General features: G+C 51.5%; 11 protein-coding genes across 21 annotated transcripts; 6 read left to right on the forward strand and 5 right to left on the reverse strand.

Annotated features, from left to right (window-relative positions):
* The first annotated feature begins 6410 nt into the window (after positions 1-6410).
* Positions 6411-36901, forward strand: SFXN1 (sideroflexin 1). Of its 5 annotated transcripts, none has more exons than XM_067305147.1 (12): positions 6411-6482; positions 7815-7905; positions 20475-20647; positions 21336-21506; positions 24022-24120; positions 25225-25300; positions 26377-26462; positions 27714-27841; positions 28394-28443; positions 34433-34482; positions 35202-35249; positions 36800-36901. In XM_067305147.1, exons 3-12 carry the CDS (start codon positions 20484-20486, stop codon positions 36894-36896), a joined length of 969 nt encoding a protein of 322 aa, XP_067161248.1. In that variant the 5' UTR covers positions 6411-6482; positions 7815-7905; positions 20475-20483; the 3' UTR covers positions 36897-36901. The 5 variants fall into 5 exon arrangements, 2 of the variants coding, with proteins under 2 accessions (XP_067161248.1, XP_067161246.1); XM_067305145.1 differs by having other exon boundaries at positions 6442-6482; positions 7801-7905; XR_010885660.1 differs by lacking the exons at positions 6411-6482; positions 36800-36901 and adding exons at positions 30743-30843; positions 33463-33546 and having other exon boundaries at positions 7828-7905; positions 35202-35232.
* Positions 36902-36949: 48 nt separating this feature from the next.
* On the reverse strand, positions 36950-46751 carry KIF20A (kinesin family member 20A). Of its 3 annotated transcripts, none has more exons than XM_067305144.1 (19): positions 46740-46751; positions 45542-45717; positions 44952-45041; positions 44703-44822; positions 44123-44261; positions 43838-44025; positions 43609-43753; positions 42708-42908; positions 42324-42435; positions 42149-42220; positions 41416-41559; positions 41169-41334; positions 40747-40911; positions 39940-40079; positions 39734-39836; positions 38891-39098; positions 38467-38558; positions 38042-38179; positions 36950-37524 (listed from the first exon to the last, which is right to left on the reverse strand). In XM_067305144.1, exons 2-19 carry the CDS (start codon positions 45698-45700, stop codon positions 37252-37254), a joined length of 2655 nt encoding a protein of 884 aa, XP_067161245.1. In that variant the 5' UTR covers positions 45701-45717; positions 46740-46751; the 3' UTR covers positions 36950-37251. The 3 variants fall into 3 exon arrangements, with proteins under 3 accessions (XP_067161245.1, XP_067161244.1, XP_013804728.1); XM_067305143.1 differs by having other exon boundaries at positions 46657-46740; XM_013949274.2 differs by lacking the exon at positions 46740-46751 and having other exon boundaries at positions 45542-45831.
* A 172-nt stretch (positions 46752-46923) lies between these two features.
* On the forward strand, positions 46924-73451 carry BRD8 (bromodomain containing 8). Its single transcript, XM_067304533.1, has 28 exons — positions 46924-46987; positions 47344-47440; positions 48148-48217; positions 49252-49301; positions 50428-50550; positions 50709-50789; positions 51254-51318; positions 51909-52045; positions 52478-52693; positions 53979-54123; positions 55330-55539; positions 55933-56213; positions 56728-57177; positions 57535-57628; positions 57842-57888; positions 58282-58496; positions 58809-58901; positions 59121-59189; positions 59900-60077; positions 60770-60874; positions 61735-61779; positions 67318-67602; positions 67991-68197; positions 70307-70452; positions 71024-71110; positions 71541-71609; positions 72625-72855; positions 72992-73451. Exons 1-28 carry the CDS (start codon positions 46969-46971, stop codon positions 73002-73004), a joined length of 3828 nt encoding a protein of 1275 aa, XP_067160634.1. The 5' UTR covers positions 46924-46968; the 3' UTR covers positions 73005-73451.
* A 469-nt stretch (positions 73452-73920) lies between these two features.
* NHP2 (NHP2 ribonucleoprotein) lies at positions 73921-75504 on the forward strand. Its single transcript, XM_013949113.2, has 4 exons — positions 73921-74122; positions 74233-74302; positions 74378-74483; positions 75204-75504. Exons 1-4 carry the CDS (start codon positions 73972-73974, stop codon positions 75327-75329), a joined length of 453 nt encoding a protein of 150 aa, XP_013804567.2. The 5' UTR covers positions 73921-73971; the 3' UTR covers positions 75330-75504.
* Positions 75505-76539: 1035 nt separating this feature from the next.
* Positions 76540-82325, reverse strand: N4BP3 (NEDD4 binding protein 3). Of its 2 annotated transcripts, XM_067304637.1 has the most exons (5): positions 82271-82325; positions 79355-79798; positions 78677-79231; positions 78021-78278; positions 76540-77725 (listed from the first exon to the last, which is right to left on the reverse strand). In XM_067304637.1, exons 2-5 carry the CDS (start codon positions 79766-79768, stop codon positions 77153-77155), a joined length of 1800 nt encoding a protein of 599 aa, XP_067160738.1. In that variant the 5' UTR covers positions 79769-79798; positions 82271-82325; the 3' UTR covers positions 76540-77152. The 2 variants fall into 2 exon arrangements, with proteins under 2 accessions (XP_067160738.1, XP_067160739.1); XM_067304638.1 differs by lacking the exon at positions 82271-82325 and having other exon boundaries at positions 79355-80035.
* A 3525-nt stretch (positions 82326-85850) lies between these two features.
* Positions 85851-88949, reverse strand: B4GALT7 (beta-1,4-galactosyltransferase 7). Its single transcript, XM_067304673.1, has 6 exons — positions 88848-88949; positions 88376-88732; positions 87192-87417; positions 86822-86905; positions 86532-86636; positions 85851-86351 (listed from the first exon to the last, which is right to left on the reverse strand). Exons 1-6 carry the CDS (start codon positions 88892-88894, stop codon positions 86196-86198), a joined length of 975 nt encoding a protein of 324 aa, XP_067160774.1. The 5' UTR covers positions 88895-88949; the 3' UTR covers positions 85851-86195.
* A 790-nt stretch (positions 88950-89739) lies between these two features.
* On the reverse strand, positions 89740-94350 carry LMAN2 (lectin, mannose binding 2). Its single transcript, XM_067304836.1, has 8 exons — positions 94186-94350; positions 93987-94105; positions 93713-93830; positions 93007-93086; positions 91482-91643; positions 91144-91258; positions 90707-90826; positions 89740-90341 (listed from the first exon to the last, which is right to left on the reverse strand). The coding sequence occupies exons 1-8, from the start codon at positions 94325-94327 to the stop codon at positions 90181-90183; spliced, it is 1017 nt and encodes a 338-aa protein (XP_067160937.1). The 5' UTR covers positions 94328-94350; the 3' UTR covers positions 89740-90180.
* A 1461-nt stretch (positions 94351-95811) lies between these two features.
* On the reverse strand, positions 95812-97769 carry LOC106489772 (ADP-ribosylation factor-like protein 3). The gene is made up of 6 exons (XM_067305072.1): positions 97752-97769; positions 97576-97710; positions 97371-97487; positions 97176-97226; positions 96012-96215; positions 95812-95928 (listed from the first exon to the last, which is right to left on the reverse strand). Exons 1-6 carry the CDS (start codon positions 97767-97769, stop codon positions 95884-95886), a joined length of 570 nt encoding a protein of 189 aa, XP_067161173.1. The 3' UTR covers positions 95812-95883.
* Positions 97770-101394: 3625 nt separating this feature from the next.
* On the forward strand, positions 101395-111206 carry RGS14 (regulator of G protein signaling 14). 3 transcript variants are annotated; one of them, XM_067304907.1, is made up of 15 exons: positions 101410-101486; positions 103330-103351; positions 104783-104937; positions 105315-105407; positions 106067-106210; positions 106425-106574; positions 106768-106888; positions 106988-107112; positions 107186-107389; positions 107512-107588; positions 107807-107939; positions 108343-108424; positions 108639-108697; positions 108890-109001; positions 109215-111206. In XM_067304907.1, exons 1-15 carry the CDS (start codon positions 101442-101444, stop codon positions 109448-109450), a joined length of 1758 nt encoding a protein of 585 aa, XP_067161008.1. In that variant the 5' UTR covers positions 101410-101441; the 3' UTR covers positions 109451-111206. The 3 variants fall into 3 exon arrangements, with proteins under 3 accessions (XP_067161005.1, XP_067161007.1, XP_067161008.1); XM_067304904.1 differs by lacking the exon at positions 105315-105407 and having other exon boundaries at positions 101395-101486; XM_067304906.1 differs by lacking the exons at positions 107512-107588; positions 107807-107939 and having other exon boundaries at positions 101395-101486.
* Positions 111207-113852: 2646 nt separating this feature from the next.
* SLC34A1 (solute carrier family 34 member 1) lies at positions 113853-119057 on the forward strand. Of its 2 annotated transcripts, XM_067304919.1 has the most exons (13): positions 113853-113950; positions 114281-114397; positions 114610-114801; positions 115526-115654; positions 115731-115874; positions 116007-116118; positions 116282-116477; positions 116642-116737; positions 116933-117032; positions 117316-117483; positions 117908-118024; positions 118192-118316; positions 118405-119057. In XM_067304919.1, exons 1-13 carry the CDS (start codon positions 113899-113901, stop codon positions 118972-118974), a joined length of 2118 nt encoding a protein of 705 aa, XP_067161020.1. In that variant the 5' UTR covers positions 113853-113898; the 3' UTR covers positions 118975-119057. The 2 variants fall into 2 exon arrangements, with proteins under 2 accessions (XP_067161020.1, XP_067161021.1); XM_067304920.1 differs by lacking the exon at positions 113853-113950 and having other exon boundaries at positions 114284-114397; positions 115576-115654.
* Positions 119058-120160: 1103 nt separating this feature from the next.
* Positions 120161-121441, forward strand: LOC106489742 (alpha-2Db adrenergic receptor-like). Its single transcript, XM_067304788.1, has one exon. It carries the CDS (start codon positions 120161-120163, stop codon positions 121247-121249), a length of 1089 nt encoding a protein of 362 aa, XP_067160889.1. The 3' UTR covers positions 121250-121441.
* Positions 121442-121896: the final 455 nt, after the last annotated feature.

Below are 121896 nucleotides of genomic sequence, written 5' to 3' on the forward strand. Positions count from 1 at the left end.
AAAACTAGGGATAGCTGATACTGCATAGAGTTCTTGCTAGCAGTGAAGACCAGCACAAACCTATCACGCCTGCATGTCGGGGAGCAGCAGGAACAGGTTGCTCCGCGAGGGAAGCCAGCCAGAAAATAGCAATCCAAACCAAGGTCCCCTTTGTCTGCTTCATTATTCCTGCCATAACTTTCATTTGAACATTTGATAAACCCAGGGATCTGACTGGATTAACTCAAATTATGATATCATCTTAAAATCACCTTCATCTTAGCTCATCCGGATCCGGTTTTCCATGCCAGCCTCTGTGCTTGGCCCACCACATCAGGCAGGACTGCCGTTTCACCCCAGTGCCAAACAAGCAACATCTTGCTATCTGCAGCCTGCTCGATGCCCTTGGCTCTCTCCCTGCGCTGTGTTGCGAAGAGAGTTGTTGCTGTGAGAGGAACTATCGGAGCAGTCACTAGCAGGCAGTGCTTTCAAAGGCTGGAAATGTGCCCTGAGTTTCATCATCAATTTGTCAAAATCTATCTCAGGGTCAGGGGCTTCCAAAGTTGGCAAACTGCCTTTGCTCCTTTTCCACCAATTTAAGCAGGGAAAGTTGAGAGCTAGGGGTTTTTTACACATTAGAGTCTGGCTGCCTCAACACAGACATCCAGACATTCAGTCTCTTCTTCAAAACTGAATGACGTCCCTCGAGCTGGTCCTCTGCATTTAGGAGAGGTTCAAATTACGGATGTTTTCTAGGTAAAAATCAAATAGTTGCATTCAGGAAAGACTGACAGATTAGATCCTATCTAGCTTCTGGTTTCTTTTCTTTTTTTTTTTTTTTCCTCTCTGCTTACAGTGATTAATTGTCTCTTGTGCTTTTCTCACCATTACTTTCTACGAGTTCTCCCCCTGGTCTCTAGCAATTCCAGGATCTACAACTTACCCAGGAATTTTTCTTTGCTTTCTAGGATTTTTCTACATCTTTTCAGGAATTTCCAACTGCTTTCTAGGAATTTCTTGATCTAGAACCTTTCTATGCATTTCCATTGCTTTCTAGGAATTTCCTGATGCTCTCTAGGAACAACCCCCCAGCTTTCTAGGAATTTCCACCCAGCTTTCAGGGAATTTCACATTGCTTTCTAGGAAATTTTCCCATTGTTTTCTAGGAATTTCTTCCATCTCAGTGCAAATCTACATTTGCTTCCTAGGAATTTCCAGTTGCTTTCAAGAAATTATTACTTCTAGAATCCCACCCTAGTTCCCTGCTTCCTAGGAAATGCCAACTAGTTTCTTGGAATTCCCCTTGCTTTCTAGTATTTTGCATTTCTTTTCAGAAACTTCCTATGTTTTCTAGGAATTTCCCATAGTTGTCTAGGAATTCCCTGTAGCATTTTAGGATTTCTCCCCTGCTTTCTAAGAATCCCCCATAGCTTTCTAGGAATTCCTCATTGTTTTCTGGGAATTTCCTACAGCTTTCCAGGAATTTCCCACTGCTTTCTAAGACTCACACATTGCTTTCTAGGAATTTCCCACAGCTTTCTAGGAATCCCTCATTGCTTTCTAGGAACTCTCTTCTGCTTTCTAGGAATTTACACCCAGCTTTCTAGGAAGTCCCTTATGTTTTCTAGGATTATCCTATTGCTTTCTAGGAGTTCCCTGTGCTTTCTTGGAATTTCGCACTGCTTTCTAGGAATTTCCTTCACCATTCTATGAGTTTTCTTTGGCTTTCTAGGAATTTCTCCTAGCTCTCTTGGAATTTGCCACAACTCTCTAGGAATTTCCCCCCTCCCCCGGCTCCCCAGCTTTCTAGGAATTTCCTACTGCTTTCTAGGAATTTGCCGCCAGCTTGTGTGTGTCATCTTTGGCTGTTGCATGTTCTTGCATGTCGCCCCTCGTTATCAGAAGTTGCCAAGTGCCATCCTATGTCGCTGCAGGAATAAACATTTAAGAGTGTATATTTTTAATTGCTATTTTCAAAAGCCATTGGAAAGACTCAGCATGCGAAAGCATTAGGAGGCAGCAATATCTGGTCCCTAGAGGATGACTACACCTCCTCTTGCCCCACACTACACGCACAGCCATAGACCTCTGCCATCCCACATTGGTCTGCCTCGTTGAGTGTCTTGTTGACAGTGGCTGGTACAGATGCTTCAGGGTATGAACAATCCCACAAAAGACATTTATAGAATAACCATATCATAGAGGAAATAGCTTCCCAATCCCTTTCAAAGACAAATTTATCCCTTTAAACGTAGCTTTATGTCCCTTCTAAATGCAGTGTGGCTTTTCATCTTCTTTCCCTTTCAGTGTTACCTGGTATAAATATGCTTGTTTTCATCTAGATAAATGGGAAAATCGGGCATGCATCAATTTCTTTTGGCACAGTATAATACGATTTACCTAAAATCAGGTTCAGATAACATAAACAGAGCCAGAACCTGTAACTGGTTTTGTAACTAATCCTCCATCAGCTTAGATAAGGGTTTTGCTACAATTTAGGCTGCCAGAAAGTGTTTTGTTGCTTGCTTTTTTGACCAAATTCCCCTAGATAATAGTTTACTCATTAACAGTGGAAGCTATGGGAAAACAGGGTGATGGTGTTCTTTTGATATGCTGACACAGACTTGATGACCTCCCTAGCTCATTAACAGAAACAATCTTTGAACTTATGAGTACTCCTCAGGCTGTACTGCTATCCCTTCCAACTTGGGGTTTGGATTTTCTACATAAAATTAACGTACAGTAAGTCTGTAGACCACAAGAGGTGCTATACATGGTTCGCCTAGCCCAGTACTCTGTTTCTGACAGTAAAATACAGTACAAAGCCATCATAGGCACCTCCCATCAAGTGAGCGATAATGAATGGCGCCCAGGAATTTTGTCCGTTTCTTCTGGCAAATCTCTGATAATGTCAGCTCCGTGCCACGGCCAGTTCCTGACACCATGTTCAGGAGCCAGCAGCTGAATACACTCCAGTTCTTTGCATTAATACCTTCAGGGCAGTCACCACACATCATTTCCCACCTGCTGTACAACTTCCTTTCTCATGGAGCAGAAACGTTTTGACATATCCCAGGCTTGCCTTTAGTCTGTTTTACTGTGCTGTCTGTGGTACAGGGTTGCTGAAAACTTTGTCCTGTAGTGCCACTTACTGGACATTTATGCTAGTAAATGCAATGTGCGGCAGCTCTTAGGTTTTGTCAGTTGATGCACCAATTTGAAATAATAAAAAACATAAAAGCGGTAATGTCCTGTGTAAATATTATGAATGCAGTAAAGCTTGGGGAAATTAAATACAGTAAAGCTCACTTCTTAAACGAGACAGTAGTTGTAGAAGAGCAGAAATCCTCATATTCTGGTTGGCGTAGGGAAGAGTTTGCCCTGTAATAATCTAGGAATTCTTTTGTGTGAAAACATGCAGTTGGTTAAATTCATTCCTAGTTCAGTAAAGACTAAGGTCTGAATTTACATCTGGAGGTTTGCAGGACTCTTATTAAAGGAGTCTTTAGGAAATAAGAAGACTGAAAGGAATGTTCCCACGGGAGCCAACGTATTGCTTATTTAATGTATACAGCTGTAGTCTCTAGGTACATGCTTTCTGCACATACTATTAATATTTGGACTGTAATATAACCAGCAAGATACTATACCCTTTATGAACATATAAGAAAACACATGCTTGAACTTACAATCGGGGCACTAACCGAGCTCTGTGTGTATTCATTGTATGTGACCGTCTGTGCAGGAGTCTTCTGAAGATCAGGACTCCTGAAGAATAAAGCTATACTATTAAGCTGCAGATGAATATGCTCGATCCCACGTTCTGGGATCGTGCTCTCTTGGTTGTTAAAAGCAGAGACTGGCTGGAGTCCCTGGCAGCCCCTTCCAGCTCACCCACCTAACTCTCCTTCTTGTGGAGGGCATAGGCAGGAATGGTACAAGCCTGGCTCTCACCTCGGAGAGGAATCAGGATGAAGCCAAAACACACATCTGCATCTTGCAGCTGGAAGATGCTGCCAGATTTTGCTTTTTTAAATGCAGCTTAAAATATTTGTAACAGGAAGATTAGTGGGGATGAAGGAACACACGTAGTCAGAGGTTAGACAGTCCTTGTGAATACCCATATTCACCCATTTGCCCAGTTCTGTAGCTCGTGAGCAATTGTTGTGTGGTTGTTGGTCAGAGCCCTCTCAAGATTTTAGTGTTCATGGCAAAAATTCAATTTGGCTTCTCATCAGTGAGAGGAATGACTAGTCCAGTGAAAGAGAGGTTATATAGCCATTCAGTACCATCTGCACTGAATCTAGAGAGCTTGATTACGTCTAGGAGTGAATGTGTCCATCATAACTAGCTTTCCATTTCACAACTCAGAGAATTTAGATAGTAATATATTTTACATTAAAGAGCCGGCAAGTAGAATTTCTCTTGTGACAGTGCAGAAAAGACTGGGAGGGGTTTAATGCAGATTTACAAGTTAATGTCTTTGGCATATAACAAAATTAAGAGGCAGAAGACAGGAATCCTTAGAATATAAACAACATACCACTGTATCAGTTATGCACATTGGCAATTAATTTGTTTTAATGCACAATATCTAGCTATACCTATTTTCTATATGAGATGTCTTTCCTGTTCAATCATTGAGATGTTTTTAGCAGCAAGTGTTAGGGCTGGATACCTTCAAAGGTGCATTCAGAATTTGATTTATCAGTGGTCATGGGGACTGGGATCTGTCTGACAAGATTAAAAAGAGCTAAAGCAGTAGAGTACATAAATGTTGTATAAAATTCAATGTGCAAGAAAAATGTAATGCATGGGTGTCAGTGCAAGCCTTTTCTTTTTCATGATGCAATCTCACCTTGGAATATCTGTACCTTCAACTGTTATATTTATATTCATAAGTATGATCTAAGCACTAGAGCCCCAGGTGGAAACGGATGTGTGGACATCTGAGATTTGATCTGTGTCAGAATGAAAATCAAAGGATCAAGTGATAGTAGGAGTCACTGCTACAGTTTTCAGCAGGTATGAAATTGCTTCTATAAAGCAAGAACTTCATGCAAAAACATGCTTGGGTTTATGTAGATAAAAGACGAGAAGAAAGATTGCTGGAAGTTTATTCCTAGCATGCAAGTTAGGCCTCAAACCGTTGTGAGTGTAATAGGCGCACAGCGGTTTCCAGTTCAGTTTGGGATGTCCTACAGCTCCTCCTACAGGCAGACCATCAACAGCTGGAAAACAGCACAACCCTGGAGGTAATCCCCAAAACGTTAATTCCACTGTGGAAAAATAAGTGTTTGCAAAATTTACAACTGAAATTTTTAACTTTTCATTGAAAAGCATGAAGCGAATTTTCTAGCTAAAAGCTGAAAACAAAATCCTGCCTACAAGATTACATTTCTACGAAAAAAAGTATTAAGAAATCCATTTTTTCACAGTTCAGTTTCAACAGCAAAAATTTCACCAGCTCTACCCCAGACACTATCCATAAATACATCTGTGGGCCTCCACAAACGTTTAACCACTGATTCTTGAAAAGCGCGTTAGGAATCCAGTCTGATACGCAGGCGTATCCTCATGTCCATTAGGAAGCTGAGCTGGAGAGAGAATAGCAACAGCGTAACTGAGCACTATTTTTCAAAAATCTCAAATGGTTGCACATCTAACCCCAAACAGAAAAGCAATGAGATTCTGTGAAGATATAATGCGGAACGGCCATAACTGCTAGAAAGAATGAAATGCTCGGGAATCCGCTCCTCAGCCTGTCTTTAACAAAATCAAAGATCTGCGTTTATTTGACTTTTTTTTAAGGTACCGTGTGCAAGAAAGCTCTCATCTTTGGGAGCGGGTTTCATAGGGAGGCATTATTGTATTACTCCCGATCCCTTTTTAGGATTAGGGCCTGAGAGTACACTACTTTTCTAAGGGTTGTTTTACTGCGGTTTCCTCCGGGCATTTCCCTGCTGCCGGTTGTTTTCCGCACTCCTTATTACAGCAGGCGTGATGAAAATGAGCGAGTAAGTGAAACCCATCTTTACTGGCACAGCTGCCTTTGGGCCCCCCCCTCTTCTGAAGCCCCCTCAGCTGCACCGACGACCCAACTATTCACCGACCACACCCCGCCACGGGGTGCCCAGCAGTTCCCCTCCCCGGGGCGCTGCGCGTCGGGGGCACTCGGCCCCCCGCACGCCACGCCGACCCTCTCCGGGGCAAACTCGCCCCCCTTAACGTCAGAAATTCACCCAAAACGACCTCGCAGCGGAAGCTGCGGGCCGCGGCGCCCGGCAGCACCGGCAGGGCGCAGCCGCTGCCTCAGCGCGGCGCTTCCCCCCGCGGCGGCCCCGTGGCGGCGGGGAGGCGGCGCGGCGCGGCCCCGGCGGGGCGGAGCGGGGCGGAGCGGGGCGGAGCGGGGCAGCCCGGCCCGGCCCGGCCCGGCCCAGCCCGCTTCGCCCCGCGGCCCGCGGCGCCGCCGAGCCTCTTCCGGGGAGCGCGGAGCGGCCGCGGTGAGTAGCGGCCCCGGCGGCGCCGGGCTGCCCCATCCCCGCCACCCCCCGGCCCGCGGGAGGAGGCGCCGCTGCAGCGCGTGTGTCGCCCCCGGCCCCTCGCCGCGGCCCAGACCCTCCGTAGGGGCCCAGGCCCGGGTGTCACCCCCCCCATCCCCTCACCCGCGGCCCAGGCCCTGTGTCACCCCCCCATCGCCACCACAGGGCACAGACCCCGTGTCGTCTCCATCCCCCCCAGGGCCCCAGACCCTACGTCACCCCTGTCCCCTCTGTGTCCCTCCCTCTGTCACCCCCTGTTCCTTCCATAGGGCCCCAGGCCCTGTGTTACCTCCCATCCCCTCCATAGGGGCACAGACCCCAAGTCACCCCCATCCCCCCCAGGGCCCCAGACCCTACGTCACCCCTGTCCCCTCTGTGTCCCTCCCTCTGTCACCCCCTGTTCCTTCCATAGGGCCCCAGGCCCTGTGTTACCTCCCATCCCCTCCATAGGGGCACAGACCCCAAGTCACCCCCATCCCCCCCAGGGCCCCAGACCCTACGTCACCCCTGTCCCCTCTGTGTCCCTCCCTCTGTCACCCCCTGTTCCTTCCATAGTGGCCCAGACCCCATGTCACCCCCATCCCCCCCATAGGGGCACAGAACCTTTGTCATCCCTGTCCCCTCTGTGTCCCCCCTGAGTCACCCCCTGTTCCCTCCATAGTGGCCCAGACCCTGTCTCACCCCCATCCCCCCCAGGGCCCCAGACCCTATGTCACCACTGTCCCCTCTGTGTCCCCCCCCGTGTCACCCCCTATCGCCTCCATAGGGCCCCAGGCCCTTTGTCACCCTCTGTCCCTTCCATAGTGGCCCAGACCCCGTGTCACCCCCATCCCCCCCAGGGCCCCAGACCCTATGTCACTGCTGTCCCCTCTGTGTCCCCCCTGTGTTACCCCCTGTCCCCTCCATAGGGCCCCAGGCCCTTTGTCACCCTCTGTCCCTTCCATAGTGGCCCAGACCCTGTGTCACCCCCATCCCCCCCATCATAGGGGCACAGACCCTGTGTCACCCCCGTCCCCTCTGTAGAGGCCCAAACCTGTGTCACCCCCCAACGCCTCCGTAGGGGCCGAGGCCCTGGGCCGCCCCCGTCCTTCCCAGCCCCCGGGCAGTGGTGATCACCCCCTTTCCTAGGGATGTTCTGCCTTTGCACTTATCACGTGCGTCAGACAGGTGACTGGGGGCTGCCACAGCCTTTCCCTGTGCCGTCCTCCCTCCACGAATAACCGCTCCCTGCTTTCCCACCGTCTCCAAAACCCCCTCCCGAAATTGCACCCTGACCAAGGATCGTCCTCGCAGCTCGGCGTGTGACCCCAGGGCGGCGGATCGCAGCCTCTCTGTGCTGGGCCATCGTCTTTTCCCGAGGAGGAGCACACCTTGCAACTTGGAGGTCAGCCATCTGCTAACCAGAGGCGGGGGGGTTAATTCTGCATATTGATTTTTTTATTTAATGAGTTATGAACGATTGAGGGTAATTATAATGATGCGTATTGAGAGGGTAGGGGGCAGTGATGACTGGCTTTGTACCAAAGTACAAATAAAAAAATCTCCTGTTCGGATCCTATCAGGAAAAGAGATATTATATAGTGAAAAACTACAAGAGAGGACCATGAACATGCTTGGACAGAGCCAGATAATCCTACTTAAGTTTGGCTTTTTAAAAATCAGGAGCAGAAAAAAGTCAGGAGCAATCAAGAATGAAATAAAATAAGAGCTTGAAATAACCCCTTTTAGCAAAGAAACTGTTTTTCTCCTTAATAAAGAGGAGAGGTGAATGTGTAATGGGTGAAACGTGTCTGTGTCATATACCTCATGAGATGAGAGCGGTGACAGGAGAGATGGCAAATTGAGAGCACACGCTGCTGAGCTGGCTGCTGCAACCTCTAACATCTGGAGGTAGCTTTAATGCAGAATGATGAAATCTCTCTTTAAGTTACACACCAAAGATGGCTGCTGTTTTGAGGAGACGGACCCAGCAGCAGGCACTATCCATTTAACGCAGACTGTTGCTTTTGTTGCTAGGCTACAAACGGGCCCTACATTTATAAGCAAAAAAGTATCTTGTAGTGTTGCCATGATTTGCTTTAGCCAGCATTCAATTTGCTTTTATTAATGTAGCAGGAAAAAAGGATATTGCGGACAAAGATTTTTTGATTTAAATAGATATTTACTGGTGGAAGCCGCTTTGGGGAAGAAAAACTTGGCAAGTGGCTTTGTTAACATTTGGTGCAAGTATGTTGCATCATACTTCCCCTGGTCATCAGCTGTGCTGCCTCTTTCAAGCTGAGGTAGCAAACAGTGCAAATAGAAGAATACCGTTGCTTAATGACTCCGATAAGTCTGATATGTGCTGTTTTGCCATCATGGGAAAATGCTTTATTCCCCTAAATAATCTATTAGTGCTTCTCATTTAAACTAATTATACTGGCTTGATTGACGTTCCTGGAGAATGCATTGTGTACTTTTCTTTGCCAGAACAATTGAAATATGGGTTAAATCTGGGTTTGCCTTCTCGCTGTTGCCTTGCCAATGTGTTGTAGTTTTAAAGTAGAATAGGGCACCTTTTACAAGCAGAGCAGGGGTGGTGGGTATTTCTCCCAGAAAGGAAAAATCTGGGGTTTTTTTCAGGCAGAGAAACCCCCAAAAGAGCCAATGTTTTATTTAAGGAATAAAAAGGCCTAACAGGATTCTTAAATATTTCTCTGTCAAAGCACCATAGAAGATGCTTCAAAAAGAACTGAGTTCTGCAAAAACAAACAGACAAGTTGCCATGATCGCTTCATTTTATAAACATGTCAGAAGAAGGAGAGAGGTGTTCCTCTCCCGTTTTTATAGCGGAACTTTCCTCAGCCTGAAGATTTTCCAGCCTACGTCTCGCACTTCCTTGAACAGGGCATTGACTATTGGACATCAGGCTGTTAGGGGACTGCTTTGAAAAGTGGCGATCTGGGGAGCCTGAATATGTCATACCTTCTTTTTTCTCTCTCCCAGTGCATCTGCACATGACATTTTTTCAACAGCACGTGGCATTAACTTTTGAACTGTTCTGTAACCTATTGGATTATGATAAAAAAGAGGTACTGCTGTTACCTTCTATTCTTACTGGGTTTTAAAAGGAAAAAATGACTTCATTCTCCTCTTCCAAAAAGGGACCACTTAGCTGCTTCTAGAAGATTTTGGGAATCATGTTCTGACCTAAGTGCCTTTATTTTACCTGGAGTTAGGTGTATAAAAGCAAAAAGTAACAGAAAACTCTGTGTAGACAGTGAAGCAGCAGTTAACCTTGTCTGGTACCCAATCTAAGGATGCTTGCTAAAGGATCCCTGCTCAAGACAATTCTGGCTTCTGTGTCCGTTCAGAAAAGCCTGCTTCCGGGGTGGTTCTCCGGCTGTTTTTTCTCACAGAGATCTGACAATATCACACTCCCTAGCAACTAAAAAGTAGTTCCTGTTCTTTAGCTGTTGTCAGAAATGCCGCTCTACTCCACAGAATACTGGCAAAAGCTCTCTCCATCTCTGAGGAAGGGACGTTTTGACATTAGGGATGCTTTCTGACTCAGAACAATGGTTACAGCTTTAGAAATGTGTATTTAGATCAGATATGGAATTCACGGCTATACGAGCAAGAAATCTCCCTGTTCCTCTACTCCCAATTTCACTTCACATTCTGTAGAAATTAATGATACATACGTGATGAAGTTTCTTACTTGTGGAATGAATTTTTTCAAGCCTTATGTTAAAACACAGGGTGCAAATAACGTATGAAAAAATAAATGGTTCCAGTGAAGACAGAAAAGCTGCTTTTCGTCATTCATGCGCTGCTGCCTGAGGTTAGGTTGCCTAGAATTTCCCAAAAGAGTTGATCGTGCACCTGTCTGGATTACTCAGTCATGCAGCAGTATCTAGGCCCCCCGTTTGCGAGTTTTTTCAGTGCAGTATTAGTAGCAAGTACAGTTTAAACTTTGTTAAAAACCTCATCTTTTGTTTGCAACCACATTTCTTTTTATTCATGTTAAAATAAATGATCAAATATCTGTGTTGTTGAAAATTGAGTAGTATGTCCTGTCTGAAATAAGACATTGCCACACTTTTGGATGTTGCTTCAATTTGAAAAGTGGTTATATGGCATTCAGTTTGATGTTTAAAAATGTGAACTTTGAAAAAGAACAGCTGAGAGTTGAATTCTTGACAACTCCTGAATCTGCATTTTGTAGAATTGTTGCAACTGCTGTTGTTAACCTTTAAACAAAGTTTAAAGTCTTCTACTACTGCTGATTCTGCGGCAAAGCTAAACGTAGCCTTTGAACTGAAACTGTTGATTAGACTTCATGCTGGTTTTTATGTATTTATTTTTAAGGGAGGCCACTCACTTATTTTTAAGCTCCCCCCCCCCAGTTAATGGTAGTGTTAAACATTAGAATATGAACTTGCAGATGATTCCATCTGATCAGAGAAAGGACAACAAACTTGAATGTGTTTAAAATTGGGACTGTCAGCCCAGTTCAAAATATCTTTCTGATTGAAAGTACAGGCTGCAAAAGATACAAAAGAATTATTGATTTAAAATATTGTTGTAGAAGGTTATTAAAAATACAGAGTTGAGAGTGTCTCTTTGGATAAAATAAGACTTTATTTTTAGTCCGTGATACTTCAGATGTCTGTAAAACCTCCTTATTCTGAAGAGTCCGTAATCAAAAACACAGGTTCCCAGGCAGGTGCTGCAACATTAGAGGTGAAGCACAACACAAAACACAAGCCAGTACCATGTTTTTTAGATTGTTTTTGTTTTCTGGACTGGCATTACTAGAGCTGGGAGAGGATGGGGGAGAGAAATGAGGAGGCGGCAGCAGGGAGACGGGGAGAGAGAAGGGAAGAGGAGAGGATGGCAAAGAAACGTACTTTAAAACACCCGGGAAGTGCAATCTCACACAGCGTTTTCCTCTCGGTAATCTGTGTTGTGTATCGTCGTACCTCGTTGCCAGCTGTCTGCAGAACCACGTCTTCCTAGTGTTTTTAGCTACGCTTTTGGTGACAAGCACATGGCAAGCCGTGGCCATTTCTTTAGGTTGGCAGTCATAAGCGGTCTAGAAATTTTATGAACAACTGATCACCGTTGCAATTCCCAGAATTCGCCGTGATTCATAGGAATAGTCACAGTGTGAAGCACATGGGTAATTAGAGATCGGTGTTGGCACTGGTGAGTTAAATAGCACCAGCAAATGTTCCCAGGTACGGGAACGTGGTCTCCTGTGCTGAGAAATGGTGGGAGTGCAGCACGGAGCAGCTCTGGCCCACGACTGCTGACGTTCTCCCAGGCAGTTCTGGAGCGCCACGAGGATTAGCCGCTGTCCTGCATGGGTAGTTTGGGCACAGCCCAAATTTGGAGATTGAGAGGGTTTAATGATACAGACATGCCAGAGAACATAGTCTGTTCTTAAGTACTGGTTTAATTTACTGGTGTAGACTATTCAGGGTTTGCAGGCATAGGGGGTTCTATTAAAAACTTTATTAATTAATCTGAGTGTTTAGTAATCTGTGTTGTTTGAAACAGTGAAGATTTGCCTTTTTTTTCCCTTTTTTACTGCGTGTTTTCCATGATAGATGTAACTGTTTAGCTGTGTCATCATGTATTCTTTGTCTTTTATCCTTTCCAGTAGTGGTAATCCTCCTAGGCTGTGAATGTGACTTCCGTGACTTTTCCATTTGAATTATTTTAGTAACTGATAAGTTTGTATAATTAGTGTTTTTTCCTCAAATCATCTGTTAATGGAGCTGCTTGAAGAAGAGAGTTGTTTCAATATCTGACTGGATAATTTTGTTGCTTACTTTTCCGCCTTAAAATTTATGGTGCTGTTGATTCAAGGTTTTGCCCTATTATAGGGGTAGTCTCCCCTCTGTCGGTACTTATTGATTAGCAATAACTGTGAAAACAATAAATTCAGATACTAAAATGTAGGCAGTTCGTGTTTGATAGTTGAAGTTTGCCTTTATCAGCTGACTGGAACTGTAACAGCAAATATTTTTACCTTTGTTCTGTAAGATCTGTGCATTTACCTTCCAGTCCCTTTGCAAACTTTCTACTTAGCTCAGGGTTCAGATGAATTTATTGTAATTTGGTTTAACCTGAATGTCCTTTTTTCTTTTTCTTTTTTTTCCTTCTCATCCAATTCTATTATGGATGTTCAGATAATGAGGACTTAAATCTTGCACACACGTCATGTAAATTGAAAATTGTATCACTGAAGATAATGGAGTTACATCCTTGACAAAGTAATTTATTTAAAATAACAATCAGGTCTTAAACAGCTTTGTTGTAATGCTTTTTTTATTGTGTATTTGTCTGGATTATGCAAGCAGCAACATTCTTCTAAATTTGTATCTGAATATTGAGGTGACAGACAGCTGGGTAAAATACTGTTGCAGTAACTTAAATTGGGGGTATTTTACCAATTTCTTGCAGTTTCATAGTCTTACCAGAAAAAAACCTCTGCCTGACTGTTTATGGTGATGGCTTCATAGCTATTTGATAATACATCAGTGAAACGATATTTGTGCACAGTTGCCATTTCTACTTTCTAGTTATAAAACAAAATGTCTAAGGAGATCCCTGGCTTGTGCTTCTGCTTTATGGATTTTTTCCCCTCTTTACTAATAGGAGCAGAGAAATAGTGAGGAATATCTTACAGACCCTTTAGTTCTAGAAAGGGTACTTTCATTTTTAAATAAAAGATTTTGCTAGAAAATCTGTAAATTTTCGAGACAAATTCACTAGCTCTCTTAGATAGGCACCTTTGTAACAGCTTTATGATTCAGAGTTGTCACACTATGAGTGTCCTGAGACTAGCAAACTTACCAACCTTTCTGCTTCACCACAAGTTTATGTGTCACCAGATTATATTATTTCAGTGTCTGGGCTTTTTACACTCCCTTATACGGCATCTATTCCTTCTCTATGGGCATTGGTGGCCTGTCCCTGCCCACAGTCTTTGATTTTTGTTTTAAACTAATTTAGAAAAGCATTGTTCCTACTAACATTGTCAAGGTGCAAGTCAAATACAGCGTATCAATAAAATTATTTAGAAGAAAATTCTTTTGTTTACCTAAATAGATGTCATCTACAGTTTTGATCCTTTCTTGTGCAAAACCTAATCTGTTTCAGGGTGGACACTTGTCCCCCTCCTAGTCTGTGCAGAGTTGAAGCCTCTCTAATATACTTTACCTTCGTAAAGACTAAAGTCATTGCTTTCTCTTGCTGTTGACGTCTTCTTAAACAAACGCAGATTTCTAAGCGTACGTATTGGTCAGTGATTCCAAGCATGGCCTTTTGTTGTAGCTCATGACAAAGATCCTCCTTTAAAATACGTTTTTCATGTTCCTGCTGGGTTGCTTTTTGTTGCTGCAGAGCTACAGAGGTTTTGGATAGATTTACGAGAAGAAAGGGAGATTGTTAGCATGTGTTAAGGCCACCTTGCCCTCTCTTACCCCTGCTAAGTAGATCACGTTAGCGCTTTCTACAGTCATGCCTTTGTTTTACTATGAAGGTACGCAGGGAGTGGAAGTTTTTCCAATTTATAGCGAGTTACGTCTCTCTTGCACCCATTTTCTTCATCTGTAATGTAGACTTTCAAGCTCAGACTGTGACAAGCTGCAACATTTAAAATTGTCTATGCTTCATGTTTCTCGTTCATCATCCTCCCTGCAGGTAGAGGAGTAGGCTTCAAGTTTGCCCCATGCCTGGCTCCTCCCGTATCTGCAGATCTTTAACTTTAGTGAAATGGTGACCCAAGCTAGCCATGGCTTAGCCTGTTGGAGAAGCGTGGCAGGACCAACCGTGATTCCTGCTAATGGCACAGGGGAGGCAGCAGCCCCGAGTATGACGAATGAGCTGCTAATCCGTTCATTTGGCCAGTGCAGTCTCTCCATGCAGCTGCGTGAAATTCCGTTTTCTTTCTTAGGGTATGTCCCTACAGGAAGATGAAGGCATGTTCACAGCAAGGATGGACATGCTCAAGTCAGTTTAATGGTGCAGTTAAGGATAATTATTAAATTGTTAGGATGTGAGTTCAGTGCTGGCTAGCAGTTCAAGTCAGAAATGGTGTGTGAGCTCTTAGGTTGCTAGCCCGTGCTGGTTTCCTCTGTGCCACTTACTACATTTTTGCAGTTGTTAACGGCTAACTAGACAACCTGGGGGTAAGTACACGTACTGCAGTCTTACCCACGTTTTGCTGTGCTGAGACATGCTCCCAGGCTGGTGTCTGTCTCCAGGCTAATCTAAGAGCTTGCTGCCACCAAGAGAGAGATCTTTCCTCCACTGTCCTGCCTCCGCTCCTGGGTATGCACATCCACATCCTCTCCCTGGCTTCAGCGCTCCCAGACCCTTTGCTGAGCCAATTCAATATATTAATCCAGGAGATCAAGCTGGCCTCTCTTTTCTTTCTACTGCATTAGTTTGCTGCGTGACTATTAAGTTTTATCAGCACAGCACATAGCACGAGGGGCATCAGACCTGGCACAGTCAGGAGACCATGTAGGGAGCAGGGTGGAGATAGGATTTGGAAGTGGTACCTCCTCCATTTTCTGTAGTTTCACCTTTTGCTAAATTGCATGGCCTAAGTGAAGTTATACTGAATTGAACACTGAACCATCTGCAGTGAAGGCAGATCCTTACTGTTTAGATTCCTGATTACTAAAGGACTTGCTTTTGTTGACAGAAGTGTCATACATAATAAGAGCAGTTCATTGACAACCTAGTAGCACATAGGAAGCAATTTTTCAGCACTTGCTGATCAGAGTGAAAAGAAAGAAAAGAGCTTCTGTTTATGGGCTGCTTTCTTAAGTGTTCGTTAGACAGCTTTAAACAGATTAGCATAAGCTATTCAAAGTGGGTTTTAATCTTTCCTATTGAAATTGGTAATTTAATTATAAAAATATTGAAACTCCTTAGACTTTTCCACAAATAATATACCAAAAGGGAAGCATTCACAGAATGACCTATCAGCCCAAATGTGCAAATTTTTTTTTTTTTCCCAGTGGAAAAGAATTTTTGAAGAAATGAGTTCAACCTGCTTTAGTAGGGTACTGCTTTGCAAAACCAGCTGTTACCATTTTAGACCGGAAGATGGTCTGGTCTTTCAGAATATATCACTCTTTGCTGGAGGGCTTTTTAAATTGTGTAGTAATAAAAAGGGAAAAGAAATCTAAGAAGCATCACCTGTTCAGGTGCTCTATGTGAGAACGCTGCTCTCCAAATCTGTCCTCAGAGTCTGCTTTCATTTCCGTGGTCTGTGTTCGTTCTGCAATGCCCCTGGTGAGAAATGTATCACACAAAAATAACCCTTCTAATATAAAGGTATGAAGCAGTGTGTCCACACAGTGGTGTTATGTTATTTAAGTGTCTGTTCCTTTTATTTGTGCTTGAGGAAAAGGATATTCCTTAACGGTGCTGAAAAGGTAGTGAAACCTGTACAAGTCTTTGGAGAAAGTTGCTAAATGAAGCAGTTGTAGATGGTTCTGGTGTAATGTCAGTTGTGTATAATCATGGTACAAATATCTTCACGTTTCAAGATTAGTTTAGTGAGTGATATATTGCTATGGCTGCTTGCTTTCTTGAAGGTTGTAAAATTAATCATTTCACTGTCGGAGGATCCTAAGTATATAGTAAAAGACACTAATAAAAACTGCCATCCTATAATGAACTTAACAGTGGGGAAGGCAGAGGTGGGGGGAAGGGAAAACGATTATTTTTTCCCTACTATATCACATTTATTAGCTGTCTAGTATCCTGAGAAGATTTGGGACCTTCTCTAACTTGATGGTGAAACTTTGAGGTATGAGAGATAGCTGGATTGGGACTGTATTTACTGTAATTTGGAGCAGCAGTGCTAATGCTCCTTGAATTCTTGCTTTATGATTATTTGTTTTAGTTAATTACTGTAAATTTGAATGCCTGGAAAGGCCTTGGGGAAAAAAATTTTTTTCTTGAGTTCTCTTGTACCAAAGAAAAACTGAAGTCCACTATGGAAAGATGATACTGTGAAAGAGCAAGAAAATGTATTCAGTAGGTCTGATCTAATAACATTAAACATTTAACAATGTCCATTGTAACTGTTGAAGCCTGTATTTGGCAGGTATTTCCATGCAGTTGTAGCTTCCTCCTTAAAAGGTAAAACACTATGGAGTGAATAGTTTTCAAATATTCATTACATTCACCAAATATAATCAGCATATTTTTCTGTTACACCTTCTAGCAAATTTCAGTTGTAATGCAGTAAGTTGAAACTGTGCAATAATTGTGCAAAATAAAATAAAAATTGCAGCAAATAGCTCAGATTCCACATGAAATACATCTGATGGGAGAGGAGATGACGCCGTAGACTGCAGGAGTTTTCGTTCCACCCAGAGGTTGAGTGTTGCAGGTTGGAGTCAGGGCCAAGTGCAGTGAACAGATCTTTCTAGCTCAAGACAGAAAGTGATAAATCCAACTCAGTTCTCAGTGAGGTCAGTGGGGGTCATAAGAAGGTCTTTAATATTATTATTATTATTATTATTATTATTATTATTATTAGTGGAAACTGGCTTTACTTCATCCTTCATTTGTTCTGATTTCATATTTTAATATAGAAAGACACTGCATTGGATGGGGAGAGTTATAAAAAACCTTGGTCTCATGATTTCAGATGATCGCGTTATTAATGGTGCCGTTTGCTGGGGATACTCAGATATGTTTTCCTTTGTCTACTTAAGAATTCAGAATGACTATTTAATGCTTTTGTCAAATAATCCAGGGGGGTTAATTACTGAGATAAAAGCTGTGAGAACTTAAAACTGATTTTGGAGTCTTTGAAATGACCTTGCATAATACAGTGCTGGCTTGTAGTAGAAAGTAAGAATTTAAAACTTGTCTTGAAAGGATTATTTGAGCATTTAAACTCTTAATACAGTTTATAGAGAATAAACAAAAACAATTCTACCAGTGACCTCCCTGCAACCTTCACTGTCAGTTCATGATTGCTATTTTATCTGGAACTCAGCAATCTCTGTAGAAATACAGCTTAGTTGTATAGTACTGATCTCTGCATTGCAAAGGCAAACAGCTCTGCTTTGCTAATGCAGCCTGGAGTTTCTTCTGATGTCAGGAGAATGTAGAGAGCAGGGAACAGAAATGTCTGTGTGGTTATAAATTTTGTTTGATTTTTAACCAAATCACTTGAGCTTGTATAGAGTTCAATAATAAGATCTGTTATATAGAATAGATAATTTGTTCATGGAAGTTCTTGGAACTGTTGGAAAACAGAGGTTTGTCTTATTTGATGCTTTTGTTTCTTCATTATTGTGTTGCAGATAATACAGGTAAACATAAAAATAATACATAAGAATCATAAATGTTTTGTTTTTTTTTTAATTTGATGGAAGCAAACTCCTTGTCTTTTTTTTTTTAATAGAAACTGATTATTTAACCTAAAGAAACTTTGCATAATTATCAGTAAATGTATGAAAGAGAAGACATCTTTAGAGTTAGCAGTACCAAATTAGGATTTTTAATAAATTTTTATAATAATTATTAAATAATACTAGCTCAGGTATGGCCTTTTTATCATTCTGCTGTTAATCATGCTGTGATTATGACCATGCTGGAGGATGACCATTATAATTTACTTAATCCAGCCTCAAATTCTCAGAGTTTGACATACTAGCGATAGGTTAGTTTGCTTTCTTTGTTATCACGTGTGGGACTTTGCCTTGAATATTCTGCAGTGCTGAGCAGAACGTACTTGCCAGTTCCTCTTTAAACATTGCTTATCTTCATTTATAATGCAGTTAATCTGCATTCTTGCTATGTTATCTTTATAGCTTTACAGTCACGTCTGGTGTTGAGTAAAATTGTGCTTATGCATACACAGTTTTTATTGATTTCAGTGGGGGAATGAGCACGTGTAATATTGGGAAGAATTTGAGCAATCTGAATGTCATTGACAGTTCTTCCTGGCAGCTGATGTATCAGAAAACCAAGTACTTTCCCTGATATATGAATGATGTACCATAAAACAGTATGTGGCCGCTGGCTTTTCATTGTAATTAAATCATAATAATAACTATAAAAGTCCTAAATAAGACTCATGCTTATGCTACGACATAAGCGTAAAAATGTTAAGTCTGGGTAAACACATGGAAGATAGAGCGTTTCCTTGAATAGTTCCCACTTTAAAAGGTCTTCTGACTGGGAAGTGGTTCAAGAAAGAACAATATTTGCGCAGTCCTCATCTAATTCTTAATAACTACTGTTTACAGAGTTGATTTTGTGGTTCCTATGACAGATGTTAAAGCTGTATGGTTGTGATCCGATTTCCTCAAATAGTTATTTGCTTGCTTTCAAGAATAGACTGTTCCTTCTTTTGCTAGAAATGTTGGTCTGTAGTGTCTTCTGAACATCCATTAGTGGTCATCCTTGCACGTTTCCTCTTTTCCCACTCTACCGCCCCCCCCTTAGAGCTGCTGATTTGGGGGTGATTATGATAGAAAGGGAGACTGAGGACTTGACTTCTACAGCAATTGGTTTCTCCAGAGACTTCTAAGCTTTTCCACTTGAGGTAGAAGAGAAAGCTAATAGTTACCTTTGACAGATGGGCATTAGTTTCTCCAGATTTCCTGAATGGTCTCTCCTTTTCTCCCATGATGGTCACAATTCTTTATGATGAAGAGACTTTAGATGCTTAGTTATATTCTTTTTGTGGGTTTTTTTCTGTTCTACATCTGATATTCATCAAATTGACCCAAATGGTTCAGCAACTTCAGAGCATACCTGATGCTTGTTATTAGTAGGTAAACACCACCCAGCCGAGAATTTGAGTTAAGATGCAAATACTTGTCAGTGACAGCTTACACCACATATATTAGTTGTCCTCATAATGATGATTTTTTCCCTTTAAAACAGAAAAAAAGCTATGTGTTCGCTTTATCTTTACTTTTATAAATCGAGTTTACTCCAGCATTTTGAGTTACAAGCATTATTTAGAAGATGACACACACTTTTTTTTAACCAACTACTGAATATGCTGCAGAAATTTGTATTAACAAAATTAAAGTTCATACAGCTTGTATTATGCAGAGGGCTGTCCTTCTTTCATTAGATGCTAAAGTAATCTTAGTCATACTGAAGTAATTTTTAATTTTCTGGGCTTTAAGTCCCATAAATGCACAACTGTATTAGCTCAGCCCCCTTCATTGTAGTTCTTTTACCATCTTGGAAGTATCATTAGGAAAATTTGTCATATGTTCATAATGTTGCAAATTGGTGCATTATGTAATCTTCCTTTTGTTGAAACGTGGGGGTTTAGAGAAACAACATTTGTTAATACAATTTGTTGGGTTTGCGTTCCTAATCTTTGTTTTGTTTTGCAATGCCAAAGATTTTAATTGGATTTTGTTAAGTATTTCTTCTGCCACTGTGCTCTATAACACCTTTTCAGGCATTTCTTGAAGCATTTAATTTCTCCTCCCCTTTAAGGCAACATGCTCAGCAAACACTAATTCATCATTCAAATAAAAGCCAATTTTTCTTTAGTGTATCATTATTTAGTACAGCTACTTATTAACAAGACCCTATAATTTCTGTGCATCTACCTCATCCTCAGATACTTGTGCTCTTAAAAACATCTAATATTTGAATTTTTGGAGAAACAAGCATGGAAATAAATATTTTGTAGATATCTGAGTAAGTTCTCACTTGTTACTTATATGAATAGCAACCTCATTAAAACAATGTCTGACATCATCTGCTTTCTGGATATATACTTGCTCATTTAAAGCTCAGTTCTGCAAGATGTTCAGTGTTTGTGCATCTCTGGCTTTTTACTGCAAGTATAACCACTTTTCATCTTGCAGGTGTCGAGTCTAAAAGGTTACGGGTATGTTATGAAATGAGAGGAATTCCAAAATGCAAATTTTCCTGTTTTCTTCACAGTTTTTGAAGATGTCAGCAGATATACCATTAAATATTAATATTAAGGAGCCCCGATGGGATCAAAGCACTTTCATTGGACGAGCCAGTCACTTCTTTACCGTAACAGACCCCCGGAATATTTTGTTATCTGAAGCCCAGCTGGAAAATGCAAGAAAAATTGTTCATGATTACAGGTATGGCAGCTGATTGTTGTTACTGCTGGCCCAAAAAAGTCCATGTTGGTGATAAGTAGGTGGTTATATATTTGAAAGGAAATATTTAAGACACTGTATTCATTGCACCACTGTTTCTTCTTGTTATGTACCTGGAAACACTAGCATATTCTCTAATAAATGGAGAAATGATGTCATCTGAGAACATCTACTATTACTATAATAATACTATACTATATAATCATATACTATATAATCATACTATAATGATACTACTAACTATTCTGAAATGTGGAAGAAGTGTCCAATTTTGAAAATAATTAACATGACAGCAGAGTTGAAAACTCTGACGTTACTCTGTTTGGGGCAAGTAGTTTCTTAAATACTTGCAAGGTAAATTTTCAAAGTTTAATGCTAATGTCTTTGCAAAGATTTTAGCTCTACAGTTCTCATACAGTTTTGAGTAAACAGAAATCTGGTGTTGGATGTATCAACTCAGCCAACATAATCACTGCTAGGAGTTTTGATTATTTTTATTTCAACAGTCCATTTAAAAGCTAAGGATCTACAAGCTAACTGGAAGGCTAGGTTAATTTAGCATGAACATCCCCAAATCCTCTGATGCCATGTTTTTCATTGGAAGTTGCAGCATTTTATAACAGTTGTGCTTTTTACTGTTGTCTTGTTTTGTTTTTTAACTTGTCCCAAGACAAGGTATCGTGGCACCTGGCTTGACAGAAGATGAATTGTGGAGAGCAAAATATATCTATGACTCAGCCTTTCATCCAGACACTGGTGAAAAGATGATCTTGATTGGCCGAATGTCAGCTCAGGTACCAATGAACATGACTATCACAGGTTGTATGATGACCTTTTATAGGTAAGTAATGGCAATATTACACATCAAACATTTGCTTACAAATTAGATGAGTGAAAAACAATGTTGCTGTCAACAGAACATTTTAGATGTATTATAAATATTTGAAAATGTAAAATTTTGCCTCCTTTTCTCTTTTCTCTCTGCGTTCCCTCACACCCATACTGATTAGTGGTTTCCTCTAGAAGTAGCTGTGAGATAAGCCCTTGGCCCCTTCTAATCCTTCACCAAATATCCCACTTTTCCTCACTTAACTGAGAAAGCTGAGTGGTCCCAAATCCCATCCTTGTAGGGGAGCTGTGTGGAGGACAAAGAGGAGGAGATACCTGGTAATTCTAACCTTAGAGATCTGGCATGTAGGATGTTCTGTCTGCCAATTAAGTATTAAATATGCTCCACTCTATTAGCCTTTGGGTTCCTCCAGCACCTGTCAGAGCCTTCCATTTCCTTAGAAGTCCTCCGTTCACCAGTACAGTGAAGTCCCTAGCAGAAGCCAATGTCTTCTGTTAATAGGCTTTATGTTAGAAATATTTTTGTGAAATAATAATTTGTTAGCAAGAAGTAGGGGAAGGTTCAGAAGAAATACCAATATAATTTTTGATGAGGGAATTTTTAAAATGTCTTGATTCACAATCCAGAAAAGCAAAGCAATTTTGAAAGACACTTGTGTATGCATGTGTTTGTGTGTGTTTAGAAAGCACTGGCCTTGTCAAGAATACAAATAAAGCCATCAGTGCAACTGCCCACAAACATTGCTGTCTGTTAACAGGTTATTCTTATTTTTATGTATGTTTTGTTATTATTGATAATAGTTATAGAAGGTGTATACATTTTCTTTGCATTATTGGAAGAATCACTCAAAACTGGATTGCTTATTAGCCTGGAAGACATTGGTTTCTTTGGATCAAACCCTCAGCAGTGCAAATGGAATTGTGCAGAAGTCCTTGAACGGTGCAGTGTAGTCTACATCTTACTGCATGTCAGTGTGTCTTGGTTATTGCTGGTTACTGGAAAAAGCAAATTCCTCATTAGGCCTAGAAGGACTCTTAGGCATGCAGTAAGGTAGCATGAGTCATGTCTGAACTTTATCATAGGGGGCCTAACATCCTCTGTGTTGCAGTAACACAGGAAACAAAGAAAGGTGAGTCAGGAAGAATTTCTCATGCATGAGAAGAAAGGAAGAGCAGCAGTGATGGAGAAAATCCAGCTAGTTTATCACTGTAGCTATCACATCTCATTCAGATACTGGAAACCAGAAGGAATAAGAAGACACTTTCAAATCTTCTGAATCTTCTTTTTTTTTTTTTTTTAATTTCAAGAAATAACATATCTTCCCATTTCAGAATTAAAGTCATTATTTTTGGTGGCCTAGTTCCCCTGATTGAAATTCTAGTGGAGCAGAAACTTCAGTGTTTTCTCCTACTAGGTACAGAGTTTGTGGTCCTAGTCCACAAAGAAACGTCTAACTCCTGGTATAGTCTCCCAGCCTCCAACTATTTGTGGATCAGGAATTTCCTGATCCAGAGGTGCTATGTTTGTATTTAATGGCCATTAATGGATTTCTTTCTCATAAATTTATCCCATTGTTCAGATGGGCTACTAAGTTGAGAACAAAAGCATTCATCCCTCTACAAGATTGCTCCCTACATTGTTAAAAAATTGACTCACATTTTTGTTACTTATCAATATAACCATTTCTAAAATGTTTATATCCGCAGTTTAACAGGGACCACATTAGCTTGTCAAATGGGGACTCTGAGAATTGTACGGAATGTGCTTTTTTCACCACCCCCCACCCATGCTCACCAGCTCCTACCTTTGTGTCCTAAGGCATCTTCACACTGGCAGTGACGTAATTTATGAGGTCTCCTTGGAGCTTTTGTTTTTTGATAAATTGTCATTTTGATCCATCATTAATGCTGTACAGAACCAGATTCATTTCTGTGTTGTACCTGTACTTCTTAATCATGCAGAAATTTTTGCCAAAATCATTTTTCATTTTGGACTAAGTATCTTTTTCTTTGATTCTGCCATGTGACTGAATATTTTAATATCACAGGGATTTATTAAAACAGTGGCGTCGTTAGCCTTTTGAAGACTGTTTGAGAAAGTAAACCCTATCTCTTAAAATCCACCTATCAGTTGCTTATGGAACTTCCAAAGAGAACTACCAGATTATAGATAACCCTGCAAAAGTACCCTAGCTATAAAAAAGTTTCATTTTTCCCTGTGTGTTTTGCATAGAGAGATTTGAAATAATGCTTTAGTTGTAACAACAAACCTCTGTCCCAAGTGAACCTTGCTTCTTATTTATGATACTTTTAAAATCTCTTTTTAAGAGTAGCTTGTACTTTCATTAGTAAGACAGTATCTCATTGACTGAATTGTTTTGTTCAGATAAACAAGAACCTCTGCCTGATTCTTGTTTGCACTGTTTTTTCTTGATTTGCTGTCATTTTTCTCTTCTGTTGATTCAACTGTGTTTTTAAAAATAGTAATAATTGTTTCTCATTTTAAGAACGACACCAGCGGTGGTTTTCTGGCAGTGGATTAACCAGTCCTTCAACGCTATAGTAAATTACACGAACAGGAGTGGTGATGCCCCAATTACTGTCAGGTCAGACACTAAACCAGATAGTTCTGATGTTTTTACAACTAGCTCTCCAATGTGTTTGAACAGGGTTGGGCTTTAAAGTTTGAGGTGATAGATGGGTAAGTTTGGTAATCTATGTTTAATACCAACTTGATAGGTTTAGAATAGAAGTCTTGAGAATGATGGAGGTGAAATCTCCATTTCCCCCTTTAAAGATGAGCCCAAGCACCATGATCATAAGCATTTAAACAACAACATAGGATTTAATAGGAATCTGTGTTGCACTGATCAATCAACCATTGAAAAATGCTGTATTGGTTTGGTGTTATACCAGAGTATTTCTAAATTGATATTTTGTGTAGACCTTCAGGTGTCCTTCTGTGTCAGCTTCTCCTGTCTGTGTCCTACAATACAGCACACAGTACACTGTGTGCTTATTTGCAAACTGGAGCCTTCAAGGATACTTGTCTCTACTTGAAGGCAAAGAAAGAGATAAAATAGGTGCAGAAAGCTAAAAATCATGAATAGGAGACTGGAATTGCAGTGCTTAACTTCTTGTTTTTGAGGCTGGCTTGCTTGCTGACATCCTGGAGAGAGCGGTGCATTAGAGGATGTATAGACACCTGCTAGTTGAGAAGTATGTAAAGTATGCTCTAGGGCAGATTGGGTTGAATTTAGGTGTTTACAGCATAGCTAGTCTGCATGTATGGGTTTTGGTACAGTTGATTTTAATTATCATTGTAGATATGGCCTTAGAAATTTAAATTGGTTGCATAAGTTTAAGCAATTAGCAAATTAAATATAGAACTAAATCCTTCAAGGTGTTGCCTCAAACACATGAAAAAATACTGAATTGGTAGCAATGCAGAGTAGAACTTAACTGAATGTTAAAATGTTTTTTGCATGCTATTTTTACTGGTAGTGAGAGAAAAGTGTTTAACTTCGTGTCCCAGTTGCATAGGTACAGCCTCACTTATGTTCCATCCACATCCTATTGCAGTATCACAGAAAGGTTTACTCTTTAACTTTGGGGATTTTTTTTAACTACATATCTAAAACATGATTATTTTTAAAAGTGACATAAACGTAATTGTTGTGTATGTACAAACATTTCTATTTTTGTTGTAGCCAGCTGGGAACAGCCTACGTTTCTGCTACCACAGGTGCTGTGGCAACGGCTTTAGGACTTAATGCACTAACAAAGGTATTGCTGATATTTTTTCCCGTTCTTAATTAGACTTTGCTGTTCTGTAAAATGCTAATGCCTCATTTCTCCTCCAGTGTATCTGTGTCACGTTGTGCACAGCTCCCAGTATGGAGCTGTAATTGCCTTTGGCAGCTCCCTTCTCTAGATCCCAGCTATATTTTCCCCCATATAGATGGCTTTAGTACATTTTAAATGGCCTATCATTGCTGTTTTGTTAACACAAATTATATCCAGTGAAGGTGCCCATTTTGCAGTTTCTTTGTTACATGTCGAAGTATCTAATAGCATCTGAAAGTTAACTGGAGCGGATGTGTAATTACAAAGATGAGTGCCCGTTATCTGAATATGACCATAAACGGTACAGATGTGTTTTTAAAAGTACAGTATTGCTTCAGCAAACATGGAAGCTGACTCTAGACTGGCTGAAGAACTTGTCAGGATGTGCCTCTCTTGAACTGATTTCATGTAGAAAGTTTGAATTTTTTAAACAACTGCACAGCATGATAAATAAAAGATTCTTTACAGAAAATGACAAAAATCTATTTTGCACCCCTTTGGTTATGCTTTAATGTATTGGGAGTGGTAGAATATTGACAAGTTATTTGAGAGAGAGACTTTTTTAAGAGATTAATTCAGATTGTATAATATATGGACTGGATGAATAGCTTCTGTATAGTTGGTGCCCTTAGATGCAAAGCAGCTAGTATGGACATCTGCTGGCCGTAACCTTGCCAGTGGAGACAGTGATGTTAAGGTCCATTTAGTGTTGCCGTTGGGCTGACAGGCACACTCAGAAGCTGACACTGCTCTGCAGTGATGCTACTAAATTAAGATTATTTTTTGCCAATCTTATGCTAGCACTCACTGTGATGGAAGTATTTATGACTCAAGTCTTGTTTGTTTGTTGTTTTGCTACAGGCCCCACCGGTGAGTTTTCACCGAATTTTAAATTAAAGGAAATAAATCTGGTCTTTCACTAGTACATGAAGTGCATCTTAATATGACTTTTGGAAAAAAATCATTATGTAATTCTTTGTCCTCTATTCTTTTTTTTCTCTGTGTGCTTTTCACAGCATGTCTCACCTCTTATAGGACGGTTTGTTCCTTTTGCTGCTGTTGCTGCTGCTAACTGCATTAATATTCCACTAATGAGACAAAGGTAAGAAAAAGAAAGATCACTCGTTCTAGAAAAAATGATGTTATCAAGTTTTTAGATCAGCAAGTCACTAAATAAAGCACGTTATATATCTTTAGCTTTTTTCAGAACCTTGCAAAAACCTCATGCAGTCTTGTTTTGATTGATTGATTGTGACACATATAAAATAGAATATCCTCATTCTCTTCAGATACATATCCATTTATTTCTTCAGTCTTGGATCTCAGAAATCAAGTGCCTGTCCTTCAAGACTTGATCACATGCACTCTTTAAATACAGGCTCCTCTTTGGAAAAATATAGTCATTTCAAAAATGGTTCTTCAAATCCCACATACAGAAGTTAGTCATAGAAGTCAGGCTCTGCAGTTCTACTTAATCACCTGAGATTACAAAAAACATGCCCTTTCACAGAAACAAAATTTCACATGTAATCTGATTTGACTAGAACTAAAAATAGAAGTGGGACAAAGCAAATGGAAAGTATCCTCTTACGAAGAGAAGGTTATGGGGGGAAAAAGGGAGTATTTAAAGTTTATATTCACAATGAAATTCAATCCATTGTAGTATTTTCTCTCTTATAAAAGGCAAGGAGAAGAATTAATGCAGTCTTCAGTATACCGGTCCTGTCTGCTTCTTACTCTCCTAGAAGTTCTCCTTGATTATGGGTTTAGCACCTAATCCTGCACTTGAGTAAAATATCTCATAGAGAATAATACAGTTATAGAAAGGTAGTTTCTTTCATACCTGCTTGTATACTTTCAAATATGTTGTTACTGGTTAAAGTGAAAACTCTAAGACTAGAATGTCAGGAAGGGGATTTTCACAAAGACTTTTTAGTTCGGTGAAACTAATCTTCCTGTATTCCCTGTCTTGTCTGTGGGAAAAGACAGTCAACTTTGAGAGCAGTTCAGAAAATTCAACTCTTCTGAATTGCTTCTTGAAGGAACCTGTCCCTTCTGCGGACTGCAGAGATAACAGATCTTCTCTGCTCCCCTTTGGAACGCATGTGATCAGGTTCAGGTGATAGATTGCTGTTACAGATATTCAACTGTTCACTTTTTCCACAACTCTTCCTCTGCCTTTTGAAATCTTTTGTGCCAAAGAGTGTTAAAAACAAACTTGGAAAATAAACCCCCACCCCTTGTCAACATCTTGGACATAATTTTTATAACTGACAAAATTTAAAGAGGAGAAAGATAAGCTGACAAAAGCTGGGTAAATGCATGACAGTCGCCGGTTTATATCTTTCAACAGGGAACTCAAGTTTGGAATCCCTGTCACAGATGAGAATGGAAACAGACTGGGTGAATCAACCAAAGCAGCTCAGCAGGCAATTACTCAAGTGGTTATATCAAGGATTCTTATGGCTGCTCCTGGCATGGGTAAGGATAACTTCAGTCAATACAGCTCTTGATTACCAGTTCCTGAAGTGAGGAGAGCTTAAATTCTATATAACTGGTTTTCTCAAAGACCAAATTATCTTATAGTTTTGCAGGCAGTATTAACATGTCTGTTAAGAAGTTCCACAGGGAAGTGTACGCCACTTCTTACTGTGAAAACATCCATAGGATGATACACTTTAGTGCGACAGAAAAGCTGTTGGGATGCTTTTGCAGAAGAGTTATAGCTAGCAAGGAATCGTAGCAAATTCTACTTGAGTGGAATTGGTTTAGTGAAGAGTGGATGCTTTGACCAGTGCCAACTTATTGAGCTCAGGTTTAGTTTAGTGTGAAGTTAGAAGCTCCACTTATTGGGAGAGTCTACCTTTGTAAAATACCAGTCTCGTATTTTGAATTGGCAGAATGAAATGGAAGCTCAGCTAATGATAAATAGCTGTTAAAACTGTGTTGTAATACATTAGTTCATCTTAACAGAAAATTAAAACAAAATGCCTTTTTCTCCAAGGTTCATGGGTTTTTTTCTCTCATTTGCAGCAATTCCTCCCTTTATAATGAATACATTGGAAAAGAGAGCCTTTTTAAAGGTTTGTCTTGGTTGATAATCTATATACATATATTCATTTCCTAAGTTAATATTTTCATGTTATATTTAAAATACTATTTGAGTCTTCATATTTTCCTACCAAATATTATAGTTAGAAAAAAATTTGTGTGCTACTGAAAACCAATTATTTTTCCTTCCTGTAGGATAAGTTTGGGGCTTGAATGTTCAGAAAGAAACATCTAAAATACTTGTAACTGTTCCAATTAATTCTATTAAAGTATTTTAATGAGTAGTTAGAGAGTGCTAAGTACTAAAACATTGAACTAAAATTTAGAGACCTCCAACTCTGACCAGTGATTAACCATTAAGACCAAATCTGGGAGAACCCAAGTAATTCTTTCAAAAAATCAAATCTTCTCAACTGAAACCAGACAAAAACAAGCTGAGGGAACTATGCCTCTGATTCAGGAAAGCAATTACACATAACCTGAATTTAAGTCACAGTCACAACCCAATTGACATGAAGGGATAACAAATGCAGGTACTGTCTGAATCAGGGCTTTAACATTTTTAATGAGTTGTTCAGAGCTAGATGAGATCCAGCCCTTTAAAACTGCCAGTTCCTCATTTTCTCCACTGCACCGTTCCCTGTGCACAAGATTTTGACAGCAGAACTTGGTAGAATGCTTTCATATGTCTACTCAAAGGTGATCTTTCCTTAAACACTCCCTGCACTTCCCAAACACGGCCTAAGATGCTCTGCAAAGGATAAGTGGAGCACTCATCATGAAAATGGGCGAGATCTGAGAATGTTGAACTGTATGAGCACAGGGCTGTAGAGCCTGCTTTCCAGCTCTGTGGTTGCTTTCTTTATGCCTTTCATAGACAGATAGCTGGGTTCTTTTTATCACACTGTAAAATAACATTAAGAAAATTCGAAATCTTATGTTATTTTAGTGATTGTTCTTAAAGAGCGCTGTTCCTCGTAGTTGATAAACCTTCCTTGTTTCAAGACTTTAAATATGGTTTATTACAAATATAGCAAAAATTTTTAATGCATTTTTTCCTAGATATTAATATTAATAAGGAAGCATTGCTTATCTGCTCTAGTAGCACTTTGAGCGTGGAAATAATGATGATAAAAACCTCTTTTGAAAGTGACCCTTTAAAATTACTGGAAAAGCAAGTGCAGGGTAGGCACTGAATGGGCATGTTTCAGTAAAGATGATAATTTCCTATATTCTGTTTATGCTAAATAGTGTGAAGTCATTTTCAAAAACCTGGTGTTAGTAAGTATATAAACTAAGTCAACATTATACCCTGTATGTACATGAGATGGTGAAGAACAATAATGAAATTAATTATTAGGTTGTCTAAAATGAGAGGAACAGTTTTCACATGAGGGACTGGAGCCATTTAGTAGTAAAGGGAGTTTCATCTTTGCCAGTTGATATCACCGGTTTACTTTCTTACCTACCTATGGACAAACTCTTATCTGCCTGTGAAACACATCAGACAAGCTGGAACTAATAGCCCAGAAGGTCTGACTCCTTTCCGTTGGAAAAAAAAAAAGAAAGTGTAGTCTAAAAGTTTCCAGACCCTTCCTTGGAAAAGTGGTTGTGGAGGTTGCTTGGTTTTGTTTGTTTGTCTAAGATGAAACTTCCTAAAACTAAATATTTAAATTATTTTTCATATTATTTCTGTTCCTCATGTTTCCTGTGCTGAATTAGATTACCCAGCTACATGTATCATTTGAAAATGCTTGTGTATTAGTATATAAATGAGGCACTAGGAAGAGGTCCCACATGTCTTCAGATTTTGAAAACTTTGTTTTCTTGAAGCGCTTTGCTTTTTTCTCCTCTTTGTTAATAGAAAACGCTATTTCTCATGATGTAAGAATAGGAGATGCAGCATTTGAGCTTTAGAGTAAAAGCTTGTGCATGCTGCTTATATCTCCTAAAAGAAGTGAGACTGCAATGAATCCAAATATACTACTATTTTACAATATAAAAGCCCTCTACTGATTTGGCTATTTCATAATTGCTGGTCTTTTGACCCCTACCATGTTGGTACAGTGACTTTAAGCAGCTTGTGATACTGTTATGTTCTTGAGAATATATTACTCAGAACAGCAATATTTATTTTCCAATATCAAAATATTTGTAAATTTAGAGCCAAGATGATTTTACATGGGTTTGACATGGGAGAGATGTCACAAATGCTGTCAACTCAACTGTCAAATACATGACATTTGTGGAAGGTTTTCTCAGGGTTTGGAGACAAATATCGATTATTTTTTGTGCAGTATGATCAATATAAGGGTGTTGTGAATTTTTCAGATCAGCAAAAATGAGAGATTTCTTCAGTGACTACTCAGTGGTCTTTGGTACCATCATGACCGTTTATGCTCACCTGTTCCTCCCCCTCAGCCTCAAAGACTGTGAGTTCAGGTGAAACACTGCTCTGCAGGTAGTCAGTGGTAACACTTGGTATAGATTAGTATTAAAACCATTAAGGAATGAGCTGCATTTTTAACAAGCAGCTTGTGCATGTTCTCTTGAGGTTTCAGAAGCACCATCCCATTTGCAGTACTCTGACACCACCCACACAACGCTTTACTAACTCATTTCTCTTAGCCTTTGCTTTGCACATCATCACTCCTGAAAATAGTTTCGTATGCCTGCCAAAGCCCATTAACCAACACACAAGAAGGTCAGAAAATAGTCAAATGGTTGTTAAATAATGAAGAAAATAGAATGATGATCTGCAGTGAGATAGAAACAAATACTTCTGGACTGCACATCTGAGATAGCAGGATGTCATTCTCTGATGTTTGAAATAAGATGTAGGTAGTGTAGCAGTATTCATCCCCATGTTTTGATACTGTTTTGCATGAGGACATTTTGTTGGTAACATTGGTGTGAATTACAATATTCCCTATAGTTACTGTTAGAAAATGGTTCAAGAATATTTTCAAAATACAAACACATACTTGCTGATTTAAAAAGAATTTAATTATTTCTTGCCTTGAAAGCTCTAAATACACACACACACACAGACACACACACACACACACAAACACACGTGTGTATATATATATGGTTTTTTGCCTAGATTTCAGCAGCGGCTTTGGCATGCGTTTTGTGTAATTAAGCAGTGTAGTGGTTCTTGATGATTAGGCTGTTTAATATCTGTATTCATTATCTCTATTGATATACACTTGCCTAGCTATGTGCAGAAACAAGTTATTTTATCTGCTGCAGTGAAAGAAGCCATAAACAACCTTATTATGAGGCATAGGGTTTATAGATTTATTTTAGTTACATATAACCTTTCTCCTAAAGAAATAAATTTTCTTCCATAGAAACTTCTTAAAATTCTAATTGACACTGAAGTTTTAATTTATATTACCATTCTCACAGCTTCATCTACTGTTTCTCTCCTATTTTGCATACCATGTTGACATTCAAGTTGATTCCACTAATTTCCTCTTACATCCTATAAAACAAGCTACTTGGATTCTGTTAAACTGCAGCTAAAATATGTATTCAAAACCATTACAAAACTAGAACAGAGCACTTTTTTTTTTAATCGTCATTCCTGAATGTCTTATGCCTTAGATTCCTCCATGCATTCCTAATTTAACTGTCATTTCATTTATTCATCTTCTTGAAAACAGGCATAGTTAGGCTGGGAAAGCTGTCAGACTTTAGGATCTAACAATGAAAGAAAGCCTTTCGGAAATCTTTGATTTTCCTTGTGTCTTTTGTTTGCTTAATTATCATTTCTGCATTTTCTTTATTTGCACTAACTGCTAATGATTCCACAAAGTCATCTGGAAATTAAATCTTGATTCATCTGGAACTGTGTTCAACCTGAGTTAAACAATAGATCTCTAGCACACTAAATGTGCTTCTCTATTTTATTTCTCTGTAGGGATGTACAGTCTGCATTTGAGACTTGCTTTATTGTTTCAGAATTGTTCCATGGGCAGCTACAATTCTTAATATTGACCTTTTAGATTTTTTCCCACCATCCTTTTTTTTCCCACCCTCTTTCTTAGTTAATGTAGTCTGGTAACACTCTTGAAAAATAAAGTAACTTTATCTTCGGATCAGGCACTTTGGCAAAAAATGTTCAGCCAAATGAAATAGGCATTACTTAGGTTGTCTGTACTACTAGACACCTCTGTCTTTCAGTTTAATGACCAACTCAGATAAAGATTTGAAACCACTATCTAATAATAATACTGTCATGATACCCTCTAACACTCCTTTTAGTTACAAAATCATATTTTGGGCTTTTCTGTTAAATAGCTCACACTGCAATGCTTAGCATTCCTCTCCCTTAGTTCTCCCCTCAAACTGGAGTCTTTCACAGTATGGAATTTGACTTATTTTCCCAAATACACATAATAGCTGCCAGTCCCACCACACTCCTATGCCCCTCATACTTAAGCTGTGATAAGCACTGTCTGATTTCTGATCTTCTAGTGTAGGTCAAGTCATCTCTTGCCATTAACTCTCCCAACATACAAAGTTTAAATCTTTTTCAGTAAACTTATCTCAGCTGAAAGTCAAGATGGACTTGTGCAGTGGAATGCCGGAACAGCAGAGGACTGCTGAAGTCACTCTTTATGCTTCTTGCTATTGCTGTCTTCTTCCGTTTGTTATCTATTGTTGCAGGTTATTGCTGAATTGCACAGTTCTTCCTGCACTCATTTCCGGATTACAGACTGCCTCCAAGAAAAAGAGGAACAATCTTCTACATCATTCCCTCTTCACTCTCAAGCTCTGGAGAGAGCTCATTCCAGGCTTGTTTTCCGTGTCTTTCATGCTACTTTTAGCACCAGCTTCATCCTACTGAGCTTTCTAAACCTCCTTTCTCCATTTCTCCCTTTAAATACTGACCATCTCTTGTTCACCAGTTCCCCCCCGCCCCTAACTTCTATAGCTTGAGAAATGCTTCTTGCAGAAAACATCATCTTTGTACTTATCCACTGTAATGTGTAATTTTGACTCATTAGCGGTTTTGTTTTAAAATCAACTTCTTGTTATAGGAGCAGTTATGCATGTCCTGCTTATTGGAGGCACTTATTTTATTGTAACAACAAAAGCCCATTGCAGCAGTCTCATTTAAACAGGTCTGATTTTATTTCATTAGTAATTAATTTAAACTAAAATTCTAACACAGAATGGGGAGGGGGATTCCTAAACCATTTAAAGACCTACAAGAAAACTGTTATATTCCTTAGCATATATTCCTTGAGTTCTGTAAAAGTCAAAATATTGAAGAATATGCTTAAAATAAGCATCCATATCTTACAGGCTGCTTTCTGTTTTGTTTCCCCACTTCCTCCACCATTTTTTCTTTTATAAAAGCAGATGAGTTCTTGCAGAACTACAGTATACTAGACTGATTTGTAGGAACTTACCCCTGTAGCTCACAAAGCAAATCACAAGAATGGAGAAAGGGCTAAGAGAGGAGGGACACCTCCCTTATTTTTGGATGGCAGTTGCAGTTGCTGTTGCACAGAATGCAAATCCCTGGTTGTAAATTAGAACCATTTGATGTCAGCGAAGAGATAGGGGCTGTAGCTAGAGCCACCTCTGCATAGGGATTCTTGGACCAAATTCACTGTGCCCTCAAGACCTTGCACTGGCTGTATTGCTCCAAACTTTGGCTCTGCTGCTAGATTCTGTGAGCATAGGTGACTCGCAGAAGAAACGGTACACAAACTCAGGTCAGAATCGGGTCACGAGGAAAACAATCAACCACCTATGGCAGTTTCTAAGGGACACTTACTCCGGATATCTGTGTACAGTGATATCCCTGGGAATTTTCCGTTACATTCAAAGGGATTGGGATCAGGCCCTCAAATTAGAGCTCAGGTTTAAGGTATGCCAGTAATCGTTTTGCCTTCTTTGTGTCCAACAGTCTTTTAGATCTAATCTGTCTCTTATAATACAAGAAATTTCCAGGAAGGGGGGAAAAAGATATCATACTCACTGTGTACGGTTTTTTAACAGAGATTTCCATGGATGAGCGCTCCCATTCAAGTTGGATTAGTTGGCTTCTGGTGAGTGATTTCTTTGAATCACGTCTGCTATTTTAAGATGTACCTGTAAGTTTTTTTGAAGGAGGAAGTGGAAATATTTGCACTTAACTTAAAGGAAAAGCCTATGTAGGTTAAGGCAATAAAAACAAGAAGCCGCAGAAATGATTTGTTCCTCCATTGAGTTGAGAAGTTAATGAGACTAGAGCAGTTACTTGACTTCCTTCTCTGTAACTGATAATGATATAAAAAAGAAAGCAGTTAGTAATGAAGAAACTGCCAGGAGAAGAGTAGGGAGGAGGGAGAAAGGGAGTGGCAAAGAAAAGGCACTTAACAGCTTGATTTAAAAGGTGCTTTGGCTGTTCCCTCCATAAATAATAATTGGAATCTAATCCTGTAGTTCTGATGAGTTCTTGAAACACAGATCTCATTAATTGAGGGCTTGAATCTCTTGTCTTGTATTTAAATTGTCATGTACACCTATGCAAAGTGCTGTGAAAGGACACTGAATGAGAATTTTATACACATTGGTAAGCATAGCATTGATGTATTTACTACTGAACAGTAGGTAAATGAATTCATAAGGTATAATGCAGCGAGAAATAAAGGTTACCCAGCACTTCCTCACTGTCCACAAAAAACAGTGAATACAGCAAATAAGCTTTCTGCCTAGATCATGCTTAAGGGTTTTGAATTTTCTTTTAGTATCCTAAATATTGTAAACCCATTTTTATCTTCTCTAGTCTTGTGTTTGCAACACCCTTGTGCTGTGCACTGTTTCCTCAAAAAAGGTACGTATTCTTGTTTTGTTATTCTTACTTTAATGTTACACTTCCAGATGCATGCAAGGTACTGCAGAAAGACACACAAATAAATGGTCATTGCCTCCTAGAGCATACAGTCTCAATTCCCATATAACAAATGTGATAAACATGAGAAAATTCAGAAAAGTAATAACTATGTTATTCATCAGTAATACATAATAGCTGAATGGGGCTTGTTTATATATAAACTCCTAGCAGCTTCAGAGCTGCATCTATGGAGGGATAGTGAGCAAGAGGAGAGGTTTAGGGGAATAGTTTAGACATGCCATTTCAAACTGAGAAGGTTGGGACTTCCAGTGTCAGAGCAGGAATTTGAACTTGATAAGTTAGGAATCACTGGAATGTTTCATAAAAGAGGCTAACATAGCCCAAGCAACACATTGATGTCTAATAAGGTCATGATATTGTTGAATGCTGTCAGATCCCATTTTATTGTCAATGGAGAACTCCCACTGGTTATAGAGAACAGCACTTGACTAGATGTGCTTATTTGTAATTTGATTAACCTTTTTTCCAAGTAAGAATTTTTCATCAATGCAACACTATCTCAGAACTGAAAACTGTCTTAGGAATGATATTCTTTATACCTAAAATCATAATGAAACTTGGCTGGGTTATCTACAATTAAAGTTAGCTCAAATTGCAGTATGTAATGTAAATGGGGGGGTCTTAAACTCAACTGACCTGTCCCTCTTGTATTACTAGTGGTTGCCAAAATTAGTACATCTAGTTGACAAGGTGCCAAATGCAACTTAAAAGATGCAAGTTGGAGCTGAATCAGTTAAAATTGTAGGCAACTGGAATAGCTTTTGACTTCTAGAAAACAGTTTGTTTCTCATCTGCTTTGTTTGTATTGTTTGAGTTCAACAAAGCAATTTGACCTTGTGTTTCCTTGTCTGGCACAGAACAGAAAATTGTGGTATTAAAAAAAAAAAAAAAGAAGTGTCACTAGGCTACCTGGAGTTGACTTGGAAAACTTGCACAGCAATTGAAATGCAGTTCATAATTTTAACCAGGCTCTCAAGTTCATGTTCATAGAGACTAAGTTTGTTTACTAATTTCACAAGAAAATTAGATCTCTTAAACTGTATTTAGGAAATTGCAGCTGTTTACATGACCTGGCAGCTGAATCCACTTTTCTATGAGATGACTCTTAGAAAATAAATCTTTTATTCAACTGAATAAAATCATGCAGTAAGTTAAATAAGCATATACATTGTTTTTAAGAAAACAAAGTTTTAGAAAGGGAAGCTTCTATTGCCAGGAATGACCTTAAGTAACTAAGGAGATTCCTGACCTCATGACAGTAGCAGTTCAGCTGTTTCTTGAATCAATAGAACATCTTACTGCCATTTAAGAGAGGTCATTCACCTCTGGTCTGTGGGCATGACTTGTTCATAAGAAAAAACAAAAAACACCTTTTCACAATCCAGGAAGTTTAACCAGATGCATCATCTTTCTTAGTTTAGACTCAAGTGCTTGTTATATATAACCATTTTACTGTTTCTTTTGCTTAGTTCCATGTCTGTAGCACGCTTGGAGCCAGAACTGCAAGCCAAGATCCGAGAGAGCAGCCCTGAATTAGAACGTGTATACTTTAATAAAGGATTATAATTCAAGGAAGGCAGAATATTTTTCACAGAGGATCTTGTGAACTGATTTATGAGTTATGTGCCAACATAGTTGAAGAGAACTCACTTAACCTGTCCTTTTGTTAAACAACTTTGATCATCCACATTATTTTATATTTAAAAGAAGAACTTTCCTCATTATAGTGTTTAAGTTACAAAAGCTTACTTGTCCACTTTGGTTTTGATTAAAAGTTTAACCATACATATACAATGTTTACATAAGCTCTCAAGCAGCTACAATAATAAAAAACAAGCACACAAAGAAAAACAGATGCTATTATATTGGATTTGCCACCTGTTCCAGTAATAGTGGGGCAGAGATCTCTTTTTGGTAAGTGTCATAGAGCAACTGAACGAAGTTGCCACCCTCTGCCAACAACAGGACGGGCAGCTGAACGCGACAGAAGGTTGTGCAGGAAAGGCTTTTTACCAGGAGGTTGATTTGGTTGTAGGTTTTCCCTGTTGGCACAGAACCGTTTCTTTAAGGTAGACGTTGGAGGAGCCTGGAGCTTCTGCACAGTGTGGTACTGTTCAGCAATACAAGCTGCTTTCTTCCTCAGGTCTAGTTTTACCAGCATCATGTTGTTCTGCAGTTCTGCCAGTGTTTGGTCCTGAGAAGGGGAAGGCAGTATATTCAGAGTTGTGACAATTTCCCTAACTCCCTAGCTACTATGAGCTGAAGAGAATAGTGAACTTCGGCAAAGGCAGTTTAACTGGTGTGCTAAATAAGACTGTATAAGCATCTACTAGCACCAGTGTAGTCATTTAATGACAAAACAGGAACAGTAAAGCTAGGAAAAAGCTGAATCCATCCTGCTGCAAACATGCTGTCATAGCAACTGTGAGGGAATGCAGTGGTTAAGGAAATGAAAACTCAAAATTCTCCTACTCTCAGTGCAGGCTGTCAGGTGACTGAACAGGAACAATCTGGGTCTAAGTTATAAACATGCAGTCTGACTCAGCCATTGAACGAGTTAGCAATATAGCCACCCTAATGCAATAGGCAGTACTTGTCTAGAGAATAAGTCATTTATATTTGCAGCTGCAAGAACCTAGGTTTATCTGCTGATTATGGCAAAGTGCCTTAGTCTAAATCCCTTGCAACGCACAACAAAACAGACATGTTACCTGTCTAGCCAGAATGTCATCACAAGTACAGAGGGCTTCTCGAAGTTTCCCTGCACTTGTACTGTGGCAGCATGCCCTCTCTGCAGACTGGAGAGACTCCCCAAGTTTTTGCAATTCCGACCGCAGCAATCTGACATTCTACAGGAGGGAGAGATTTAATATAAAATCTAGCTTTGACATTGCTCTGGAAACAAAGGCACTCCAAGGTAACCCAGACATGTAGTACTGAGATGAGATCCTGAGCAAGATCCAGTGGTATCACTTAGAGCAGCACCTTCCACACATCTGATCAAGATCTGTTTTCAATAGACCTCTTGCCTTTAACCATTCCTTTAAAAACCTGGAGACAGCAGCTCCAAACTCTCTAAACTGGCAACTACTTCCCCCTGCAAGAATTCCTCTCCATAACACAATGGTGGATTTACCTTTTGTCCATCCTCCAGCTTCTTGTCTACATCCATAGTAATGGGTTTGGCAGAGGGAGGTGGCTCCACTAATTTCTGGTACTTGCGCAACTCTGGGAACAGACAAAAGCAGCAAGCTACAGTACATCCATAAGGTTTAAGTTTTTCTCAAGTTAAGTAGTACCTTTCGACAAGCTGCCGTAGGCAAACTGAGAAAAGCTTTGGGTTTGTGCAGACGTGGCTATTTCATCTCCCTTCAGAAGGGACTTTCTAGATTCTGTGAGCATCATGTTAAACGAGAAGGACAAATACATCCAGTACACTATTCCTGTCTTCTCCCACAACTCAAAATAGTGGTTTCAGACGTCCAAATCCAGTACACAGTACTGTACTCTCTAACCCTCTGCAAGGAGACCTCGGATATTGTTCAGGGCCACTGCATTACCTGCTGTTGCTGTATTCAACTCCATTTGACATTGCTCCAGTTTGGCTTTAGTTTCTAGCAGCTCCTGTTGCAGAGTGCATGAGGCAGCCACTCGCTTTGATCTACGCAGGCCTTGCTCTGAGTCCTTTTGCTTAGTATGCAGGTTCTCCAATTTTTCTTTTGCCTCCTGCAGAGCAGCTTGGAGCTCCTCTATCTTCTCATCACGCTCCTAAGAAAGCGAATTTGTTTATAAAGAACCAAAGTTTTCTTAACACAGCTTTTGCTCACTGAAACTTCAGTAACTTTCAGTGTCTGTTTCTTCCAGATTTTCTTAAATCATGCACTTCACACACTAGACCCAGCACTTATTGTGCTTAAGTGAAGGCAGTGAAGCCATTTCCTGAGCCTAAACCACTTTTTCCAGCTTCTTTCTCTCTCACACAAGGGATTTTAGAGATTTGGCATCTTCAGAGACCATTCAAATGCCATAAAATGAAAAATTTAGACTGGCCTGTACCCATCACCACAACTAAAAGCAAGAAGAGAAATTCACAGAACTTGTGTTAATCTGAAGATGGCAAAGCAAGTCACTAGAGTCAAGGGGTTGAGCAAATAGAGGAATCTGAATAGTGATACATTAGCTTGCAAACTAAGGGCTGAAAACCAGAAAACCTGGTGAACTACATAAAGCAATAGCCAAGAAGAAAGAACTGTGGATCAAGCTATCAAGGAATACTACAGCACACAAAAGCAAAACCCTTGCTCTCAGTTTGCACAACAATCAGCTTCCTGGACTCAAATTTCTTGTGTCCCTTTCCAAACCCACTACCTCTTCCTGATGTCACTCCATTGCCCTGAACAAACCTGGATCTCCTCCTGGTAATAGTCAGTCAGTGACTCCTTCAGGTTATTCAGTTTATCATCATACAGTTCCTCCAGCAGCTCCTTCTGGGCATCCACATGTTGGCTACAGAGAGAGCAAATAGCTACAGGCATCAGATCTGCCAGTTCTTGGTCTCCCCTGTGCTTCAGCTCACCCTGATTCTGAGGGTGATCAGAATAAGTTGTACCTGCACCACTGCTCCTTCTGTTGCAGGTGCTCCAGCATCTCATTGCAGATCTCTTCACGGAGGCGCATTTCTAGTTGCAGCTTCTCCTGCCGCTCTTGCACCAGCAGTTCTCGTGCAGCCTCCACTACACGCAACAAGTCCTGCAGTAAGGACACAACTGCTTTGCCCACACTGCACAACACAATTAAGGCCTAGAAAAAAAACCTTGCTGATCTCGTACCTCCAGACTGGGTGGATCTAGGTTTAAGATGCTTTCAGTCACTTGTAAAGAGAAGCTGCCAGCCTCGCTCTGAATTCCTCTCCAGTGAGACTGCCTAAACACTGCACCTCAGATGGAACTACCTCTAGAACAGTTTCCCTTCCTGCACTGCTCAAGGCTGCACTGGCCTTTGCTACCTTGGCACATTACGACTCAAGTCTCTCTAGGTATATGACTTCCCTCCATCTCTTAATCTTCTAGAAAGCTTGCTTATTTTTCCTCACTGAATTTAAGCCATCTGTTTTGCTTTCCGATCTCTAGATTTCCTTTGCATAGTAGAGATTATGGGTCTGCAGCTGAGCTCTTATTGTCCCTATTCTACAGATGGCAAAGTGGTTCCAAAGTAAGCATATGCTTCAGATTTTGACCAACTGCTGAATGTTTTCTTCATGGATTCCCAGTTTCTTGGTCTAAGGATCCCACACCCTTTTGAGGTTCTCTGTCATCTCTATTTATTGTTGACCTCCAGTTCCACCTCCCAGGTCAAAGCTAACAGTCATGTTCATGCCTCTCTATCTATAAAGGATGTAAAACATACCACTACCCACCTCCTTCTCATACATGGCAATATCTGCTTCATCCTCACTGTCATCTTCTGGTTCCACTTCTTCCTTTGCCACTGCCTCTGGACCCTGGCTGGTTCGCCTGCTGTGCTCTTTGATGATTGATTGTATGGATGGAAGTCCTACCTTTGTGGGAGGTGCCTGAACAAGCTGAAGGGAAGAAGGCTACCATTACTTCAAGTCCACAAAACTTGTAAGTCACATAGTCTTTAAATGTGGCACTTTCCTGCTGTTTGTCAAACCTCTAAGTTTAGCAGAATCTGGAAATACTGTGGAGGCAATAATCCAGTGGTGAAGCATGGTGAGGACTTGCAAGCATCCCCCCTCCCTTGTGATGGAAAGGCTCCCATTCCCACAGAAGCAGGAAGTATCCCGAGCATGCCATGATCCTGAGATGTACTACTTACCTGGCTGGCAATGGCTGAAAACTTGGCTACGTACAAAGTCTCATCATAGGTAGATGCACACTGGTTAATGTTGACAATCATGCAAGAGCGTCCACGTCCAGTGAAGAAACCCTGGAACACACGGGTTAGCTTGCTGTCCCGGAAGGGAACCACAGTCTGCTTCAATCTATGGGGAGAGACAAGAGTGAGCCCATGGGAAAGCACAACAGCTTCCCGCACACCCTCCTATGATATCTTGGATACTTACTTGGACTGCTGGTTCTGGCGGAGGGCAGCAATGCAGCGGCCCAGTGTATGCAGGGAGGTGTTGATGTTGTTTGCCTCTTTCATTCGGTCACCACTTTTTTGGTCCTTGCAGCGCTCTGACCCCGCAAGGTCACACAGGGATAGCCTGAAGAAAACGCAGGAGATACTACATGACCTTCTGGGTTTGCCCTGTTCTACCCAGGTTTAGAAGTCAGACACCCTGCGATCATCTAACCCTGCTCACCCTTCCAGCTTCCTTAGAGTACAGGAGCACCTTTGCAGTATAGGCTACTGCTGGATGGTAAGGCCTACCTTAATCGTAGGGCTTGCACAAAGTAATACCAAATGAGCTTAGAGGTGCCAAGTTTGAAGATGATCTGCCAGTCTTCAGGACAGCCACTTTCCAGGTACTGAGTCAACTCATTTCCAGATAACTACATCCCCGGAACAGGCAGCAGCAGTCAAACCAGTTCCAGTACAATGGCAAAGTTACCCGCATTCACCCTTATTCAGAGAGCCTGACAACTACCTCAAGTTGTACTTTGCAGCACTCCTCACAACCTCCTTCCCACTATCAATTCCAGGACTTAAAATGGGAACATTTACTCCTTCCAGGTACTTTCAACTAGACCCGCCTCAGGATATTTCCCATACCCAGATCCATAACCACAGCAGAGACAGGAAAGTCAAGTCCACAGGAAAAACACCCTAGTCCTAAAGGGCATGAAACTCACTCGCTGATTTTGGGAACAATTTCACTGCCACCTCCTTGCAAGTGCAGAATCCGAACAGAGAAGATACTGTGACTGTAAGAAGAAAGATGCAGATATTTTAAAAAAGGAAGTATGACCTGTAAAAGCCCCTCAGAATTGTATGACTCAGTCTAAACACACTGTTCCCACCCCAGACCTGCGACTGGAGTTCTGGTTCATGTGGGTACTAGCAAAACTCTGGTTTTTCCGACCCAGCTTCAGGAGCTTCCAGGCCTCATCAGCATCACGGACATTGATCCAATTTAGATCTGGAAAAGCAGGCATGCATTGGGCAAGTCAGTTAGGAGAATGGCAAAGAAATAATTATCTCAGCCCAAACTTCACTGTTGCATTTCCTTGGCATTAACAAACCTCATTTCACTCTACCTAAACATCAGAAACCTGAGGGGCCACAGAGAACTTTATGCTCCCCAACACATCCCTGCTAAGCCACCCACTCAGTCCATAAGTCTCCCTCAAGTATGATCCACCCAGGCCCACCCCTAGCGGACCACAAAACATATCTTCCAGGCAAATCTACCTTTCACATAGGGGTTGCCAGTCTGGTCTTCACAGAGCCGCAATGTCTGCCTCTTGCGGTTCTGGCCTGATAGAGCTGGTTCTAACAAGTCATAGATTAACTCATTGTAAATCTCAAAAAAGGAGACCCAGATGGAGAACTGCACATCTCCTGTGGTGGTGAGTGAAATACGATCCAGGTCAGCCCAGCGAGGGCCCAGTTCTAGGGAAGAGTAAGAGGAAAATGCATGACTGCAGCCTTTCACAAGTCCAACCTGAATGGTTTAACTAGCGGTGGGGTATCTTTCCTCAGCAGGAACACTATCCCAGACCCAAACCTATTCTATATCCCTCCCCCTCCCATCCAGACCTCCTCTAATGCCTATACCCAGACACTCTAAGCTTCCCTTTAGCAGCAGCACCCTTTCTGTATAAGGACTTTTCATATGTTTGATCTCCATTCTAAAAGTATAGGATATCTTAAACAGGAGCCCTTCCTGGGATAAGTGAAGTTATAGTCCTGGTTACCTTGATGACTCTATGCTTCTGGACATCCGATCAGCTAGGTTTGACAGTCTGGGCACAAGTGCTCAGTGCAGCCTGTCACCTTAGGCACCCTGCTTTCCACCTATCCCCAGAGCATGATGCTCAGCTGCTCAATAAGCTTATCTATGAATGAAGTAAGTGGGTGTCAACTAATTTTTCATTTCACAAGGCTTTGTTATTAAACCATAGTCAGCTCTTCATATACTAATAACACATGCACAGTCAAAGTTCTTCAGCACAGAGATCCTCATCTTTCCCCCCAAAACTTCTTGAGACTGCAGAATCTTCAATCCCTTACGCACCAGATAAGCATTGCTTTCTTCCCCCAGCCCCCAATAAAAAGCAGCAGGTAGTACACAATAGGTTGCCAGATGTACCTTCTGTCTGGCTGATGTCTGAATGACTGGTAAATTGGCTAGATGAAGAGAGGCCAGCAACTCCACTGTCAAAACTGCCACTCGTGGTGGCCTGAAGCTGGGATTCTGTGCTGTGACTCCTCTTCAGTGGTGTTAATAGCTCCTCCTGGAAGAAGCGAAGAACATGAGCCTGTAGTACAACACCATCACTTCCTTCTTAACATAAGTAACCTAGAAGGAGCATGCTTACCTCCCACAGACCCCCTCGCAGCAAGGTCTGTTTCTTGGTCTCTTCCTGCCGAACCTGCCTGCTGTCCAGCCACATCACCTCATTGGAGAGTGAAGGTTTCAGATCCATTGCTTGATACAGTCGGTCCCCCACACTGTTGAAGATGACTGCTAAGGACCGAGGCAGAATCCCACCATCTTTGTTGGTACCTGAAGCAAGAGCAACCACAGCAAGTTGAGGACTCAGCACACACGCAGAAACAGACAACTTCCTTAACAGGCCACTAACATCCAGTATTCTTCTTACCCTGAATAGTGTGAGTCTTCCCTGAATTGGTGATGCCATAGGTGTAAACCAGCCAATTCTGCCCATTCAGTACATCCTTTACCACCTGCTTCATTGTATCATCAAAGAACAACTTCTGCCCCACATCTGGCCCAAAGATCTGCAAACAAGACAACAAGGAAAACAGCCTCATGTTGATCTTTCCTATCTTCTAACTACTGCTTGTTCAAGCGATACTACACACTACTGCTGTTCCCTCCACTCCCCCCACACCATGAACATAGACCCAGCAGTCACTCCAGGCCAAGTCCCTGCAAAAACAAGCTGATCATTTCAACAGCCTCTAGTGTAGTCAGAGCTCCAGGAACAAAAAAAACCCAAAAGTTTGGCATTTTCTGCCAAAAAGGCTGGCAGGCTCAACTGAAAAACACACCAACAACCACACACACACACACACACTTCAGCAGAGGGTTGTACAAGAGACAACATAGTTCACACAGTGCATTATCATCACTGATTATTAGCAACCCAGTTTTTCTAGCTGTAACTCTGGTTTAAGCTCAGAAAAGTTCCAGATGGACTGTTTGTCCCAGCTACCTACCTGGGTGAAAGTGAATCTATGCGCTGCTTGTCCCACTCCACGTTCTGTGCTCCTCATGGTGAAAGAGTCCTTGGGGGCTTTTAGAAGCAGGGTCTCCGAGTTCTCAATGCAGACACAACCCTGAAGGACCAATTAAATCCCATCACCTCAATGTCTTACAAGAGGCCATGGCACAGACAGCAAAGGATGATAGCTCCTCCAAGCAGGCACTGGCAACTAGCTCAAAGTCTGCTTAGTTCGGTGTCTTACCTGATCTTCCCCTTTTTCCAGCTCTGTAGACTTCAAGGGTCGAACTCTGAGATACACTTTTACTTTCCCATTACTGTCTTCAGCTACAGCCTGCAAAATTAGCACAGGTTAGATGTGCTAGCCAGAGAGGCCACACAACCATCTGTCACTTGGAATGTTAATGGGAACCAACAGCATGGAACACATGTGGCTACCTTGACCTGGTGCTCAGTAACTAATGAATGCTTCAGTGATCCCAAGAGCCCCAGCAACACCGGAAAACAAGCTTGCTTAGGCATTTTGAGGCACCCCAACATTTTTTTTCTGTTTATCTAGTGAATCAGACCAACAGCCCAAAGACCTGACACCAAAACCAGCCTCCAGATCAAGCATCATACCAAGAGGCACCTTCTGGTTGTGGCCTTCAGAGTACACTCCTCATAACAGAAGCCACCCACAAGGGGGGCAGGATCTTCTCTGAAGGCAGTATTTTGTTCTACCCTCCTCTGAAGGGCCTCTGTTGGCCCTGTATCACAACACCTTTTTGCAGAGACACAGCAGTCACAAGCCAAGACACTACTGTGTTTGTGGGAAGAGAGCTCCAGCCTCACCTGCTGGGAGCCACCAAGGTCTGGAGAGATGGCAGAGAACTCTGACAGCAGGTCCTTGCGCACATCAGCCCCAAACCCCGTTGCTGTGGATTCGAGAACAGGGGAGGCTGCAGCCTCCTCGTCAGAGAACAGCCCTGGGGAGAGGAGTGCCTGGGCCATGGCGTCTCACGTGACTCCTAGAGGAAAAGGGGCGCAGTGGAAACGGGGTGATGCTACAGCAGCCTTGAGGAGTGCAAGTTTCGCTCTTCACAAGCACCCGCCATGCACACAACATCGCACAGCCCCTCAGCTCACATGCACACCAGCACAAACACACACAGACCACCCTCCACACACAGACCACCACACAAGACCCCACCCCCCATACATACACACACAGCCCAACACACAGGACCCTCCTCCACACACGCAGACCACCATGCGGGACCACCCTCCGCACACACATCACCGTGCAGGACCCCCCCCTTCCACACACACGCACCACTGTGCAGGGCCCCCCACACACATACACACACACCCCACCGTGCAGGACCCTCCCCCCACACACACACACACACCCCACCGTGCAGGACCCTCCCCCCCCACACACACACACACCCATCACCGTGCAGGACTCCCCCCCACACACACACACACCCATCACCGTGCAGGAACCCCCCCCCACACACACACACCCATCACCGTGCAGGACCCCCCCCCCCCACACACACACACACCACCGTGCAGGACCCCCCCACACACCCATCACCGTGCAGGAACCCCCCCCCCACACACACACATATCACCGTGCAGGACCCCCCCCCCCACACACACACACACCACCGTGCAGGACCCCCCCACACACACGCACACATCACCGTGCAGGAACCCCCCCACACACACGCACACATCACCGTGCAGGACTCTCCCCCCCTACACACACACACACACATCACCGTGCAGGAACCCCCCCCACACACACACACACATCACCGTGCAGGACTCTCCCCCCCCCCACACACACACACACATCACCGTGCAGGACCCCCCCCCCCCACACACACACATCCCACCGTGCATGACACCCCTCCACGCACACCCCCCTCGCAGCCCCCCCCAACTACATACACACACACCCCCACGAGGCAGGACCCCTTCCCCCGCCGCCAGGGACACCCGCGCCTCCCGGCAGCGCTGGGCCGCAGCGGCTCGCGCCCACCTCGCCTCCGCGCGGCGCCTTCTGTTAGGGGTTTCAAACCTCGCCGCACGCCCGCTCCACCAATGGGAGCCCGAGCCTGCGCGCCCGCCAATCACCGCCCGCCGTGGGGCCGCAGGGGCGGGGCCAGCCCTCTCGGCCGCCCGCGCGCCCGGGGGTGGCTGGGCGCGCGCGCCTCCCGGCGGGCTTTGCGCGCGGCTCCGCCCTGCCTCCCTCGGGTCGGGCGGGGAAGATGGCGGCGGGGACGGGCAGTGAGTGTGGGGCTTGCCGTGAGAGGCGGGGGGGGCGGCGGCAGGATGGCGGCGGCGGCCCGTGGCGGCGGGGCGGTGGCGGTGGCGGGGGGACGGGGGGGGTCCTGGAACGGCCCGAGGAGGGTCGAGCGGTTCTGAAGGGAGGGGGCGGGGCCAACGGCCCCGCGAGAGGGGCGGGGCTATGGCGGTGGGGCCCGGGAGGGGCGGGCCGACGGGCCCGGGGAGGGGCGGGGCCATGGCTGATGGGGCGGGGGCGGGGCGCTAGGCGGGGGCGGGGCGGGGGGGGCCCGGTTCAGGACGTGGGCCCGGGACTGCGCACATATACGGATCGGTGGATTTTTCCCTTCTCCCGGCAGAGCACAAGCTGCTGAGCGCCGGCCCCACAGAGCCCTGGTCCATCCGCGAGAAGCTCTGCCTGGCCTCGTCCGTCATGCGGAGCGGGGACCAGAACTGGTAAGGGGCTGAGCAGAGCCCGGTGCGGACCCTGACGTGACCCTTGTGGGCGCTGCCCGGCCTCACGCTGCTCTGTTTTGGGACGTACAACATAGCTGCTAGACCGCACAGAGCGAAGCACAGATTCATGTTGCGTTGGCATATTGCGTTTCATCACATCGGTTGGTTGTGCAATGGCTAGTCGTAAAGCATTGTGCTTTCCACGTACTTTCTGTTCAAAACAAACGTGGGGGTATTAGATGTACCTTGAAAGTCCTTGTTTTCTAGCTACTGTGTAAAAACAGAAGTGTGTTAATTGGAACAATGAAAGAGTAACATGTTTATAAATTGGATGAGGTGAGCTGCGGTCAAGAAATACATTTAGTAACATGTTCCTGAGCATCACTTCTAGACTCATGGTTCTGTTTTCCTGCCCCTTTCCCTCACCAAAGTAAAGTTTTTGTTGTGGAAATGTAAAAGTGTCACCAGAAGCTAGAAACTTGCTTTACAAAGCAACGGAGGGGGTGTGTTTTTGAAAGTAGGCAAATGTTTTTGAGGCCTAAAGCTGTCCTTGAATAATTCGCAAACATAATTCCATCTAGGCAAGTTTACTGTGGTTATGAGGACTATTCAGAGTGATGAATATCGAGACAGGTCAGCACCATTTCACTGCATGTTGGTTGTGGTAGAAAACAGGTTGACAGTGGCTCACCGTTTCTCTTCTGTAGGGTCTCAGTCAGCAGAGCTATCAAACCTTTTGCAGAGCCAGGCCGCCCACCTGACTGGTTTTCTCAAAAGGTAAGGGACTGGCTTTTGAATCTTGCATAAAATGAGTTCTCCAGTGGATATGTAAGACAGCTGCCTAAGAGACTGTTATTTTGGTTTGTTTTTTGGTTAAAAAATGGAAAAAATAGAAACAATATTTTTAATCAATTTTATGTTTAAATCAGATTAAATTTTTGAAGTTAAATTTGAGCTTATAGTAAAAGTTGGGAAAGGTTTATAAAAAGACAAGAAGGATGATCAAAGGCATCCATGTAAGGGACAGCTAAATAAGCTAGAACTCTTCAATATGAAAGAAGGATGACAGGATATAGGAGAGAGGTTTGTAAAATCAGAAGTGGCATGCTGAGGATGAATAAGGATTAACTGTTTGCTGTCTCATCCAGTACAAGAGTTAGGGGGCATCATATAAAGCTAATGAGAGGCAGGTTCAAAGCAAAACAACACGGCACATAATTAAGTTGTGGAATTCCTTGCTGCTGGAATTTGTGGTTGCCCTTGTATTGTATTGTATTTTGGGGCATCTGGCTGTTGGGCAGGCACCAGAGAGTTTTGTGGTATAAGTGCTAGAAAGAGATTCAGAGACTCAAGGAAGAAGAAGCCTTTTTTTTTTTTTCTTTCTTTCTTTTCTGTGTTGCTTACTGTTTTCTTAGTTCTGATAAGCTATGAAACTAGCCTTGTTATAATGCTACCTTCTCTTCTCCATTTAAACGTTTTTGGTGCATGTTCACAGAGGGATGCATTACAGCTACAGCTCCTAATCATGTTTTTTTTCTTTAATTTGTAAATTGATATTTGGGAGCATCTCTTCTTTATTTTTGTTTTGAAGGTCAGCCTGGGCAGTGCTAGAGCAGGGAGGGAATATGCTTCCTCGTGTTGAGGTACATTAAATTGTAGTTATGGAGGAAACTGTGGGGAAGATTGTCAGATATGTCCAGAAAGTGTTAGACCTCTGAAGAAGGAGGAGTGGGTGCCTTGAAGGCTTTGTTGATAGTCATTTGCTGATGGTGACTGTTGGGTGTCATCTAACTTTCTTTGTTTCTTCTTAGCACTGTGCCTCCCAGTATTCAGAGCTCTTGGAGACTACGGAGACCCCTAAGTGAGTACAAAGTCTGAAGTGAGGGCTGTCCGCAGCAGTTCTGGAGGAACTTGTCAGTTCTTACAGCAAAGCACTTGATAGTAGTTGTCCAGGAGGAGTGTACAAGAATGAGGAAATTCAGTTTTGATGGCTGGCTTGGGCAGGCAGTGTGTTTAGGGTAGGGCAAATATTGAAGACTGGTTCAATGGGAGGAGCAGCTGGGAAGCAAGCCCAAGGTATTCCTTAGAATATCCTTCCCATATCTCTTTTATCTGGTCTCCTCTTTTGAAAGACTGAGGTATTTCAGTAATACATTGTTCTAAAACTGGTCACTATGTGTTTATTAATGTCTTCCACATACTCCTACTATCATTACAGTGCCAGTACATGGCAAGGTATTTGGGGCCTCTTGGCCACAGGGACATTTATACGAGTTGCAGTGTGCGTTTGGGGAGGTATTGCAGCAAGCAGGAATGTTTGTTTGCCTGGAATAAAACCCTGCATATTAGTCTTATTGATCAGAAGATCATATACATAAAATTATACATAAAATTATAATTCAGAATATGGAAAAAAGAGTAGAAAACTAGTAAAAGTGGAAGGTGAAAAGTTATGGTTGTCTATTTTGCAGTGGTTTCAGGTAGTTTTCTTATCAGTGTTATCATCACAGCTTTGTGGTGTCAGATATTTCTCATTCCAAGTTCAAGCATTTTGCGTTAGGACTTGACATCGAATTAAATTGAAGGCAAGATGTTTAAAAGAAGTATGTATTTATGATAGTGCTGAATGAACTAGCAGTAGAGTTACAAAAACAAAGGGCCTAGTGGAGTTATTGAGAAAAAGTAGATGTTTCATCACAGATAAGAATAAGCTTTTCTGAAGTTGAATGATTGATTTCCAGGTTTAAAATCTGAAATGGGCTTGCATCTTTGATCTTCTGAAGTTTTTAATATGAGACACATTTAAGGATTAGAATTTATCAGAAGAGATTCCTTGAACATTGTGCCTTCCAATATTATTTGAAGGAAATTGAAAGAGGAGGTTGATTTTTGTGGCAGGAATGACAGACAACAGCCATTTATGAAAGGAGAACTGGGATTTTCTGTGTTTCGTGCCTGAACTGTTCTATTTTCCTCTTATTCTGTAGGAGAAAACGTGGTGAAAAGGGAGAGGTTGTTGAAACTGTGGAAGATGTTATTGTGCGAAAGCTGACTGCAGAACGAGTTGAAGAATTGAAGAAAATGATTAAAGAGACGCAGGAGAAATACAGGTATTTGGTAGAGGCATTAAGCTGTGGTGCAGCTGAGGGTCATGTCTTGAAGAAATGGCATAGGTGGGGAGGTGCACGGGGTAAAAACATGTGGAACAAGAGCTGCTTAGGATTTATTGTTCAGTGATCAAGTAAGTAAGAAGATTTCCTGATTACAGGCAACTCAAGAAGGATGCAGAGCTGATCCAGGCTGGACACATGGATAATAGACTGGAGGAGCTGTGCAATGAGATTATGATGTGGGTTATTTACTTATTTCCATGTTACACTTCCCTCTGAGATTGTAGTTCCCTGACACTTTGTGCCTGGCAGACTTCTCTTGCTCAATGCATTTAGGGTTGAGAGATACCGGATAGCTGGGAAGATGCTTCGGCTTCTAAGGGTGGACTTAATTTGGATTGTAGGGCACTGGTTTATGGGGAACATCTTTTGGAGTTCTCAGTAAAGAGCTTGGTAATGGCTTGCAACACCACGTTTGCTTCTTCTGTTTTAACAGTCAGTTGGAAGTGAAACTTCCTGCATTTTGCATTCTCTGACTGGCCTCTGTCTCCACTTCCCTCCTCAGAGCAATTGAGCCTGAGCCCACAAAGGCGGTTCATTATTGCCTAGAGATTATGGGGCAGGGATCTGTTAGCTGATTGTGTGGGGAGAATTAAAGGGCAGCAGGATGCTGTGTGACAGTAGGCTCTGGTTCTATATACAGAAAGAAAAAAATGGAGGAGGAGGAGGCAGAAGTGAAGAGGAAGGCTACAGACGCTGCTTATCAGGGTAAGCTGGAAATGTGTTTCCTTGCTCTTCCTCACAGATAGATGCTTATGTTCTTAAGAACATTTGGGAAATATTTAAGTCTTGTTAAGATCTGTTCAAGAGGAATTCCTTTACCCTAGGAGTAGCAAACGAAGTTTGTATTGTTCCAGCACTGTATTTGTAACAGGGAAAAATGCAAAGACTTCTGAGAAGAGAACAAGTTCTATAAAAAAAAATGTGTAAGAGGAAGAAGTATTAGCAAGAAACTCTTTATTAGAATGTCAGGCTTTTCATCTCTTTAGTTTTCCTCTTAATCATTGTGTGACAATAAAGAGAGGTTTGTTTTGATATTTAATCCATTTTATAGTTCTTGGGGCAATTCAGTGCCAGTGGTGGGAGGTGGAGAATATCTGACTGCTGGGGAAATTTGAAATTGAAGTGCATTATCCATTGCTAGTAGTATTTGAGAACTGAGCTTAGTGTGATGCAGGAAGTTCCCATAATATAAATTGTTGTTTCCCTAGGATCCTTTAGGACAAAGACAGAAGTAGCTCTCAGGAGCTGTCCAGGATGGAGTCATGGAATCTCACTTTTTTCCTCTTCTCTTCCAGCTCGTCAAGCCATTAAGAATCCGCCACGACGATTAACGGGTGTGATGGTTCGCTCCCCTGCAGGTTCAACCTCCCCAGGGGGGGACTATGCTCTGGGAGATCTGACTCAGCCTGCTGTAGACGAGGCCAGCCCTGGGGTAAGGATGCTTCCCATGGCGAGAGGGAAGGACCAGCTTGGGACATGGGGCTCTGCATCTGTCAGGGAACAGGAGCCTGGGGAGAAGCCCTTGCCTTGTTTTGCAGACTTTTCCCTACGGTAGTTCTGTAGTGTGGCTGGTGTACAGTGCTGTTCAAGATATGTGTCGTCTTCGATGTCTGTGATAATCAGGTGCTTGGATCAAAGGCTGTGTAGGGGCACCTGTGGGTTGGCCAGGCAGTCGTCTTTGTGCCTGGGAAATGGTAGTACAGGGCAGGGAAAGGATGAAAGCATTTGCCTGGAGTAGGTGTAGCGAGTGAATGGAGTAGGTGTCTGCGGTCTGCTGGATCAATGCTCTTGGGGGAAGGAGCAAGTGGGTCTAGTCCGTGTGGTGGAGTGTGGCTTTGAACAGTGTGGTTTTTCTCTTTCTCAGGTCACTCCAGGGACATTGCCCAGCACCCCAGTTGCCTCCTTCATTGGAATCCCTGACACCCCTCCAGGCTCTGCTCCCCTGGATGCCCCCATGACCCCAGTCACTGATGATTCACCCCAGAAAAAGATGCTAGGACAAAAAGCAACTCCGCCTCCTTCCCCTCTGCTCTCAGAGCTGCTGAAGAAGGGCAGTCTCCTGCCCACAAGCCCCAGGCTGGTATGGAGCTCTCTGCTCATATATGCAAGCACACAAACAATCTGGTCCAGACTCTCCCACTGAAACGGGAGAGCTGCAAAGGCTTTTTAAAAACATACAGTTTTTGCAAGAGTCCCAACAGAAGTGAAATCTGAGAGATGTAATGACCCTCGTGAGCCACAGAGGTGGGACCGTTTCCCAGTGGTACTGTGGGTGCAGGGCTGTAGAGGTTGATCAGCACATAAGACTGACTAGCTCCCCTTGGTCATAAGGAGTTGGAGTTGCAGACACTGCTGGAGGAAATCATTCTCCCTAGGGGGTCATGCTAGTAGGCATCATCCTGGTCAGTCTCCATGGAGATGTTCTTGATGTTTTCTCCTTTGGGTTCACAATTCTTGTTTACATCTTGGCAGGAAGTTGAATTTTAATATTCAAGACAGGTCTTAACATAGGAATAGGGAGTCCTTTAATAAAATTTATGACCAGTATTGAAATGAGCTCAATCTTCTGCTAGTTTAGGTTGTAGACAGTTATTAAAATCACTGTGATGACAAGCAGTTTTGGCCCTGCTGGTGTTAGTGACTTTGGAAATATTAGAAGGGTGACCATTGCCCTTCATTGTTCAGAGCCCTATCTGAAAGTAGCAGCCATCAGCCTGCCTGTGATACGGCTCCCTGTGTCAGTGCTTGTGAAATGGAATAGATGTATTGCTGCTGGCTCTTTTTTTTTTTTTTTTATAGTCAGATTTGGAGTCTTTTCTATTTGTTAGCTTGCCTAAAGGCTCCATGGGTTATATGTTTGCAGGGTGCAGTGTAAGGTATGAGGAAGCGAGGAAAAGAGACTGGCTGTGGAAGACTTTGACTGGGTTTTCTTTGTATCGACAGTGCTGTTTTGCATCTGCTTCAAGGTCTAGCATAGGTTTATTGTGTGACCTTGATCAAGTTACTTTCCATCTTGGTGCTTCAGTTTCCCTCAACTCAAAAAAGGAATAATTCCCTGATGTCTGAGGGGGTAGAGAGACTAAATCAAGAATTATAAGATTCTTGAACAGAAGAACTGAGGTAGAGCAAATTATGTATTTGGCCTGACTTCAAAGGAGGATTACACAGCAACTGTATTTTAGCTGAAGAACAGCAACTAGTTTCAAGCTGTCATGTTGTGCACTTGCATAAGAGGCCTCAGGCAGGGACTAGACTGGACAAAAAGCACAGAAGAAATGCTGAGACACCAAATGATGGATATATTTGTGGAGGTGCATATCTGGCAAAGAATCACCAGGAACTTCAGTTGTGTGCTCCTTTGGCAGGTTGGTGAAAACGAAATGGCAGTGGCTTCTGGTCACATGAACAGCTCAGGAGTCCTGCTGGAGGTAGGAAGCGTCCTTCCAGTGCTGCACAGTGGGGAAATGCAGTCGGCACCTGGTGCTGTCCCTGCATCTCCTGCTGCTTCAGGTAACTCACAGGGACTCTTCCTGTACAATTCTCCCTTCAGATGTACCTGAGGCTTTAGTGACTTTCCAGTTATGTGTCATAATTTCACAGACTCTTTTAGGAATCCTAGTTAGAGATGAAGACACCTAGCCTGGCTGGTATGGGGGCTTCTTTGAGTTCTATTGCAATTTCTGTATTCCCCCCCCCCCTTTTTTTTAAGACAACTCTAATTTTTACAGAAAAAAAGGTACCTTGAAAGATGACTGAAACAGTTAGGCTTGATTTGACCCTGGTCCATCCAGTCTAATTTCAGGTTTTGATACTGGCTAATACCAGGTATTTCAATGAAGAAAGAAAGGTTTAGTTGAGAGAGGGTTGGTAAAAATTGGGTCTAGTGTCTGATTTTCATTTTGTCAAACTGCAGCTCCCTGTGAACCTGGAGGACTCACATATCTTTAGCTCTGCTTTAGCTCAGAGGTGTGTTAAGGATTAGACCACAATGGACTGTGAGCTCCAAGATAAATTCCATACAGGGGGGTGGAAGGGTCAGTGCAGAAGTCTTTGCATTGAACCTTTCTAGAGAAACATCCCTAAGGTAAAGTTTCTTTCTAGCTCATGTTAACCGGTGGTTTAGTCATGCTGTCTGCAACTGATGATTTATGCCGTTCATTCATATATAGTTCCAAATGGATAAGCTCACTTTCCTTATCCATTGCTGTTCTTTAAGTCCTGCTAATTTGGTTGAGGTGGTTAAGTAAATTCAGACTAGAAATTATGATTAAGATGAGTGGCAGCCTTTGAGCTAAGAGGAAGTCTCCGGAAAGACCTGCAAAGAGATCCCCTCTGCTCCCTTCTGGCTCTTGTGATAACTGTTTGTCTTGGCTTACCCTGTGTGGCTCTCTTAGCACTGTTTTTGAGTTTTCCCATAATTTTATTGGGATGAGCCTTTGGAAGGGCATCTCTCTGCATGTGTGGCTTAGCTTCTCCAGGCCTTACGTTGAACACAGTGTCCCATAGTCTGCATGGTTCTGTCTCAGACTGCACACACCAAGGAGTCGTGCATTTTGGTGTGGGCTCTCCATTTAGCTTTTGGGACCATGTGCAGGTACTTCTTAGCATCCTGCCCCAGAGGAAGCCACCAGCTAGCGAAAAGCCCAGTGGTGGCTTTGTGGACTTCAGTGGTGGCTGCTTCTTGCTCATGTGCTTTTCCCTTCTACTCTCTGTTAGGTGCTCCTACGCTTTCCCGGCTTTTAGAAGCTGGTCCTGCACAGTTCACCTCACCTCTTGCTTCCTTCTCCGCTGTTGCCAGCGAACCTCCAGCTAAGCTCCTACCACCCCCAGTAGAGTCTGTGTCCCAGGCAACCATTGTCATGATGCCCACGCTGTCAGCACCATCCGTTGTGCCACCAGCTGCAACTCCAGAAAGTGTAGCAACAGGTGCGTTCCTGGACTACGCACCCAGCAGGGTCTCAGCTGGGGCTTTTGTCACCTCGGACTCGCCGTCGTTTCTGAAAGGATGCTTACGCCTGGGTTCTGGAGTAAACAGATGGTGCTCTTGGAGATGGGTTTTAAACAGGATTTGGTGGGCGGGGGTGGGGTGCTAATGGTATGTTGCTAGATTGTGATTCAAGGGCTGGATTCTCGCTTTGTCTCTACTGTGGGAAAGCAAACATGTCACCCATATTTGTCTTTTATTTTTCTATGCAATGCTGTTGTGGGTGGACTTGGGATATGTGTGATTGGTGCTTGGTCTTACCCACTGCAGTATTCCCTTATGTGGGTATGACTTCACCAGACTGGTCTCTGATTGTCACTCTCATCCTTGTCCAGTGAGCCAGCCAGAAGCCTGTGTTTCCATGGAGGCAGTGTCCGATTCCCATACAGTGACAGTGTCCATGGACAGCAGTGAAATATCCATGATCATTGATTCCATCAAGAAAGAATGCCTGGGTTCTGCAGCTGGCAGCACTGCAGGGCCTTCCAAAGATCACTGCGTGGATGGGAAAGAAGACCTGGATTTAGCTGAGAAGATGGATATTGCAGTGTCCTATACCGGGGAAGAGCTGGACTTTGACACTGTTGGAAACATTATAGCCATCATTGAGGACAAGGTAATCAGGCAAAGTAGAGAGCCAGTGCATTTTGTTCCGCATCTAGTTAGATTAATCTCAAGTGATTACTATTCACCAGTTTAGTCAGCTTATACAAGCAAGAAATAACTATCTTAAGCACATTCTAACTCTCTTTGTCCAGGTCAATAGGGAATGACCCTATGACACCACTGTCTGCCGTGTTTAGCTTGGTACTCCAGAGTCCAGAAAGAAATCTCATCCTCAGATTGGGTGGGGTTTGGGCCATGGATTGGGCAGGCAGACGAGTGCTGCTTATGACATACTTTCCAGGAGCTATATATTTCTGAAACTGAAAGCTCCCTGGGAGACAAGATCTCAGGCATATTATGTAGGGGAGTGATGCGAGTCCTACTGCTAAAGGCAGCTGGGTAAACACAGTACACTGGGGTTTTTCTTCCAAAATTGGCTCATTACAACATAACATTTTGAATTTATTTTTAAATTCTTCTTCTTGACCTTGACCTGCACTGCTGTGTGTGTTTTGGGAATACAGGTAGACCATCCTGAAGTCCTGGATGCGGCAGTTGTTGAAGCTCTGTCTTCTTTTTGTGAAGATACTGATGATCCTCAGGCCCTACCTGGCCCATGGGAACACCCAATTCATCAGGAGCATGAGAAACAGGCCCAGATACCCCAAGTGTCTGTGACTGTGAAGCAGGAAAGACTGGAATGTGAGGAGCCAGAAACAAAGGGAATTCGAGACCTAATGGGCATTGGAGAGCTGGGATCAGAAATAAAGACAGAACCTGCAGAGCAGGAGCAGAATCAGCTGGGCCCTGAGGAACCCATACCAGCAACTGCAAGAGCAACAGAAACACCAGAGCTTAGGAGTCAAGAGATAGAAGAGGATCAAAGAGCATCTGTGACAGCAGGAGAGAGTTCTGAAACTGAGATAGAGTCAGCCAAGGGAGAAGACCCAGTGTCCAATACAGTGAAGACAGAGGTATGTGAGCAGAGAGGCTGCCTGGGAATGGTGTGAGGAGAAAGGAGCAGTTGTGGCAGGTAGGAGAGAAGTTTAGAGAAAGGATGACTGCTGGGTTTGAAGGTGACCCTTCAATAAATGTGACTGATTGTTTCCTTGGGGGTCATGCTGCTGATCTGTTTGATCTGCAGGAAAAGCTCTCTACTCTAGGCAGTGCCTTTATGTATCTCCCCCTGCCCATGTGCAGAATTGCTGTTGGGAAGGTGCTCAGTGAACCTCATTGCCTTAAGTTAGGTTAGGGTGAGCGAGATGTGCCCACACCTTCACTGAAGTAAGCTGACACAAACATCTAGATTTGTGCATTTCTCTTCCCTCCAGACCCCACCTGATGATGATTCATCCCCTCCACAAGTCCCAAATGTGAGTGAAGACTCCTCACAGGCTGATGTTCAGCACAAATTTGAGCTGTCAGGTAACTTAATTCAGCTAGGAAATCTTTTATGTGCAACATTATTAGCTGGATAGATGTTAGTGATCTTGTTCAGTTTTCGGGGAGGAGGGAGAAAAGAAGATATGTGCAGGAACAGTGGTAATTACTGCAGGATAGTAAGTATTGGTACAGGAGCTGAAGTAGGAAAAACTACCTTGGAGAATCATAACCTTGCTGCTTTTCTTTCTTTATCAGAGTCAATGAAGGAAGAGGCCCAAGCCCTGTTTAGGAGTCAGATGAAGGTAATTCTGAATTGGTTATAGTCATCTTGAGTTCAGTAGTTATGATATCTCGCAGCTGCTGCTTTCTAGCTCCCATCTGCTGAAAAACAAAACTTGTGTTCAGCTTGCTGCACTGACAAGAGAGTGGGCTGTCTGAAGTTGGAGCTAAAGGGAAGATTGCTTCAGACCCTATAAAGCTGTGTGTGGATGTGTTTCTGTGTTTGTCAGTGTGTGCGTGTGTGTGTGTGTGTGGTGGAGCAGCGGGCAGGACAGAGTGACTAGGATTTTGTGAAAGCACCTTTACAGCAGCTATAGTAAGAAAATCCCCTTTGTTAGCTGAACCATAACTGCCTTGGAGGCTATGAGTCATTGCTGTAGCAGGCTGTGCAGACTTATGTACTGTGTGTATTTCAGGATGGGCAGGGTGAAGAGGATGATGAGGATGGCGCCAGTGAGGCTGCCAGTTTGGAGGAACCCAAAGAAGAAGATCAGGGTGAGGGATATCTATCAGAGATGGATAACGAACCCCCTGTGAGTGAGAGCGATGATGGCTTCAGTGTCCATAATGCACCATTACAGTCTCACACGCTAGCTGACTCCATCCCCAGCAGCCCTGCCTCCTCGCAGTTGTGAGTATCACTGAAGCTCTCAGCCACACCAGTGCAAACCCCAGGCTGTTTTGTGGAGGGAGCATGGGATTCTCGTGTCTGTTTTGCTGACTGAGTGGGTTTGAAGAGGGAATTTGTTGATCTGTCTGCCACAAGGTTCTCCTTACTCATAAGCACAAGCCTACAGACAGCACCATAGTACCAGGTCCCACTGTTTCTTTCTGTCTTTGGCATAGATTAGTGTAGGTGTGTCAAAGGCAGAATAAACCATAAGGTTTCTGCTCCAAGGCAGTGTGGAGACTCCTGAAAGCAGTCCCATTCTTTTCTTCTCAGCTCTGTGTGCAGTGAGGACCAGGAAGCAATACAGGCCCAGAAGATCTGGAAGAAAGCCATCATGCTAGTTTGGAGAGCAGCAGCTAATCACAGGTGAATTTGATGTCTTGAGAACTAGAAGAAAAAAATGACTAATCCCGGGCAATCCTCCGCTCTCCTGTCTCTGAGGCTGATCTGATTTGGTACTGGGAGATGGTGAATCATATTGCTCCTGGTAGTAGGCAAAAAAACATGAGAGCATGGAACAAATATTTAAGGATTGCTCCTTTACTAGCAAGAACAGGGCACTCAGTGGACTCCTTTTCTCTGCAGGTATGCCAATGTCTTCCTACAGCCTGTGACTGACGATATAGCACCAGGCTACCACAGTATTGTGCAGAGGTGAGAGGCTCAGCAGTATTCTGTCACTAGAACGCTTATATATTTATATAGCAATTTCTGACAGGAAAGGTTTGGTTCTCAACTGCCATTCAGACTGCAGGACTTGAAAATAAGTTGCTTTCTAGCACCATTTGGTCAGAAACAGGTTTCCCCAAGGAAAAGGCTGTCTTCAGTAGCAGACAAGAGTCTTTATGTGGCACTCTCTTTAGAGAGTTCAGTACACTGACTTATACAGAACACTGTTTATCAGCAAGGTGGTACGTGACTATGGTCTGCTTCTCCAACTTTCTATCCAAGGATAGGATTTAGCCTTTGAAACTCCACAGACCTGTCTTCTTTAATCAGCTATTCTACTGTCAAGAGTAATGTCCTCTTTTGGAAGAGTTACCAGAATCCCCTGCTAGCTCCAGAACTCTTTCCTGAACAGTTCAGTGGGTGTAGCTCTAGCTCCCTAGTGTCTCCTTCAGCGATGCCTGGATCTTGAATGCCTCTCTGAAGGCGTTGTCACCATTCATGGTGATTGCTGTACAACTCCTGTCTCCTGACCTGAGGCCTTGGAACTCAGGAATATAACCTGTATGGAAGAGGACTTATTTGGGTCTGGTGCTACTAAATTGAGTAGATGGTCTAACTAGACATGTCACAGACCCAGCTCTGTTTGCAAAAGAGAGAGGAAGGAGTTAAATATTTTGACTGCGTTTCTTTCATAGGCCAATGGATTTATCTACCATTAAGAAGAACATTGAGAATGGGCTGATACGAACCACAGCTGAGTTCCAGCGTGATATTATGCTGATGTTTCAAAATGCAGTTATGTACAACAGCTCTGACCATGATGTGTACCACATGGCTGTGGAGATGCAGCGAGATGTCCTGGAGCAAATCCAGGTAAAGTACTGAACTGAGGCCAGTGCAGGGCAGAGCATGTGCCTTGGTTCATAGGTATGGGAAAGACTTCTGAATGTAAGACCACACCTTTACTTGCAGTGTCTTTGAATGAAGTAGTCCCACCCTCCCCTGCATCTTTCTTGTCCTTGTGTTAGCTCAAGTGCTGGTGGTGAACTAGACTGTGGAACCAGCATAAGTTAAAACTAAGACAGCCAAACATTTGTCAGGTTCAGCCCAGACCAATTTCAACTCTAGTTCCCTTCAAGAGGTACACACATGCTCAGGCCAGCAAGAACCATGGTGTGGTTCAGGAGCAGAAACAAGCAACAAGATTGGGGGACGACAGGGGACAAGATTGCTTCTTTAGGTGGCTGTGCTGGTTTATGCTGCCTTTAAAGTGTATGTGAAACTGTGTTCTGAGACTGTCCTCCTACTATGTGCCATTTAAAATTGCTGAAGTGGAATGTCCCAACTGGCAGGGCTAACAAGGTTTGAATTGGGTTTTTACAGTCCTTCAGAACTTGTGGCTTCTGAGGTCAAAGGAGCAATTTATTTTGAGGAGCGCAGACAAGGAACTGAAACTGCTTCTGACCTAATCATTCACAGCCCCGTGGTTTGTGATACTAACTGACAAGCACTAACTGAGCTTGTTTTGCCTGAAAATCTTAACTGAGAGTGTGGTTTTCATGCAGCAATTTCTGGCCACACAACTGATCATGCAAACGTCGGAGTCAGGGATCAGTGCAAAGAGCCTGCGTGGGCGAGACTCCACTCGCAAACAAGATGCTTCAGAAAAGGTGAGGATGCTGCACCCTATGGAAGGGCAGTCAATACCTTTGGGAGAATCCCAAAATACTACATGAAGTTCCTATATCAAAGATGTGTAGGATATTTAAGATCGCAATAGCTCCAGCTTCTTCATGTGAAATCTTTCTTTAAATGTGTCCTTCAGTTAGATTTCAGCTCTGGAGCTGTACTTTATCCCAGAGGCAGGTTTCATGAGTTATCTCTGTAATCCCAATAGTTCTGTTCCCTATTTTTAAAAACAAGTGATCAAAACGAGGGAAATGAGCAGAGTATTGGAGGAGGCATGATACAGCAGGAAGATGAAAGTGTAGAGAATTGGAAGACTAGCCTGTCCATGTTCTTTGTTTCCTAGTCAGAGATTTTTAGAGCTGGGGAATTACTGCAGTCTGGTCTGCTGTTTAAAGCACACCAGAGAACCTTTGACTTATGCATTGATCTGAACTAGTAATCAGTGTAGTTTTGGGGGGTTTTTTTCATTTGTAAAGACATGCCCAGACTTGATTCAGGTGTTTTCAGGTGCTCTTAGCTGGTGCACATAACATTGTGACAGCAAGGACTGCCTGCTTAGCTGTAGTGGGAAGTGTGAACGCACAGTGCAAAGAAGTTATTTGGTAGGCCAGAGCTTGCCGTGGCTGAGGAGGGAAAATCTTTTTCCTAGCATTCTTACTCTCTCAGTATCCCTCTTTTGTCCATTTTTATGTTCCTGCTGCGTAAGACTGCTGCCATGTGGGAAGGAGAGTGGGGCATATGTTTCTCTAACGCTGATGTATGTGGGCGCATTGCTTCTATGTGGTGTGTGCATTTCTGTATCTGATATCTGATAAGTCCTTCTGTTTTGGCCTTTTAACAGGACAGTGTCCCAATGGGCTCTCCTGCCTTCCTTCTCTCTCTCTTTGTAAGTATTGAAAGGCTGCAGCAGGCACTGTGGTACTGCTGGCAGTGTGCTCTGCTCCTTGCCTGGGTGATCACTGCACTGTCACAGCATCCTTAGCATTGCAGCAGTGTGTGTTAACTTGGTGGCTGTACAACCGTGGTCATTAGAGAAGAAACATCTCAGTCCCTTGTTCTCAGCGTGGGTGAGTGGGAGGGGCTTGAGTCTTTGCTTCTGGTTCCAAGTGTTCTTGTTTTGTCATCTGCCGTTGCTATTTTCCACAACTTCTCTCCTGCTTTCTTTCCATGTAAGTGGGAAGACAGGTCAAGTGCAGCACTATAGTTCTGACATCTCTCGTGCTTATACAGCTGCCCCTTTCTCACTTCCAAGAAAGTACAAAGGGTCTGGGGAAAGTGAGGAATCAGCTGCGTACTCTTTTATTATTCATGGTCCAGAAAACAAATAAGATATCCTGCAGAAATGTCTTGATCTGTGCCTATGGTGATCTGGAAGTGTTTGGAAAGCTATTCCCTTCTGGGAACCCCCAAGTCTTTTGAGTGTGGGAAGGAGAGAGGGGAGGAAGATGGAGAGTTTTTTTTTTTTCTCGCATATATCTAAAGACAGAGGAGTACTCCGGGAGAGTCAGCATGTCAGCCAGAGGGAGAGGGAAGCGGATCAAAGGAAGCTCTCAGCTCGCCTTCTACTCATGGAGAGCAGCTGTGCGGAGAAGCTAGGGAGCTAGTGCCAGGGTCACTCAACTGGAGGATCACTTCCCATAGGGATCAGCAGCTGATAAGGTAGGTTAGTCAGCGGTTTCCTCTTCCCATCTTAAGAGCCAAGCTAGAATCTGTCACTTGTGAGAAAACCTGCACTGTGCAGGCTCTAAAAACATCCATCTGGGTGAGAGCCTTGTGCTCTTCTCTGTCCTGGCTGTCAGCAGTGCACAGAGATGCTGCAAATCCCAGCACCTGTGTTGTATCCCAAGTGATTTTTGTAGGTAGGTCCGCAGGCAGGCCTCCCCAGGCCTTCTTAGGACAGCTTCCCTCTCTCCCGTTTGGAAGGCAGGGAAAGGTGTTACAAGATGCACAATTCCTTGCCTCCCTGAGTACTGGAGGAAGCATATTGGATTTAGGGTTTCATAACTCTCTCTGTTAATGCCAGCCCTTTTGTTTGCCTGGTGACTAGGACGGAGGCACCAGAGGGCGTCGCTGTGCCATTGAGGCAGACATGAAGATGAAGAAATGATGCTGCAGACAGATGGAAAGACCCAGCACCTGGCATCCAGAGCTGGAGTGCCAGCAAGAGGCTGTTACAACTGTCAGAGGAGGAAGAAAAGCTGTGTGTTCCTTTCTGGGACCTGTTCCACCTTCTTGGCTCATCCCTCTGAAAGCAATATCTCGTCAGAATGTGTAACCCAAAGAAACTTCCCTGGAGGGGAAGACTAGCCCTGCTGCCTGTTCTAGGGCAGTAGTCTTGGGCTTCATCAGTGTTCTGGTGTTAGCTAGCAACTGGTGGCTCGTATGTACTGTAATGTGAAGTGTACAGATTTTTACTAGTGATGTGTAAATGTGTATGTATATTAAAATCTGAGAACAAATCCAGTGTACGGTGTGCAGTGTACTTAGTATCACAGCGCTGTAGTGAGGAACCCTGCTTCTGTGTCGTTGTGCATACCCATCTTGGCTATCTGCAAATATAACTCGCTTCCAATTATCCCTGTTGCAGACAAGCACTGCAGAGCTTTGACATTAGAGAGCATCAGTTAATTATCAAAATGGTGCGTGGTTCTTGAATCGAGGGGAAGATTCCCTTTTTGAGTGTTTAAGGATGTAGTGCTGTTGTTATGAAATACACCAGGAGATCTAATCACAGAAAATTAAATACTAGTCTTGTCAGAGCCTCGCTTAAGAGACTGATGTATTGAATGTACCTTAGCTTCTTTTCCCAGAGTATTGAAAGGGGTAAGCAAGTGAAATCTGTCATTCCAGCAACTGTAGGCATGCCAGTATCTGGTTTCAGTACTCGTCTCCTGGTTGGACATTAGAGCTCTTGAACTGTTTCTCTGTGGCAGATTACAGTGCTTTTCCTCAGCAACATGGATGCTTAACTGAGTTTGAATTCCCTCTGGCAATCCTCAAGTTGCTGACTTCTTTTCTGCTCATATGACCTGTGAGCCAAAACTTACATAGTTTCTGCCCCCATGGCCTTCCAGGGAAAAAAAATGGTAGTGATCTTTCCTGATGTTTGCAACAGCTGGGTGTGGTCTGCACTTTTTTTTGTGCAGTGTGCACAGGGCTCGGCTTTCTGACCCACAAATTGCAGGAGCCGGAGTCATTGCAATTAAGACCAGAGGGATGGTTACCTCATCTACTAAGAGCTCTCGCATTTCACAGGTTTTGTATTCCAGTTGGTTGGGCCCACTGTGTTGAGTCCAATGTTTGTCTAAGGTATATTTCCACTAACGGTCACACTACGTTTGATGCTAAAAATGCAGAATCCACTCCTTTGCTTGATTTGCTTACAGGTTAATTGCCCTTCACTATTGAAATTGGGCACTAATTTCTGGTCTCAATTTCTAGAGATTACAGGTTGTTCAGCTCATGGCACAAGTTACAGGGTTCTTTTGTTTTGTGATGCTTTATAGAATAATTTAGGTTGTAAAGAACCTCTGAAGATCATCTAGTCCAACTTGCTTCTCAAAGCAGCACTAGCTTCAAAGGTAGATCAGGTTGCTCGGAGCCTTGTCTAGTCAAGTTTTGAAAATCTCCAAGGATGGAGATTTTCCTCAACCTCACTGAGTAACTTATTTCGGTGCTTACCCGCCCTCATGGAGTAAATGTTTACCTTACATCCAGTCTGAAATTCCTTTGCCGCAGCTTGTGATCGTTACCTCCTGTCCTTTCACTGTTCACCACTGAGAGGAGTCTGGCTCCGTCTTCTCTACAACCCCTCCGCTGTGTTTGTCTGGGTTGAATAACTGAAGTTGCGGCATGTGGGTGGACCTTCATCAGTCCCACTAGTAACCTGCTTTCAGTATGGAAAGAATTGCTGTTCATTTCTTCCTTGGTTTCTTCTCTTAACCAGGTATTTTTACTTCAAAGAGCCTTTCCTCTTGTCCCATAGCAATTTAAGAGCCTTTAATGACCTTGTTTAAGATCATTAAAAATCTAAGATATGATTTTCCTTTACAGAGCCATGTAGCCTCTTTCCCAATTCATCATCTCATGCCCTGACTACTAATTCTGTTCTTCATAATATTTTCTACTAATCTGTCTGGTGCAGAGCTCAGGCTGACTGTGCTGTAGCTCTCAACGTCCACCTTTTTAAAGAGAGACATCACAATTGCCCCTTTCCGGTCTTGTGCTGTGGATAATTTAAGTGGCAGGTTTGGTCATGTCATACTAAAGCTTCTTTAGGACTTATGAGTGAATGCCAACTGGTTCTAAGGTTTACTCCTGCCATCAAATTGTTCTAAAACCTCCACTGTTGACATTTTAATTAGAAGCAGTCCCTCAGACCCATCCTAAGAAAAAGTCTCTGTTCTGGATATTTATGATCTCCTCTGTGGCAATGGCTGATAATGATGATTAATTTGGTTTTTCCAACTAGCCCTATTTTCTCCTGAGATGTTGGCACTGATTGTGTGTCATCCCCGCTGATCATCTGGCAGGCGTTCTGCTTCTGATGTTTTTTGATGAAGTTTGTTGTTGTTATTTGTCTTTATGTCTTTAGCAAACTTCTTCAGTTTTTTTTTTTTTAGGGGGGGGTCTGCTTTACTGTGGATTTTGCATTTCATTTGCTAGAGTTCAGGCTTTTATCATTTTCCTTCTTTTGACATGCAAATTCCGTTTAAAGGCTGTCTTTTTACTTCTAACAGCTTCTTGGTTGCACAGTGTCTAATCTCTGCAAACTGAACTAAAACTTTCCCCTCAGATGATGATTCCTTGTTGGCAATTTATGTAAAGTCTGTCAGGCGGTTCGTCATTGAAAGTTGAATTCTGTATTTCTCTATCCCTTATATTTTGTGTGGAATTGGTATGAAACTAAGTGGTTTGCATTATTTCACTCATCCTGCTCGTCCTGCACTAATGCGGCTCTTCCATTCTCTAGCGTCTTGAGTATTCCCAAGATATAGTAAAACTGAACATAAGGCCAAAGATCTTAATCAGTGCTTACGCCCAAGTTATCTCAGCTTGCTGATTTTAAAATGCTTATCCCTCTCCGATGAAGTTCAGAGAGATGATCACAAGTGATTGGATTACCCTAGCCTAAGGCTTTTCTGTTCTTTAGCTGAGCTGTGGTAGCTGGCTATGCTTGTGCACCCAGCTCTGCTGATCGTGCAGTAAAGTGCTTTAGGCATGGTTACTCTTCAGATGAAATCATAGTTTGCCCAACTCCTTTAACTGGAAGCTGAAAGCAGGTAATATTATCTGTTACCTCATCAGATTTCATCTGCTTCTGCTGAAGTTAACTTTGAAAGGGGTTTCAGAAGTATGGCCTTTCTGCTCCTAGCTCTGGTTATTAAGTTTGTAATATAAGCAAATGAGTTCTCTCATCCCAAACCCAGTGGATTCTTAATTTCTCCCAGTTATGCCCTGTAGTCTGGGTTTGCAACTGTGCTAACAGTCCTGAGAATTTGAAAGGAAATCAGTAAGAAATGTGCTTGTTCAAAACCCTGGAAAATTTAGGTTGCACGTAATTAACTGTAAGCAATAAAAACTCAGCTGATGAATGCCTAGAATCCTCCACAGGTGCAGCATCCAGGCAGGTGAGTTCAGTGGCAAAACACAGATTTTCTTAATAGCCATTTACTGTTGTTACTGTGACTCCGCAACCAATTCCCCAGATTCTGCAGGGGTCATAGTGGACTCATACGGTGGAAAAGGCTTGAGCAGAGACTAATGAACAAAGATGAAATGAATGGTTTCTTCCTTCTCAAAAGAGTGCTAATTTTTATTTTCCAAAACGTGTATAGAACTGTCTCCTGTCAGTGTGTGACTATTCATGGTTATAATTCTACTGGTCAGGTACACGGGAAACCACCATCCAATTAAATCATATTGTCACAACGAAGTTTCTATAGTGTCTACGATAAGTTATATCCAATATAAAAAGTTCTTACCAAGCAGCAAAGGGAATTTCAGTGAGTTGTCCTTGGGGTCATTGATTGTTCGCAACAACTACCCCGAGCTCAGGAGCCCCAGCATTTGTGCTTGCTGCTGGCAGCCTTCGGCACTTTGAACGAGCAGCATCAGACAAAGCTGCATGCTCCAAACCTGCCCAGCACCCCCCAGGCATGGTAACCCACTGACCCCCAGGCACGAGGAGAGCACAGCAAGGGCACTATAAAACCTGAGATTCTGTTGCTCAGAAATGAGTTGGCTTTGTGGAGCTGCAGCCCTGCTGCGTGCTGTGAAGCGTAGGCTCGGGAGCAGGCTGCCTGCCTTGCGGTGTTTTCCCCACACTTTGGGTCTCTGAGGATGTCAGGAAATGAACTGGAGTTTGCAGTTCTGGACCAGGGTACAAAGAAATTGCTGTATCTCTCTTTATGTTTGTTTGCAGATGGGCCATGCCTGGGTGTGTTGGGGGTCCGAGACAGAGTCTCTCAGCGAGTCTGAGAAGAACAGTGACTTCCAGTCTCTTCTCAGCTGGGATTCAAGCTTGGATCTAGAAGTGGGGAGCTGGAGGAATACCAAAGAGACAGCCATAGAGGAGCTAGAGGAGAGCAGCCAAGAGGAAGACTGCAAGCAGGAGTTCAGTGAGTCTCCCTGGGAGGATGACAGTGAAGACTGCCAAAAGGTGGAGACACAGTGTGAACAGGACAGCCTTCTCCAGTTCCTCTCAGAGGTAGGTCTGTTTGGATTGCAGGAGCAGGCGCTGCATGGCTCAGGCCCTCCTGAAATACTAGTTTTCAGTGTCTCCACCATCCTGATGCATGGCAATATCCTGGTGGAGGAGCAAATGCCCTGAGTTCACTTGCTCCCTGTTCCCTTGCTCCTATTTAAAGCTGGCACCGCAGGCAGGCAGCTGCTTTGCCAGAACACAGCTCACCCTAGAGTACTGAGATGTCGGTGAATTGACACTGTAATAATAACACAGGGCTGCATCAGAAGATTTTGCAAAGAGTCCTAAAAATGGAAGGCATTTGTGAGTGAAAGCAAAAATAGCATTTGTGCTACTTATTTCTTCTTCCTTTTGCCTTCACAATTTGAAGCAATAAACCTCTCTGTTGCAGGTAACCCACTTAATGGAACCTCTCTGCATTAGCAGCACAGATTCAGCACAGAGTCCCTGGGACTTTTGTGGCTCTGGGAAACAGGATGATGGGGAAGATGCAAGCTGCCAAGAAAAGACCATGGGGTCAGCAGTCTCAGAAGTGGAAGAAAGTCAGCTGCAGATCCTGGCAGAAGAAGATAAGAAAGAGCATTTCCCAAAAAGAGAGGTATGGGAGAGGGGGTCTTAAGAGAGCCTCAGATCCTGAATGAGAGACAGAGACCATACAGGAAAACAGCTCTAGAGAAGAGATGGGGAAGTCCCAGGATCCAAGTGGGGAGGAGGAGACAGAGTGAGGGGAATGCGTAAGAAATGTATGCAGGGAAGGATGCTTTTAATATATCAATATGGATCTTTATGAACAGGAAGGTTGTTACAGATCAAACACTCAGATGTAGGAAGAGCTCCTTGGCAGTGGAAAGAAGTTTTTTATTACCAGAAGAACTGGTAACACTTGGTTTGCTCTAACTGCTGTGTTATGCAGCACACAGCTTGGCTGGTTGCAGGCCCACGTGGATACGATAGCAATAACCATCTGCTCCTGGAGACCGTCATCTCTTGGAAGCAGGCATTGTCTAGCATGGGTGTGTGCATGCCTTGTCCAGGGAGCTCTGGGCTCTTACCAGCCTGAAAGATGTTGCTGAGACAGATAAACATAACAGCAGTGGAAGAACAGTGCCATTTTTTCAATGCCCACACACGTTTGTTCCATTGCAAACTTAGATACAAGAGATGAAAGCGTGGGAACCCTGAAAGTCATTTCTACTTGTTCAGCCAGGACAGGGTTACTCCTGGCAATTCACTAGAGGTCTGACCAGTAATCAAAGCCCTGTATAGCACAATGTCTACTTTCTTTCTGAGGAGCCTGCTCCATGCTTCAGATCTCCTGTTGAGGAATTCTCAGGTGTCCCTGTACGGTGTAATTCCACTTTTAGACTCTAAAAAATCCTCTCTTCATGCATCTTTCACCCTGTACACTGTACTGGCAGATCACTATGTCAGCAGCACCATTCTGCTTGCTGGCTGAGTCTGTTCTCTGTCATGTTCAACGTGGGAGTTTGTGAGGAAACAACCCTGCTACATTCTAGAGGTTCCTTTTGTCTGTGTCTCAAAGCAGTCTTACCTCAGCTCCCAGATGTCCTCTCTTCATCCATGACTCTCTCTAGACAAGAGGACTAACACAATGCTGGGGACTAGTCAGCACCACAATGCTTTGAACTAGTTAGAGGTAGTTATGATATGAGAGATCAGACCCAGGTGTTACTGAAGTTCTTGACAGCATGATGAAGATGCAAAGAGCTTAGGACAAACATCATCTTCCAGAATAGGACAGAGTGCTAGCTCCCATGTGAGGTTGGCTGCAGTAAGGGAGCATGCAGCAGGCTGGCCTGTTGTGGGATCAGGAGAGAATTCAGGGAGAAAGATAAGGGGGCACAAAGGAAAAACAGTACGTGGCAGCCAAAGCACACCACCCTTTTGCAGCATGAGTAATGAACTAGCTGGTGAAGGCCAGACAGCTTGTTCCAGCTGCAGGGTGGAGGAGGGAGCAATATGGAGGTATCACAGTCCGCCCCAACCACAAAGGGTTGCATCCCAAAAAAATAATTGCTGCTCATGGACTAACTGTTGACCTATAGTACCCCTAACCTCTTTATCCCTGCTTACCATATTGAAAAACACACCCTTTGCTAAATAACGATATGCGAATAAGGGGGGCATACCCCCAACAACCGCGCAAATGGCAATCTGGCCAATGAAGTATGACTGCCACACTTCCACATCCCATCTTCAGCAAATATAAAACAGAGGAGAGCTCACTAAAGTTTTTGTAAGGGAAGAAAATTGAACCCCCGACCTGTTCACCGGAGATTGCTGATGAGCGAGCCTCCTTCTCCCTCCCCCAAACAGGGACGCCTCTTCGGAGATGCAAGTCTTACCAACAAACGTCATATGTTATCCGGGAAAATATATTATTATTGAAAGCGCTTAATTGTTAGGTTGAGCTCATAGAAAAAAAATTTGTAGCAGCAAGTGCATTTATCAACAGCAATTCCAAACCTGTTGTATCTGTTGCTTTAATAAAATCTTATTCTTTTTACTTTGCAAAACTGACTCAGGGAAAGTCCTCAAACAGGGGGGCTCTTGCAGGCAAACATAAATTATAAAAGATAAGGAAGGACCTTCCTTCCCTCCCTTTCATGTGACACTTGTAGATAAAGGATTCCAGATGATGGGCTGCCATTTCAGCGGTCTCTCATTTTTTCTCTCTATTATTCAGGACAAGGCTCAAGAGGCACCTGGGGAAGAAGCTGCAGGTGAGCTGTGTCCACAAGAGAAGATTAGTCAGCCCCTGCATCAAGATGATAGAGATAGCACCTCTGCATCCTCCCCATTGGGGTCTGTGAGTCCTGCCTCCACACAGCTGTAAGTAGTTCAGTCTGCCCTCTTGTAGAAGTAGCATAACAGAGCTGTTTCCTGGGGCCTATGTGAGGGTAGGTATATGACCCAGGTCACCTTGAGGAAGGTGAGATATCCAAGAAGAAGAGGAGGGAAGGAAGGAGGTAATTTATGCTATCTGTATGGGACTACCAGTGTTTTGGGGTGAGAGAGACAACTAGTCCCCTTTAGGCAGATGTATGCATGTTGCATGTAGGCTCTGCCACTTCTGTGATTATCTGGGCTGCCTTTTAAAGGAAAAAAAGTGGTTTCTTGGGATGAGAAACCAAATAAAAAAACTCAACAACTTGAACCTGCTCTTTGGAGCTGTTCAGCTTAGCTGTAGTTTCTACCTATTGGCCTGCATCTTCCTGTGTCTTGGGTAGTAAGTCCTGAATTCAGATGCAGCACGTTTCCACCATCTTGCCTCGTGATGCTTTGAGTAGCTACACCAAAGGATCTGTGAGCTTTATCCAAGTGGACATGTTGGGCATTAGCAGAGTAACTGTCCCCTCCTTTGTCTTGAGCAGAATGATCTCACAGTATATTCCCTCTGCAGAATGCAGCTGAGCTGGGATAACCCCCTGCAACGTTTGCTCTTCAAGAGGACTCTCTTGTCCATCTGGAAGATGATAGCCAGTCACAGGTGTGTGGGGATGAGGGGTTGGGCTTGGCCTGGCTCCTGCACGTGCTGTCTTGAGTTCCAGCTCCCATGTCACCAGGCCCTGTCCTTCCCTTCAGGACAGCCATTGCAGGCTGGCCTGTCTCTCCCTGGCTGTCACTGCAGCAGGGACAGCTGTGTGCCGCAAGGCTGGAGAGAAGACTCTGCATGTTTACTTCCTCTACTTAATCTGACAGCTGCTGTGCTCTCAAGAGCCCCGTTGTTGCTTCCTGCCACAACCAGGTTCAGCAAGAGGTTCAGCCTCCTCCTAGGCCTGGCTGTGCCAGCTGCTGAAGTTTTGGGTGTTGCTAATTGGCAAGCAGGGAGAGGCAAGCATAGGTCCTTGTTGCAACGTTGTCTTCAACCCTCTGCTTGGAGGCATTTCAGAGGTCATTCGTTGTGCTTGCCCCTGTAGATACAGCGGCCCGTTCCTGAAGGCAGTGTCAGACAAACAAGCCCCTGGATACAAGGACGTGGTGAAGAGGTGAGTTTGTGGAAGTCTTCTCTAGGTGATTTGCTTTCTCTGGTACCCAACACCAGGAACAGGAAAGACTGAGTAAGGTCAGCCTCTGGTCTCTGTCCCATACCCACTACATGGTAGTGTTTCCTCCCATCCCTCTGTCCTGCCTTGACCTTGGAGACCAGTAGGGGTGTTTCCTTCTGCTCTGCAGAGCTTGGCTGTCAACAATGTCTCCCACTGATTTATTTTAATAAAACTCCCTTCCAGGTGATTAGGACCTGGAAGTCCGCACTGCCCCCGGTATTGAGATGGATTGTTCCTGTCCTTTGCCAGCACTGCACTATTGCAGGCACAGTCATTGCAGCTCTGCCTGCCCCCTGCCTGAGTAGGGGACTCACCTCTGCAGCCCAACTCTCTCTTACCCCCATGGGGTTGGGAAAAGGTGCCTCAGTCAATACCCTCTCCTTGCCCCTTGCTTTCTGCCCAGATGTTTTACTTTCAGTGGAGAAGTGGATTATAAGAATATTTCCCAGATAGATTAAGGGCATTTTTCAGAGCTGAATCATGTTCTATTCTGGTCACAGTTGTCCTCTCTGCAGCCATTCATTTTCTTATTCTGTCAAAATAAGAGAAGTCATATTTATGCCCCATCATGTTCCACTTGCCAGCGCTGCTATTTTTGCTAGTGGCACCATTCGATTTTAGGGGGTTTTAATAGGTACCTATTTTAGTATCTTCCTTTCCTTTCTCCACTAAGACCTGGGCTCACTTCACAAAGACTAATTACTAGAATCGCTCTACTTGCCTTCTCTGGAGCTCAACATCAAACTTTTTTCACAAGTAATTGCTAGTGGCTTGCCAAGTTGATTGGATGGCAAGTGTCGCATTGGCTAAACTTATTTTTCTCTGACTTAGAAGACAAACATTTCTCACTCTCCCCCTTCTGTCATGAGCAATAAAATTGATTGAATATAGCTGCACGCTGAAAAGAGAATAAGCAAGTTCATGCAGAACCTGAAGGATGCCTTGTCTTTTGTAGACCCATGGATTTAACCAGCATAAAGAGAAACTTGTCGAAGGGCCACATTCACACCAGTGCCCAGTTCCAGCGTGACCTCATGCTCATGTTCCAGAATGCAGTGATGTACAACAGCTCGACCCACCACGTACACCACATGGCTGTGGAAATGCAGCAAGAGGTCTTGGAGCAGCTGCAGATGCTGGGCGAAGCCCTCCTGTGCTCCGGGGACAGGCTGGGCTGGGGGAGAAGGTAACAAACCCTGCCTGAGGCCTGTTTCTTTCGGAGCAGCGTTGTCTCCCTTGCTCTGTGCCTGGCTGAGACCGGCTGGTGACACAGCAGCCATGGCCTTTGGCGGACGTAGTTACCCCTTCGTGGTGCTTGGCAGGTTGATGGGATAGGGAACAAAGCAGTTGCTTGGAGGTGAGCTGGAAGCGGAACCTTCGCCCTTGGCTGGGAAAAGCAGTGCATCCCTGCAATGAGTAAAGAGGGGGGGGAAATAATCTTCGTTGTCAGCTGAGGTGAATCTGGGCCCGCCCCTATCAAAATGTCTCACTGATGAATTTTTGGTGCTGCAGAACAGCTCTGTTGTTTTGGTGCCTTCACTGTATGTTTACAGCATTGCTGTGTTCAGGTTTGGATGTAGATGTAGTGTTTAAGGTCCCTGTCCTGCCTCAGGTGGGTGAGGACTGGTCACAGACCTGTGACATCCATGTCCTTTATCACACCAGTGTCTGGGAGGCTGGGGCTGTTTGCCAGTAAAGGCAGATGTTGTAAAGGGAAACCTTGTTCCAGCCTGTGTTTGATACCCCTGCTGTGCACAACTGTCCCTGGGGAGAGGGACCCCATGCCCCAGCTCTAGGGGAGGGTGGATGGGGGCAGGACCCCGGGCTGGAGGCGGGGACTCCGGGGAGAGGAGGGCTGGGGGGGATCCCTAGGGCAAGGGATGCAGGGCTGGAGGGGGGGAAATCCCTGGGGAGAAGGACCCCGGGGCGGGGTGCCGGCGGGCGGAGGGACCCAGGGGAGAAGGACGCAGGGAAGAAGGGCCCCGAGGCGGGGGGCCGGCGGGCGGAGGGACCCAGGGGAGAAGGACGCAGGGGAGAAGGGCCCCGAGGCGGGGGGCCGGCGGGCGGGAGGACCCAGGGGAGCCCCGACCGCGCGGCCCCGCCCGGGAGGGCTTCCCCGGGGATCCCCGCAGAACGCTCCCCGGCCAGGCGGGAGAGGAGCCCACTCGCCATTGGCCGGTGGGGTGGGCGGGCCGGACAGGGGCGCTGGCGATTGGCCGGTGCAGGGCCGCCGGAGGCGGGCCTCGCTGCGCGTGGCCCCGGAAGGGGAAGCGGCGGCGACGGCGGCGTGTGCGGCGCGGCCATGGCGCGAGAGAAGCAGCCCGAGGCGGCGGCGGAGGCGGAGACCGCCCCGGAGCGCTCGTACCGGGAGCAGCTGGGCAACCTGAACCCCATCGCGCAGCCGCTCGCCTCCCGCAAGCTCACGCGCAAGCTCTACAAGTGCATCAAGAAAGGTCGGGCCGGGAGCCGGGGGTTGCTGGGGGCCCGGGCGGCTGCTGGGGGCGATGAGGCCGGGCAGGGGCGGTGTGGCACAGCCCAGCTCACGGTCGTGTCTCTCCTGCAGCGGCCAAGCACAAGCAGATCCGTCGCGGCGTGAAGGAGGTGCAGAAGTTCATCAACAAGGGTGAGAAGGGGTAAGTGCTCCCCTGGCCCCGCTGTCCCCGGCGCAGCCCGGCGTGGCGGCGGCTGACGTGGGCTCTCTCCTGCAGGATCACGGTGCTGGCCGGCGACACGCTGCCCATCGAGGTGTACTGCCACATCCCCATCATGTGCGAGGACAGGAGCCTCCCCTACGCGTACATCCCCTCCAAATCGGTAAGGGGATGGGGCTGCCCAGCGCCGGAGCAGCAAGCCACCAGGCTGCAGCCCTGGCCATGCTGCGACAGCAGCCTTCCATGGGCAGGCACACATATGACATTTGGGTAAAGGAATCCCCTAGTAACACTCCAGCACCAGCGCTTGTCCGTTCTCAGGGCAAGAGAGGAACAGAGGGTCACAGCTCAGATTTATGATGGTTTTGTTGTGGAACCGCATAATCTTTTCCCCTTGTAGAGAAGCTCTGGTAGCAGCAGTGGTGCTGGAGCACACAGAGGCAGAGGGGATTTCCCCACTTAGTTCTGAGCTGGTGACCTGAAGGCTTCAGAAATGAGGCAGTAGCCAAGATGTTGTGTTTATTACCCATCCTAAATTTTTTAGACTAGAAATTAGGAGGATTGATGTTTTGGGGGTTTTACCCACTGCCCCATGTACAGGCTGCCCTTCAAACCCTGGCTTCCTGCTCACCTCATGGACAGAATAGGTGTGTAAGGCCAGGTGCCCAGGCACTACTGACGTACGTCAGCCCTGCATCCTGCTCCCAGGAGGTAGACACAAGCTGGGGGAGGCTTCTCATACCAAGCACAAGAAAAGAGTGCTCCGACCCAAGGAGCTGGGAGAGCCGCCTGCCCCATATTAGGCAGGGTGTAAAGGCATGCCAGCTGGTGTCTGGGGTGGGCTGGCACCCTGCAGCGTCACCCACGGCCTCTGTCCCCTCAGGACCTGGGAGCCGCTGCTGGCTCAAAGCGCCCGACCTGCGTCATCATGATCAAGCCGCACGAGGAGTACCAGGAGGCCTACGACGAGTGCCTGGAGGAGGTGGAGGCCCTTCCCCTCCCGCTGTGAGGGGCCGGCCAGGACTGGCAGCGCCCGTGTGTGCACAGGGCAGCCGTGCCGGGTTTGCGGCCATGCCCCAACGCACGGGGCCGGGCGCCAGCCGCGATGTTTGGAGCCACGCTGCTGAGAGGGCAGCGCAGGGGGGGTGCCGTGGGGGCAAATAAAGGTGTCTGGGGGGTTTGTAGGAGGTGGGTCGCTGTGCTCTGTGGTGGGGGGCGGCGAGCAGCCTCGCAGGGAGCGGGCTGTGGGGCTGGGGCAGGCCCGGGCCCTGCCATCCCCCCGGGGCAGGCCTGGCTGCGACCCGCAGGAGGGGGCTGGTGCCTGGGCAGCGCTGCTGCTGCCCTGCCAGGGGGTGCCTGTGTGCCCGGGGGCAGGGCCGGCAGGAGCCATTCCCTGGAGGGGGGGAACCAGGTGTGGCCAGCAGAAACCAATCTGGGAGGGGCTGGGGTAAACCATTCCCAAGGTGGGGGTATGAGTTAGCTCCTAGCAGAGTGCGGGGCCTGGGATAAACCCTTCCAGAATGGGGGGAGAACATGAGCTTTTTTCTTAGTGGAGAGGCCTGGCTGGGTTATACCATTCTGGGATGTGGGGGGGCTGGTCAGTGGAAGAGCCAGATTGGGTTATACCATTCTGCAGTGGTGGGGAGACAGCCCAATGGAGGAGCCAGATTGGGTTAAACCATGCTGAGATGGGGAGTGAGGCCTGTCCCCACGGAGGGGCCTGGCTGGGCTAAACCATGCTGAGATGGGGAGTGAGGCCTGTCCCCACGGAGGGCCCTGGCTGGGCTAAACCACTCCCGGGCAGGGGGCTGAGGCAAGTTGCCTGCAGCCGTGCCAGCAGCAGGCTGCTGGGATGCCTGGGGAGCCTGTCTGCCCGCTCCCACGCCCTTCCCACACAGGGAGCACAGCTGGTCACGCAGGCCCAGGCCCTGCGGTGACTCAGCCCTCTGCAATGCCCAAACTGGTTGGGCCGCCAGCCCCAGGCCTGCGTGCCTGCCTGGCCCTCCCTGACGCCACGGCTCCCCAGGCACGCGCTGCTTGCTGGCAGCCCTGCGTCCTCCTGGCGCTGCTGCGACCTCCACAGGGCAGGCGCCCAGGGCTTGGGCCTCAGCCCACCACCCCCCGCCCCCCGCATGGCTGGGCGCCCCCAGCCTCCCTTCCCACCCAGCCCCCAGAGGCAGCCAAAGGCACCACACAAAAAGCAAACGTGGGGACCGGAAGAATCAGCTCCAGGTTTATTGCAGGAAAAGGCGAGGAGAGCTGGGCCCAGCCTGGCGTTCACCTGGCCCCACTGGTACAGGCAGGGAGCAGGGCTCCTTCCGGCACTAGCTTGACCTGTCCTCGCCCAGCACCTCAGCTGCGAGGGGAGAGGTGGGGATGCCCCGGGCGCTCCCTGGCTTGGGGAGCGCGTCAGCCCCCACCCCATGCACCCCTGTCCTCCTCCTCCCCCCCCCACGGCCACCCCAGCCTCGCCTTAGTAAGAAGTTACTTTAGGAGTTGTAGGGGAGAAGGGAGGCCGAGCAGGAGGAACAAGGGAGGTCTCACTGGGTGCTTGATTTCTGCCCCCGTGGCAGAAGGGATCGCAGGGCAAACGCTCCTGCAGTCAGCGCGTAGGGCACATGCAAGACCCCCACCCTGGCACAAATGATCCCCCGCTCCGGAGATGCCCCCAGATGGACCCGAAGTGCTGCAAGAAGGAAAAGCGCCCTTGTCGCAATCAGTCCTTCTCCCCAGGGCAGTGCCGAGTGGCCAGTCCTTGTGCAGACCCTGAGATCATCCCATTGCAGCAGCAAGAGATCTTCCCCCGTCACAGTCCCATGGGCATCTCGCCGCTCAGATCTTCGAGGACTCCACCCGCTCGATCCAAGGCGAGTCGGCTCCCATGTCCCTGGGCTCCGACCGCAGCTGCCGCAGCTCCCGCTCCAGCGCCTGGCTCCGGTGGTACATCTCCATGTAGCTGGCCTGGAGCTCCCGCTGGTACCGCAGCACCTTCTCCTTCTCCTCCTGCCAGGTTTTCCTCTCCAGCTCAAAGTTCACGGCCTGCAGCTGGCCCTGGCGCCGCTCGCGCAGCAGCTCTGCCCACAGCCACTCCACCTGCCTCTCCAGGGGCTCCGTGCTGTCGCTGTGGAGGCCCCGGCACTTGGAGTCATCAGTTTCGCAGCCGGGGAAGTCCTGGCAAGGCGGCATGGGGTCATCGCCCAGCGACAGCAAGGCGCCGGGCTCCGAGGCGCTCTGGAAAGAGTCTGCCAGTTGGGCCAGCTGGGAGTCCCTGGCCTGTACCTCAGCCTTGGCCTCCCGCAGCTGCGTTTTCAGGCTGAAGATCTCGCCCAGCTTCTGAGCCATCTCCTCCTGGGTGTCTCGGAGCTGCTGCTTGAGCAGGGAGATCTCAGCTGCCTTCTGACACACCTGCAGGGCACACACCAGGAGTGAGGATCTTCCCCACCTGCCAGACACCCCCAGGGGTGGCAGCAGCCCCAGCTGTCACCACAGCATCACTGTGAGACCAGGAGCACCATGCCTGGCGCATCCCTCCATCACGTGGCCATGAGTGACAGCACTCCAGGGAACTGCTGCCCTGCTCCTGGCTCGGGAGCTGTGTAAGGCCACAGAGGAGCGTGGTCTGGCCAAGCAGAGGGCTGCCCCCCGCAAGCAAGGCTGGCGGCAAGAGGGTGGCAATGGGGAGAGGAGGAAGGGGACTCACCTCCCACTTGGTCTCCTCCAGCTTGGGGCTGACGCGCTCGCCCTGGGACTGCCGGAGCTTGGGCTCCTCGCACTGGCACTGCTGCATGCTCAGCTCCTCCTGCAGCCGCTTCTTCTCCTGCTGTGCCTTGTAGAGCTGCAGCTGCAGTGCCCGCTGGCCACGCTGGGCCTGCTGTGTGACCTGCTGCAGTCTGGCCATGTACATCTGCTTCAGATCCTCCAGCTCATCCAGCCACAGCCGCTGCTTGTCCTCAAACACCTGCCGGCACAAGTGGACACTGACGGGGGTCCATATCCCTGCCTCTGTGCGGGGCAGCCCCAGAGAAGGATCCCAGAAGGTCCCAAAGACCAACTGCTCCTCTTGGGGATCCGACAGCCTCTCTGGGCCAGGCCCTTCCCAGCTCCAGCCCAGGAGCAGCAACAGCAGTGGAGGTTCAGCAGCAGGTTTCTGTCCTGATCTTGCTGAAAGATGCTCCCACGCCAGGAGCCATCACACTGGCTTCTCCTGCGCTTGGACACTCCCAGCCCATTTCCCACTACAGCAGCACATCACATCCTTCCCAGCCCCATCCTCGCGCCCAGGCACCACTGCCCTGCACCCCTGCCCAGCTGAGGTACCCCAGGAGAACCCAGCACAGCCCCAGCCCCACGGCTCACCTGTGTGAAGGGGTCTTCAGTCTCGCTAAGGCTCCTCTTGAGCTGCCGCAGCTCTCCCCCCGTCTCCTGCAGCCGGTCCTCCAGCTGCTTCACCGCATCCTCCAGGGAGTAGGTGAACTCATAGGGCGGCGGGGGCTCCCCGGGGCTCTGCAGCCGGCTCAGCGTGGCCATGCTTTTGCAGGACAGGGACGCCTTCTCGGGGGCCAGGGGCTCCCTGGGGCTCCGGGAGACCCTGTCCAGGGAGCCCCCGATGTGGTTGATGTGGCCCATGGAGGCACTGAACTGGCTCTGGGCAGGCTTGAGGCGGGAGCCGTAGGAGGGGAAGCTCTGGATGGAGTTGTGGCTGGAGTCGGAGGCCTCGTCCAGGCTGATGGCATGGAGCAGGTGGGAGCGGAGCGGGCCGTGCTGCGGGACGACCGTGCTGCTCTGCGACAGCAGCGTGTGCAGGCTCCCGTTGCTCTTCGATAGCTTCTGCCCCTTGGATGAGGACAGGCCCTGCATGGAGACCAGGCCCTTCCCAGCCACCGCCTTGAAGGCTGAGGGCCTGATACGGCACTGGAAAACAAGAGCGGGGTCAGGCGGTGCCCAGCACGCGCCAACTGGCACACGTAGGTGCCCAGAGCCCTGGCTCCAGTCGGAGTCAAGGGAAAAGAGCCCCAGGGCTCCCATGGGGCTCACCTTGTCGAAGCGGCCCCTCTCGGGCAGCGAGCTCTTGGAGAACTCGGCTCCGCGGTGGTGGTCGCGGGAGCAGCGCTCGGGGGACCGGTTCTCGCGGTCGCTCTCGTAGTCCCGCTTGTAGCAGGCACCGGCCGCCTGGTGCTTCCGCTCGGACCGGCCCTCCTTTTTGGCCCCGTGCAGGTAGCCAAAGAGCTCCCGCTGGCTCGGCCCCTTGCGGAGCAAGCCGTCGGGCTGCCGAAGCCCCCGCGAGCCCCCCAGCGGGGCCCGCAGCTCCAGGGGAGACAGGTCCTGCTTCTCCACCAGGCTGCCCACGCTGCCCATGCTGCCGGCGACGCCGAGGGGCTCGGAGCAGAGGTAGGTGCCGAGGACGCGGGTGGCAGGCTCACAGGTCACAGGGCCCTGTGCTGTTGCCATGGAGAACTAGAGAGAAGCCTGGGACCAGCACTGCCGAGGGAGAGACAGAGTCAGCAAAGCCGGGCAGCAGGACCTGCCCCATTCCCACAGCCCGTTCCCAGCCTCGGAGATGCCCCGGGGGCCCAGGGATGCCCACCCAGCGCTCCAAACCCCCTGGCACCTCCCAGGGTCCAGAGACCAACTCTGAGCGCTGGGAAGGACCCTCTGGGCGCCCCAGCTCCGGCCGGGTCCCGGACCCCCAAGGTGCCGCGCGCCGCGGGAAGCGGAGGGAGCAGGGACGCGGCCATGGGGCGGGAAGCGCCGCCGCCTCGGCACCCCCCTCCCGTGGCGGAGCGGCTCCCTCCCACACCCAGCTCCACCTCCCGCCCGCGGCCGGGGCCGCCACCAAAACAGGCACCTGCCACCCAGCCAGGCGGGCGAGTTCGGGAGCCGGCAGCACCTGCCCGGGCCCGGCGCCAGCCCCGGCCCCGCGGTGGCACCCGCTGCCCCGAGCCGCCCAGCCGGGACCCTGCTCCGGGAAATCCCCCCTCCCCGCTCCGGGAAATCCCCCCCTCACGGCTTATCCGGGGCGACCTCCCCAGCGCCTGCCCCGGGCCGGCAGCCAGGGGCTGGTGTGGTCCTGGGAGCCCCCTCGGCTGCCCCAAGACCCCAAGCTCATCCCTCCCCCCCCCCCCCGCAAATTCATTCCTGCCCAGCGGGGCCGGGGACCCCCTCCGGAGACCTCCCCAAAACAGCCCTGCGGATGCCGCAGGACGTTCAGCTCAGCTTCCCCGGAGCATGCAGGGGACAGAGGGATTTCGCGCCCCGCAGCCAGGCTTCCCACCCGGACGAGCTCTCCCCCCATTCGGAGCAAGCTCCCACGTCCTTCCCGCAGCCCGGCTCCATCCGAGGCGCAACCCACCCCAACGCCGGGCCAGGCGCCCGCTCCCCCGGGAGCCGGCCCGCCAGCTGGCCGGACGCAGGCCCTGCCGAGCGCGGCGGCCCCAGGCCGGAGGCGGGAAGGGGACGGATGCGGGGCAGGACAATGCGGCTTCCTGCGCAGGTGGCCGGCCCTGCGCGTGCCCAGCCGCAGCCGCAGGGGAGGAAGGCCGCGGCGGGGGGAGCCTTCGGCCTCCCCCCCCCACCTGCCCGGGGAGCCGCGTCCCCCTGCTCCCTGCCGGCGCCAGCGAGGGGACAAGGGCAGCGAATCTGCCACCGCCTGCCCCCGGCGGGCCCCCATTAGCCCCCCCCACTCCCATGCCCCCACGCCGGCAGCACGGGGACGGTACCCGCAGGGCCGGCTGGATGCCGAAAAAAGCCCTTCCTGCAGGTTTTGCCCGACTTTAAGGGGAGCCTCGGGCTTCAAGGGCATCCAAGCCCCTCGCTGGCAACGCCAGCGGAGAAAACGCTGCGGGAGCCAGCGCCAAGGCCGGCTGCAGTGCGGGAACCGGGCAGAGCCTCCCTGCAGGTCCCGGCCCTTCGGGCAGCCTCGGCGCGGGCTCCCAGGCCCAGGGTTACACCCAGGAAGCTGCCCTGGTTCTCAGCACCACACGCTGGATAAACAAACACCTCGCTTTTAATTGCTGCCACGCACAAACCTGTCTGACAGCTCCTGGCCTGCACTGTCATCTCGCTCCTGGGGAGCCCAGCACCTGCTCCGGGAGCCCTCGGCAGCACCCCGCGCCCCACGGCGCGACGAGGGCGGGGGGCCGCGGCCCCCGGGCGGGTGGTCGGGGCGGCTCGCGGTGCCGCCGCGGAGGAGCGGGGCGTCCCGGCGGCGGGCGACCGGCGCGGGCCGGCTCGCGGCATCCAGCTGCGGCACCGGCGCCCGGGGAAGCCGCCGCGACCAGCTCGGCCGGGCCCCGGAGCGGGTCCTCCCGGCACGGGCGGCCGAGGAAGTAGGTCAGGTTGTGGGAGGTTGGGGAAGCGCCGGGGAGCCCAGGGATGCCCCGCCAGCAGGAGGAAGGGTGTCTCCGCAGGCGGCAAACACCGGTCCGGCCAGCCTGGCTTCTTCTCGGGGCTGCAGCTGGGCGAGGAGCCCGGCCCGAGAGGTCTGTCCAGCCCGGGACGTGCCCCCGCACGGCCCTGCCCCGCGCCGGCAGGATGCGGGGCACAGCCCCCTTCCGTCCCCTCCAGGCACGAACGCTCCTGCCCCCCCCCCCCGCACCCGCGACCCCCGCCCCGAGCCGGCGGCGCCTTTTCCGAGTTGGGGGGCCGAGGCGGCGCCCCCGGGCAGCGCTCCCCGGCCGGGCCCGCCCGCGGCATCGCGCCGCGCCGCGATCCCCCTTCCCGGCGTCGCGGGCGGGGCCGGGGAGGCGCCGCTGAGCCGCGGCCCCCGAGCGCCCCCCGCGCCCCGGGGCCGGCGCGGCGCGGCCGAGGACAAAGCGCTGCGGCCGGGGCGCGCCGGGCCCGTCGGGGCGGCTGGGCCGGGCGCATCGCACCACATAGCACCGCTCCGCTCCGCTCCGCTCCGCCCGGCGGGGCCGCACCGGAGCTCGCCGGGCCGGGCCGGGCCGGACTCACCATGCCGGCGGCGCTGCGGTCCCGCTCCGCTCCGCTCCGCTCCTTCCCTCGCCGCGTTTGAACGCGCCCCTCGGCCGCGGCCGCGCGGGGAGCGGGCGGAGCCGGCACCGGCAAATCGCGGCGCGGGGGCGGGCGGCCCCGGGGCGGGGCGGGGCGGCCCGCGCGGCGGAGGGGGCGGCCCGGACCGGCCTGGCCTGGCCCGGCCCGCGACGCCGGGAAGGGGCTGCGGGCCGCGGCGGCCGGGCGATGCGGGGAGCCCCGCGCGGGGAGCCGAGCCGAGCCGAGCCGGCTGCGTGCAGCGCCGAGCACCGCTGCGCCCCGGCCCTGCCCCGGGCCCCCGCTGCACCCCCGGCCCTCCCCGTTTTGGAGAGAGCTCTGCAAGCCTCGGCCTGGGAAGTGCCACGGCCAGGGACGAGCGGGGGTCGTCGGCACCGGCACCCGAACTAGCAGCAGCAGTTTTGGCCGGCAGCTGGGCTCCGGAGGCCGGCGAGCTGGCAGGCAGCAGGGCTTTTGCAGGCCCCGTCAGCTAACTCTGTCTGCAGCGTCCAGGCCCTGCTCCATGGGGCCCTATCGCCCCCCCCAGCCCCAGGCCAGGCCGCAGGAGCAGGGGAGAAGCATTTTGCCCAGCTTCATCATGCCTGTGCCAGGGCCTGGCCCCAGAGGAGGGGCGAGCGGTCTCGGCCTTCACGGGACACCATCGCCGCTCTGGTCTTGCAGGACAGGAGCAGCCACAGGACAAGCCCGTGTCCCCATGCCACAGCACCTGGGGTGGGCAGGAGCTGCTGCCGGAGATGTCCACGGGGCACCGCTCACAGCTGCAGCGAGGGGCACCCCCCCCCCCCCCAGCACCCACGGGGCCTGTTGAGCCCGGCTGCGGGACTGCTGCCTGCCCCAGCTGCTGAGCCTGGCGGCGCGGCACAACAGCCTTCATCCCTCTGAATCAGCCCCGCGCTTGCTGGCGGGGAGCCCGTTGTGTCACTCGCCGCCCCTGCAGCAGCCGTGCTCTGCACTGAGAGCGGGGATCCCAGCGTGGGGGACCCAGCGGCCGGGTATCCCGGTCACCTCAGGCAGCAGGACGCCTGCAACAGCCCCGCTCCTTCCCCCCGGCAGCCCGTGCTCAGCGCCCACGGAGGGCTGGCGCCTGCACCGTGCCCAGCCAGGGCTCTGGGACGCCTGCATCCGACGTGCTCGCGCACCCGGGCCTTCCTCTCTGCCAGCTCCCCCCACCGCGTGCCCGAGTCCTCAATCTGTGCTGCCAGTGCTCACCCACATGCACACACTGTCCCCGGGCCCCGCGCGCTGGGCTTGCATGCTCACGGTATCCTCACCGCCGTGCCAAGGCACACAGTCGCTGCCCCCATCTGCAGCCCACGTGTCCCCCAGGCTCCTTCCGTCCTCCTGGCCGTGCACCCTCGTGCACGTCTCCCCAGGATGGCAGCTCCCGCGGGGGACCAGGGCTCAGCCGCGCTGGTGGTGAGGGATGCTGAGCCCCAGCGCAAGGAGCTGCGGGTCCAGCGCCCCGGTCCCCTGGGCAGGGAGGCCTTGTGCTGGGGCCGGGGCGGCGAAGGGCTCTCCGGGGTCCCCGTGGGCACAGGCAGGCTGCAAGGTCGTGGCTTGGCTCACAGATGTGGGGACTCAGCAGGGAGACATCATGTGGGGCAGCGCTTCGTTAAGCCCTGCTTTCCCCCAGCCCCTGCTGCCCCTCTGCTCGGCTCCAGCCCCGCGTTCTCCCCGTTGTCCACCGGTGAACCGCTTTGGGAACCGTCCCGGTGCAAAACAACCCGGCAATAAAAGGCAGCCGACTGCACGCGACTGCAGCAGCCCCCGCGCTGCCTCACGAGCAGCAATTTGGGCACGAGAAGGGGGGGGGGGTCACAGAGGGGCAGCGCTGGGACCATTCTGCATCCAAGTGTCCTGGAGCAGGACTCGAGTGCTGACCCCCAGCTCAGAGCTTGCCAGGAGCCTGGAAAAGCCTCTGCAGGGCTCCCGGACATCAGCAGCTCTAAGGCAGGGCATTATTTTTCTGCAGGGACGCAGCGGGGAAAAGCCTCAGCCCCCTCCCACTGGGCCATTGCTACTAAAGAAGTGCGTGGGGGGAACTGGAGCTGAGCGACCTCCGAGTCAGCCTCGGGACTATAAAAGGAAGCCGGGTCTCCAGCAAGGCGCCTCTTCCACAAAAGCAACCAGAGGATGAGGGGGCTGCGAGCGGAGCTGAGAAATAGCTGCCAGGCAGCGGGAGAGGAGCCTTTAGCGCTGAGCGAAGTGCGAGGTGCGCATATGCTCTCTGCTTCTGCGCATCTACATCATTGAGAAACCTGCCGAAATTGTGCCATCTATTTTGAACTTTGCCGAGAAATACTTGGATCTGCCTCGGGCTGCCCTGGCTGGAGTTCAGGCACCAGGTAAGGGGTAGGCATAAAGCTTGGACAGGTGACTGGCCCCAAAACCTGAGCTCTGGGGAGAGGAGCAGGGCAGAGGTGCGGGCCTCAGCAGCAGTGCTCTGCCTGAGTGGGGACAGGCAGGCCCTGAGCCCAGCTGACATCTCCTTAGGGCTGACCACAGCGAGGACTATGTCTCGGGAATGCATCCAAAGGAGCGGTGCACCCACATCTGAGCCAGCCTTCAATGTTCATGCAAGCACCAGCACCAGGCCGGATGGCAAGAAGGGATCAAGAGCCAAGATGCGACAGCAATGAGGGTGGGCAAGCTGGCGTCCACACCGCCGGGGTGGAGAGGCCCTTGGGAGCTCTCGGGCAGTGCGTCCCCCCACCACCCCAGGGTGAGGACAGGGCCCATGCACTCAATGGCGTGAAGGAGCATGGCCTGATCCTCACTGCCCTGCACCGTGCCTCCCTGCGCTTTGACCCCTTCCTTGGGAGGCAACCCCAGGCTCTTCACCCAGCCCCAGAGCAGCAGAGGTCTGGTCATCGAGACACCCCATCCCGCTCCCCCTACGCAGCCCCATGCTCAGCTCTAGCGCTTTTGGCTCGCTCGTCCCAGGGCTCCTCCCTGGAGACGCCTTCCCCACAGCTCCATCCCCGCATGGCAGGAAGCCGCTCAGCTTCCTGGGATGGCAACAGCTTCTGTCTGGAGACGTCTTCAGGCAACTGGCAATGCAACAGCTCCGGGGAAGAGCCAGGCTGGGGGATGAGGACAGAAGGGGGCCAGGAAATGAGAGAGGCCTGGTGCCAGCCCAGCCGGTAGGACAGCCCAGCCCAGCCCAGCGAGCGGTGGCAACAGGGCAGCAGCTAAGCCTGAACGCTCCTCCTTATTCCGCAAGGAGGAACAAACAGGGACAGAAAGCCTGGGCTTCCTCAACTGCCGATACCCAGCAGGGATGCAGATCCCGGGCCTCAGGGCACGGCTTGACCATGACCACCTCCAATACAGCAGCCACAGCACAGCCCTGGGGAACACCTGGCGGCTAAAACACAGGCACCGTCTCGCTCAGAGCCTGTTTCAGACCAGCTTGGCCTCCCAACCAGGGCAGATGGCCTGTCCAAAGAGAGGGCAGCCGGGGCCTAGGCAGAAACGGGTGTGCTGAAGCCAGTGAGGGGAAGGGAACAGAAGGAACAAGCGGTGCACCACGTCCCAGGGCATTCACAACTCGCAGATGCCCTGACAGTTCTTTATTGTCCTCAGAGCTGGGTGGCAGCTCAGCCTTGTCCAGTGCAGGGAAACAGCCTCCCGCACCTGCCCCAGGAGGCAGCACCACTGTTTGCAGCAACGCCACGGAGTCCCACTCTCAGCCTGTTCTCTTGGTCCCATCAAGGATTGGTTCTCAGCCCTTCCTGTTCCTCTGCGTCTTGCCAGCACCTCTATGCTTGCCTACTGCAACAATCCTGCCTGCGTCAAGCGGCTTGGCGGCAGCCCTGGCATCTCAGCACAAGCACAGCGCACGTGACTGGCACATGGGGCAGGCTGCTCAGCCAAACGTGCACCAAGGGGTCTCGCTTGTGTCACAGTCCAGCAATATATTGAGGACAGTGCAGGGGGCTCCTGCCACACTCAGAGCAGTCCGTGACTCAATTCGGTACCTCACATTGTTCAGACCTCCGTCCCGATCCACCTTAAACTGCTCCTGAGGAAGAGAAAGAGCATTCAGCCCTCACTGGATCCTAGTGGAGGAGAAAGTGCCTGGTGCTCCCCAGAAGGGAGCACAAGAGCTGGCAGGGGAGGACATCAGCAAGGGGGGCTCAGAGCACGTGGTAACCACAACCCATAACTCTCATGGTTTCCCCTGACCACACAGAGGTCTCACCTGCTTCTGCGCAGCAATGCGCTTCTGGTCTCTCTTCCTCCAGGCCGGGTCATGCAGGTGCTGGAAAGTCTCATATCCAGTCGTGATTCCAGAGGGACGGCGAACCTGTAAGGAGAGCAAAGTTTCTGTAAAGCTACTAGAAAACTTGCCCTGGCCTGCTGGATCTGCTGCTGGAGAGTGGGGTGCAGAGGGGCTGCCTTCCCCAGGTACCAGCCTTGATCGCTGCAGCAGGTCAACTGGAGAGACGAGAAGGGCGATTCCAACCTCAGAGGCCGCGGAGCACTCCTTACCTGGAGACCGGCTCCTTTGATGCGGCGATAGAACTCATCGTCTTCCCGTCCCCAGCCCCAAAAGCGGTTGGACATGCCGTTGCACTGAAACGAGAGGGGCACTGAACCAGCCAAGGTCCTGCTCTCCGGCTGCAGCCACAGCACAACCCACCCACCATGGAGAGGCGGACACCAGCATCGTGATCTCCTGAGCGTGAGTGCAGCCTCACCTCTCCCACCCCACCAGCTCAGACTGCAGGCTCCGTCCCCAGAGCATTTAGACTCCTTTCCCCACTTCCCACGTGTGGAGCACAGTATGTGTGACTGTGCACCACAATAATGTCACACACCCTGCCCCAAACTGACTGGGACATCCTACCCACGTGCTCACCATCTCATAGTGCTGCTTGGTGAGCAGCAGGATGCCGCCCACGTAGGTTTTATAGTGGTACAGCGGATGCAGCTCTGGGGATGCGACATGGAAGGGCCCTGCCTCTGGGAAGCCGTAGTCCAGCTGCTCGTTGAGGGGCAAGAGATCAACGTCATGCATCGCAATGTAGTCGGTGTCATTGCCGCTCTCCAGGAAGCCCACGTTGATCAGAGAAGCTCTGTTAAATCTGCCAAGGCACCGGGGACTCTCAGCGCCAAGCACAGCAGCTGCTGCCCCTTCGCGCCCATCTCCCATGCCCCACAACACTAAAAAGTGTTCAGCCAGTCCCCAAAGAGGGACTGTCACCACCAGGCTTTTTATGCACACACACACAAACACGGCGTTCAACGGCTTCACAGCCCCAGGTGCCTCAGCTGCCCCCCCTGAAGCTGCCCCCCCTCCACGGGGGGCAGCACACGCTTAGTGCAACAGCAAGGCGCAGGGGTTTGGCTGCTGCAAACAGAAAGGGGTTAAAGCAAGCAGCCTGTTTGGTGGGAAGGCTGGGGGCAGATCAGGCACAGAGGAGTGCAAAATACAGGGACTCGGACTTGGCCTGTTGGGACAACAACCGGAGAGAGTCCCAGCAAAACACCCCGTCCTGTCCGAGGCGGGCTGGGGAACTCCACAACACAGGCACAGCCCACGGGCAGGCACAGAGCAGCGAACGCGGGGCCAGCTAAAGCTGTTGGCAGCATCATTTCCAGACATCCCAAGGTATGGCTTTGAGTTTCGGTGTCCCTGTACGTTTGCTGCTATGGCCCTGCAACGCTGGGAAGAAAAATGAAATATCCGTGGAGGATTAATTATCTTCTTGCTTAGGATGGGCCGCAAAGAGAGAAATAAAATACCACCTTGTCCATCCAGGAGCTTGTCTCCCAGAAAACTTTGCACCGCTTTAGTTGCTAAGAGCAGGCAAGCGTATTGAGGCTAAACCCAGGGGAGACGAATCTGACCCGCCGCGCTCCAACCCCGACTCCTCACCGTCCATGCCAAAAACTCCCCAACGTCGAAAGAGGCGAGCGGGAGACCCTGTCGGCTCTCAGCACGGACGGTTTCAGAGAGGGGGCTGCCTGTTCCCTTTGGTTTCCGAGCTTCGCTCTGGCGAAAGGACGTGCCGCAGCAGGGGCCCGCCGCCGCCGCCGTACCTGTAGTGATCCACCTGGTTGAGCACGAAGATGCGGTGGCGGATCCTCTTCTTGCTGAGGAAGCGGTGCATGTAGGGCACGAAGGCCAGCAGCTCCTCGAAGCGCTCGCGGAAGGGGACGAGCAGGGCCAGGCGGTGGGGGCCCCAGGCCGGGTCGTCGGCCGGCGGCGCGGGGGGCTGCGGCGGGCAGGGCTGCCTGGGCGCCCCGGCACCGGCCCCGGCCCCGGCGCCACCCGCCGCCTCGCCCGAGCAGCTGAGCTGGAGCCAGAGCAGCGAGACGAAGCCCAGGAGCAGCGCGGCGAAGAAGAGCTGGAAGATGGAGAACTTGCCGGGCAGGAGGCCCAGGATCTGCGGGGACCTGGGGCACAGCGGCGCGTCAGGGCCCGGCCCCGGCGGCCCCCCCCGGCCCCGCCGCCGCCCCGGTGCCGCCGCCGCCGCCGCCCCGCGCTCACCCGCCGCCGCCCCGCGCTCACCCGCCGCCGCGCAGACGGAACGCGGCCCTGCGGCGGGCCGGGCCCATGGCGGCGCCGCTCCGGGCCGGGCCCCGCCGCCGGGACACGCTGGCTGCGGCCCCGCCGCTGCCCCGGAAACGCCGCCCGGCCCCGCCGCGCCGCCCCGCTCCCTTCCGCCCGGCGGGGCGGGCCGGGGGCGGGACGCGGCCTCCGGGCCCCCCCCCCCCGCCCGCGGGGACCCGCCGGGATCTCCGCGCTGCTCCCTCACCAGCCAGGAGCCTCCAGCACCGCCCCATCGCCCCGGCCGAGACCCTCCGGGATCCCCCATGCACCGGCCAGGACCCCCGGGGGATCCCCCCATCCTGTGAGCAGGGAACCTCCCTCCCGTTGCAGCAGCAAGGCGATCACCCCCCCCCCCCCACCGGGATCCTCCAGGATCTCCCCCCTGGACACAGGCTGGGACCCTCCAGGGGATGTCTCCCCATTCCCCTCCCCTCCCTCCCAGCCAGGATCCTCCAGGATTCCTCCCACACAGGCTGGGACCCCCCCAGGGATTTCCCCCCACACCCCCTGCTGGACAGGACCCTCAGCAGATTCCCCCCCCATCCAACCACTGGGGACCCTCCACTCCACCCCAATCCATCCCCGACCTCCCTGCCAGACACCCCCCCCCCCCAGTCAGCTGGGGCTCTCTAGGGTCCCTCTAGGGATTTCTTCCCCCTCCCAGCCAGCCAGGACCCCCTGGGGGACAATTCACCCCCCCAAGGGAGGACCAAGGTTCCCCGGGATGCAGAGCTACAGGCCATGCTTCCCCCCAGCTTCTCCTCCCCCTTAGCAGCCTATCCCCCCCCTCGCAAAGGCTGAACCCCCACCTTCCCTATCCCCAGACAAACAGACAAACACAAGCCCCCCAGGCGGTGTCAGTCCTTTAATGGCCCAAGCACAGCCCCAACCCTACACACCTGCAGGCCCCACACAGCCCGCTTACATTCATGCCCGCTGCCGCCAGCCCCCCCTCCCCAGGCAGCGCAGCGGGTCCTGTCTGCCCGGGGAACCCCCCCGGAGCAGCGGCAGGAGCGACGGGCGCAGCGTCTCCACGCTGCCTCCAGGCTCCCACACTCCAGCCTGGGGGCAAGGGGCATTTCTGCAGGAGACACAGGCCCCCGCCGCAGGAGTTGCCTCCCTCGGTCCAGCCCGTTGAACGCCGAGCACCTGGCAGGAGTTACGGCAGAACGGACAGATAAGAAAATACTTCTGATATTTCTCAGAAACAGCTTTTAGAAACCAGTTTTTACAGCTCCCCCTAGAAAAAAAAAAAATCAGTCTGGGCATAGGCCACGGCCCAGTTCTTCCGCTAGTAAAAACGCTTGTTCCGCTCCTGGCGTTTCTGGAAGACTACAGCTCCCACCACAGCACACACAATGATGCCCAGCAGCGCACAGAGCAGGAGCAGGAACACCTTCCATCCGGTCAGAGGCCCACTTCGGAAATTTCCTGTCGGGTCATCCACATTATCTGCAGGAAGAAGAAAAGTTAGACTGGCCAAGCCTTGAGTTCTCCAGGATCGCACCCAGGAAGTCACAGCTCCAATGCCACTCTTTGGCGGAGCAGCTCCTGGAAAAGCCAGTGCTGCAGCATTGCTACACTGAGAAGGAACAAGGAGATCACAGTGCCCAAATGACAGATTGAAGTTTTCTCCACAAGACACATTCTCTTCCACTGCACTGGCAGCAACCACTGGTTGCCAATGTGTGACACTGGCACTCACATCCAGAATGAGCAACCACCACTATTGCAACTGAGCTTCCAACAGGCCATAGAAGAATGCAGACCTGACATCTGAAAACTCCACATCAGGTTTCTGAAGCTTGGAGACTCACCTTTGGGTGACTTAAGGAGGCTGACACTAGGCTCAATCTTGGTCCAGTCAATGTTCTCATCTTCTGGAGGGTGCTCCACCATGAGCTGGAATAGCTTCATCGAGATAATGTCATGATTGTCTAGGAAACAACCATCAGCGCTAGAGACTGTCAGAGGCCTTGAGAGATGTCCATGCCCTCAGAGGACCCCTAGATCTGTGCTCTGCCAGGTCCAGGTCTCCTTCCCCTCAAGCCACCCTCATACCCCAGGTATCAAACTGTAGTTTGAGGTGTTCCTCCACTTTCAATTGCCTCCATTCCCAGACCACGGGTCCCATAGCCAACATGGTTTGAAGAGCCCAGTGGAAAATTCAGGGAAAACAGGCAATCTACTGCATCCATAGTGTTATATTCCAGGCACCAAATGGTATGTATTCCTGTGAGCAAAGCCCACTCACCAGACAAATCTCCAGTGCCAGCAGAAGCCCCAAAGAAGTAGCCAGTAGGCAGTCGGACCCCAGCAATGTCAATGCAGTTCTTCCATTCATTCTTGTCTTCCACATCTGTCATCACCTGCAAGATGCACAATAGGAACGTCACATCAAAAAAAAGCACGCTGCCATCCTGCCCAGTCTACAGCTCTTCTGGAGCTAGAGGTGCAGGAGAAGCAGGCAGCCAAGCCTGGCCAGCTGTTTCCAAGTCACCTACTGACATAGCAACACCCACCCTCAGAACTGCCCTGTCTAACATGCACAAGACACCCTGCAGAAGGCACAGGGCTCCCTCCACATCTCACCGTCAGCCGACCTCTGGAGTAGCGAATTGCCAGAAAGGTGTCGTGGTTCTGGTTCCGAAGGTCGGCGGTACATCCTGCCAGCTCCGTCCAGCGCCCGTCCTTACTATGATCGTAAGTCAGGGAACCGTTATTCACCATGGCAGAGATGTATGGGAAGACACGCTGCAGACGAGAAAACATCGGTGCTTTCAGCCTGCAGGAGCCTTCAAGCTGTGGCCCTGGAACAGTTGCCATCCCCTTACCTGGCCAGAAACCTCAGCAAGACAATCCCACAGCAACAGAGCCACAGCTTTGCCTACACAGTCCAGTACAAAGGGCAGAACAAATAAATCAAGGCTCCTTTTCTACGTGAAGCTGCTTCTAAACTGAGTGAGAGCTCGTTCTGTCTGAAGCACAGTTAGGCAGCAGAAATAACTCCCATTTGGGAATGAAACTTTGCTGACTTTTGTCTGGATGACCTGAAGCAAATTCTCCCTAAGTCTCCCGTGGTTGTCTGTGCTTGACCAAAGCAACCTCAGAAACCAAAAAACCTAACAACATTCACCTTCCGAGACCTAGGTCAAACGTAATCCTCGCCTAGAACTCATCCCCTAGTTAGATATCCTCTGTGCTTTAGATCCTCTTATTACTAGAGCAGTCATCTGTGATCTTCTGTATCAAGCCCCCTTATGGGCCAGGACATTACACAGTACTGTGTGACCACGGCATTAAGACCATCCCACCCCAAAAGTAACTTGCAGAGTAGGCACAAGACCAGAAAGGAAAGCTAAAAACAAAGCACAGCGATCTAGCAGCATAACCACCGTTTAGGTTTTGCAGTTGCTGGGTTGTAAGAGGCCAACTGGAGGCAAGAATTAACCTCTCATCGAGTATCAAGAAAGCAGGGGAATGGGGTAATTTCCCAGGTGTTTCACAGCTTAAGACAAGTATCGTGGTTTTGGTGCAATAGATCTCACTAACAGTTATGTTTTCTGACTGCACTATAACTAGATCCACACATACTGGGCCAAACGGAAATAAAGCACCATCAGCACCAACACCTCCTAATGGAATTGAACTGCATTTCTGCCAAGGGGAATTCTGGAGCAAAAAAAACAGCAGAGGAATTTCTATTTTAGAGACCCATAGGTTGGAAACGGAGAATAAGGCCAGGAACAACCTGGACTGATTAGCCAAAGTACAGGTAAGTTCAGAAAACAGGGCTTGGGATGAATAAACTTCCAGGTGGATTTCTCTAACTTTACTTAGTAGGTGATGCATAGTTAACACTGGCTTTGCACAGCTCTCTAAACCAGCAGAAATAAGGTCTTGGAAATGGATCTGAATAGTCAGCGACCCCAGAAGATGGAGCAAGCACCTTACCTCCATTAATGCACATACGTCCTCTTTCCTTTACCAGCTCCCGTAACAGCAAGAACAGCCTCGTATAAGGAGAAAGGCATTGGTCCAGGCATCAAGAACTCAGAGTGCAAAGCCACAAGGAAGCAGCCTCTGCGGCACAGAACAAACTCCCTCAGCTACTCACCTCTGTTGCTTCATCATTGGGATACGTATCTAGGAAAATAGCCAGTCCATGAAAGTTATCCTTGCTGCCAAAGACAGGGCCTGGAACAGGGCAGAATACAGTAAATGGAAAGTTCTCAGAAGAAATTCATGCAAATACACTTCTGCCATCTCTTAGGGAGCCCAAAATAAAGCGAGAAGAAGAGTAACGCAATCCTTTACTCGTGTACTGAAGTATCATTTTGTGGTGAGTTTGGCAGCACACTGAGATCTCTTCCAAAAATACAGCCCCACCTCACCCCAGAGCAAACTCTGTTCAGGCAGCAGCTGCATGAGAACATTGGACACGAGACTTGATGAACCGCTGCAAGCAGGTTTCACACAGCCACGCTCTCCGCAGAACCCCCCAAGGGAAACACCAAATACCAGACACTAGCAAGACTTCTATTAAAAAGAGCTGCACAAATCATCTGTTGCAAGGTAAGTCACTGAGTTCAGCTGCTACCAGGGCAGGAGGCACAGGACACTCAAGGGTAGGAAGCCTGATCTAGTAAAATTATATGGAAATAGGAGCTCTAGAGAGAAACTTTTCAGAACAGTGGCAGCTCCAAGCGGCAGCTGCTAAAGCTGTTCAAGGACACATGTGAGTGCTGATGAGGCCTTGGCTCAGCGTGTCCTGTCAGTGAGGCAACCCTCTCCCGCCCCCTCCCCGCCGCTGTGCGCTGCACCTGGCATCAGGCGCTCCCGCGTGTACCACAAGGCGAGGCCGTCCCCATGGAGGTTCTTCTTGCCGGCTCCGTGAATCTTGAAGTGGACGTGGAGCTCCCAGTCCTTGAGGAAGCAGGGCTGCGGCGAGAGGCGGCAAGGCAGCGTCAGAGTTGGCCATCTCCCCCCAGGCCCCTCCCGGGAGCCGGGACAGGCGCTGTGCCACCCCGCACCCCCGGCGGCCTCCCCCCCAGGGCTCCCCCGGGGTCGCAGGGCTCCGCCACCCCGGGTTCTCACCACGCGGTTCCAAATGGAGCCCTCTCTGCTCCGCTCGTCAGGTGTCAGGCGGACGTACTGGCTGGTCACCATGGTGCTGCCCTGGAAGTCCCACAGCGGCATGGCAGCGGAGCCCGCGCCTGCAGCGGGCACAGAAAGCGCGGCTCAGCGAGCGGCGGCCCCGGGGCTCCCGGCCCGCCCGCCCCGGCCCGGCGCTCACCCTGGTACGGCTTCATCAGCGAGTGCTCCCGCTTGAGGTGCTCGCTGTTGCCATCCGTGAGCTCGGCAGGCGCCAGGCGCGGCCCGGCCGCCGCCAGCAGCAGCAGCGCGGCCGCCAGCAGCCCGCCCGCAGCCGCCGCCATCCTCCGCTTCCGTCTTCCGGCGCGCTGCGCCTCGCCGCTTCCGCCGCCGGGCCCCAGCCCGGAAACGGCAACCGGCGCCACCAATGAGCGGCGCCCTCATCAGCACCTTCCCGCCTCCCGTGGACATACGTCACTCCTCGCCGCCAATGACAAAAGGGAGCGGGGCCAACGGGGAAAGGGCGCCCGCCACCAGTTGGGCGGGCAGGCGCGAGAAGGGGGCGGAGCAGCAGAGCCGCTCCCGGCGTGCATTGCGCGGCCGTGGCGGCGCGCAGTATGCCGGGAGCTGTAGTCTCATGGGGGGCACGGACGCGCGGGAGCGTGCGCGGCTCGTGTCCCTCCCCCGGCACGTGACCCGCTCGCGCGGCGCAGACGCGCGGCGCCGGCAGCTCGTCGCCATGGCAACGTCGCACAATATGGCGCCGGGCGGCGGCGCGCCCGCGGCTCTGCCAGGCTCGGGGTCGCCCGGGCCCCGGCCCCGGCCCTTCCCTCGCACCGTCCCAGCCGGGGGCCCCACAGGGCGCCACTTCGGCTGGGTCCTGCGTCGCCGGGCGGCAGCGGGGAAGGCGGAGGGCAAAGCTGCCCGGGCAGCGCCGCAGGAACGAGGGAGGCAGCACGGAGGTCGCAGTCAGCTTTACCGGAGCGTCGTCCACCGCCGGGCTGTGCTGCAGCGGGCCGCGCTGCGGGCCTGGGGCTGCCGGGCGCAGCAGCAGCAGCTCCCCAGTGCCCCACCGACGTCCAGCGACACAGGCACTCAGCTTTGGCTGGCCCCGTTGGCTGTAGAATCGAGTCTTCTAGCCTCGAGATGGGGATTTTTGCCTGGGAAACAGAAGCCCCAGCTGGGATGCATTTAGGGCAGTGTTGCAGCAAGGTAATATTGCAGGGCGCCGTCTCTCAGTGACGTGTGTCGCATGGCTGGGACCAAGGCTGTCACAAGGGAATGAAAACCCTCCGTCAGTGACTGCCCAGCCAGATCCTCTCTTCGTCTTTGTGCTTATCCCAGATCTTGTGTGTGTGTGCAGGAGTTTCTCTGACGAGTGCAGGATACTGAACCAAGGCCTTCTTGAGCCAGGTACTGTGGTGGGGGCAGCAACAGTTACATCCTACAGGAATGGAGGGGAATGTGTGCCACATGTGAGGGTGCAGTGGTGCCGTGCCTGGGGTACAGTATTTACAACCTGGGCAGTGTGTGCACAACAGCAGCATTTTCAGTGTCTGTGCAGTGTGTGGCAGCAGTGTTGATGGACAAGTCCTGAGTGGGTTTTCATTTTGGAGGTGTGCAAGCCCTTGACAGGTGTGCGGTGGGACATATGCTTCCCTTCACAGCAGTGGTGCTGCAGGAGGATTAGAGGGGTATAAGGAGTCTGAGCTGTGGAAGACCAGGAGGCAGGTAGAGGAGGGAAGCTGACTGATCAATGAAAGACTGGGTGAGAAAACCCTTCTGAGCATGGTAGTCTGGGGGTCAAGGCCTAGGCAAGCCTTCAGGGGGAGCCTAGGGGCAAGAGCTTGGCCATGGCTAAGGAATGTGCAGTTTGGTCCAGTCCTGCACTTAGCAGCTCTCACTTCTGATTCATGATCTGGCTGGAAATCCAGTTCATCCCATCCTGGAATGAAAAGAGACAGATGAGAGTGTAGCCCCAAGAGCATCCCACGCCCTTAGCTCCTCTCCCACCTCTGCAGAGCCCACAGGCCCTTGCCTCTCTTCCTGCACTCCTTTCCCAGACAAGGCTGAGCAGGACTGGATCTGCCATTCTCGGTCCCGGTAGGTGTGGAGGCTCAGCCCTTCTGTAATTTCAGCTGCAGGTGTTGCAGTCACTAGATCCTGCTTTTTGGCAGACACCAGCAGCGGGACTCCCATGAGAGATTCCTCCTCAGTGAGCTCTGCCAGCTCCTGCCAAGTGAGAACCATCTCCCAGGAGTGCTGCCCCAGGAAGCCCTCCTCTGTGGAGCTGCCCGAGCCACTTGCCATTGCCCTAGCTGGCCCGGGCTGCCTGGGGTGGGATGGAGCAGCTCACTCCAGCTCACTCATTCCCCTGGCTGGTGCTGATAATGTGCCCGAAGAAGCTGTGAGGTCTTATCTGCCAGATATCCCAAGGGAGAGACATGTGCTCCTGAAACTACATCTGCCTTGAAGAGAACCTGGGAGCTGCATTCAGTATTGCCAGAAGGTAAAACACTCCCAGCACCGAGACAGTCTTGGACATAGTGCCCCAACAAGCCCTGCTGTCAGCCCCATGTTGTCTGGCTCACCCACACCTCTGTTCCAGGAGGCATCTGATGTTGGTACAGCCTAGACTGGCACTCAGAGTCTCACCTTCCCCTGCTCGGTTTCATTTCCAGATTTTGTAACTCTGAATTCACTACTTGAGCTTCAAAGACTAAATCTTTGCTTTGTCATATTGTTAAGCTGGTGCTAGGGACATGGGAGGACAGGGGTAAGGCAGGTAAACGAGGGGTCACTCCGACACGCTCTCACTGGGGAGAGGCAGGGTTAGGGGCTGTCCGTCAGCTGCTGCTTGTAGAGAAGGAATTTGGGGACCTTGGGACAGGGGCAGAGTTGACCCCAGCAGGTAACCCTGGGCTATCACACGATGGAGTGGGGCAGATCTGCATGCTAATCCCCTGCGGTGCTGGGTAGAGACCCTGACCACAAGCCCTTCCCGTATAGCACTAGGGGCAGCTTACCCCGACAGGGGACAACCCGTAGCAGCACTGCCCCACGGTAGAGTACAGCCTCACTCCTCCCCTGAGTCCTTAGAGAGCAGTAGCACCCCAGTCTGAGCCCCAGGACCCCGCCACCACACCCAGCCCAGCCCCAGGGCTCTGCTGCCCAGGGTCTGGCCCCTCATACCTGCCCCATCTCCTCAAAGTGCTTCTGGTCTGCGCTGTCAATGACATAAATCTGCCACGGGGACAAACGGGACAGTGAGCACCTGGCTGCACGGCCCCTGTGCCTTCTGCAACAGCACTGCAGGGCTACAGGGGCCCCAGCGCAGAGTGCACAGCTATCCTGCGTGGGGGGGCTGCCTGCAGCCGCCCCACTCACCAGCAGGTTGGTGTTGCCCAGATACTTCCTCCAGTGCGGATGGATGGAGTGCTGCCGCCCGATGTCCCAGACATTCAGCTTGAAGCCATGCGAGTGGGCGCTCTTTATGCTGAACCCCTGCACGGGGAAGCAAACCCAAGCATCACACAAGGGGAAGGCAGGACCTGCCACCCACTTGCCACGCATTGCCTGGAGCAGTACCTACCTGGGTGGGCATGATGGTGCTGACCCCCTCGGATGCCAGGCATTTCAGCAGTGTGGTCTTCCCAGCGTTGTCCAGCCCCAGCAGGACAGCCTGCCTGGCAGTGCCATGGTGCAGCCAGGAGCTGGTGCCTGGGCACTGACGCCAGAGCAGGTGGGATGTAGCTGCATCTCACTTACCTTCTGCACCTCACCCATGGTCTAGAGTCACCACAGCCCACAGCAGGCCTGGGAGCTGCCAGGGGCTCATCCTCAGGGCCAGCCGGCAGCTGCGTGCCTGGCACACGCCCCATCACCACAGGAGGAAGAGGATTAAAGGTTCCAGAATTAGCTACTGTTTCTCCATTTACCCACAGCATTAAATAATGCCGTCAGCAAATCTCCCAGCCAGCTGTCACCCAGCCATCACCTCTCCCTGCTCGCTACCCCCAGGATAAACTGGGCCCCGCTGGGCAGGTCACTGGGGCACAGCATTCCTCTCCCCACAGCATCATGCTGCATCATGGCCTATGCACACTTGGACTCAGACCTGCCAATGGCCAACTGGCAGTCCCGGCCAGCACGGATGCCAGCATGGCAGGAACGTCTAGGACCCAGGAATCAGAGCGTGGACATGGGATGGAGCAATGCAGCCGGGGTGCAGGTGCTCCTGGAACCAGCACTGCAGCTTCCAAACAGGGCTGCGTCCTTACACCCAGCGCACAGAGCTCCCCGCTGCTGAGATGGTGGAGATAGGCCGCAGGCACTGCCGTTTCTCAGCGCACAGAGCTGGCACAGCCTCCCGTACAAGGCGTGTTGCCACCTTCAGCACACCCCCAGTTCCCACATCCCACCCAGCCCAAGCAGGATGAGGTGACACCAGTGCCCTGGACCTGGCCCCTTGGCCCAGTGGCACTAGATGGTGCCAGGCAGAGCACAGCAGCAGAGTGCACCTCGCCCAGACCCCAAAGCCATGCTGAAATTAGCAGCAAGAGATGCTGCGAGCAGGGGATGGGGGCAGAAAGAGGGCAGCCAGGGCTGCAAGGCCGTTACTCTCCCTGCCAGCCCCAAGGGCCCCGACTGAGTGTGCTGGGAGACAGCAGGGCTGCAGCCAGCTGTCCTGGGGCCAAACAGGGCAAGCTTGCTGGGAGTGGACTCACCCTGCCCTGCAACCCTGCCCGAGTGGCAGGAGCTAATGTCGAGGCCCGTCTGGTCAGAGCTGCCCTAGGCCACGTCACCCTCTGCCTGTGCTCCCTGCTCTCGTCCAAGAGAAACCACCAGGCTCTGGAGCAGGTCAAGGGCTGGGATGAAGATAGCTGGAGGTCAGAGACGGCACAGGACAAGGGGCTGGAGGGACACAAAAAACACTCACTTTTCCCTAGCAGCATACCCCAGCCCAGGCTGGGCAAGGGGCTTGTCCATTCACCATTTGGATCAATTATGCTAATTAAGCAATCTGTTGGATTCTTGCATGCTGCAGTTCAGTCCTTGGATCAGGTTTCCTAGCAGAGAGGTTATCCTTGTGGTGAGGACCGTGAGTCACGCACTCTTGGTGAGACATTTTTATTTATAACTCCTGCTGCAAAGCCAAGCCAAACAATGCCGTTATGCTCTGACAAAGGGAAGGGAAGAAGCACAATTGCCCCCCATCTGCATCGCTCATACATGCTGCAGCAGGGTGCAAGGGGGGCAGTAACAGGTCACAGCCACCTCCTGCTCCCCCCTGCCCACAGACCGTGCCAGGACTGCAGCGTGCTAATGCTGCACTGCTTTTGTGCATATTCATGCTGGAAACACTTCATTTTTCTCTGCATAGATCTGCACCCAACTTAATGTTAGGGTTCTGCTTTTGATAGGTTAATCGCTTACCTTGCGTCCCAGTTATTAGCATTTACATGAGTGGGTTGCCATGGTGCTCTGCGGTTTATCCTGTAACTGTTAGTTACTTATATTTCCTAACAAATATCCTAAAATATCCTTGACTGGTTTGTGGTTGCTGATGAACATGGAACCCCAACCTAGGAGATGGGCAAAACTGCTTAGGCATCAGTTTGGTGACTCAAAGTTGCACGTCCACCACTCCACTCTGCCAAGCTCTGCCGGAGTCCACATCGCAGGCAGCTTTTCCTCACAAAGCCTGACGCTGGCCTCCCAGCAAAGCCCTTCCTGCCGTCAGCGGCTCCAGGTGGCAGCCAGCATGGCTTGGGGGGCACAGAGCCCCCCAGGGGCTATGGGATTGGTAGGGAGCTGCAAGCCCAGCCAGGTGCCAGGGCTGGCTCTGAGGAGGTCAGGGATGAGGATCCCCCTTGGCAGCACAAGGCGCATGGCGGGGCACGCTGGACCGTGCCAACGCTCCCATCAACGCACCCGGCTGCCTTCCCTCCCACGTCCTGCCCTGCCCCGGGCACGGGTGATGCTGCCCCAGTACCCGAGGAGCCCTGCAGGTCCCCAGGCTGCTGAGACCGGGCAGGCTCAGTGCACAGAGCCAGGGGCCGAGGGCTCAGATGGGGTCAGGCTGTGCAGCCACCGCCGGGGTCCCCGGTGCCTGCCCCAAGGCAGTGCAGGCCGCGTGGGTGCCAGGGGTTTGATCTGGTGGCCAGAGGACTAGAGCGGGGCAGGAGGGAAGGGGACAGGGATGGGGATGGCACCGAGGCCCGGATGGCGCCAAAGCGAGGGTGGGATGGCACCAAGGTGAGGGGTGTGCGATGGCGCTGAGGCCTCAGCACTGCCGGAGCGAAAGGGGCGTGATGGTGCTGAGGCCCAGCCAGTGCCGAGGGGTGCGTGATGGTGCTGGGACGAGGGGTGAGCGATGGCGCCGGGGCGAGGTGTGTGAGATGGCACCGAGGTGAGGGGTGAGCGATGGCGCCGGGGTGAGGGGTGTGAGATGGCGCCGGGGTGAGGGGTGAGCGATGGCGCCGGGGTGAGGGGTGTGAGATGGCGCCGGGGTGAGGGGTGAGCGATGGCACTGAGGCGTGGGGTGAGCGATGGCGCCGGGGCGAGGTGTGTGAGATGGCACCGAGGTGAGGGGTGAGCGATGGCACCGAGGTGAGGGGTGAGCGATGGCGCCGGGGCGAGGTGTGTGAGATGGCACCGAGGTGAGGGGTGAGCGATGGCGCCGGGGTGAGGGGTGTGAGATGGCGCCGGGGTGAGGGGTGAGCGATGGCACTGAGGCGTGGGGTGAGCGATGGCGCCGGGGCGAGGTGTGTGAGATGGCACCGAGGTGAGGGGTGAGCGATGGCGCCGGGGTGAGGGGTGTGAGATGGCGCCGGGGTGAGGGGTGAGCGATGGCGCCGGGGTGAGGGGTGTGAGATGGCGCCGGGGTGAGGGGTGAGCGATGGCACTGAGGCGTGGGGTGAGCGATGGCGCCGGGGCGAGGTGTGTGAGATGGCACCGAGGTGAGGGGTGAGCGATGGCGCCGGGGTGAGGGGTGAGCGATGGCACTGAGGCGTGGGGTGAGCGATGGCGCCGGGGCAAAGGGTGTGAGATGGCACTGAGGCGAAGGGTGCGTGATGGCGCCAGGGCGAGGGGTGAGCAATGGCGCCGGGCCGAGGGGTGAGCGATGGCGCTGAGGCGAGGGGTGAGCGATGGCGCTGAGGTGAGAGGTGCACAATGGCGCCGGGCCGAGGGGTGCGCGATGGCGCCAGGCGGGCCTGGCTGGAGGTGCCTGCGAGCGGCGAGGGAGGGAGCCTCCTCTCCCAGCCCCATTTCGAGCTGTGGTTTTGGTTTCCATAGTGACACTTCCTGTGGCAGAGAAAAGAGGTAGTGGCGGAGCTGCGCGAGGCTGGCAGCGCGCTGCGCCCTCGCCCCGCTGCCGCCGCCGCCGCCGCCGCCGGGGATGCTGCGGGGGCGCAGGCCGCGGCGCTAGCCCGCTCCGGCCCGGCCGTGCCAGGCATGCAGGGCAAGGCCAAGCTGCTGCTGGTCCAGAACGGCCGCATGGTGAGTGGCACCCGCCCCGCGTGGCCCCTGCCTCGCTGCCGGCCCGGGGCGCCCCGGCGGGCGGTGCCGTGGGGCGCCCCATGGCGCAGGCCTCCCCCGGGAGCTGCCCCAGGCCGGGTGGGCGCTGGCAGTCGGGCGCCGGGCGAGTGAGGGCCGCGGGCGGCGGAGGGGCTGGTCGGTGCTGGGGCGCGGGAGGCTGAGCGGGAGCGGGACATGGGGTGTGCGGGAAGGGCTGGGCACAGGGCAGCGCGACGTGGGGCTGGGGTGGGGCCACGGGGTCACCAGCAGGCAGGAGTATGTGGGGCTGGGTAACGGGCAGGGATGTATGCGGCTGGATAACAGGCCAGGATGTGTGGGGCTGGGTAACGGGCAGGGATATGTGGGGCTGGGTAATGGGCAGGGATGTATGGGGCTGGGTAACGGGCAGGGATGTGTGGGGCTGGGTAATGGGCAGGGATGTATGGGGCTGGATAACAGGCCAGGATGTATGGGGCTGGGTAACAGGCAGGGATGTGTGGGGCTGGGTAATGAGCAGGGATGTATGGGGCTGGAGTAATGGGCAGGCAGGAGTGTATGGGTCTGGATAACAGGAAGGCAGGCATGTATGGACCTGGGGTAGCGGGGCAGACAGGGACCTATGGGGTGAGGCAGCAGGGGGGGCAGGGATACATGGGGCTGGAGTAATGCGCAGTCAGGGGTGTATGGGGCTGGGGTAGCAGGGGCAGGTGAGGACGTATGGTGGTGGGGTAATGGGCAGGCAGGGAGGTATGGGGCTGAGTAACAGAGGTCGGCAGGGCAGGGATGTGTGGGACTGGACAGCACAGACAGGGCAGAATTGTGTGGGACTGAGTAACAGGGATGGACAGGGAAGAGCAGGGAACAGGCAGGATAAGGGTGTGTGGGACTGGGGTAATAAACAGGCAGGGTGGGGGTGTGTGGGGCTGGGGTAATGGGCATGGCAGGGACATGTGGGGCTGGGTAACAGGGACAGGCAGGGCTGCGACTGTGGGGCTGGGGTAGGAGGCAGGAAGGGCAGGGCAGGCCGGGGTGTGTGGGGCTGGCAGGCTGGGGGACGCTGGCCAGCTGAGTCGAGGGCATCACTTCAGTGTGTCATCAGGCGGTTGCAGGAAGGCAGGCGATGAGAGCCCGGGAGGCAGAGCGGTGCCGGGAGTGCTTTGCTGAGCTTTTTCTCCCTGAATTGGGCTGTGTGTGGAGGCTCTGCCCATCTTCCCCGCTTGCCGTGGGTCGTAGGGTACCACATCCCTGGGGCTGATATCTGGGGCAAACCTCCCCCAGCAGGGGATGCTCCGGGGCACCTTGCCCTGCAATGCCCTGGGCTGGGAGCTCTGGGCCAGCTGTGGTCACCGCTCTTGGGCCTCTGCCCTCTGGTAGCCCCAGGCACCAAGAAGGGAGGGAGCAGGCAGTTTGCCGGCTGAGGGCTGTGGTTCTCCTTCCTTCCCTCCCCTCCTCCCCTCCTCTTCCTGTGCCGGGGAGGCTGCTTCTCTCCTCCCCAGGCAGCGGCAGGGTTACATATGATAGCATCTGCCTTTTCCCAATCTCTGGCCTGACCCCCGGGGCTGTAGACACACAGGAGGTGAGACAAAGGCTGCAAACGCCCACTCCTGCTGGCTGTGGCCCAGAGGAGCCCCGTGCCCTGCCCCTGCTGCGGGGTGGCCATCCCAGCGTAACTAACGCCAGAGCAGTGTTTGCTGGCAGCCCAGATCCCTTGCTCCTGAGCCCGCGTTGGGCTTGCTCCGACACTGCTGCCTGCCTGGATACTGCTCTGTCAGGGCTGGCAGACATTGTTCGTTCTTTCTCATCTTTCCTCTCTCTGTTCCTGCAGGGCCCAGCCGTGTCGGATGGAGGTAAGGCTGCTCTTTGCTTTGGGATGAGGGTATGGCATCATCTTCAGGGGAGGGGAAGGCTCACAGCCAGCCTGGTGCCAAGGCCCAGCCTGCGTGGAGCTGGCCAGAAGCCAGCAGAGAGGCAGGTCCTGTGTCAGCTCAGGCCATGCTGTGAATGGGTGTACAGTTGGCCCCCGCGCAGCCCCCACCAAGCCCTGTGGCAGGGACTCTCCCTATCCCCCCATCATTCCTCCCATACAGCCCTGCTGTGCCTGTCCCTCTTTGCTGGCTGCTTGGCTGGGGCTCGTGGGTGCTGGAAGCTGAGGTGCTTCCCAGGGGCAAGCAGAGCCCAGGTACCAGCCAGCCCCATGCTCTCTGAGGTTAGGCTGTCTGTCTGTCTGTCTGTCTCACTGTGCACTGGAGATCTTAACCAGCCCATTCACATGTCTCGGCCCTGCTGTAAGATCCTTTCAGCGCACCATCTCACAAGGTGCCAGTCTCATGACACTGTGGCCAGCAGTTTCCACCTGCACGCACAACACAGCAGAGTTTGCAAAGTTGTGCCTTGTTTTGGCCAGAACAAGAACTGTGGAGAGCCAGGCAAGGCAAAAAACAGTCTCCTGCTCTCTGCTCAGGAGCATCCAGGACACTGCTCTGCTCCTGCCCACTTTGCTGGGATAACCTTTCTTGTATGCCTTTACTTTCTTTTGAAAATGATCCTCTGCTCCCAATTGCTCACCAGGCAAACCAATTCAAGAGCTGGTTGGCCCTGGGAATTTCCGTCTTTTTGATGGAGGGACTCCACTTGAATGCACAGTCATTCAAGGTTTCCCCTAGGGTTTCCTCAGCATTGACAGCTGGGGATGGCAATTTGCTTAACCCCTCTCTCAATGGATTTATTTCTCAGCAGGGGCAGAAGGAGTGGAGAAGGCAAGTTCAGGCACAAGTGTGGGGGCAATGCCAGAGAAGGTGCCTCCCCTCATTCTCTGAGCTTTCCTTCCATGCCGTGTGCCCCCCATTTCCCCTTCCCTCCTGCTCTCCCTCCCCAGCATGGTGCCTTCCCCACGCATTGGCTTTGTTCCTCTGGGAGATGAGTCACGTGTGGAGTCACTGTGACATCCCTGGGGAGGATGGCAGTGCTGGTGGGGGGTGTTGTCATGCCGGAAGGTGTCAGCTGTGTCATCGTGGCTCTCTGATCTTCTGAGAATACTGCTGTGATGCACAAAGCAACAGTTCTGCTCTGCACACTCCTTTCTTGAGATCTCACAGTGGTCTGATCTACCAGCTCATGTCCAGGATGGGGCAGATGAACTTGCTGCAGATATTGAGGCTGCTAGTGACTGGGGAGGGGGTGATGCCCTGTTGGCTGGCTCAGTCCCAGCTTAGCATCCACATAGGCAGGGCTCCTGGGCAATTTCCAGACAGGCAGAACTGACCTTTTCTCTATCTCAGAGTTAAATGCCTCCAGGGCTCGTGGCAGCAACCACAGTGTGAACAGCCTGCCAGGACCACAGACCACATGCAGCTCCACGCAGAAGTCCGTGGTCAGCTGGGCCGAATCTTTTGAGACGCTGCTCCAAGATCATGTGGCTGTCACCTACTTCACTGTGAGTGCTACAGCCCAGACCTCGGTCCTGATCTCATCTGCAGGAGCAGTTCTAGCAGTCTGCAATTGAGCCAACACACACCCTTGGCGCCCTGGTGACATTGCTGTCCCTGGGGCCTCAGCCCTTGTCCTGTGCTGTCTCCAAACCTGGCCACCCCAGAGGTGGCTGTCCCCACTGTCCTCCCCATTACCCTTCCCATTTGGGGCTGTGAAGCCAAGGGTCCCCACATACTTTGAGCACCTTACCTGGAGCTGGGCTTCCCCCAGGGCATGGCACCAGCATGCTCTGTACTCCCTGCTCTCTCCTGTGCCCACACTGGTTAACTGGCCTGCAAGGAAGCAGTGCCAGCCAGGCCACCAGACCTCTCTGCCCCACAGGAGTTCCTTAAAAAGGAGTTCAGCGCTGAGAATGTCTACTTCTGGCAGGCATGCGAGCGCTTCCAGCAGATCCCGGCCAGCAACACACAGCAGGTACTGGCTGAGCCTGTATCACACAGCTGCGGGCAGCCCCGGGGAGTGGAAGGGCATCCTCGCAGGGGTGGAGGTGGCAGTCATGCCATTATGTCCCTGGGTACTGTGTGCACGGTTCCCTGCTTCACCAGGGCCCCGCGGGGCCTAGGGTGGCATGCGACCCCAGCAGACTCCTATTATGGGAGGTCAAGCAGCCTGGGGTCTCTTCTGGGAGGGACAAGGAGACAGATGCAATGTGCATCTGAAAAACCATAGGCAGGATGGCCTGTCCCACAGAGCAGGAAACGCTTCTCCACCCCGGTGCAAAAAGATGGTGGAGAGTGCTGCTGCAAGGACAAGGGCTGGGAAAAAGAGATCAAGGGAAAGAGAGCAGACCAGGACCTGGGGGCACAGAGCCATGCAGCTGTGTGAGGGACAGTTCCTACATCACGCTGTGCCTTTGGGGAGAGACCAGCATGTTGTTCCCAGAGCTTGGCCCTGAGGCAGGGAGGCCAGCTCTGATGCCCACCCTGAATCCCAGGTCCTGGGGCAGTCCCAGTTGTGACTTAGCCCTTCAGTGCTCAGGTAGCATTTGAGCTCAGTGGGGTGAGCCAGGGGCTCCCCACATGGTAGCAGTGAGGAGGGGGCTCTTAGTCCTGGTCTGATCCCTGCTCCCCCAGCTGGCGCAGGAGGCCCGGCGGATCTACGATGAGTTCCTCTCCAGCCACTCGGTGAGTCCTGTGAACATTGACAAGCAGGCCTGGATTGGGGAGGACATGCTGGCCACCCCATCCCCGGACATGTTTCGCATCCAGCAGCTCCAGGTGAGATGGCTGCCCCGGCCCAGCTCCAGCCCTCCGTGGCTGAGCAGCACCCCTGTTCCACCCCACGCACAGGATGGGGGCTCTGGGACACCCACCCCACTCACCCAGCCTCACTGTTGTTGCCAGAGGCTGGGGATTGCCGTGCTATGGGGCACTAGCCAGAAAGGGCTCTAGGTGAGCAAGTGTCGTGAGCACACTCGTTCCCCCTTTGCAGATCTTTAACCTGATGAAGTTTGACAGCTACACGCGCTTTGTGAAATCCCCACTCTACCAGGACTGTTTGAGGGCAGAGAGCCAGGGGCAGCCCCTGCCAGACCTGCGGCCCCACTCTCGGAGCAGTAGTCCCCCACCTGACCTCAGCAAGGTGAGTTGGGTGGGAAGGGGATGACAAGAGACCTGTCCCTTGGCCTGAGAAAATGGTGCTGGTCCCTTTCCCTGCTGGTAAGTGCAAGACAGCCCTGGGCTGAGGTTGGGTAAGGGGCTGGGGAGTAGGGGAAAGGGAAGGGACAACCTTGGATATCCCCACTGATATCCAAGACACTCTCTCTTTGTGCCAGAAGTCAAAGCTGAAGCTGGGCAAATCTCTGCCACTGGGTGTGGAGGCAGCAGGCAGCAACACCAAAAGCAGCCCACGCCGGTCCTTCAGGAAGGGGGAGCGAAGGGAGCCCTCATGGGCAGGTAAGTGCTGCTCTGAGTTGGAGTGGCCATGGCCACACCTGGCTGCCTGTCCCCAAAGGGTCCCTGCTGTCCTTGTAACTGCATGTCTATCTCTCCTAGAGGGGGGAGAAGGCAGTGGAAGCGCCATGCTATGGCGGGAGTCCCAGGGCTCTCTGAACTCCTCGGCCAGCCTGGACCTGGGCTTCCTGTCCTCTACCAGCACAACCACCAGCCCCTGGACAGAGGTGAATGTCGTTGCGCAGGCTCTGCAGTCTCATGCTGCCAGCTGGGCTCATCCTGCCTCTCCTCTCCTCACAGAGCCACCGGAAGAGCCTGGGAGGCACTGAGGCAGAGCCGCAGGCCAAGTCCATCAAGTACTGCTGTGTGTACCTGCCAGATGGCACGGCTTCACTGGCCTCTGTGCGGCCTGGCCAGTCCATCCGCGACATGCTGGCTGGGATATGTGAGAAGCGTGGCTTCAGCCTTCCCGACATCAAGGTCTACCTGGTGGGGAACGAACAGGTATGGCCTGCACAGGGAGAAGAGGGGGCTCCCACCAGCCAGGCTGGTGCTGCACAGACCTTCTCTAGGCTGGGACTGAGCATTGCCCGTGGGCTCTGTCCTGATGGCTTTGGCTCTTCCAGAAAGCGCTTGTGCTGGACCAGGAGTGCTCTGTGTTGGCAGACCAGGAGGTGAAGCTGGAGAACAGGATAAGTTTTGAGTGAGTGTGAGCTTCAGGATGGGTGTTGTTGCCCATGTGTGTCCAGTCTACATCATGCACAGCACCCTGACCTCCCCACTGTACCCCAGTCCCAAATCCCTGAGCAGGCCCAAACACGCTGGCCATGCCCCTCCATGTCCTGCCCAGCTCACCTGTCCTGGCCCATGTCAGCCTGCTCCATGTACTGCCTGCAGACAGCATCTCCTGCCTCTCTGCAGGCTGGTAATTTCCTCCCTCAATAAGACCATCCGCATCACAGCAAAGTCAACCAAGCGCATCCGGGAAGCGCTGCAGCCCGTGCTGGGGAAATACGGTGTGAACATGGAGCTGGAGCTGGTGCTGCTGCGGCGGGTGAGAGTTCTCCCCCTTGTGAGCATGGTCCCTGTGTCTTGCAGCTAGGATGCTGTGTTGGGGTGCTGGCAGAGGTCCCTGGGCTTGGGGCTTGGGCCAGGGGCTGGCTGCTCGTCCTGCCCACAGTGGTGAGGACCAGGCAGTGTTAGCAGGGGTGGTAGGGAGCAGCGATTCATGTTGGGGGTGGGCTGCAGTTTTGCAGGGAGTTACCAGCATTTGAAATGGACTATGGCACCCAGTAGTGGTCTGGGAAAGACTGGGCCAGATGTGCTCTGTGCTGTGCAGTCCACGGGCCCTGAACTGGTCAGAGCTCCCCTGGTCTCACAGGCCCCTAGACTGGCTGCCTTTGCCAAGTGCCATGCCACAGTGAGCATGACACTGGTTGACTCTGTTCCTGCTGCAGCAAGGCGAGCCGGGGGCCCTGGACCTGGAGAAGCTGGTTAGCACGGTGGCTGCTCAGAAACTTGTCCTGGAAACATCAGCAGGTAACATCTGGGGAGACACTGGAGCCTCGCTGTGGCCCTGGCTGGCCCAGAGCCATGCTCCCAGCCTGTCCTGCAAGATCCCATGAGGGACCAGGCTGCTTCCTGCTGGCCATGGCTCCTGCTCCCCAGGACAGGCTCGGTGTTGTTGTGGGCTCTCCAGGACTGGGACACTGGCATGGGGTGGTGCTGAGCCTCACTGCTCTTTGTATTGCAGACGCAAAAGTGATGGAGAGTGCTGAGGCTGCAGCTGCCCCCTCCCCACTCCAGAGCAAGGTGAGTCCAGGGCCTGTGTCCCACTGCCCTGGTCAGAGAAGGGAGATGCCCCCGGGCTGCTGTTGTGGTCCGTGGGGACAGTGTGCCCCGCTGTGCCCCCTGTGAGTGCCATGGGGGTGCTGGGGCAGGAACCAGGCCTGGGGGAGCCCTGCTTGCTTGTCCCATCCCTAAAGCATGGGCTGCTCATCACAGGAGGGAAGCCCAACAGGAACAGAGGCTGACACACTGTGGGAGATGCCCCCCTTCTCCAGGCCCCGGTCATCAGCTGCCACAAACCTGAACCGGCGCACGTACGACCTGGAAGGTGAGACCTGGTGCATCCTGAATCCAAGGGACTGGGGCAAAACATGGGGTGAGGGAAGAAGGGCTTCTGGTGTGCTGGGGGTGGGTGCAGGGTCCTATGGAGCAGGGAGAGGGTGTGCCTGGGATGTTTTCATGTCAGCTGCAGAAGGCTGCTGAGGTATTGGGATGGGGGCCCATGGGCAGAGCTTGGCTGAGTGACCTGCTCTTCCTCCAGGGCTGGTGGAGCTGCTGAATCGTGCCCAGAGCTGCAGGGCAAATGACCAGCGTGGGCTGCTCTCCAAGGAGGACCTGGTCCTGCCTGACTTCCTCCAGCTCCCAGGGCAGGATGACAGTGCCTGCAAGGAGTCAGATCAGCCATGCAACCCTCACGCAGGCTCCAAGGGAGATGGCCAGCCTCACCCCACAGAGCCAACACCACCTCAACCTCCAGCTGACTGTGAGCTCCGCTGAGTCCTGCTGCACGTCTGCACCCAGTACGTGGTACCCCCTGGCCATGGCAGGGTCCAACACGGGACCTGACCAGCCCCTGCCCTGCACTGCCGGCACTGCCCGGACCGCAGATTCGTCCACGTCGTGTCCCAAACTGTCATGTCGTGTTGCCGTGAGTGGTTGAGCAGCTGCCATGCCCCCCAGTGGGGTCGCATCCTGGTGCACGTCAAGGGAGTCCTGTACATAGTTTGAGCCCCGGTGCAAAGCACTTTCCAATGTCCCATGCACACCTGGCACTGTCCTGCCCAGTGCTTCTGCCTCCTCTGCCTGGGGCAGAGCTTCCCCTGGGCAAATCCTACCCATGCCAGGCTGGCACAGCCCCGTTGACTGTCCAAGTGGTGAGAGCAACCATTCAACTGAAGGGTGTGAGGGATGGGGAGGACACAGATGGATAGGGTGGCCAGGCAGGGGCCAGCCCTGTACCCCGGTGCAGTGAGCAGGCAGGGTCAGGAGAACATGTGCAGAGCTAAGGGATGGATCAGGCCGCTGTCGCAGCAGGAATATGGGGTGCCTCAGTTGTTGATATGGGGCCCATTAGCCCTGTGGGCCTATCTTTTAAGGGGTCGTGGCTACCCAGCTCCTTGGGGAGCACGGTTGTGCTGGCCTGTGCCCCAAGGTCACCCCAGCACCAGACAGGTTGTTACCGTCTATTTTGCATGAGCGTGACTGGGCCTGACCGTGCCAGGCTCAGCGCAGTCCTGCCCTTGGGCTCGCTGTACAGCAGATGGACAGTAGCAGCAGCAATAGCACTGCCGTTGTAGAGCAGGGCATGGAGGCTGACACGGTTCCTGCCCTCCTGGCTGACAGACTTGTCAACTTGTTGTCTGCCCAGGGTCACCGGGTTCATGCCCTGAGCAGACAGAGGCAGAGCCAACAAGGTGTCCCAAAGGACCCTGCCTCCTCCCTGCAGTGACACCCTGCATGGGAGGGTACAGAAATGACCCACAGGCTGCAAATGCCTGCAGGTCCCCTGCCCTGGGCTCCCTGCTGGGGCCCTGGGCACTCAGCCCTTGGGGACGGGCCTTCATGGTGCTGTGGGATGGGGACTGGGTGCTGAAAGGTGCCAGAGAAATGCAGCGCCCACTGGGTGCTGAGCATCTCAGGCTGGCCTACACGGTGCCCTGGGACAAACTGGATGCCTGGCCTCCCTGCGCTGGCCCCAGCCCTGGTGGGACTTTCCTCCTGCCTCGTGGGCTGTGCTGGGCAGGCTGCAGCAGACTGTAACCTTGAGCCCAGCTCTGCCAGACCTGGCTGTGCTCTGCCCTCAGCACAGGCTGTGCCCTGCAGATCCCCCTCCCAGGCATCCCCATGTCCCCGGAGGTCCCTACTCCATGGAGACCCCTGACCAGTCTGTGGCAGAGACAGGGTCTCTCTACCAGCAGCCCGGGAGATCCCTCTATCATCCACGCATGCTGGGCCCTTCCTGGCCCCAGGCATGCCCAGCTGTATCCAGGGTCACTGCCCTGCCATGACTGCACTGCCAGAGGTGGAGGGGTGGCCCCTGGTGGCCCCGGGGCTCCCTGCCTCCTGCCCACCCCAGAGCCCACCCCAGGGCAGGCCTAGGGGCAGGTGGCACAGCTGCCCGGATCCAGCCCCACACTGACCCATGGCTGGCTGCAGCCCTGTGGCCCAGTTCAGAGCCCTCGTGTGTCTCTGTGGTCCTGCTCAGTCCTGTCTGTGGTGTGAAACCAGGAGGAATAAAGAGCATTGCCTGGAAGAGCTTCCCTCTCCTTCCTTAACCACCGAGGCCACAGTGAGCCCATTTGTGCCTGGGCCTCGGCCCTCAGAGCACTGGCTGCCGTGGGGCTGGTCCTTCACCGCAGGGAGCTACCTTCTGTCCAGGCCAGGCCCTCCTTGAAGGCAGGTCCAGCAGGTCCTGCCCCACCACCTGGAGCCCAGCTCCCTCCAACACCGGGAAGGACGTGGAGGGACCGAACTGGTGGCCTGGCAGCTATGGGGAGACTTTGGCAGCCCCTGGGAGGTGAGAGTTCTGCCCTTGGTGGGTCCCATGGCAGCTCTCAGGGAGGCCATCTGGGGCTTTGCCTGGCTGCCTCCCCAACACCCTGGCACCCCGCAAAGCCCCACTGGGTGGGGCAGGGATGGAGCCCACCCTGGGCCCAGCATCCCTGCCTGGAAGGTGGTGGTGGCTCCCCAGGCAGCTGAGGTCTTGGGGCAGTGCCAGGGGCTTGTTTTCCCAGCACTGCTGGTGTTGTAGGGAAACTGTGGGGCTGGTATGGCCAAGGACTTCAGCCCCGACCCTGTCAATGAGTGACTGCGGGAGCTGCCCGAGCCCCACCAGGTTAATGATTGCGGGTGCAACTGGGCAGCAGCCACCGCAACGGGCAGCGCTGGCCAAAAGCCCCCCGGGGTACAGGGCAAACGCGGACACCAGCCTCCCCTCCACCGGCAGAGCCTCCCACGCGGTGCAGCTTGGCACCGGCAGGGTACTACTACCGGTCTCCGCATGCTGGTCTGGGCAGTCCGGCCAGCTGCTGTGGGAAGGTCCCATGCCAGGCCAGGGGTGGCATTGCCTGCACCCACAGGCCAGAAGGGACCCCCTGAGCACCCACTGCCCCTAGAGAGGCAGGACATCTCCCATTCATTGGTTTGTCCCAGGTGTTTGACTATACCAGCTGGGTTTATAACTTGGTAAAGGTTCATTTATTAAGGCTCCAGGAATGCCAGGGAGGTTCCCAGACTGGCTTATCCCTAAACTGTCCCTCAGCATCTCCAACACCCCAGGATACCTGAGGTATGTCCCCTTGCCCCCATACAGGCCACCTTGGCTTGCCTGTCCATGGTGACTGCTTCACCCCAGTTTTGAGCTGCCGAATTATGCCGCGAGCCACGGCCCAGCCTGGGCAGGGGCATGTTCTTGTCCCCGCTACTAATGCTGGTGTGCTGTAAGCCCCCGAGTGCATACAGCATGTCTCTGCCGTCTCTGGACGTGGCATGGATGCTTGTGGTCCAGCCCTTGAGCTCAGCACCCCATTCAGCCCATGGGCTCCCAAGGGGACTGGTGCACCAGCCTCCCTGTCCGGAGCTGCATGCATCCCATGGTCCCCGCAGTGCCCAGGGCAGCCCAATCCCGCTTGGGGCCCAGAGGAACGGGGCACCCACACGCTATCGGAGTGACCCAGGCACAGGTCAAGAAGGACTTCATGCCCCAGTGAACAAGGACCACAGCACGGCGGGTGTGCTGACGCACTCACAAGTGCCAGTCCGCCCACTCCAGCCATGTGGCTCCAGGACAGGAGCCGGGGTCCCGGCTACTGGCTTCTCCCATTCCAGGCCCAGATGGAGAGAGAAGTCATAGCTGCAAGTGCTCCGGTGGCACGGCCCCTCCATGCCTGGCTCCCGGCGGGTGTCTGCGCTGGAGGGGCCTTTGGTCCCTGCCTCCCGCCTGCCAGGGCCGCGGGCTGCCCAGGCGCCTCTTGGGCGGATGGAAACTTGGCCGCAGATGCGTAAACAGAGGGTAATGATAAACGGCCTCCGGGAGCGGGTGATGCTATCGCTGGCATCGCTCCTCTCCCACCCGTCCCAGCCTTGCGCGCGCAGAAAAAAAATGCAATCTCTACCCCAACAGCCTTCGCCAGAACGTGGGCTGCTCTGTGCTGATCTGCTGGCATGGGCTGCGCCGGGCCGCGTGTCACCCATCCCTGCCAGGACAGCACCTGGGGACGGTGCCGGCGCCCGTCCCCCCGGCAGGGCCCTGCCCCACCGCTGACGTAAGTCGCCGCCAGCACCCCGGCCTGCCCGGCACGTCCTCATGACAAGGACGGATGGCGCGTGCTCCGGGCAGAGCTGGTGCCTCGCGGCCAGTGCTCAGGTGGCTCCAAGGATGGCGGATGTGTGTGTGGCCCTCGTCTCCCCACTGCATGGGGAGATGCCCGGGGATCTCGCCTCCGTCCTGCCTCATCTCTGGCTTGGGAAGCCCTGGCGCCACCAAAGCCTCATCCTCCTCATGCAGGGGATGAAGCAGCTGGTGCCTGTACTGGGGCCAAGCAAGGGCTGGGGCAGCTGAGTCCTCTGCAGCCACCTGTGGGGACATGGCCTCCAGCATTGCCCCGGTGCAGGGCGGCCGGGAGCTGGGCTTTGCCCAGGCTGCTCCCCACAGAGCCGGCAGCGGCCCACGATCGTGCGTGGGGAGCAGCTCTGCCTCGGGCAGCTGAGGCCAGGGTGTGCGGGGCGTGCTGGCAGCGCGGGACCCCGGGGGTGTGTGCCCCATCCTGCCCCAGGGCCACGGCTGACGTGGGATGCTGCGGGGTTACCCATTAACTGCAGGAATTTCTGGGGAGGAGGTGAGCGGCGAGCGGAGGCGAGGGGCAACGCAAGGCTCCTTAGACTTTGCTCTTGGCGCGCATATAAAGGGCAGCGGTGCCCTGCGGGCCACTTTGCCGGAGGGACGCATGGACATGGCATGCGGCTGCGGCGCTGCCCTGAGTGCCCAGTCAGCCCCAGGTGAGCAGGGCCGTGGGGCAGGGGGGCCGGCCAGGCTGAGCGCGGCCCTGCCGGGGCAGGGTCTGGCCGCCCGCTGCCCCAGGCCCGCTTCCCGGCTACCTCCTCGCCCCAGGTCCCATCAGCCATCACCAAGACCCCCTGTGCAAGGTCTGCCTGCGGGAGCTCTCTGGGGCGGTGGGTTGGTGGCCCAGGGGACCATCGGGCCAGGGGGTGATGCTCCTCGGTAGCGCCACTGCTGCGTGGCCGCCCACGGGGCCAGGGGGATTCAAGGCTCTGGGGGGGCTCGTGGATGTGGCTCTGCTGTGGTGACCTACGGCCACCTCTGCTCAGACTCTCCAGGAACGATGCTGCCTTACCGGAGAGAGAGCCCTGCCATGCCCCGCTGCCCGGTGCGGGGAGGAAGAGTGCTGCATGGGCCCCAATTCGCCTACTGCCCCAGCCCCCAAGGTAGGTCTTCTCCAGCCTGGCTCCTCGCGCCTCGGGGTGCAGCTCCACTTCCACGCGCTGCCGGGCCCTAGCGCAGGACTGGGCAGCGCTCGGCTCCTCGCCCCTGGACCCAGCACAACGCCTGCGCTGGCATCCTGGGCGGCCTGGGGAGGTGTCACCCCGCCTAGTGCCCCCCGAGGACGCGGCCGTAACGCAGGGCCCATCTCTCCCAGCTCTGCACAGGCTGCCCGGCGCCCATGCCTACCCGTTCGCCGTCAGCGCCGTGGCGCACCCTGACCATGGCTTCCTGTGCCCCGGCTCGCCGGGGCGGCTCGTGGAGGGCATGGAGCGGTACGAGCTGGACGTGCTCCCCGCCAGGCCCTGGCAGGGACCCCGGCTGCCCTTGGATGAGCTGCAGAAGCCAGGTAAGGGCCCCGGCGCCCGCCCGGCTCTGTCCCGGCTTGGAGCAGCCCTGGCACACACCCGGCAGAGGCACGTGCCTGGAGCCGGCACCTCAGCCGGGGCTGGGGAGCACGTGGAGACCTGCCGGAGGCATCCTGGGGCATGTCGGGGTGCTGGGGCTCTGGGGTGCCCGGTCAGCCGGGGGTCTCCCCCAGGACCAGCAGTGATTCCCCACCACGGTGATTCCCGGACGCAGAGACGGGAGAGACACCCCAGCACCACCTGAGAGAGGCTCCCTGAGAGAGAGCGTCCCCAGACCCGCGGCAGCCGTGGGCTCACGGTGCTGGCCACTGGCCCGGGCGCTGAGTGAGCCCCACACGGGGCTGGGGAAAGGCTCAGCCCAGGAGCTGCCACCCACGGGTGTACGGCTGGCCCCACGCTGCACCCCGCAGCCCTGGTGCCACTCCTCACACAGGCACCCCAACCAGCTCCCCGGCATGGGGGGCCACAGGGGTCCTGCTCCCGGGAGCGGGGCACCCATGGGTGCTGCAGACCAAGGGGCAGCGCGGGGGAGCTCCACCGTGAGAAGAGATGCCAGTGGACGTGGGGACTGGCGGCAGGGCCAGGCACAGGGACACAGTTCCCATGCTGTGAGGGGCAGCCGGAGGAAGGTGTGGGGCTGCGGGAGCCCAAGGAAATGGGGCCCTGCCGGGGACAGCGTTTAACACTCTCTTTTGTCTTGTGCAGGGCTGGGGTGCTGGGAGAGGGTCCAGTCCATCTGTGTCTCCCTTCTCAAGGTGCCCCTGATGTTCGGCTTCCTGTACCTCTTCGTGTGCTCCCTGGACGTGCTCAGCTCCGCGTTCCAGCTGGCTGGAGGTAGGGCTGCAGGGGCACCCGGGCGGCTGGTGGCACCTGCCGTGCCAGCACCCTGCCGCTCACGCTCTTCTTGCAGGCAAGGTGGCCGGCGGCATCTTCAAAGACAATGCTATCCTCTCCAACCCCGTGGCTGGGCTCGTGGTGGGCATCTTGGTAACTGTGCTGGTGCAGAGCTCCTCCACCTCCACCTCCATCATCGTCAGCATGGTCTCCTCAGGGCGTGAGTGCACCCTGCAGGGCACCCCGGGGCCCGAGGCATGGCCCGAGGCAGAGGGACAGGGTGGTGAGGCATGGTCCCCCCATCCCCCACCAGTGCCAGGCCACGGGGGCTAATGGGTGTCTCCGTCTCCAGTGCTGGAGGTGCGCTCTGCCATTCCCATCATCATGGGCTCCAACATTGGCACCTCCGTCACCAACACCATCGTGGCCCTCATGCAAGCTGGCGATCGCAGTGAATTCAAACGGTGAGAGCTGGCACGGGCAAGGGGGACTTTGGAGGACAACACTGGTTTGGTGAGCAAGGAGCAAGGCAGATGCCGTGCCACCCTGGGAAGGCCCCGTGGCCGGATGCTGCTGCCCCCACAGGGGCATGGGGCCGCCCCGTGCCGACAGGCTCCTCCGCGGCAGGGCCTTCGCTGGCGCCACAGTGCACGACTGCTTCAACTGGCTGTCGGTGCTGGTCCTGCTGCCGCTGGAGGTGGTGAGCGGGTACCTGCACCACGTCACCCGCCTGGTCGTGGCCACCTTCAACATCCGCAGCGGGAAGGACGCCCCTGACCTGCTGAAGATCATCACGGAGCCCTTCACCAGGCTCATCATCCAGGTCTCCTTGGGCTGGCCGTGGCGTCCCCGGGGCTGGTGTCTCTGTGCTGGTGGTCGTCTCTGGGTGTCCCTGGGCTGGCAGTGATGTCTCCAGTCCAGCTGGGTGTCTCTGGGCCGGGGGTGCTGCCAGCCCCTGAGGACCCTCTCCAACATGTATGGTTGCAGCTGGACAAATCAGTGATCACGGGCATTGCAATGGGGGACGAGAGCTTGCGCAACCGGAGCCTCATCCGCGTGTGGTGTGGGCATGAACCCCCACAGGTGAGGGGCCTGCAACCGCACTGGGGCCACAGTGTGGGGCCAGGAGCAGGCTGGGGGGACCGGCGAGCTGGGAGGGAACCGGCTGGCTGGGCCAGAGCCCCGTGAAAGCGCCCCGCAGAGGGCAGCGGGCAGGCATCTGGCGGGCAGAGGCTGAAGGTGACGTGGGGCCAGCCGTGGCCTGCCCTCTCCCCGCAGACACCCGCCGTGGGGCTTGGAGCCCCCCTGAACTGCACAACCCCTGGACACTGCAGCACCAAAGGCACCGAAAGCCTCCGCAACATTACGGGGCAGAAGTGTGAGTGGGTGCCCGGGGGACTGTGTGTGGTGCTGGGGGGCTGCGGGTGGGGTTGGAGGGACATTGGCGTGGGGCTGGGGGGTTCACATGGGGCTAAGGGGCTGTGTGTAGGGCTAGGGGCACAGGGCATGGGACTGGAGCCTGGATATGGGGCAGAGCTGGGAGGTGATGGGGCTGGGGGTCCATGTGTGGGGCCGGGGCCTGTGTGGTGGGGGGCAGGTTTGCAAGGAGGGCTGGGGTGGCCCCAGGCACCGTGCCCTCGCCCAGCCCTGCTGTGGGGCAGGCGGGCACCTCTTCACGGACACGCCGCTGCCGGACCTGGCCGTGGGGCTGGTGCTGCTGGCCGGGTCCCTCATCGTGCTCTGCACCTGCCTCATCCTCCTGGTCAAACTCCTCAACTCCCTGCTCAAGGGGCAGGTGGCCAAGGCTGTCCAGAAGGTCATCAACACGGGTGAGTGCGATTGGGGGGCGCACGATTGGACCCCTGCTGCCCCAGCCCTCCCTGCCTGCCCCATGGCTGCCTGCCCCAAACCCCATCCCCACCTGCCCCACAGCCACGCCAGCCCCATCCTTGCCTGTCCCCCTCTGCCCACTCTGCTTATGGCTGTCACATCCTCCCCATGTCCAGCCACGTCCCCCTTCCCCATCCATCCTGGCCACCAGCCTCCTGCAGTCCTGAGCCTGACCCCATACTCAGAGCCTGGCCCCAAACCCAGAGCCTGATCCCTATATCCAGAGCCTGGACCCAAACCCAGAGCCTGGCCCCCCAGTCCCCTCCCTAGCCCCAGGCAGGAGCTCGTCTGCTCTCAGCTGACATGTCCATGCCCCTGTCCATGCCCATGTCCATGTCCGTGCCTGTGCCTGCGCTGTGGCAGACCTCCCGCACCCACTCAGCTGGCTCACCGGGTACTTCGCCATGGTGGTGGGTGCTGGGATGACCTTCGTGGTGCAGAGCAGCTCCGTCTTCACCTCGGCCATCACGCCCCTGATTGGTGAGTCCCAGGCTAGCCTCATGCCTGGCCATGTGCTGGTGCCCCCCACATGGGGCCCGTGGGTGCCAGGGCACTCTCAGGGCTCTGCTGGAGGAGATGTGTCTCCATGGGAGCATGGGGCGCTGGTGAGGAGCGCTGTGATGGGACAGGTTGCCTCTCTCCCGCAGGCCTGGGGGTGATCAGCATAGAGCGCGCCTACCCGCTGACCCTCGGCTCCAACATCGGCACCACCACCACTGCCATCCTGGCCGCCCTGGCCAGCCCTGGGGACAAGCTGGCCAGCTCCTTCCAGGTACGGGGAGCCCTGGACCAGTGCCGGGCTGGTGGGGGGAGCCGGGGGTGCCCCCATGCCTGGCCTGATGGGGATGCCATCCCTGCAGATCGCCCTCTGTCACTTCTTCTTTAACATCTCCGGCATCCTGCTGTGGTACCCGCTGCCCTTCACCCGCCTCCCCATCCGCATGGCCAAGGCGCTGGGCGAGCGCACGGCCAAGTACCGCTGGTTCGCCGTGCTGTACCTCATCGTCTGCTTCCTCCTGCTGCCCTCGCTGGTCTTCGGCATCTCCATGGCAGGCTGGCGGGTGCTGGTGGGGGTGGGCGCGCCCTTCCTCGGCCTCCTCCTCTTCGTGGGGCTGGTCAACGCTCTGCAGAGGCGCAGCCCCAGGCGCCTTCCCAAGTGGCTGCAGACCTGGGACTTCCTCCCAGCCTGGATGCACTCGCTGCAGCCCCTCGACAGCCTCATCACGCGGGCCACGCTGTGCTGCACCGACCGCTGCCGCAGCCCCGACGGCTGGGATGAGCGCGACGGCACCCTGGCCCCCGCCGGCCCCTGCGACAAGGCCAGGCTGGGCCTCGACAACCCCGCGCTCTCCCACCCCGAGGAGGGACTCGGTCCCGCTGCCCGGCTGGGCTCCCCTCGCCTGCCCCCGCACGGGGCCACCCGCCTCTAGCCGGCACCAGCCACGGGGGCACGGCGCGCCTCTGCCCTGCTGGGTTATCGGGTGTCTAATAAAGGGGGAGTGCTGATTCCTCAGTTTGTATCTCTTCGGCTCCTCTCTGCAAATCCAGCATCTCCATCCACCTGAGGTCTCAGCTCGCCAGCAAACGGGGCTGCAATTAGCCGGCTAGGCTATTAGGAAGCGATGTTTCACGGGAATGAGGCACATGCAGGGAGGGGCTCCCTTGCACTCGGGGTGAGCACAACACTGCTTGTGTTGTGGGGCGCAGAGACCCTCGGCATCCCTGTGCACAGCCCACACAGCTCTGGGTGCCCAACTGTGTCCCCATCTGTCCGTCCCGGGCCACCAGCCACTTGCCAAAGCAGCCAGGAGCCACAGCCGGAGCAGCAGGTGTCAGACACCCACCACCCGCAGCCATCTCGGCACAACACGGCTTCACCACCCTCTGCCACCCCCCGTGCCTGCCGGTTTGCACCAAGCCAACAAGCCGCGGGCAGTGTCTCCTCCCCGCTCTGTGCCATGCCGCCCCACGTCGCGGCAGCGGTGCCGGTGAGCCGGGCAGGCGCGGGGCGGCTGAGGAGGTGCCGCGCTGCAGTGAGGCCGGGGCTCAGCAGCAGGCTCGCGGGGCACGGCAATGCCCCCCGACGCCCACGACAGAAGCCCGCCCGGCACGCTGAGCCCGGCGGGAGCCCTTTAAGTGTTAGCAATAACCACTTCTCCCACTGCCCACAGATGCTTGGGCTCCTGCCAGCGATATCCGTCCGTCCGTCCCTCCCTCCTCCCCGTCCTCCCTCCTCCTCAGGGCTGAGAAGCGCTGGCTGCCCGAGCCAGCAAGGCTGCCGGGGCAGCAGCTCCGCGGCTCCTGGCACCTCTGCCGCTCCGTGTGCCGGCACCGCGGCTGGGGACGGCACAAAGGCAGCCGAGACGGGACGCTGGTTCAGCCCTGCACTGGCAGCGCCAGGCCAGGACGACCCCCACGTTGCCGCCGGACAGGGTCAGTACGGGAACCATCGGCAGCCCGGACACCTGGGACCCCTTCCCTGCCGGCTCGGGCAGCGTGGGGCAGGTGCTCGGCGATGCCAAGGCCGCAGAGATGCCGGGCCAGTGAGTGGGGCATGGCCGGCGTGGGGCAGCCCCACGGGGACTAGCCGGCGTGAGGGGCTGGGGCCGGGACAGCATGGAGCCAGCCAGCGGCCTCCCCAACACGTCCGATAACAGCAGCTGGGCCACAAGCGCCCCGCACTCGCCCGCGGCCACGGCACTCATCCTGCTGGCCGTCCTCGCCGTCCTCCTGGCCACGCTGGTGGGCAACGCGCTGGTGGTGGCAGCCGTGTCCACCAGCCGGGCCCTGCGGGCGCCCCAGAACCTCTTCCTGGTGTCCCTGGCCTCCGCGGACATCCTGGTGGCCGTCCTCATCCTGCCCTTCTCGCTGGCCAACGAGGTGATGGGCTACTGGTATTTCGGCAGCCTGTGGTGCAGCCTCTACCTGGCGCTGGACGTGCTGCTCTGCACCGCCTCCATCGGGCACCTCTGCGCCATCAGCCTCGACCGCTACTGGGCCGTCACCCGGGCCGCCCGGCTCAACCTGCGCCGCAGCCCCGGCCGCGTGCGGGGTATGATCGGGGCCGTGTGGGCCGCGGCTGCCCTGGTGGCCCTGCCGCCCCTCTTCAAGGCCCGGCCGCGGGCCCGGGAGTGCGCGCTCAGCAACGACACGTGGTACGTGCTGGCCTCCTGCGTGGCCTCCTTCTTCGCCCCCTGCCTCGTCATGGTCACCGTCTACTGCCGCATCTACCAGGTCACCAAGCGGAGGCACATGGCCGTCCTCACCGCCCACGGCAGCCTGGCCCCGCAGCTCCTGCGCCCCGGGGAGCCGGACAACAGGGCCACGGAGCTGGGCGGCCTCATGGCCGGCCCCGGCGAGAGGCTGTCGTGGGCGCTGGCCTCCAGCCGCCGGCGCTGGAGCCAGCACCAGAGCATGTCGCTGTGCCGCCGGCGGCTGGTGCGTGTGCGGGAGCGCCGCTTCACCGTGGTGCTGGCTGTGGTGATGGGGGCCTTCGTGCTCTGCTGGTTCCCCTTCTTCTTCACCTACAGCCTGGAGGCCGTGTGTGGCGACGGCTGCCGCGTCTCCAAACCCCTCTTCAGCTTCTTCTTCTGGATCGGCTACTGCAACAGCAGCCTCAACCCCCTCATCTACACCGTCTTCAACAGAGACTTCCGCGCCGCCTTCCGGAGACTCCTCTCTGCCCCTGCCCGGCACGGCACGTAGGGCCCCACGCCCCCACGGGGACCGGGGACGTCTCCCACGGGGCCATTGGGCTGGGAACCACCAGCCCTGGAGCCGCGCTCCTGGCCCCGCACAGGCTGGGGTCCGTGGAGCGCACGGAGGGGGCAGAGGACTTTGCTGCTGAGGTTAACCTCCAGTTATTTTCCAAAACGCAGATTTGGGGGGTTTGTAATAAAAAAGGCCAATACGCACACCTGGGGCTGGTGTCTGCCTGCAGGGAGGCCTGGTGGGTTGTACCCAGTGCTGCTCCTCTCCCGGGTCACCCCGTCTCACCAGCAGCAGCACCTTGCCGCTGCGCTCCCGTGAGCTGCCCGAGGCCAAGGACATTTGGGTCCCGCACGTCTCCTCTTTGCACGCAGCATGGGGACAGGCCCGGCGGCTGCTGTGGCGGGCAGCCATGGGGTAGGACCCGGAGCAACAACATCCTCCAAGGGGCAACGTCCACCCAGCGCCTGCCGTGCCCAGCGCCCAGCCATGCTCGCTGTGCCGGGTCAGGCTGGCCCGGTCACTCTGTGCAGACACGCAGGGGTCAGAGCCTGCTCAACTTCTCCAGCTTTGCAGCTCAAAATAGAAAATCTCAAAACATCAAACTTTCACTCGGCTAAAAACAGCTGCCAGCGCCTGGGAGT

This window comes from Apteryx mantelli, chromosome 14 (assembly GCF_036417845.1).
Source record: "Apteryx mantelli isolate bAptMan1 chromosome 14, bAptMan1.hap1, whole genome shotgun sequence".
NCBI classification, from domain to species: Eukaryota; Metazoa; Chordata; class Aves; order Apterygiformes; family Apterygidae; genus Apteryx; species Apteryx mantelli.

Bases quoted from the DNA above. Each gene is read 5' to 3' on its own strand.
- SFXN1 (XM_067305147.1), top strand. From the start codon at position 20,484: ATGTCAGCAGATATACCATTAAATATTAATATTAAGGAGCCCCGATGG. The intron at 21,507-24,021 runs GTAAGTAATGGC...TCTCATTTTAAG, and splicing joins TGTATGATGACCTTTTATAG to AACGACACCAGCGGTGGTTT. The intron at 27,842-28,393 runs GTAAGGATAACT...TCTCATTTGCAG, and splicing joins TATGGCTGCTCCTGGCATGG to CAATTCCTCCCTTTATAATG.
- KIF20A (XM_067305144.1), bottom strand. From the start codon at position 45,700: ATGGCCCAGGCACTCCTCTCCCCAGGGCTGTTCTCTGACGAGGAGGCT. The intron at 44,026-44,122 runs GTAAGAAGAATA...CTCTTGCTTCAG, and splicing joins GAAGACTCACACTATTCAGG to GTACCAACAAAGATGGTGGG. The intron at 41,560-42,148 runs GTGAGTTTCATG...CGTTTTCTTCAG, and splicing joins ATTGTTCCCAAAATCAGCGA to GCTATCCCTGTGTGACCTTG.
- BRD8 (XM_067304533.1), top strand. The intron at 48,218-49,251 runs GTAAGGGACTGG...GTTTCTTCTTAG, and splicing joins CTGACTGGTTTTCTCAAAAG to CACTGTGCCTCCCAGTATTC. The intron at 51,319-51,908 runs GTAAGCTGGAAA...CTTCTCTTCCAG, and splicing joins TACAGACGCTGCTTATCAGG to CTCGTCAAGCCATTAAGAAT.
- NHP2 (XM_013949113.2), top strand. From the start codon at position 73,972: ATGGCGCGAGAGAAGCAGCCCGAGGCGGCGGCGGAGGCGGAGACCGCC. The intron at 74,123-74,232 runs GTCGGGCCGGGA...TCTCTCCTGCAG, and splicing joins CTACAAGTGCATCAAGAAAG to CGGCCAAGCACAAGCAGATC. The intron at 74,303-74,377 runs GTAAGTGCTCCC...TCTCTCCTGCAG, and splicing joins ATCAACAAGGGTGAGAAGGG to GATCACGGTGCTGGCCGGCG.
- N4BP3 (XM_067304637.1), bottom strand. From the start codon at position 79,768: ATGGCAACAGCACAGGGCCCTGTGACCTGTGAGCCTGCCACCCGCGTC. The intron at 79,232-79,354 runs GTGAGCCCCATG...CTTGTTTTCCAG, and splicing joins AGAGGGGCCGCTTCGACAAG to TGCCGTATCAGGCCCTCAGC. The intron at 77,726-78,020 runs GTGAGTCCCCTT...TGTGCCCTGCAG, and splicing joins TGGAGGAGACCAAGTGGGAG to GTGTGTCAGAAGGCAGCTGA.
- B4GALT7 (XM_067304673.1), bottom strand. From the start codon at position 88,894: ATGGGCCCGGCCCGCCGCAGGGCCGCGTTCCGTCTGCGCGGCGGCGG. The intron at 86,637-86,821 runs GTAAGGAGTGCT...CTCTCCTTACAG, and splicing joins TCAAAGGAGCCGGTCTCCAG to GTTCGCCGTCCCTCTGGAAT. The intron at 86,352-86,531 runs GTGAGACCTCTG...TCTCTTCCTCAG, and splicing joins GCATTGCTGCGCAGAAGCAG to GAGCAGTTTAAGGTGGATCG.
- LMAN2 (XM_067304836.1), bottom strand. From the start codon at position 94,327: ATGGCGGCGGCTGCGGGCGGGCTGCTGGCGGCCGCGCTGCTGCTGCTG. The intron at 94,106-94,185 runs GTGAGCGCCGGG...TGCCCGCTGCAG, and splicing joins GCTGATGAAGCCGTACCAGG to GCGCGGGCTCCGCTGCCATG. The intron at 90,342-90,706 runs GTGAGTCTCCAA...TTCTTCCTGCAG, and splicing joins CCTCCTTAAGTCACCCAAAG to ATAATGTGGATGACCCGACA.
- LOC106489772 (XM_067305072.1), bottom strand. The intron at 97,488-97,575 runs GTAGGTACTGCT...TTCCCCGTGCAG, and splicing joins GCACCATCATGCCCACCCAG to GGGTTCAGCATAAAGAGCGC. The intron at 96,216-97,175 runs GTATGAGGGGCC...CTCACTTGGCAG, and splicing joins ACTTTGAGGAGATGGGGCAG to GAGCTGGCAGAGCTCACTGA.
- RGS14 (XM_067304907.1), top strand. From the start codon at position 101,442: ATGCAGGGCAAGGCCAAGCTGCTGCTGGTCCAGAACGGCCGCATG. The intron at 106,575-106,767 runs GTGAGTTGGGTG...TCTTTGTGCCAG, and splicing joins CCCCACCTGACCTCAGCAAG to AAGTCAAAGCTGAAGCTGGG. The intron at 107,113-107,185 runs GTGAATGTCGTT...CTCTCCTCACAG, and splicing joins CCACCAGCCCCTGGACAGAG to AGCCACCGGAAGAGCCTGGG.
- SLC34A1 (XM_067304919.1), top strand. From the start codon at position 113,899: ATGGACATGGCATGCGGCTGCGGCGCTGCCCTGAGTGCCCAGTCAGCC. The intron at 117,484-117,907 runs GTGAGTGCGATT...GCGCTGTGGCAG, and splicing joins CCAGAAGGTCATCAACACGG to ACCTCCCGCACCCACTCAGC. The intron at 118,025-118,191 runs GTGAGTCCCAGG...TCTCTCCCGCAG, and splicing joins GGCCATCACGCCCCTGATTG to GCCTGGGGGTGATCAGCATA.
- LOC106489742 (XM_067304788.1), top strand. From the start codon at position 120,161: ATGGAGCCAGCCAGCGGCCTCCCCAACACGTCCGATAACAGCAGCTGG.